This window comes from Ostrea edulis, chromosome 1 (assembly GCF_947568905.1).
Source record: "Ostrea edulis chromosome 1, xbOstEdul1.1, whole genome shotgun sequence".
Lineage (NCBI taxonomy): Eukaryota > Metazoa > Mollusca > Bivalvia > Ostreida > Ostreidae > Ostrea > Ostrea edulis.
Window position 1 is genome coordinate 37,146,780 of NC_079164.1, and position 144,179 is coordinate 37,290,958.

Here is a 144,179-nt window from a genome sequence, read left to right on the forward strand (position 1 = left end):
GTTTACATCAACTGTGTTATGTTTTCCATGACAAATGAATAGGCGGATTTAATGTCTAAAGTCATGTTGCAAAATGTTAAGGGTCTTCGATCGCCTCAACGGTCACATCGTATAACATATTATATGTACAGAACTGTACCTATTAACGATTTTGAGATCTCATCTTTAAAAAGAATTAATACCAAACAAAGGCCCATCCCTGAAGCAAGGCTCTAAAGGTAACACGTATGTAAAAGGAAAAATGAGAAAATCGGCAAATGAATAGAGATAATCTCTACAAACGTTCAATGAAACTTTGTGATCCATATGGGCACCGCTAATTTGTTTTGTACATTAGTTGCTTCTACAGTCATTCATGTTTTAAATTTGAATGCCAAAAATACAAGACTGATGTGCAATTTGTAATTAAAACACTCAGTTTGTTAAAAATGAATGGTATAATTATTATTGTTACAGGTTTTTAGCCAATCACCATATAGAAAAACAGTAATACGACTAAATAGATGAACAAGTTCATATCTCAGTTTTTTAAAATAAAATCATAAAATATATTTACACTGACTTTTTTACCACTTTGAATTTGGTGGTTAATTTTGTTAAGTTTTAACTGCCTTTTAAATTACAAACGGAATGCATTGTTGTTAATGACTGTTTTATTTGAAAGAGAAAAATAAGTTGAGGCTAAATGTGTTGGCATAATGCAGTTTATGTCAGCTGGCATCATATTCCCTGTGTTAAACGAATAGGTGGCCCTGCAGTTTTTCTCATATATTTCTCCTTTATTAAATATTTAGATGTTACAGGGCGTTTAGCGCAAGGGGAATTTCATAAAAATTATAGAAGGCAAAGCCCTCTCACGGCCTGAAGGGCCGTGAGAGCGGAGCTCTCCCTATAGGTAACACGTATATACATGTTTAAAAGGAAAATATTGGGAAATAATGAAAAATTAAACCATACCTATGAAACTTGAAAATTTTGGTACTAATGGCGTCGATTCGAATATTAGCGCGTGGACATGTATTTCTCCATTTTGAATCTCGTCTACCCTAGTTCATGTCGGTCTGAGATGTTACATAAAATTCGTAAAAGCATGTAAATCTTATTTTCTTAATCAAATAATATGATTACGGTGTGACCGTTGGGGCAAGCGCAGCATATCTGAATACATTTTCAAAAAAATTATATTGAAAACAAGGAAAACTGATCTGGTTCACTGTCAATACATAGGATTACTGTCTTGCTCTTCTCGCCAATGTAGGAACCAGTTTAGCGGGAAATGCAACGAGCGTGTTGTGACGTAGCCTGGTAGTTGTGACGTGACTGTTTACACTTCTTTGGACAATATTTTAAAAAGAAAAAGAAAGGGGGAAGAATATGATTGTCATCCTTTCCTTTCAAATAAGAAAGGTTTGTAATACTTCAAAGATTTTTTTTATTATTATTTTACGAATTGAACCATCCGCCATTTTGTACGAGGGACTTCTGGGATTGGCGTCAAAAAAAAAATCTTGTTAGAGGTTGAGATTTAGCTCAGATTATTTCCCGCGCTCTAGTCATTAGAGCTCGCAGTACGAGCCAGCGCTCTGCGCTGGCTCGCTATAATCAATCCACGATTAACGCCATGTTTGTTGTTGTGGTTCAAACGCTATGTTTGTAAATTTGCTAAATAAAGACGCTAAATATGACATCACAATGTACTGTTTACATCAATTGCGTTATATTTCTCGCGTTCAATATATAGGCGGATCAAATATCCAAAATTAGGATGCTTTGATACAGCTCCGTCCTCATGCTAACTTCGGGTTGTTTTTGTTCTGTTATGGATATAGATACTAATGCCAAAATTTGTTTGCTTCGCCCTCAAACACGGTCACGTCGTAAAACATATTATATCTTTAAATGAATTATAATTTACCGTACTTAACGGAATTATGATTATCACTTGGGACACGCCAATGACCATCTCATGCATCGCTCAGTCCAACGGTCCGAGCGGTTATTAAATTATGTTTATTTATCAAAATAAATTTTTGAGTTATTCTACTGGTGATTTTTAGGTTAAGTAAAAAAGTGTGTGAAATAAGAGGGGAATTTCGGTACGATGAATCACAGCAAACACATTTTAATTCTTGTTGAGTATGATCTTGTCATGTTCAGACTTGGCCTACCATCGGGGCTGACATCCTGCATTGATGTATTGCTTGGACATTCCACACATTTCATCAGCGAGGTATCGAAATACTGTTTGAATGGTTGTCCTGATGCAGTTACTGTTGTGCAATCACTTTCCGTTGTGAACGGAATGAATTCATTTTGAGATAAAACAATTGGTAAAACGAGGAGAAACCACCATTCCAATTGCACCGCCATTATTGTTGATGGTCGTTTACAAGCGTCAAGTGCGTTTTACAAAGCGTCCTTGGAGTCAACTTTCAAAGCGCTTGAATTACCTTGATTTGAAATATTATGATAATATTTATAACTATTCATTAGGCCTAATTGATATTTTCTCATGCGGTAATAATATAGTAAACAAAATTAAATCACAAAGAAAATTAAACTTAAAATAAAAATGATGATGTAAAATGGCATTAAAAATATTTTTCGGATAAAATTGGTTTTTTGTTTCGAAAACTGGACAACATCGTTTTCACATACATTCTTATATGATTCTTATATAATTATTATATTCTTTTTTATTCACCAATCAAGGGCCCTCAGGGGGCATATACAAATTAACAATTAAACATTATAACTACAATTTACACATGTGTACCATATACACGTTAAGGTATATGATTTTTGAATAATACTACATGATAGATCTATATAATGAGCTCTCGATCCTAACCTGAGGATATTTGCCAATCCTCTTTAGAACGCAAGCTTAGTTGTATTGCAGTCTTTTTGCATATCTGAAATATGACTATCAATTTATCGCAATTTCCAGAAATTTGACTTGTCTTCAATTTCACATTTTATTGTATCATTTTGCGAATCGAAACAAATTTCCATTTTATGTGCTTTGGGTCCAAAAGCTATGGTTTGGATTTTTCTGAACTTCTATTCGTTCCACGGGCACAGGCACTTCGCGGGAGAATTGGAGTGCCCCTCTCTTTCTTTTTCTCGAGGGGAGGGGGATAATTTGGTACAGACAGAGCGAAATATCCTGGTGTAACACCCTACATGTTAGCCCTGACTACTGTGTTAACCCGCTCGATCGGTAAAGCACTGGGCTGTTGTGTCACAATCACTTTCTTCTTCGTTCATATCATTTGTCATTTGATACTTAAATGATATTGTCAGAATGGATGAAAACAATCTAATTAAAATTAGATGTTAGATCCGCTCACAAACTCGCTAGTGTAGCGAGTATGTGAGCGGATCTAACATCTAATTTTAATTAGATTGGGATGAAAAGTATTTAAGAGGAATATTAAAATTTCGTATTTGACAAATTAAAACAAAAGTATGTACCATCTATCCTTCTGTGTTTAATAAAACACAAGTGATCAAATAATTAGAGAGGTTACATGAGGAACATGTTTTGCATCCAACTGACAAAGCTTGTAACAACATTGTCTTTGTAATGCTCATTATTACAATTGTATTTTAAACGAACTTGGTATTCATTCCACATAAATTTGCTAATCGTACTTATACTTCAACTGCCCTTTCAAAAGATAATATCCCAGTCAATGGGATGGATGGGTGTATGTTGTGCTGGATTCCTGGGTTTCACAGGGAGCCCTGGATACAATGCTGGGTCGAGTAAATGTTCTGCCAGACCCCTATATATATTGGTTCCTCACTGAGATGTTGGCAGCTGTGGGGGAAGGGACTTCAAGCGCGATGTGCCACAGCATATGGCGGAGGTAGTGTTGGTCGAGTGTTGATTCTGGGGGATTCTGAAGAACGTTGGGTAAATTTGAAATCGCATGACCTTTGTCAAATCAACAACATCAAAACTTGTGACTTTCCAACACTGCGCGACCATTCCTCACGATAAATTAAAGACTGGCGTTTTGGCGTCGTGGACAGTTGCCTCTTCAGCCAAAACGGAGGAGGGGGGTGTTTTTGTCTGGTGATCACTCATAAAAAAATAATTTGTCAAACACCACACTTTGATTCCATGCACAGGTATTCTGAAGTTGAGGTAGAAAATGTGATGGAGTTCCTCGTTGACAATATCTTCGTGGTCTTTGATGATCAGGTCTTCCGGCAGTCTGTTGGAATTCCCATGGACTCGAATTGTGCTCCTTTGTTAGCTGACCTGTTTCTATAGTTGGCCACAGTAAGAGATTTTTTTTCTTCTCATGTACATGAAAGGTGAAGATAACGAACAGTGATCAATCTCATTACTCCGATAAGCAATACAAAATAGATAGTTGGGCAAACACGGACCCTTGGACACACCCAGATGTGGGATCAGGTGCATAGGAGGAGTAAGCATCCCCTGTCGACCGGTCACACCCGCCGTCAGACAGCATTTGACCCAATGCTAGGTTGTATTGACGAACTAGATCGTTATAACGACCATATATATTGCGAAATGCTGACTTTAATCGAGACTGTTGAAGCCTCTGTACCATCAACTTGTTTGTCAGTAGCTTGCCTCGATCTAGAAACTGATCATACGCAGAACAAGCTCTTGCGTGTCGAATCAGTACATGTATAAGAAGCTTTTGAATAAACTCTGCTTCATAAGAATATAAAAACAGGTCAGCTAATAAAGGAGAACAAATCGTGCCCATGGGAATTCCAAAAATTCGATATCATAAACGTCTCCATATGAGAGAAAAATTCTCGAGAGGGATGTTAAACAAGATGCAATCAATCAACCTATAAAGAATACAAAATTAAGAGTAGGGCTGACATGGACCCTTCTACGCTAAGTGTCTATAGGAGGAGTAAGCATTTATTGTTGACCCGTTACACCCACCGTTAATCCACTATCTTGATCAGGTGAACGGAGTAATAAAGAATGATCTAACAATATGTCATCCGAATAACAAACAAAAGAAGAATTATACCCTGCCATGATAAGATACACATACTACAAGAAACAGACAGCGAAATACCCTGCCATGGTGTAACAGTTGACAGCAAGCTATCATGGGGTCCACATATTGATAGTATGACTAAAAAGGCAAATAACACCACAACTTTCCTTATCAGGATTGGAACATTGAGAGCTGCCCAAGGGAAATAAAGGAGCTGAACTATAAATGCCTTGTTCGACCCCCCAGTGCAATTATGCTGTCACAGTGTGGGACAACTCCAACAAAACCCACCAAGCGGCTGCAGTAGAAGAGAGTCCAAAGAAGAGCAGCTCGGTTCATCATACCACCCATCCCTCTACAGCCTACAGGAACATCAACAAGAGGTCATACAAAAGTATTCCTACAACTTTTCTGCCACATCAAAAGTTACCAGTATTCATTTTTCCCAGCCACTAGCTCCCCCTGGAACTCATTGCCACAATGCATCGTGATGCCGATTCACTCTAGACCTTCAAAGTCCGAATCGGCGAACAAATGACACCATAGATGGAAAGATAGTTTTTATCACAAGATCCCTTCACTGCAGGATTTTAATCTTTTATCCATGTACGACTATGCTCCGGATGAAGACATATCCATTATTCGAAGTCGAAGAAGAAGAAGAAGAATTAAGGAGGAGGAGGAGGAGGAGGAGGAGGAGGTATGAACCACGTTAACTAGACAGTAAGTTCGACCTAACTTGATGACAACTTCATTCCGATGTCAAACATGTATCGCGCAATGACCAAAGGTGATCGCGGGCATGCATGTGTATTTTCCAATATTCAGTCAATAACCCATGATTATTCACGAGTTCCAGATTGAACTTTACTGACGGTTTTGAGTCTGCCAAACTATCCGAGCTGGGGTTTTATCTATTCAAAGACAGTTAAGTTTTTATCTCACTATTACGACTTTTTATCTCGTTATTACAACATTGTATTTTTTTCTCACACTCCTGATTTGATCTCGGGGACCGGTCAATATTTATTGGGGTTGGGGGGTTGGGACCGGTGCATTCCATATTTCCATTTTTAAAAAACCTATGTCCTATCTTCTAAAAATACAAAAAATTTGCTGTCCTATATCAGATGTGTAATTAAAAAGTGCGTGTCCTATCTAATAAACAAATAAATATATATGTATGATTATATTAAACAACATTTTACTTCATTTTAAAAATCTCTAGAGTTCTTCAAAAGTATCACTTAAAATTTGTCTCTCCAGTTATATCAGCTGAAGGATTCAATTCAATCCCCTGAGAAACTTATGTATACTTTAAAGTGCTACATTTTGCATACTTTTTAATTACTGTTTTACTGAATTGTTGTCTCATGTACTTACAAGTATTTTTCACATCTCAGTATTCTCTATCAAAGGTGAAGATAACGAACAGTGATCAATATCATAACTCCTATAAGCAACACAAAATAGAGAGTTGGGCAGACAGGGACTCCTGGATATACCAGAGGTGGGATCAGGTGCCAAAGAGGAGTAAGCATCCCCTGTCGACCGGTCACACCCTCCGTGAGCCCTATATCTTGATCAGGTAAACCGAGTTATCCAGTCAAAATCAGTGTGCCAAGAACGACCTAATACTCGGTATGAAACAATTCAGACAGCATTTGACCCAATGGTAGGTTGTAATGGCAAACTATCAAAATATGTGTTTAGACTTTAGTTTTAATTTTGTTGTTTTGCATGCACACAATTCCGTATTATTGTTTAAAAGATAGTTGAATTAAAAGTTTGAAATACTTTATGATATTTTTTGTTCATTGATACATTTGTAAAATAAAAAATAAAAAAAAAAATAGATAAATAAAAATACAGCTGTTCTATCAGTGTTGAAAATTAAACAAAAAGTGGAGTCCCATCAGTGTGTAAGTCAAAATAAATGTGTGTCCTGTTGCAGTTTGCACCCCCCCCCCCCCCAATAAATATCGTCTCTGTCCGTTTATATCCGGATAACTTTCTAATTTTTTTGGACCGAGTTAATGATATCAGTGCGCCATATTGGCACAAAATTTAGCAAAGGAAAAAAAGTCAACTTTCTCAGATATTATAGAGATGGTATATGATAAGTGAAAGACCACATTCTATTCCTTAGAAGATTACAGTACAGGTACGGATTTTAAGAAATTTATTGCCTTGTTTGCAACTGTCGAAGACCTGAAGTTCAGGATGAGGGTGGGAAACGCGTACACGGCGTGCATATGCATATTGTAAATATTGTTGGCTGTTCCATTTTTTAAATTTGCAATCGTGTCTCCGTGACATGGAAATATGAAATGTAGGGAGTATATTCCTTGATACACAGTATACTTTGCAAATTTCAAAGGAATTTTTTATTTGTTGGCTACCGAAACTATGCGCTAAAAGCCATTGGACAACAAACCGCGTACGTCACGTGCTTTGCCTACGACTCTGTTAATGTAAGTTGTAAAAAAAAAAAGAAAAAAAAAAAAAGCTCAGATTTTAAAAGATGAAATATACAATATAGGAATAACACAAGTGAAAACAGATAAGGAAGGAAGGTAAAGAATATGTACGATAACATTTTGAAATTGAAAACTTAAAAAAATTTTGCTTAAATTTAAAAGGGACTGGTTCACGAATTTGAATTTTTTTTTGTGTTTGATGTTAAACATTAAAAATGTAACTGAATTAATGTTGACAACCAAAACTTTTACCTTCTGAACGCAAGAATAAAAGCAATATTTTAGCCTTAAATCTGTGTTATGTAAACAAAGACTCGAGTCTTTTCATTTATACAAACAAACCAGTGAAGTGTTAATTTTGCAATATAAAGCATCTTAATTTTGTATAGTCACAAATTTTAACTTTTCGATAACACATTTTACCCAAAGAATACTTGAAATGTGAAAGATATAATAAACTTAGATCGATATCCATTGCTTTTGAAAATTTCATAAACAATAACATACCGCAATCTTTGTTTACAAAATGAATAATAAACTTTCTAAAATGAGCTTCTGTGATAATGTATAACCTTAATTTTTATGTGAAATCTTTTAAACACATTAGACAATAGATTTTGATCCTTAAAAGTGAAAAACAAAATTTTGGGGAAAATTGTGAATCAGTCTCTTTAAGGTAGTGGTAAAATGCAATTTTAGTTGTATATCACTAAAGAGAGGGAAAAATAAAAAAAATTGAAGACCCATACTAGAATTGAATTCGTCATCTACATTTCCACATTTGACACAGCAAGACACTGATCTATTGGGCAAGGTAATGATACTTGAAAGGACAAGAAATCTATGGGTGTGCTTGATTTGTTGACACCGACCACAAAGTGTACACCTTTCCGTAATTAAGTGCAAAGATGTGCACTTTTTGGTGTACACCTTTCACACCCTGTACAGGGCATGTTTTGGTAAATGCATTGAAAAATTCAATACGGTTGACAAATGGTGAGATGAAAAATTTGCAGATGTTTTTCTCCGTAGTTTGTAAGTTGTAAATATATAATATAATTCCAGTGTATTGTATATAGTCATTTACAAAAGTTTAAATTATATTTTAATAAACGAAAACGATTTATATTTTGTGAAATCATCAAAAAACAAGTTTTGCGCAAAAAAATAAATAAAAAAGATATGGAGTATGACCTGGTATTTTTCAGATGTTATCAGGTATTTATAAATGCTCATCAAAATACATTTTTAAAAAAATTTAAAAATTCTTGAATTCAATTTCTAGTAATTATTTATTTTGTAAATTATTTGCATTAAAATTGTTAATTCTCCAATAAAGATCTCAGCTGCTGAACATCCATTTTGAATATATACTACACTACACCAAACTATAAGGTGTAAAGCGACTACACCGGGTGTACAACGGTGTAGACAAATCAAGTGTGCCGTATATTGCTGGGTGAGAAGTGTTGTTCCTCTTGTTTCATGGTTAGAAAATTCAACTGTCGCCCTCCTCTCGACACAGAATGCATCCCACATGTATATTCATGTACAAGTAGCAAGGAGAAATGGATCTACGTAACATAAATATCAGTACTTTTTTTTTTTTATCAACAACATGTAAAATACAGTTATTAATAAAAGAAGCTAACCTTTTTAAATTTATTTTTGTCAAGTTTTCAACCTTCAGAACTAAATAAATCCTCACGTAAACAACATAAAACATGGCCACTTTCTTCATGATTTATATTATATGCCATTTTGATGCAAGTGACCTTTGAACTTAATAGTTGATATTTTGAATGTTATTGTAGACATCACAAAGATTCAAACTTGCAGCATACATTTTTATTTTTCAAACAAATACATGGAAAATCATTTGAAATTGGGTCAAAGTAGCACATATTGAAATAAGTATTTATGAAATATTGCAATATATATTTCAGCTTTTTCAAAATTAATTTTGCTACATTGTAAACAGGTATGAATCATATCGTTAAACCCTGACCAGTGTACCTACCTTCTACAAAACAATCTGATTTACTGCAGATTTTATGCATTTGATTCTGCTAATGCTATGAGGATGGAAAATATTTAGTTATAAAATTGTAAAGGTATCTGAATCTAGTAGAGTGAAACAAAATAAATTTTTAAGTCCAAATTATAAGATTGAAAAGGAATTAAAACTTGCATGTTTCAAGTTCAATGGATTTTCATTAACTTGTGTATAAGAAAGTAAATTTTGACGTAAGGAATTATGTCCCATGCATTTCACTAGGCTCATCACAATATTGTACAATCAGAGTATACTAATTTGTCCATCTTGGTGTCCATAACGTTAACTAACATTCCGACTGGCCTTTTTTTCAAATGTAAATTCCTGGATCAGCTTAGATTGACTTTATGTTCTGGTTATAAATATCGTTTTATGTGATTATTCTTGAGTGGAATGTCGTAGCATTCAAATATCAGTTGGCTAATGTTATGGAATTTTTGTTCTGTCCATTAGGCCAAAATAAAAAAAAAAAGGTGTGTTTTCCGTTATCCGACTGACCCTAAATTTTTATCCCAACCCTAATGTTCTGGATAAATTTCAGTCCTTAATTTATGTACACTTCGTTTCAGAAATTAAAAAAAAATCTAATAAGTTCAGGCACGATAGTGAAATTATAGGAAATTTTCAAAATGGCGTCTTACATGCTTTTTGCAAATAGATCAATACAGATATACATGCAATCTTGTATTAAATTGGGTAAAATCAGTTGTCGAAATGTCATTTTGGTTTATTGTAGTGTTCATGAAACCATTTAAACCTTGCTGGCCAGTAGGACCAGTGAACTGTCTGAATTTACTGGCCCACAGTAAAATTTACTGGCCCCTCAAATTTTCAAAGTACATGTTTATCACATACATTATGGAATGTATTGTATAATTGCACAATTAATTTACTGAACCTTTATCAAATATGATAATTACTCATATTCATGCCCCCTAAGACATCCTTTCTGTCAATACCGGAGAAACAACACTGTACACAGTAATTTTCTCTCTCTTCTCTTCACCCGCAAACAAGACTGCAAATTCACATATTTTTCACAAACATGAAAACAGTCCAAGTGTACCATAGCAGGAAGTAGTCTTATCTACCAACATCAAATGTAAATGATGGATTATTTCTATAAACTATAGAAATTGCATAAAATCAGAGATAACTGAAATTGACGAAGGTAATTTTAATTGGACACTGCAGTAATGCAGCAATTACCAGTGTGCAGTGTGATACACAACGCGACCATTTTTGTTGTTTCAACAAGTTGTTCATCGAATATTCACAATGATTAACGTACAAGTTATCTTGACAATTACAAGTATAGTTATCGTTGTTTACTATAAAAAAAAATAAACAAACCATGATGTCCAAACACTGCACATGTGCTATTTATGGATTTATTTTTATTTTGATGATAAATTTATGCAAATTATAAGACGTTTAGAATATCGAAATCCAACATTATATTGAATGTGACTTTTAAAAAGTCTACAAGCCCATCAGACTTCTTGATTTTTTATTTTCACTGATCCGACTGTAAAATTGACTGGCCTCGGTCTTCAGAAGACTGTTACCGAATCTTAAACATTTGATGCTACATGTCAGTACTCACAAATGTATGTATCGTGTAAAAGTTTCTTCCCCTGTGATACAAGGCAAATATTGACTGAATAAAAAAATGAAATAAAAAGTTTTGCCTACCCCGAACACCCCCCCCCTTTTTTTTTTCAAGATGTAATAGGAAACATATCTAAATTTTTTTTTGGCCTTATGAGATAGAAAATTACCATGCCTCTCCCGTAGTACAAGACTTTTATGAAGATCAGGGTATTTCCACTACAAATACGGAGGAATTGTCCACTGGCGATGAGAATGCTGATCAACAACACCTGTGGAACATGTGTGAACACAAATTTAATTTTCTTCTGTTCTAAGAAATAACATTAGATACAAGAGTTACATTAGCAAATTCTAATGTTATTTTCCCAATTGATAAAAGGCCACATTTTGCTACAAAAATACAATTCTTATTATCACTTGATTGATAGATTGATAGTTTTAGTCCACAGCAGACTAATCAAATGATTTTTAAACTATCTAGCTTTACTAGGCCAAAAGTAATTTTACCAGACCAAATATAAAAATAAAATAAAACAAATAAATGAAAAATATTTTTTCTTTGCCACAGTCCTTGCATTGGGCTGCATTTTTATACACCCTGATTTCATCAGGTTTCATTAATGATCGTACATAAAACTGAATTTTCCATCCTAGTAACATTAGCATAAATGTGAAATCTGTCTAATACAGTAAAGAGTGTAGGTTGTTGTTTTAAAAAAGTAAGAGAACTCTGTAAAATACATGTACTCAGGAAAGATAGCTTTCATTTACATCTTGACATGCTGTATATTACTGATGAGACAGGTATAACAATTATACCACTTTAGTCTCTTTTATTATGTGAAGACTATCATTTTAGCAGAGAGAGAGATATTGAGAGAGAGAAGAGAGTTCATTGGGAAAAACACAACATCAACTTATTCAGGGTTTGACACTAAACTTTTTTCCAGTGGTGGCCTAAAGGACCATCACCTATCAACTTTAGGTGGTCCTTCCAGATCTCTGGTGGTCTTTGAAATATATTTGTTCAGAAGAAACAAAGAGACTACATTTTCTCCATCTTATTTACAAAATATCAGATAACATTCTATATGATTTATTTTGTAGTTCTTGTTTTGAATTCCATCTCTGTTCCCCTTGCTTTATCTAACAAAGAGGCATAAAGACCTGACTTCGCTATGCATAAAGTTCTAAAGATAATGATTAATTTATTCAAGGCGACCTTGTCCATCATTATCAAGGCTTTCAGGAAAGGGTTCTTTTAAGGCCTTGTCTTTGGAAAGAACCGAGACATGCAAGTTTGAGTTTTTTATAAGACTCTAATTTTTAAAATTAGTACTGGGCACTGACTGTGACGATATTCCCCTGTGCACAGTGATTTTTACACACACAATATTTTAGCCACTTAGAGGAAGACTGTCTTCGTAATTTTTTAAGTTTTCCAGGTTCAGCAATTTTTCTTTCCTTAGCGGGTTGTTTGTTTTATATCCCATTGAGATTGAAATATCACCAGCTCTAGGTGAAGTCCCACAAATGTAGACCTATTCTTAGCACTCGGGACTCTAGTAGTGAGTTTTTTTTAGCATATTAACACATGTCACAACATGAGACCTCCCATTTTTAAGGTCATAACTGAAAGACCCATGATTCTCACTTCTAAATGCAGAGTTTTTGTCGAAGGAGCAATTACTACAGGTCTATATTTTCACCATAGGTTTGACACGGAGATGGCACAAGCAGGCCAGAGCTTGAACTCGCTGCCTCCCGATTACGAAGCGAATTAATGCTCTACCACTGAGCTACCATGATCAGTATTTTCTTACTGAGTAGAGAACCTTTAACAAATTTGATCGGGCATGCGGTAATGTTGTTAGAGTGACCTTCGCCCGCACATCCTGATCCCGAGCTCTAAAGTAATCATATCACACCCAATTTTTTCAAACGGACCAATGTTTTCTAGCAAGTTATCTGTGCAGACAATTTTGCACTAGCCTTGCCAACAGGGCCGACAATTTCAGATTAACTCTGATCAGACTTTTGTCCCCCTACCCCCCCCCCCCTTTTTTTTTAAATGTGGAGAGGGTTTAGGGATATGCCAACTAAGATTGTAACTTCATTGATCAGGTGTGATCAGTTTTCAATAGATTTTACTTAGTATTCAACATATTCTTTCATAGTTGTATTCAATATAACAATTTCAATCACTTGTGGCAGAGCCGAGACCATTCATTTAGGTAGAGGATCACTTTTACATATACTATCATATGATAACCAAACTCCAATGATAAACAATTAGAATTTTCCTGCCTTGACCTGCTTTCAGTAGTAACTGGTTACCTACCCTTGATTCTAGACTTGAAGCTCAATGAGAAAAGTCAGAACTACAGGTTTTTGCTGAAGTCCTTCTCATTAAAATTTTGTATGTCTTGTGAGTATCGCAGTTTTCAAACATTTAACATGGTAAGTGATGTTGTGTTGTGCCCTGGTAAGTATTGCTACAAGCTGCTACACTGTAAACCATATTGTAAAGTATTATCTTGAAATATGAAAAATATTGTTTAAAAAGATAAGAAGAAAAAAAGACCTTGCACATTTCTAAGTTACTATACTGAGTGTTTGGTAGAAGATGGCAGGGGCTGACAAACTGATATGTTTAATGAACACTTACTCTTGGGGATGCTGCTGCCTGAAAATTAACTTGCCTGACTACAAAAACTTCTGAGTCTGGTTAATTTAACTGCAAGATATTTTCTGTATAATATTTGCTAAAGTCAGATAGTCTGAATTAAAATTGTAGCATTGCATCCCACAATAATCTACCCATTGCTGACATTGCTAATCTGTACACACATACAAGAAATATTGTAGAGTGTAAACTTTTACAAGAAAATGAAGTGTCATTTACTGTCTACCACTTACTGGATAAATATCGAATTTATCACTCATAATGTTCACAGACATGTATAAAACCATACTCCTTAGTCATACATACTCCTTAGTCGAAATTTATGTTAGTCATGTTCGGAATTCTTTGACTATTCATTACCTTCAATGGTTTATAGTTGGTACATGTACATCTACTGTAACCCTTTGTGATATGGCTGACGGTCAGCGTATGTAGAGACAGACTAACATCAACTTTTGATTTCACACAATGTTTAAGACATTTCATTCACTGCAACCATTATGTTTTAAAAATGGATGTGCCCATGGGCCAAGTTGTAACTTGCCCTCTCAGAAGAAAGGACTAGTCTTAGTGCTAGGCAGTTGGATTTCTCAGCCCTTAGAGAATATGGAAAGCATTTATAAAGCAAAATATTATTAGTTTGAAATAGATATGAAGAAATAGTGCATGAATTTCCTTAGATTTCTTTCAAAGAAACTTGCAAACATCAAGTGCTATTTGTACATTGTTAAAATTTATTATTTGAAATTCCTCATTTATGTAATGTCAATAATCATAAAATTCTTTTTTTTCCCTCCTAATATGTATAATGAAAGTGATCCTGAAGGTAATTAATTTTATGAATAATACTGTTGAAAATATGAAAGTAATGCATGTATGTGGTCCATTTGAATGAAGTACACTGTACTGATATTGCAGAGTTGTTTAAAATCGGATTCTTGCATGATGAACAATGGTCTGAACAATGAAATGTACTGTCACTTTCCAACAGTCCAAATAAATTTTCATTCAAACTTTTAAACACTCTAATTGCTTTTAAAACACAATAGCTGTCATTATTGTTTCAAATGTTTTGAGAGATAATTTAAATGCATGCTCCAGAGTCTGCTCACTTACATTTCACAGAACCCCCCCCACCCCCCCCCACCCCCCCACCCCCAATGAATTTGTGATGCTAATATACATGTGTATCTGTCTACCTGGTTCCAAGAAGAATGGGCTTCAGTTTTGAAAATCTCTCGACAGTTAATCTATTGCAAGCTGTTGGGACTTTTTCTGATGCAGTCAATCTACTCATAAAGTTCCAAAATTTTATATACAGTAACAAATGTGCTTCCAATTTCAACAAAGATGCAACCATATTGATAAATAGCATTTGAGATCTGTGAACAATGATTTAAAATGGACAAGTGGTGGGGAAACTTTTCTATGTTATGTATTACAGTTCAACTGTATGCAAATAATCAAATGTTAGGTTTGTGTGATGGTTAGCAATTCACAATTTGATAAAGAAAATAATTGTAATATGCTAAAGATGCAGACTTTTATTTGATATTTTGATGAAAGTGGAAAGGTGTTCAGTTTATAATGAAAGTACCGAGTGCAACTTTCATTATCAGTGCCACAATATCATCCACAGGTACATGTGTATGATGATGTGTTAGAAGAATGCCAGAGTACCCATTTTTTATATGGTTGTAGAGCTATAACATCACGGTGTCACTAACATCATCTTTCAAATTATAGCAGAGCACATGTAGACATGCACTTACCTTTAGAGTGACCTGCCCCTGAATTATTGAAATTCAAATTGTTTAATGTTGACAAAACATCTTAATTTGTAATTGTATGCTTCTTAAGTATATTTGTAAATAGGCAAAGGGTTTTTACATCTGGACAAGCAATTGCATAGTATGACTCCTGAAGTCTTTCTATTGAGACAAAGCCTCTTCAAATTAAAGATGAGTCATTTCAGCATCAGTGGCGTAGCTACCATGTATGCTTATATGCCAAAGCATCCACACCCCACCCCACCCCCATAGATAAATAAAATGAGTTTAGAAACTGAGAGAGAAAGAGAGATATCTGGATTGTTTTTAAATCTTATCAGTATGAGCACATTTAGTATAATCTCAAGTACTTCAGTAAATTCCCTTTCGGAGACTCCATTTTACACGCTTAAATTGTCAATATTCGCTATTCGTGGAGGTTTGGCCCCCACCAGGCCTAGGGCGCTAGCCTGGACCCGCCGGGGGGGGGGGGGGGGGGGGGGGGGGGGGGGGGGGGGGGGCTGGGCTCAAAGCAGCCTCCAGACTACCTGCTTTCAGAAAAGCATTCATATAATTTTTGCCTTGCTACGCCACTGAGTATTGAGTATGACAATAGCATAAAAGATGAATTCAGATATTTCAGTATTTCATTTTAAAAAATGTTGATACTCCAGAAGATCCATAAATAACATACTTATTTTTAGGTACACCCGTAGACAATATCAAAAGGGCAATACACAAACATTCTGTAGGACTCTTAAGAACTCGATTTCGCAATTTTACTCACACAGTTATTGCCATTTATCATCTGACAAGATCATTGGAGAGCTGATTCTGGGAGTGTACAGTGACACGGCCTGGATCTCCAGTCTCTCAGCACAATAGACAGACAACTGGTGCACTGCCTTGGTAGGAGTCGCTTGACCAATAGTCGCTCAACTGCGGTGGCATAAACATTAAAGAATGATGGGAAATATTCCATCTTAAACCAAACTTATTTTTATGACCTTTGAAGTTGCAGTAGAATTCAAAACACGCACACCCACCTCGGAATTGTTCAATATCTAAACATCTTACACATAATTTTTTTAATATTTATATTTCAATTCTTTTAACATTTCTTCACATCTTTTCTTTTCACACTTTTTTTGACCTTTGTTTGCAGCTCCAGTTCAAGCATTAATTAAGTATAATGACGAAAAAGAATATACACGAATTTACGATTTTTAGTTCATATCTCGAGTGATTTTATTTTGCGAAAAATCTGGTTTGTTTTCTGACTAACACGAATTGGGAGTTCCCAAGCGGCATAATGCCAGGTATGGTAAATACTATGTACACCCGTATTGGAATTTCCATTGGTGATATTGCGATGATACGAATCTAAACCTCGCGTTAAAGTATTCATAGAATTTGTCGTCATATGTTTCTGTTTGAAAGTATCCACGTTAACCATTGAAAAGTTCTGAATATCGATGCACTATTGAAATTGCAACGTCTTTATCTTAAAAATGTTTACATTAATCCTTCAAAATACTCAACATTGACTTGAATACACTTTCTGAGTCGTTTTATCCATGTGAAAAATACTGATCTGTATGCCTCTTTCAGTATACCCTTCATACACTGGGAAACGGCACTTCTGACAGCACTATGACTTTCAAATCGCCGATCGCTTAGGGATTCTTTGATTTAATATATATATATATATATATATATATATATATATATATATATATATATATATATATAAAAGCACAAAAACTAAAGAAATTTATAAATTTTTCAGTGCTTATATATATATATATATATATATATATATATATATATATGGACTATCTAAATCAGGACTGTAGTGTGAATGTGGCGAAACACCAATTCTATTTGCTTTCAAGTAGTCTGTTACGACGGACGATTTGTGCGCCGGTGCATTGTCATGGGGAATCTTGATCCTTCTAGTACTGGTGGTTGGACGGACAGTTTTGTATTTTTCACAAACTTAGATAGGACATTTTCAGTATAGAACTGACCAGTAACACTCGTATGTTCTAGAACCGGAACTTAGGCTACCGAACCTGTATAGTGTTGTAAAATAACGCATGCATCACTTTGCAAACAAACCTACCATTGCGCGGAATCTGGAGCTTTGGTCAGTATCTCCGATCCAAATCTTGTTATTGCGTTTAGTGTCTAGTTAAAAAAAATATTCAAGTTTCATCACAAGTAACGATCCCATTTTCTAGCTGTTGATAGTCTTCGTTTGCTAAGTTTCTTTGTGGCCATTTTTACATGGACGTATTTTGCTCCTCCGTAAGGAAACCCAGCGCAAACTTCTCGAAGCTTAGAATGCTGAGAACAGCTGAGGAATTAATGTTCGTAATATTTGCAGTGTTACTTGCATCTTCAGCAGTTGCAGTTTTCACAGAAACGATGTCTTTCCGCGTATACACTGACAACGGTTAACCAGGACGAAGATCTTCAAGAGACCTGCTCGGTTTAGAACGACGTACTGATGCACATGAGAGGGTTTGGTCTCCGTCAACTTTCCAAACAGCCTTAATGTCCGTTGGCGTAAACACTTTGCTCAGTTTAAAAGTTGTTCTCTTTTTCACTATGTTTTAAGTCAGTCTGTGAGTTTACCATGATATCCTGAATATGACGTACATATGTTACGTCATATTTGTCAGAAAATATACTTTTGAGATTTCTTAAAGGTAAAGCATTTCCTGATCTTTAATATACATGTACCCAAAACGTTATATTTTGATTCAACATTTTACTTTTTAATAAGAAATATTCAGAACTTTTCAAAATCGGTAAACAGTAAAATTAAGTTTCAAACTTTAGGTTTGGAACGTTATGCCGGAACAGGATAACATTTAATTAACCTACACCGTATTGCAAAGCTCCTAAACTGCATGAAACGAATTTGTGTACACACTCCGATTTGGAAACTCGCAAACTTTACACATCTTTAATGTATGTATACATGTATATATAGTTGTGTGTGAGTGTGTGTTAAACTAGGATTTGCATCCAAATGTAAGCGAAAAGTTATCAATTAAGCTGTCGGTCCATGTTGAATTAGTGGTGTATGGATATGTAATACACCTAGTCCCCTAAATATGTTGATATTTTCTGTGTGTTGTCGGTGAGTGTCATTCTACAATTATTTTCAGTTGTGAGAATGTGTTCTTTGATTTTTTTTTAAAAGTAAGAATATTTTTCTTTGATGGTTGTTGCATTTATTCCAACTGCCGTACTCCAATGCCCCATCATTTTGTTTGAACGGTATATACGTTCCAATTTTAATACTAAATTCTAGTAAAGATTATTTTGTGAATAATATGAAACAAAAAACTCTTATTAAATCTGCATACCAATATATATATATATATATATATATAGCCTATATATGTGAAAATAATTTTGAAATACAGTCTTGTCTTTTTACTAAAATAATTTTTAAACGTGCAGAGTACTGATCCCATGATTGTCCTATTAGCATACCACGTGTTATTTTTCCAGCAATTCTTGGATCTGCGCATATTTAACTATCCTTTAGTGTTTTACACGTAATCAAGGATAACGAATATTGTCTGATAGGTCTTGATTAACACATGGCATATCTACAGTCCGTGAACTCGATTTCAAAACTTGCTGACACCGTTTTCTTTCCGACTACGTGTAATGAAGACGCACGCAATGCATATATACATTTTGCTAATACCGCGGATGATGGGAGATAATTGACGAGAAGCACCCGTGGGCACCCAACAATGAAGATGTCTGAGAGTTAAGAACTTAAAATTTCGACATATTCCGTTCATTTAGGATGAAATCTGATTGTTTACTTTGCATAAGTTATTAGTTCGCCGGCACGATTGTCCGGAGAGCTATTGTCATGACCCTAGTCTTTATAAAGGTTAAAACTTGAACCTTGGCTAGATGGTATAGGGCTTTGATATTTCACATATATATGCCTCATGAAGAGACCTTTCTTTTGGTACCAAAACTTGACCTAATAACACTGACCTTTGGCTTACTTTTTAAAAACTTTAACCTGGGCTATATCTTTTGAACCAAGAGGGGGGGGGGGGGGGGTATTGCTTTGATATTTCACATATACCTTTATTTTGATACCAAGACTTTTGACCTAGTGATCTTTACTATGGAATTAGACATACTTTTTTGAAAAGTATAACATGGACTGTATCTTTTAAACAAAGGCTGATATAGATACCTCATTACAAGACTTCGTTTGTTACTAGAACTACAGTACTGACCTTGTACTTTGACCTACTTTTCAAAAACTTTATGGGTTATATTTTTTTAACAGGGGGGGGGGGGGGGGGGCAGGGATTTGATCTTTAATATGTAGATGCCTCAATGTCATGACCAGGCCTTTCACATCATATGATATCAAAACTTTTACCTACTTTTCCAAAACTTGAACCTTTTGAACTAAAGGGATAGGTGAAGTAGAGTACTGCCTCTGGGCGATCTATGGTGTCTTCTGACAACTCTTGTTATCTATCGCCATTATAGAAACATTACAGAAATCTCGATGATTAGTACACTTGTATCTTTAATGTTAAGCAGACTAAATAGAGCAGCCCTGAAAGTGAAAAATCGAATGGGGGGTACTTTTGGGTACATACTCCCATCCTACACCATTCCGTATAGATAGAATAACATAGTCAAAATACCTCACACATATTTTGAGAAAGGACTTTTTCCGATTTAACTTTAATTCAACAATTGGGTAACATCGAAGCAGTTTGTCCAAGAGACCTCAGCAATAACGAATGAGCATTGTCATAATCATTGTCAGTTGACTTTTCCTCCAGCAAAGGAATCACAAATTTCAGGTCGAAGGTTCTTCATTAGCATTGCTCTTCTTTTTCCATCACCTTGATTTAAATGTCTATCACGAGCAATAGATTTCAAAATATTGTAAAGTCCGACGTTGATTGGAGGACCTGTCTTTTCGGTTGTAAATTTGTTTGAAAGTTTAGACAACATTGAAAAAAATTGAACCTGTCTTTGGCTCTTCTAAAACCTTGGGACACGTATAGGTTTTTTCTTCTTCCATGAAATTAAGTCTATCCGATTCATAATTTAAAGATTTTTTTTTAAATATCTGTCATCGGCTCATCAATAATGTAATCGATTATACCATAAGTTGATTGGGGTTCCCCAAGTACTGATGAATAGAAATATTGTAACTTTAGTTGCGATTCCAAATTCCAATAAGTCCAGGGAAAGATTGCTGTTGCTCAATAGGGTATTTGTACTAGGTTGCTCGGGGATTTTACACTTCAAATGATTTGTACGTTTCTTTTTCTCCCATGACAAACTCATGAGCAAGTCTTTGTGACAGAGCTAGTCATAATTCACAGTTTATACTGCGTATTAAGAATCATTGTAATAGAAAACAAAACGTGCGCTCTCACTGGGAATAGTAGCAAAAGTGGCTCGTGACAGAATATCAACGGAGAATAACAATTTACATTGGAAAACAAGTGCAATATTCATCTTCAGTTTAAGTAGAAACATCTATGCCATTCGTGATTACAGGTAGCGGCAATGGTGACGTCTCAATATAAGTGAAATATTCTCTAGAGGGACGTTAAACAATATATAATCAATCTGGTGTAGCTTTAACTTCCGTTCTTCGAAGAAAAAGGGAAAAGGACTACCATTATAAGAAGCAAATCTTCATGGACAAACTTTAAATATTTGAATTCAACAATATGCTATTTCCGTCATATTGGTGGAGCAAATGTGAGATTTTAGCTTATTTTAGTCATCACGCCAATCTATTTTGTCAACAGTTCATGTCTGCTACGAAGCTAAGCTCAAAGATTATTCTGAATTATTTGCTGGAATGAAAGAATAATGTGTAGTTAAAATTTTTAAAATGTGGTAAATAAAAAAAAATTACATATCTTTTGCTAACTCACCTTGACAAACATGCAATTCACTGTAAAAAAGAAACTATATTTTCTTCAATATGAAAACTATGAAAGGCGAAGATAACGAACAGTGAGTGATCAATCTAAAAACTCTAAGCATTACAAAATAGGGAGTTGGGTGAACACGGGCCCCTGGATATACCAGAGGTGAGATCAGATGCCTAGGAGGAGTAAGCATCTGTCGACCGGTCACACCCGCCGCGAGCCCTACATCTTGATCAGGTAAACATAATTATCGGTAGTAAAAATCAGTGCGCCAAGAACGGCCTAACAATCGGTATGAAACGCGTCAGACAACATTTGGCCCAATGATGGGTTGTATTGGCAAACTAGATCGTTATAGCGACCATAGAATTTGCGAAATGCTGTATTCAACCCCTGCACCCCAACTTGTTTGTCATCAGCCTGCCGCAATTAAAAAACTGACCATACCAGAACAAGCTCTTGCGAAGCAGTTGATATACACACCATATGCAGGTGATGGTGGAATATTGCTACCTAATTATGGGAAGAAGCTGAAATCATCCCGTTTGTCGCATAGTTGAGTTAGTAGTTTACCGTTAATATTTTATTTTCAATAAAATGTCAAAGTATGAAGCAGAAGTGGACGACTCTGTGTTGTCTTTTATTTCGAGTTCACTGAAGTGTATCAAATCGACATCTGAATGAAAATTATTATTGTTAATAAATAATACGTCGTCGATATATCTAAATGTTGAATTGAAGGCGTTCTAAGCGTCGTTAAAGGAAACTTTCGATGCGATTGGTATATAAACGGATGCAGTCGGGAATGATGTTTCCCACCGTTACGTATCCAATCGTATCTATGCAGTAAGGAATGGCTGACTATTAACTAATAATAGTAAATACAAGTCTTGACATTATTCAGAGTTAGTTGGTCCCTTGACTAAAGACTTTCTTGTGATATGTCGTGTAGTGCTGAAACTGGAGCATTCACTTGACGGAAACATTTCATTTCGAGTTTAATGTGAGAAATCTGATTTACAGGCACTTTATTGAACCCAATACTTGCTATATCCCTGAACTGCGAAGTGATGATACATGTGTATCCTGCATATATCAAATGCGGAATTGTGAACGAAATACAGAAAAATGCTACGGACGACAATAACCGCCGCGTCGTTGGATACCAAATAGTTCATGATTCCCTCGCAATTCACTGCGAGGAGGTTAACGTTGAGCTTGTAGACATTCTAGTAGCTGCATTTCTTGCTTGCTTGATTTAATTCTTCACATAAGAGAGGAAGAACCGTACATATTCTGAGTCGTAAGGTCACTAGGGGGCCTAATAGAAGAAAAAAAATCTTGTGTTACAAGGGGATGATCCGACTTGCTTATTTCTTGTTCTGTCTGCTTCTCATCACTCTTGCACAAACTCGATGAGATACCGTCATGTCGTAAATATTACTTGCATGTACAGATCATAGTCAAATACCAATGGGATATGGACTATTAAAGTTTGCTTAACGAAACCTTGTGTGCCGATCCGAACCCTAATGTCGCGTCTTTTATGGTCTTTTAAAATACATTTTACATATTTACTGGGTATGTATGACAAAATGAGAGGCGTTGTTTTTGTAAATTGATTAAGTTCCAATTGATTGGTTGATTTTATATTGTTGACGTCCTGCTCGAGGATTTTTCACTGATATGGAGACGTCACCATTGCCGAGGAAGGTTGTAAAATTTAGGCCTATGCTCGGCGCTTAACAGCCTTTGAACAGGGAGAGAACTTTATCGTGCCACACCTGCTGTAACACGTAGCCTCGGTTTCTGCAATCTCATCCAAAATACCCTTTCAACTCTCTGATTATTTCTAATCAACAGATTTATATATATATAACGAGTTTACTCACGAATACAGAGCGACGAAAATCAGCTGTGGGGTTTCAACGATACAACAACCGCGGTTTATTGAATTACTTCCTGGATTTAACGATTGTTAGATGCATGCGTTTGCTCTATTTCCAGAAACAAGAGATGCACGGGTGCTCCTATACATTTTGGAGGAGAATCACTATTGTGTTTACAACTTTCATATCTTAATTTGCAAAGACTAGTAATCTGCAATGTAGGCTACAAGAATCCGAAATTGTTCTACAATAGAACAGAGCAGTGGTATTGGGATAGTCAAGTCATAAGTGTGTTTTAGTTTAACTCAGGAATTTTCAGTGACTACCCGTCGTCACTACTTTTTCTCGATTATACAGGTATCACTATGTGGTTCGTATAAACCTACACCCCGCCCCTTGTCTGTAAGAAAGTAAACCATTAGGGTTTCTTGTAGAAGACGGAACAGATTACGTCAGTCAAAGAACTGCTAAAGTTTACACAAGACATCCATCTATTTGTATAACTATGTTTGCATCTTATTAGGGATTTAGTAGGATAAACATCTCAAACCGAAATCTTCGCATGGCAGATTGCTCCAGTTGCTGGAGGTTTTGTTGCATATTATACATGTGAAGTACTTTGATTTTTTCTGGATTAAGTTATTACATGTATGCATCATCTAGTAACTACACTGTTATCTTTAATAATTACTTTTTGTTTGAATTAATATTTATGTCGCAGAAAGGTAATTTACAGTTACAAATACAACTCCTTTGTAAGCAAGATGTCACTATGATTTTTGATAAAAAGAAACTAGAATAATTAGTACGCTCTCCGTGACATCGATATCTCGGAGTAAGGCACCACACAATCAAACTTTACATGGTTTTATATGTTTCCAAGAAATTTCAATAGTCATAATGTACACGTTCATGATGGAGGAACATGCAAGCTATCATACCACAATACTAGCGCTCTGGATTGCAAAACAAAAACCGTTGAAAATGAAGAACTCGTTCTTCATACAACACTGAACAGAGGAGCTCTGCAAACGGACTAGTTATGATGATCCAAATAATACAAACACATTTACTCCTGGTCTTGAAATCCAGAAACTACTCATTTACAGAATGATATTTCTCGTGGATGCTTGTGCTTATGAGCATGATGCTAGTAACTGGCATCTACAAGAATAGGTACATTTAGTAGGTCACTGTTGTCTGTCTATCTGTGATTGATTCGTGAAAATGTCAAAATTCGTTTAGAGAAATAGCAGTTCACCCAGACTATAAACAGAAACGTAAAGTGAGACCTTGATAAATATTGTATGATATACAATACTTTTAAAATGATGTTTAAGATTTGAATAATGACCACCATTGTACTTTCATTTTGTTTACTTCCGGTATGTCAGTTCACCTCTATGGTTTGAACAGGTAGGATCAATTTCCGGTGTAGTATATATGAAAATATTGAACAATACAGTTTCAAGGTTTACATAAATGATTAAATTTAAAAAAAAAACTTCGGGTTTTTCATTGCAAGTTTTGCGATTCGTTTCTTTTCCTCATGTAATGAGTAAAGGTAGTTTTTCATAGAATTTCGATAAAGCTTCTCCCATGTAGAAAATTAGACCAACAACCTCACGAAGGATGTCAGTAATTTAAAATTAATTGAAGTGTGTAGAAGTCGAGTGGATACATGATGGACATGTATCGTGATATACGGTTGTACTTAGGAGATCTAGCACTTGTCACGATAATCGACAGTAGGGCATTCTTCTGGCGATAAACGTGTCAAAGTATTCGAAATAAAAAAGAAAAAGCAGGCTCGTAGAATCCAGGGGAGCTGTCCCCATCCTTTGACTACGTTCATATCCCGTTACTTTAATGAGCAAACCTTTTTTCACTTGTAAAGTAAGAAGTACTTTCTATGTGGTGGTATTGACTTGGGGTGATGAGAATGTAAGCTTTGAATCCATATTGTGATATATAATTGCATAGTTTGAAGTTTCGGCAAATAAACAAGGGATTTCATTAGTATGCTTGTCAAGAATTTTAGACTATATGGAATTTTTGTGAACTTAATCCCCCCCCCCCCCTTTTAAGACTTTCCACATCTTTGAAGAACAAGGCACCACCTGCTCAGAATTAATCTGAATAGAAATTATTTGAATACATTTGGGGGGGGGGGATAAATAATTCGTATGGTTGTACAGTGTGCGTTGTGTTTCACAAGCTATTTTTCAGGCACTGAATTGTCCATCGTCTCAAGGGTGTGCTTTAGTGCTTAAAATGGACGGTTCAAAGAAGAAAAATAAAAAAGTCATGTAAATGATTTTAAAATGATAAGTAATAATGAATATGTAGTTGAATTTCTTATTGCCATCACGGTATACACGTATTCTGTGCCTATGACTGAGGACAATAGCCAGTAACCGGTAGCGCCACTGAGGGAAAAAGTTACTGTCGAGGAGTATCGTTAACTTGTTAAATAAGATAGGGCTTAATCATGTCAAACATAAACAATTATTTTCATCGTTGGAAAGTAAAACTGGAAGTAATGAGGATTTCAACAGACGTCACATCTTATAACACGTAAAAAGCGCGTTCGGAATCACTTACCGGTAAATAGTTTAAGACTCTTTCATGAAACAGTCATGAAACTATTTACCGGTGGTTTAATCGCTCTTTTTATCATTTCGAATCTTCTGAATGAGAGGAGATGTCTATATTTCCTGTGTGTTTGCCGGAAGTGAAATGTTCCAGTCATGAAGTCATATCGTTCTTTTGGGGAGAGATCGATCACAGACTGTTCGTTATCTTCACTTTTCATCGTACAATTTGAAAATGATGCAATGTTGAGGTTCAAATTTACATAGTTTGATATAACAACCAATCACATACTAGACCAGAATTGTGCACCATTGTAATATCTGTTGGCATACAGAGCAGATTTTACTCTCCTTAAAAGTGTCAGGAGTTGAAGATGATTTTGGGTTACATTACTTAGCCCCTTTCATTTGGTACCGGGACTTTTAACCTAGTGTCTCTGGACTTTGACCTACTTTTCTAAACCTTACATCTTATGATATCTTTTGAACTAAGGGGGTAGGAAAAGTAGAGCCACGCTTCCTGGCATGCTATGTTGTCTTTTGACAATCCCACAAAAACCTTAGGTCGACCCCTTTGAAAGTTTTCTTGATTCGTCCATGTATTACATTTTTCCCAAATGTCCTGACCATTTCCATGATGAGGGATCAGTTTCTACAAAGAAAACATTACTTCTCTTCAACTAATGGCACGGCACTGTAGTAACATACTAGTAATAGATTTACACAGATATGACCACAGATGATCTTACCTCTGCAGTCTGAACTGGACATGTGACTCACTTGATTTCGGAATATGTATTAGAAATGGACAAGAGACAGTTGTTTGTAATAACCGATTTTAGATCCAAGCCTATTTAAAACAGGTGAAATACTGTATGACATGTCGTTCAGGCTCATAATACCTACATGCGATGGTTTACTGGTGTTTTAACAAGGTGGGCAAAATTCGGATAATGAAAAGATGAAGATAACGAACAGTGGTCAATCTCTTAACTCCCAAAAGGAATACAAAACAGAGTTGGGCAAACACGGACCCCTGGGTTCATCAGAGACGGAATCATGTGCCTAGGAGGAGTAAGCATCCCCTGTCGACCGGTCACACCCGCAGTGAGGCCTGTCTTCATCAAATAAACGGAGTAATCCGTAGTCAGAATCATTGTGCCAAGAACGACTTAACCATTAGTATGATCCGCTCCAGACAGCATTTGACAGGTTTATTAGGAAACTAGATTGTTATAACAACCATAGAATTTGTGAAATTCAGACTTTAAACGAGACAGTAGAAACCCCTGTATATTAACTTGTTTGGCAGTAGCCTGTCTCAATTTAAAAACTGATCATACGCAGAATAATCTCTTGCGTATCGAATCAGTTGAGAAATATAAACGCAGGTAATAACTTTAAAATATTTTAGGTTCGCACATTAGTTTTGGAGTAATTAAAAATTTTTGGAGAAATGTATTTCTTTTTTTAAATTTCAACATTGAAGATCAATTAGGAATATTAAATTGGAAAAGCAGGCCATGGTGTTTGTTAGTTTTAAACAATATACTCGAGGTTTATTGGGTTAAACTTTATTTGTCTGTTGATGTCAACACAGCATAAACAACACAAATTAATCATTACATGAAATGGATACATGCTCATGTCTTCTAACGCTACATATATAAGTAGATTGGAAATAAATAATTACCTCATTGCACTTGATATAAGGAAACAATTATGATATAGACTTTGTGAGTTTAAGGAGGTACTCTACATCGTCATAATGGCTGACTTCCTTTTAAAAACATGGAGGAAAAATCGATATCAGCAATATTTGGCTTTTCCTTCTCAGTTTGAATACCAAGCCGAGTAGCTCAGTAGGTTTTGGTGAACTGTAGGTCGCAGGTTCGAGTACAGCAGGGGTTTTAAAAAAATTTCAGACTATCTTCTACTTAAACTATTTTTTGACAAAAAGTAAATTTGAAAATTTTCAACTTCAAAATATTGTTGTACTCATCCTCCACTTTTCATCTACATTAAATTTCTCTGATGTAGCATACATCCTTAAAAGAACATAGGAGTAATGTCAATTTCTAAAATTGCACATCAATTAAAAGGTTAAAATTCAAGATGGAACTTTAAATAGTGGAGGTTATAGATATTATTTTTGAATTATTGGCCAAAATATTGAATTTTTGAAGTTTGGGTAAATTACTTTGCACCTTTTTAAGAATCTCTGTTGTTTGGGGAGAAAATATGTTAACCAAAATTGATGAATTACAACATTTGAATTACTTACAAGTCCCAACTACTTGTATCTTGAATTAGAAATCTGAAATACAAGTACAAATATTTAATTGATATATTGGATAAAAACAGAAACTGTAAAATCATGCAGATTTAGAACATTTTGATTAAAGAATCCTTCCACCATTAAATATATTCCCTGCCAAATGCTTTCAAAATTTGAATTGACACAAATGTTTTCAACTGGATAGGGTCAGTAATAGATGTTTAATGTGTTTGGACCAATGGGATCAGAACCAGTATATACATTTGTACAAAGTTATATCATCCTGCGCAGTTGTGCTCAAAACTGAGGAACTATCGTATCGAAGTTGATGTTAACGAGTGAATGAGAATAAAAGAGCTTAGTAGCACGGGATTTTCCAAGTATGCTCTCTAGGGGTAAAGGCTAAATACCGGTATATTCTAACGTCTTCATGAGTGAAAAAGTCTTGAGAGGGACATTAAACAATATAGAATACAATTATTTCTATTCCGTTATCTTCACCTTTCATTATTCTCATGTTGCTTAGTTTTCTTATATTCTCGTACACTCGTTGACTGTCATTGAATAAGGACGATAATAAACATTTGACATCAACTTTGATATGAGTCATATTTAAGCATAAACAAAGTGAAGATACCTCTTAATTTTATTTTAGGACGAGTCTTTACATGTCTTGTAGAAACCCTCAGATATACCTTAAGTTAGTATTCAAAGGCCTCAGTTAGTACTAAGAAAGACGGGACAGCATGTCTGTTGAACAGTCTGCACCGCGTAATGGATGGATAAAGACACTGCTAGAAAAAATACTCAGCCAATAAAACGACAAAAATCACACAATATCACATAAACACACATTTATTGAATATAATGTAAAACCACCATTAGGAGACATGAAAATACATGTCGCACCAGAAAATGCTAACCATTGAAAAAAATTGAATTGTAAACTTCGGAACGTCTGCACCCCCGGGAATTTAGGGACGGGGCAAAAGCTAGCTGCCAGAATTGATCAATTTTCAGAAATCTTTAATACAACCGCACCTCAGTAAGATTGACTGATTATATATTGTTTAATGGCTCTCTCAAGAATATTTCACTCATATGGAGACTTCACCATTGCCGGTGAAGGGCTGCAAAATTTAGGCCTATATATACTCGGCGCTTACGGCCTTTGAGCAGGGAGGGATCTTTATCGTGCCACACCTACTGTGACACGGAGGCTCGGTTTTTACGGTCTCATCCGTAGGACTGACCCATTTAGTCGCCTCTTGCTACAAGCAAGGGGAATTGAGGACCTATTCTAAGAAAAATTAAAATGCGTACAGTAGTCCTGTAGAACAGGAAGGCCTCTGCCAAAATTGTAAATTTCATGATCCCCTGGTTGAAACTCTCACTCCATATAGTACTAAGCTTTTTGGCATGTAGTGTTTATGTGCAAAACATTGGAATAACATATTCGTTGATGCTATCGATACTAAATTGAAACTAAATAGATATTAGAAGGAGCAGGTAGCCCTTTACCAAAATAGTAGATTTCATGATCCCAGGGGTATGGGCTTTGGTTCCAGGATGGGGCCAAAATTATTACATTAATTATTGTCTTATCATTTGAAAGACATCTTTGATTTTTCTGATACTGTTTAAAAACAGCATGTTAGGAAGAGCAGAAAGGGATGTGCGGAAATTGTGAACTTCGTAACCCCAGGACTCTAACTCTTGGGCGGGTCCAATATCATATATAGTCAGGGCCGTAAATTACATGGAGGCGGAGGAGGCAGCTGCCTCCTCCAACTTTTGAGCCAAAAAAAAATTAAAATTTAAAGTTCATTAGAATTTATGTTGTTTCCAATAACTAAGAACATGATACCTCCCTTAAAAAGCATTCCAAATCTTTCTTTTAGAATGAGTTAGTCAAGTAACATCTTAGAAGGCCCTAGAATCAAGGATTTTGCACGAAACGTGTTCAGTGTGCACAAAATGTGCTCAGCGTCTGGGGGCCTGGGCGGCCCCCAGACTCCCGCCTAATTTCCTGCCTCCTCCAAATTGAAGGTTAATTTACGGCCCTGATAGTGGACACTTTCGGTTTTAAGAAAACTTCTTGTTTTATACTGCTGCAGAATGTTAGAATTTAGCTTGGATATGCAGAACAGGAAAAATACTATAAATTCCATAGCGCTTGTGGCTAGTAATACTTTAATTAATACTCAAGTGATAGATCAGGCCTTTTAGAGGTTGTATCCAAAAGATCCGAGTCTTTGGCTTCAGATGCTGGGCATTGGACAAAAACAGTCATTACGTATGTTGAACGGTTGGTGATGCAGCGCCGGGATGGAGAAGCGAACCTCGGTCCCAACACACCACTGGCACCGTTTTCTTGTAGAGGAAGTTCGTTTACATCATGGCCCCTGAAGCCATGTTGGGTCACAAGAAGTGTTTAAAGTTTTCATACAGAATAAATATTTATTTTTAATCGAAGGTGTCCTCATGTTGTATAGAGTCAAGATTCTTCATTATGTGAACCTAGAAGAACAGGTCTATAACAGGGATTTAAATATTTACATTCTGAGTATCCCAAAAATAAATCCTAGATCACTGCATGGTCAAGATTACTCGGACGAACATTGTAGTCCATGGGTTTCTTAAATTTTAATCGTGTGACCGGTGAACAGGGGATGCATACTCCTCTTAGACACCTGATCCCACCTCTGGTGTGTCCAGAGGTCCGTGTTCCCCTAATCCTAATTTTGTACTCTTTATAGGAATTTGCATATTGATCTTTGTTCGTAAATGTTTGTCTGGTTTATCTAGCTTCCTTCCATTGTGTTTATATTTTATTGAAACAGTTTATTGCTGTTAAATGAATATAACGACATACCGCTATGACAAAGCTTATTGGTGAAAAGTGGTACTTTGTAATTATAGATGTGGATTATTTTGATGGTTCAAATGAAAATTGAGCATTTTGAATGAAAAGTGAGAAATAATTTAAAACTAATTATGAAATTTTATATAGAGCTTAAAAATGATCTTGTATATTATTTTAACCAGTCCCCCTTCTCCCTACACTCGTCTGACGAGTGGTGTCAATCAGACCGTATTTTAACTATATCCTTGAAAAACTTATGGAAACAAAAATGATGTATTCTGAAAGTTTTCATTTTAATATTTCCACAGTAAATAGTTCTGAATCACATCATATTCTTTTAGTATAGTTTGGATTGAAATAATGAACATCTAATGAGTTGTGAAACGCTCGCTATTTCCTTCGACAGTGGCAATATCCAGTTGTGGTAAATTTTCAGTTCACCATGAGTAAAGTATCTCGACAGACTCCCGAATGAAGCAACAATCTATATCGCCGAAGTAAAGGCTATTCAACTTGCTTTTTAGTGAATTAGAATTTTTAATGACAAACATCTTATACTTATGAATACTTCTCATTACCAGCACATTAGAGTTATCGCGCTTTGATGACTCTTGTGCGTCATTGGTAAGAAAATGCACAAGTCTCGCGAGCAAGTGCGAGATTACTGGGACATAAACGAAACGTTCATAGCAACCCCCCCCCCCCCCTTTTTTTAAGTTAAAGTACATGGTGAACTTTTAAATAAAATAGCCATTGGTCAAACTGTATTTTAAAAATATACTAACACTAGTTTATCAAGGATGTTACATGTTTTTTTTAAACTCCACTACACCTATTATAAAAATTCCAAACAACGATGTTCTCTGTCCTAAGTCAATCAATATTTTGTAATTTTCAAAATAGCTTAGATGCAGTTTAGAAACGCATTTGTTGTGTTAATTAGTGTTATAAACGTCTTTAAAAATGCAGTTTGGCAAGTATATAACTTATACTAAAATATTTGAAAATGAGAGAGAGAGAGAGGGGGGGGGGGGGGGCATTAACGATTACAAAGTTCATGCCATATGAACCTGTCCAAATTGTATAAAATAGAATGTCTTCATAATCTGACAGAATAATCTTAATAACATATGAATCCCATTAATTACAAGAAAAGTTATTGTGTCGGATGTGTATGAATTGGTTTTTCCTTTCACAGTTCTTCTTGCAACTGATGCTTTATATCGGTCAAATTTGGCAGATTTAGTACCTGCACTCCTTCACATAGTTTAATAAGTTCGTCTGTTTTCTTGTAAGAATAATCAATTCCTTTTGCCTTTAGAATTTTAATCAGTGTCGTGGTTTGCAGTCGGTTATAATATGTATTCGATACCATAATTTATATTACGTATGCCTAAGTAATGTTTACGTATGTTGTCCCGGTAGCACAACTTTACGCGCCTTTAATTTGAAGAGTTCCACTAATGGAAATGATAAGTATTAACAGATTTTGTCAGTAAACTCCGAAACGCTTGCTCCAGAGTTACTGATTGCACCTTTAATATTGCTTCATATGTGAGGTGAAGTCTGTAAACTATAATACAATCTTACTTGATTAGTAAATATTGTAAAATTAATTAAAAACCTACTTTCGTTTTCGATAAACTACCTTGAAATAGCAAAAAATGAGAGCGACGAGGCGGATATGCTTAAGCCAGTTTTCTTTTTAAATCCGTTGTTTATCGATGCTTGATTTTGATCTGAAAGAAGAAATAAGTTTTGATGATTATTGAATAAATAAAATATGCCTGCTCGTTTCTTTAATCCGTGATTTTAGTATTGAATCATCCTTATGGAAATTGCGAGGCATAGGTCTACAACCAATCACAGTCTCGGGCCTTTCCGGCAAGCCGAGAAGTTGCGATTGGTTTACAACATGATCAACATTAAATGGTGTCGGTGTTCAGTGTTACGTGTAGTTATACATGTACTTTTATCATTTTATGAAGATTTATAATTATTTACTGACATGCATCTCATCAACGAAGGACAAGCCCCCTCCCGAGACCAACGATCTGACATGTCGATAAATTAAATACACTGTCTGTACGATATTCATTTGATATTTATGATTTTCTTTTAAAAAATTCCGTGATTATAGAATTAACTGTTACGACTAGTTTTTTGTAATAATTTATTAACAGTTACTGATATGTATATGGATAAACACAAAATAGTTTTTATTTTGGTTGAACATGTTTTTTGATGACACATCTTGAAAGTAAGAAAACTGTCCAATATGTCAGATATCGAATTCTCCGGGACTGTTTGCGCCTTATAGCTTAAAACATTTTACTGAAATTAGATTGTACACTATCTGACAATGTCCAAGAAATCAGGCCACTGTTTATAATAGAGCGGTTTTTCTGTTTGTCATTCCAGTGGCGGATCCAGAGGGGGGTTCCGGTGGTCGGAAATCCCCCCTCCCTTTTGTCAGAAAATATTGCTAAAAGGGGTAAAAATCCTGCATTTTGAGGGTGAACCCCCCCCCTTCAAAAACCAAAATTAATGGTAGAACCAACCAACCCATCCACCCCTCCCCTTGCTAAAAAATCTCTGGACCCGCCCCTGCATTCATAGCCTATAGTGCATTGTGTTTTCGATTATTGCGTTTGACGAGAAGAAACGACGGGTATTCATAATTTTGCCCTTAAATTGTATCACTGGACAAAAACTACCATTATAAACACATTTGCAATACTGAGTTTAAATTTTGAAATTATGAACGACCGTTCATTTTCATTTTGTATTTGGTCAACTATCGGCATGGCGGATTACAATATTGCATTCGTAAAATCATTATCTAATTTTTCAATACGGAGAGAGATCATTTATAATACACATTTAATTTGGAATTCCAAGTGACTTCCTAATAATCAAGTTTTATTGACATTCAATTCATGTACGCAACAATTCAAACACGCATTAAAAAGGCCTTCTTCTACAGGTGTATCTAGTTTTACTATATTACCAGACTTGCAGTCAACAATCTTCGAAATAAACAATATAGAATAGTTGAGCTGCTGGATTCCAAGTCCTATTGGTATCCACCCACGACAACACCAAAGCAGACTAAGCGGCGACAAATGCACTTCTGCTTAAAAAATTCCTTACACCTATTTAAAATATTTCAGTAAACTAATGTAAATTCTTTTTGGCCATTCTATTGGGATTTCTGTAACACAAGTAAATTTGTGAACAAACTGTGCAAATGTAAGAGGCGACTAAATGGGGCGGTCCTTCGGATGAAACCGCAAAAATCGAGGTCCAGTGTCACAGCAGGTGTGCCTCGATAAAGATCCCTGATCAAAGGCTGTACAGCGCCGAGTATAGGCCTAAATTTTGCAGCCTTTCACCGGCAATGGTGACGTCTCCATATGTAAAAAAAATTCTCGAATGGGACGTTAAACAACATACAACCAACTACAACCATCAGCGAATGCCGTTGAATAAACAGTCCTCTTGACCGCTGCATTGATTTTGTACAGTTGCGAACACCCTTTTCATGTATATCCCACTAGCAACGACTAGAACCAAATTATTTATGATTATCTTTTGTGGGCTGTAACATTCTCTAATGGACTGGGTTTTAACTAAGTTGTTCCACCTATAATGGACATCAATTTGACATCATATACAGCTGCTTTTTCAATTAAACTAGAACACGAAAATATCTTGTAATGTCATCCCAAAAATTACTTTGTGAGACAGTACTCTGATTTTACGCACAAATACTTTGAAGTTGATGCTGAATTTCCTTTTTGGCAATATCTACGTAGTCTTTGGTGAAAGCACCAAAATCCAACAACAATCTACATCCAGTGTTGGAGCTGAATATACATACAATGTCAAATACATAAGGATATATAAAGTACCAAAATAACAAACGGACCAACGATACACGAACAGAATGGCATTGTTAAATTTTCGGGAGGACCCGTCCCCTCAGGATGCTGAAGTTCCTTATTGACAATATCTACAGTGTTGGAATTCCCATGAATACTAATTGTGCCCCTATATTAGATGACTTGGTTTTTATATTCAAGATAATGAGGCAAAATTTATTCGAAAGCGTGTACATGAGAAGAAGGAAAATCTTTCACTAATATGTTGATTCGATATATCCCAGTGACCTTGAAAAAAGAAACCCTTCGAGTCTTGCACATCTGCTTCATACCTTGAAATTTTTATTGAATACAGATGTTAACTGAAAATGTCGCGGTTGCTCAGTGGTAGAACGTTTGTTTCGTAACCGGGAGGTCGTGAGTTCAAGTTCCGCTCGTGTCATGGCCGCATCAAACGTAAGACGTAGCGATTGTATCTTCGTCAAACGCTCGGCATTTAAAGTGATAATCACGGGTCTTTCGGATATGGCCTCTAAAACTGGGGTCCCGTGTCGCAGCAGGCGTTGGCACGTTATAACCGTCAACGTAAACGCTAAGCATGGATCTAAATTTGTGATACTTCGCCTACAACCGGTGACCTCTCAATATGAGTCAAAAATTCTTAACGGGACGTAAAACAACCAACCAACAACTCAACGTCATGACAAACGGGATGACCAGCTTCTCATATTTATGTAGGCTAGCAGTATACCATTATTACATGTACCTGCATATGGTGTTTATGTTTCTCAACTTTTACGCACGAGCATGTTCTGTGTATGGTCAGTTTTTAAATCGAGGTAGGCTTCTGACAGATAAGTTGATGTTACAGGGTTTTCAACAGTCTCGTTTAAATAAGAATTTTGCTTATTCTATGGTCATTATAACGGTCTTATTTACTAATACAACCCGTCATTAGGTCGAATGCTGTCTGACGTGTTACATACCAATTGTTAGGCCGTTCCTTATACATTGATTTTGACTACGGATTACCCCGTTTACCTTATCAAGATATAGGGCTCACGACAGGTGTGCCCGGTCAACAAAGGATGTTTTCTTTTTACTTCTCTTAATATTGTATTTTTATATGATTTATGAGAATTATCCCTTTTTGTTATTTTCGCTTTTTCATCTAGGCGATATATGACTTGCAAGACACTATGTTAATTACAGAATACAATTATTAAACCTGTTTTATGAGGCGTGTTGACATTAGAATTAGAAGTCAACATAATTCTCTTACAAGTGGATGTGAAATATGCCATGAAAATAGCATAGCCTACTCTGCAATTTAATATCTTACACAATCCATTTACAACTATTTAAATCAAAGATTTAAAAAGTTATATCGTTTGTTTGGTGGTGTGTTTTTGGGGTATGTTTTTTTCCTCGTCCCATTCGACTATTTTCACTCATGTAAAGACATCATCATCTTTAGATGAAGTTCTGCAAATTTTGACCTACGAATGTCACTTGTGGCAGTAGTAGTGATAGTTCTTTATCGTGCCAACGCCTATTGTGACATGGGACATTTTTAAAGGTCATATCCAAAAGATCTGTGACTTTCACTTGTTGTGCCGATAGCTTGGGGAAGGAACTGACACTACCTACGTGTAATGTCTTTAGTTTGACGTGACACTGGGATCGTCCGGTCCCAAGTCCGAGAGATACTTGCAAGGAATATTGATTTAGGGGTACATATCAAGGACGTCCGTTATAATTGTGCTGTTTACGTTTTATCGACATGAACATATATCTGATATCATGTAATGCTTTGATAATCTATAATTTTGCAACATTTGCATGTAAGATAATATGAATATCTTTATTTTAGATACTCAAGATGTCTGTCATCATTCGGCTTCAAGGACTTCCTTGGTCTTCAAGTGCTGCCAGCATACGCCAGTTCTTCAAAGGTCTCAATATACCCCCAGGAGGAGTTCACATTATCGGCGGTGAGAAAGGAGACGCGTTCATTGCATTCAGCACAGATGAAGATGCTAGACAAGCTATGATGTTGAACTTAGGCTCGATCGATGGAAGTCAAGTAATGTTGTATCTTAGTAGTAAAACTCAAATGCAGCAAGTTATAGCGGAAGCTAGAGGACAGGGTCCAAACGACACACCCTACCAATCCCAATATCCACCTGCCTCTTCACAACAGTCTTATCCTCCACAACAAAGCCAAGTTTCCCAGAATTCAACGAGTTCATCACAGAAGTATCAATACCCGCCAACACAGATGGAACATAATCAAGATTATGCTTATCCCAGACAGGAATCTTCTGAAAAGCAGACTCCTGCCAATTCTGATCGTGATCGATTTGGATATGGACAAGCAGGAAGTCGCACAGAAGTAGATGGTTTGGTTCAGAGTTCGTTCCAATCCAGCGAGAGCTACCCCAGACCAATGACTGAGTTTGAAAAACGTCACCCAACGCAGAGAAATGCATCAAATGATAAGAATACACGAAGTGAAGGAATTAATGATTCAAATCTGCAATTTGATCCCCAAAAATTAATATCTGATCTTTCTAAATCAGGATTGCTGAATCCAGGTTTACTAAGTAAACCACCCGGCGTTGATGAACAGAAACCATCACATCTCGCAAGCTCCTCTCTGACCTCAAAAGAAGCAGCATTCCTCGATGACAGGTACTCAAATAATTTTCCTCCCGAATCGTTTAACAGAGAATCCTATTCCAGGGGACAGTATGATCAGTTCAGAAACAGTTATGACAAGCAACCACACAGGGGGAACGTCCCACCAGATGATTCACCTAGTTTCAACAGAGATCCTTATGGTGGAAGACCGGATGAAAGTAATTCGCATACCTTTCAAGAACCTAGAAATGATAAAGGTTCTTACTATCCTGCTCCAACGGATAATAGAAACTTTGAGCCAAAAGATGATGACCAAAGATTGTTTCATCCTGAAGGAAGATCCCAGTATGATAGAAACAATGACCCAAATCTCCCGTTTAATCGAAATGATAACCGTTCTTTTCCACACAATAGACAACCCCCTCTCCTTGATCGACCTCCTTTGGATGGATCTCGTAGTGAGCAAAGTAATTTTGATTGGAATTCTGAAAATGGAGAGCGACTTGACAAGCCTGGACCAGATCAACTACCATTACATAGGTCTCGATTTGATCCACCACCAAACAATCACTCGGACGAAAACTATCGAAATGATCGAAGACGTTATGATAGACCTCCGGCTGAAAGTAATACGCCATATGATGGATCCCAACCAGCAGACCAACGTCCATTTGAGAGATCCCCAGACTCTAGGCCTCCTCCATTTGATCGACATTTAGATCCGAGGCCTCTACTTGATAGGCCACCAAATTCGATGCCACCATTTGATAGACCTTTAGATGCTCGACCACATTTCGATAGATCATCAAATGCTAGACCTCCATTTGATGGTCCTGATTCAAGATCCTCTCTTGACAGGATGCAAGAACCTAGGCATCCATATGAGGAAAATCGAGAAAGTTTTCCTGATCGTGGATCTTCTTTTGAAAGAATGCCTCCAAACCACAGACCACCGTTTAATAGGAATCCGCAATTCCCAGAGAGAGATCATACTCGAAGAGAATCAAGGTTTGATGACACTGGGCCTCCTTTACGACCAGATGATGATGTATATAGACCACCACCACAAAGAAGACCTCCATTTGATAAAGATATGGATCGTTCTGATAATGATTCCAGAGATGGACTTTTAGGACCAGGACCTCCTGGGAAAAGACTTCATGGTATGCCTGAAAGTTATCAACCTTTCACTGGATCAGGGGGAGCTAGAATGCCACCTCCGTTTAGACCAGGAATGAGGCCTCCTTTTGAAGGTGATGATGGATTTGCTGATAGAAGAAGCCCATACATGCCAAGATTCAGCACACGAGGCATGGATCATCGAGGCCCAAGGCCACAACTACGCTCAGGAGTACCTGATCACGGTCCAAGACCACTTTTAGATCATTTTGATCGCCCTCCTGAGGACCAGGACCGCCGACATTTACCTATCATGCATGTAAATCCAAATGATCGTGTACAGTCAGATAATATTCCTTCACTAATGGATCATGATAGCCGTTTTCCAATGAAACCACAGGAAGGAAACTTTGTGAAATCATCTGTAAACCTTGAAGATCCCAGCGATGCTGACATGAGAGATCCAAAAGATCGATTACGTGACAATAAAGAAAGCAAACGATTTGATACAGATTCGAGGTCAAAGTCAACTGATGATCGTCGGGATGCAAGCCGCAGTAACAGGGATAGTCGTGAAAAAGATTCTCGTGAAAACAGAGACTCAAGGGATTCACGTGATAGATACAACCGAGATAGAGACAAGGAGAGAGATAGGGGCCGCGACAGGGACCGTGATAGAGATAGAGAACGATCACGTGATCGTGACAGATATGAAAGAGACCGAGATAGGCGTAGGGACGATGATCGTGACCGGAGAGATCGACGAGACGAGAGGAGTGATCGCGACAGAGATCGAGATCGTAAAGAGAGAGTGAAAGATGAAAGGCGTGAAATCAAAGGCCGCGACCAGTTCGGAAGGGATGTACCTCGCTCGAAAGAGGATCGCGACAAAAAGGACTCAGACAGTCAACGAAGTTCATCAAACAGCAGCCAGAAAACTGTGAGCAACCAGAAAACGGTAACAACGACAACTGATAAGATTAAACAAACAAATGCAACTTCTGATGAATTAACACGAGGAAAAACAACTGAGGACACAGATTCTCGAGGACAGAAACGACCTTTGGTTTCCCTCAATCCTCCTACAACTGATATTTCTGTCAAAGTTCAAGGTTTGCCTATGCATATAAATTACAGAGAAATAAGGCAATTTTTTACTGGGTGCGAAATCCCTTGGGATGGCATGAAAAGTGCAAAAGATGAAAAGGGCCAAGCAACTGGAATCATCTACATCAAATTTCAAAACCAGCGAAGCTTTTGGGAAGGACTTAATAAAACTGGAAAACGCTTCACAGATGGAAGTCGAATCGAAGTTACAAAATGTGATCTAAAAGAATTTGAGAATTGCGATCCAATTACTAAACCAAATCAGGAGATTGAACTGGAAGAATCGAAACGTCTGAAGATGGACCAGCCTCTAAGAACGTCTCAGTATATTATACACATGAAAGGGCTTGGAATCAATGGGAAGAAACTTGATGTAGTTGAATTTTTTAAAGGATGTGAAATTGCAAAGAACGGAGAAGGTATTCATATTGAATATGACATTAAGAATCGATGCACTGGTACAGCATTTGTGGAAATGTTAACTTTGTCTGACTTTCAAAGCGCTTTGATGTTCGATGGGAAAATGTTTAACTCTCGTGTTATTCGGGTATCAGCGGGTAGCCTTCATGATGTAGAGAAGCTTCATGAACGCATGAAGGATTTGATGACACGGAAACAAAATGAGGAACCTGAGAAGAAACCCCTTCTACCAAATCCTGTCACTGTGGAACCAATAAGAATTTTAGCCCCGGATGGAGAGTACAGAAATCGCATTACTACAAATCTTCACTGTGTTCACCTTCAAGGACTACCACCTCATGTTGTAGCCAAAGATATCGCTAAACTCTTTGATGGAATTGATATCTCACAACGAGGAATTCAAATAGTTCATGATTCAAATGGAAGGCCACTGGGTGAAGCATTTGTTGAGTTCATAAACAATTCAGAGTGCGAAAAAGCGCTAAATATGTCCGAGAGAAATATAGGTGAACATGAAGTCAGTCTGAAACCTATTCCAAAGTCAGAAATGGTGGATATACTGAAACAAATCCGACCGCCTTCACGAGGGGGGAATTTTCCTTCAATGCATGGTCCTCCATCTCACGGCATGGGTCCTCCTCATGGTGGCCCTCCAGGACCTCGGGGACCACAATCACATGGTGGACCTCACCCTCCCCACACAGGAACACATTCATCCCATAGTGCACCACCGTCATCCCATAGTGGACCTCCCCAACATGGCCACCCACCCATGCGTCCTCCACATGGACCGCCACACTCTCCTCATGGGCCGCCAACTGGTCCGTATCTCGGAAGACGATTTCCAGTCTTGATTAAGGGTCTACCTTTCACAATTTCTGTACGCGAGGTGACTAATATGGTACAAGGTTACAGTCCTATCGTGGAATCTGTAAGAGTAATGGTTGGGAACGATGCAGGTGGGACGTCCGCAATAGTTTCATTCCGATGCATGGAGGATGCGGAACAAGTTATTCGAGATCTGAACAACACGTTTTATAGAAATAAACAGATTCATTTATCCCCAGCACCGATGTAAGAATCAAGGTACGTCTATCTCTTCTTTTCATTTGTCTCAACAATTTGACTTCATTAAGAATATTTCATTTTAATACCGTTTAAAATTTTAATCTTTATCTTTCCAGTTCTACCCAGTAATGACAGCTTTGGGGTGGTGATTGTACATACATGCAGAGAGCCATTTTTCACAGTGATTAGTGGGCTTGTATTCGCGTATCATGCAGAAACTTATTTTTGAGACTTTTTTATGTTTTAGTAGTACTCTGAATTTGTGTTTTCTAGCTTTCATGCATATGGTAATGTTGATTTTTTAATCATTGTTCCATTTACCTTGTTCATAATTAAAGTGAACAGTCAAAATTTTCCTAATCAAGTCGTTATCTATAGTTTGTTTACCAAATATAGGAATTTGCATTACACGTGTTTGTATCGCTGCACCTTGCATCACTTTTGGATAGTTTCCCCAACTGTTTCTACATAATACCTGTCACAGAAAATACCCTGTAATCACAGGTACTTGGCTTTACAAAAAAAGGTCATATGTTATTAATGATATTGAAAATCACGTACGTATACTAGACATTTAAAGGAAACATGTGATTTTTGATATGTGTGGATTTTCTGTATCGACACGCGCCTGTAGATACATTATCCAGTTCTTGACCTTGAGTCCACATCCTGGCAAAGATGCTTGAGTACAGCTTGACATAAAAAATAAAAATAAACCAGGTACTCATACTACATTAATGAACAGTATACTGAATATAAAAATATATGATTAAGATTTTCGACATGCTGGACCAACAGCTTAAAACACTTTTGGCGTCTTCAGACTATATTTTAGGTCATATGAGTCATAGGCTCTCTTTTCTGATTTGACTTTAAAGGACACATCTCATGTTTTCAAAGTATACAATATTACATGCATTTTGTCTTCTTTATGCTTATAGTAATTAATTCTAATAGTTCGTTCGCCGAAATTTTGCGATATTTAACCACAATACAGACTTAAATCTAAGCCCCGATTTCAAAAAAGTCAAGTTAATTAGGTAGGTAGTCACGTGGTACAGTGACGTCACATGCGCCCTTCGGATTGTGAAAGTACTGCGAGATATTATTAAAAACTCAACTTTTAGGGCCCTAATTAATTTACCATGGGCAACATTTAAATCGATGTTGACAAATTGTCCGAGTTTTATATGTGTTCGCCACCAGTGCACACATATAACGATGTAAATACCCAAATATAGCGAGTAAAGCGTGTATGAAATCGGCAAAATTGTGAGTAAATAATGTTTATATGGGCCGCTGTCTACAAACTGTTTGGGGATGTTATTCCTTTATACATCTGTAATTGGCGCTGTTTTTCTAAAATAAACAGTGCAATCATTATTTATTTTTGGATTAGACAAATTATGACACGTTAAATTGTTGACAACTAGGCCCAATGCCAAGCTATTGTCACGCGTGCATTTCGGAAAGAAAGAAAAAGACAACACACACAAATCAATAAAAATATTCAAATTTAAAGTGGTAATCACATTATTTTATTTTGATAAATCAATCTTATTACTATTTTTGAATTGTGATCTGCACGTCTTTAAGAAGTACGAAGTGGGAGCACGGCGTTATAGCCTACTGACGCACTCAAGATGCTACGAGTTCAATAAAGAAATAATTTTATAATTCAATTTAAAGTTAGGAAATACAATATTCTATTTGTATAATTAAAAGTTCAATTATTTTGTATCTTTATTTTTTGTTGTTGTAAATCTACCAGTTGGTAGAAGTTACATTGTATCGTCGATATATGTTGTTACAAGGTGAAGGTCAGTTGATCCGAGTGTGTATTGAATTTGAAGAGCAAAACAGAATGTATGCTATAGGCCTACCAGTGCTTATAGCTTCGATATATCCATTTTCTCGCAGTTTATCAGGGTCTCTGTCCAAACGATGTTTGAAAAGGTGACTGGGTGTGTTTTTTAAGGTAAAGTTCTTGCTCCAACAAAAAAATTATCCACGTCTTTTTTCTCGTACCTTCCTTCGAAAAATTGAAAAATACTCAGTCTAAATTCTTTCTACCGACAACTAGTACAACCGAGCACAGCACAAAACATCTTAATGCATTATTATTTACAAGCCGTTAACGTGACAATTGGTTTTTTGTCGATTAAATCTAATCTGTTTCTGAAATGGCTAATAGATGTTTTCAAACCCGAGGGCGCATATGACGTCACACAAAATGGCGCGTAAACTAGCGAAAGAAAATATGCATATCGCAAGATTTGAATTTCATCGCTTTCAAACTCGAAAACTACGCAAAATATTTCATTTAAAACACATTTAAAGTAGTTTTAGGCATAAAAAGAATTAATTTTGCTGAAAAAATGAAAAAGTTTAGAAACATGCGTTGTGTCCTTTAAGAAAGCAAATAATAATAATAGTAACGAGCTATAACTGTGTTGGGATGCCAACACAAATGTCTCCGAACACCTCCCCATGTCAGAAATGGTTTTTGATGACAGATATGGACTCAGAATCCTCAATAAACCCTAGAAAGTAAATTAAGTTGAAATCTGATGGACTTGATTTGTGGCCGCCATTTTCTTCAAGGCGGCCATTTTGAAACATTTGAAAATAGATGGGAAGGAAAAACTGATGCTAGAAAAGAACTGTGGACCCTCAATTGATCCAAGAACCCAAATGTTATAGAGATTTTAACACTTTGAAATATTTTGGTATATGGCGGTCATTTTGAAAATGGCGGCTCAAAAAAAAAAATTTGATGGTGGTCATCAGTTTACCCTAGAAATAGAATTTGGTTGAAATCCAACAACCTTGATTTTTTGGCGGCCATTTTGAAAAGTTGATTGCACCCCTCCTCATGACCCCCTATCAGCTCACAAAGTTTGAAGTGGATCAGTCGAAGTATGTTCATAAAATCGCGCGGACTTTCTCACTAAAGAAAAGGGAAAATAAGAAGAAAATAATACTAAGAATAATAAGAAACGGAGCAAAAACAATATGTCTCCGACACTATGTGTTCGGAGACAATAAAACAAACTAAACAAGAGGCCCAAGGGCCACATCGCTCACCTGAGTCACCTTGACTCATATTTAAAGATTTCCCCTATATATTTGTATGCAAAACTTTGATCCCCCTCCTTGTGACCCAATCCTATCCCTGGGGCCATGATTTTAACAAACTAAAATATGTCAGAAAGCTTTCGTGTAAATATCAGCTTTTCTGACTCAGTGGTTCTTGACAAGAAGATTTTCAAAGATTTTCCTTATATATTTGGATGTAAAACTTTGATCCCCTATTGTGGCCCTATCCAACCCCCTGGGCCATGATTTGAACAAACTTGAATCTGCATTATGTCGGGAAGCTTTCATGTAAATCTCAGATTTTCTGGCCCAGTGGTTCTTGAGAAGAAGATTTTTAAATGACTCCACCCTATTTTTGTGATTATCTCCCCTTTGAAAGGGACATGGCCCTTCATTTGAACAAACTTAAAAGCCCTTCACCCAAGGGTGCTTTGTGGCAAGTTTGGTTGAAATAGGCCCAGCGGTTCTTGAGAAGAAGTCGAAAATGTGAAAAGTTTACGACGACGACGCCGACGACAGACAAGGGACAAATTTTGACCAGAAAAGCTCACTTGAGCCTTTGGCTCAGGTGAGTTAAAAATCCATGGATGCAAGTTCGTACAAATGAAGGGACGTGCTCCTTTTCAAAAGAAGATGATCTGGAAATAAGAAGTTTAATTCATACGCCCCTTTGAAAAAAGAGGGGGGGGGGGGGTATTGTTTTGCACCGGTCGGTTAGACTGCAGACCGACTCTGCTCAATGTCTTTAAAAAATCCTTTGCTTGACAGTTACAAAACTTGGCACAGTAGTTGCTTTAGAAAGTAGAAACCAGTCGCGGTGGCTCAGTGGTTAAGTGCTCGCTTCGTAACCGGAGAGGCATGAGTGAGCCCCGTTCGTGCCATGGACGCGTCAAACCCAAGACGTAAACATAGGTAGTGATAGTTCCTTTACCAAACGCTCGGCACTTAGAAGTGAGAATCACGGGTCTTTTGGATGTGATCTTTAAACTGGGGTCACGTGTCATGGCAAGCGTTGGTACTTTAACAAACCCTTACTGCTGCGGCCGTAAGCGCTAAGCATGGGTCTGAATTTGTGGTACTTCACCTACAACTGGTGACGTCTCAATATGAGTGGAAAAAAAAATGACGGGATGTAAAACAGACAAACGACCTAGAGAGTTGATGATTTTCAGGTCACAGGGTCAAGAGTCAGTCTGTCGGGTCTGCAGAATAAGTGTTGTCTACTCAATATCTAAAGAACCCTTCGCTTGACAGTCACCAAACTTGTTATAGAGTAGTTGCTCTTAGAGAGTAGATGGCCCCTTGTGATTTTTAGGTCACAATTTCAAGGGTTAAACTGGACATAGTAAGATACTGTTCGCTCATTATCTTGAAAATGCATTGCTTTACAGACATTAAACTTGGTACACACCAGTTCTACCTAAAGAGTAGAGGATCCATATTGATTTTGAGATCACAAAGTCAAGGGTCAAGCTGGACATAATATTGTCCGCTCAATGTGTGGAGAACCATGACATAAAACTTGGTACAGACTTTGACCCTCAATTTATTTTGAGGTCACAGGGTTAAGCTTTACATAGTAATATAATTAGTGAGAATGTGTTGATTGACAGATATGCTGGTTCTACTTAAGGAGTACCGGTAGGTGACCCGTACTGATTTTGAGATCACAAGGTCAAAGGTCAAACTGGACATAAGATATTGTCCACTCAATATCTTGAGAACCGTTTCCCTGACAGACATCAAACTTGGTACACTGATGACCCCTAGAGTATATGGTCCCCATCGGTTTTTAGATCACAAGGTCATAACTCGAATGACTGGTTATTTGGAAATGTCTGCACATTATCTTGAGAGATCAAACTTATTATGGTTGTCCCCGACTAGTACATAACCCACATTTTCCATTATCACTACATTCTCAATGAAAAGTTTATTCTTTTCAATATTGCCACACTGGGGCATAATTTTTCTAAAACTTTTTTTCAAGAACCACTGAACAATGAAGTTAAACATTGCATGAAAGTATCGATGCAAGTTCGTTAAAAAAAAATGGTCCAATATGAGCCAGGATAGGGCTGTAATAGGAGTTTTGCATACGAATATATAGGGCGAAAATTGGAAATCTTATCAAGGACAAGATTACAATTCGATAATTTGAAGCGATATATGCAGTGTACAAACTATCAGTTCATTTGGTCCTGGACATGTTAATACTTACATTATGAGTATTGAAGATTTAAAAAGACAGAAACTCATATCGATACATTCATAAACTTGAATGACTGGCGCTAATCCAAGACAGTTTATACATCAGCCTAACATTGTAACTTGGCTTCCTTGCAAGTGATTTCAAACTTGTGTACCTCAACACTAAATAGAAGTACAAGTACTGGTATCGACTCATATAACAGTTGGTCCAATTCCTTCCTAATCAGCACCAATGGATTCCATAGCAATTGTCAGTCGAGTTACATCAATGAGAGAATTGAGAGTTGCAGTACGGAGCTGCTCCCATGTTACTCATTTCTTATATTTACTCAAAGCATTCAAATTTTGGTGCAACTTTATCTGAGCACAATTCTATGTAATATATTAGTCGGTTTGTCTCATGTACCCCTAAAGGACTACATTCCCGCAGCTAGTTATATAAATGGCCTTAATCATGCCCATTCCTAGTTTTAAAACAAAACTTTAAGATAGTAAAGGAAGTAAAGGAACAAGTATTAGGTCATAACACTTTTTATTTCCAGCAAGTTATATGCACAACATATCATAAACTGTCCTATCTCAGCTAGTTTTAAACATTAACTGACAACATTACATGTCACAAACTACTAGCAATATCATACAGTACCACTCTGATCTTTAAACGAAGATTCATTAGAACTTACCAAACTGATTATAAAAATATACAAAAGGTGCTCTGCTTATTAAACCTTGTATTGCTGCTGCTGGGCTGGAGATGTAGTGAAAAGATATTGCTTCAAATATACAGAGTAAAATTTGGGTAGAAAAGAAATGCATACAGAGCCCAGAGAAAACAAGACATAAAGGCAAGTTTGGATCTCAGTCTTAGTTTCATTTTCTAATTTCAATTTGAAAGACTTTATATAATACAAAGTAAAAAACATTATAGGTAATAATGTAGATTGATGCAGTGCATATAACCCTTATAGGTAAAGCTGTTTGTGTTGAATACACATGACATTAAAACATTTAACAATAGCAGCACACTGTAATATTAATATTAGAAAAGACTTCCACTACATGAAAATTGCACTATGTATTATTCAACAATGACAAAAGTGAACCATGACATGTATTACTTGATGAAATGATTGCCCTGTCAAACTTAAGACACACTCAGAGTTTACAATAAACATTCACACTTGTTAAATTCACTGCTGTTACACATGAGCACATGACTGTTACGAGTTCCCCCCATACAGAACTCCAACAGATGACGCAAAAATAAATGGAAGATCAATGAGTATATCTGCAACCGTTGGCACACAAGAAATTTTCAAGACCTGTGCATCTCCAATGAAGAAGTACATTTCTAAATTCCTATCCAATATCTTAACATTATCTTAAAAAAATGCTTTCCTCATTTTAAAATTGAGAAGTACTGTCCAGGGTTATGTGAAGTGATTTGACAAACAAAAAGGAGATCAAATCCCGTGGAAATGAAGAGGATTAGTCGAAAATGAAACATATGCCCTTATAACTCAATATCAAACTTGTATTATGCAAAACAAATATGTTGAAAAATCTTTTACTGAGAACTGAAGTGGTTGCACCATGTATTGAAATAAAATGTTATAACATGCACGTGAATGTAAATGGGAATGAAGAACATGCATAATTGCCGCTTATCACAATGACTTTCTTAGTCAGAAACTACTTTTAAATGAAAATAAATTAAAAACAAATACTAATAATAGTTTTAAAAAAATTTCATATACATTTACATGGCAACTGTACATACAGCAGTCAAAAACGCATAAAATAAATCGGTATCTGTGTAGAAACTATATGAAAGTATGCTGTTTCAATCATGAATGTACAAGAAATACTATATCAGTTTTTTCTAACAGCAAATATCATTATACTGAAGTCTGCCTGTTTTGAAGTTGTGGGACATACTCCATCACTACTTTGGTCTCCTGCTAGCACTCTGATCCATTCTCACTATTTGACAATTGACGTAGTCCTTTCAGTTCCGACACAAGCGAAGCCCTCAGACTGCCTGGGTTTACTCCTGAGTGGACAGGCTTGGGGTTCACAGGAGGGTGTCGCTGTACTGCAGGCGTACTGTACACTTTCTCCATCTCCTCCAGCTCCGCAGCGGATGGAGGTGGAGGCAGATCAGGATCTAGCTGGACTAGTTCTGGTGGGGGTGGAGGAAGACTATCATCCTCCTGGTGATAGGCAGCATTCAGTGCTGAGAACTGAGCATTAAGCTTTTGCATCAGTTCCGCCTGATTAGCTTTTGGGGGCTGGTAATGTCCACTAGGTGGCATGCATCTTTCTCCATATTGAGATGGAGTGGGAGGGGCTGAATAAGCTATGTGTTGAGTGTCCACGGATGCATAGGGGCTGGGTTCTGACTGGTATTGTAATTGTTGTCTAGCATGAATACTCATTTGAATTGTCTGCAATTCAGCATACGCTGGTTCTCCTCCTGAACTGTTACTGCGACGGTGAAGTGAGGTACGATCTGACTCGGAGTGCTGGTCACGGGAAGACTGCTGGAGTTGCCTAGGTGGCGTGTTTCTGAGTTTCTGTAGAGTCTGAGGATTGGCTGTCGTAATAGAGGAGGACCGTCGGACCGGGGGTGGTGGTTTTGGGGTGTTCATAGAACTTCTCCTAGCAATTGGGGCACCTGTTTGTCTGGATACTGGGATACCTACAAGCAGTTATGTACCTATGTCACGATAAAGTATATGGGCTACATGAAAACATGCTACTGAGTCTGAATATTGTTTGCATAAATAGGTTTCATTGCATACAGAGTATTAGCATTCACATATAAATTGTCATATTAGTATATAGATCAAAGTTCTGCCAATATTCAAAGTAAACATGCATAATTTATTTTATCATCAGAAATAAAGATTTGATTAAAAAAATAACAGGTAAATTGATCTGTTCTATCTTCATCAGGACTGGGTGAAGAACACTCACTCCTAACACATACACACACCTGCAGTGGAGGCGGGCCTTTTAGCCTGCATTTCAGCTCTGAACATATTCCCTATTTCTGAATTACGAGGGATGGTGAAATATTTTTCATTGGCAGATATGCATTCTGTAGTATTATGATCAAAATCTGCAAACACATTCAATAGGCAAACTGAATAAAAGTGAGAACACAAAAAGACACACACTTCTGAAGGGTGCCTGTGTTAACATCACAGACACTCTACAGAAGTCTCAAAGTGTTAAAAAAGACAGTACAAACTTCAAAACAAACCATGCGTCATGAAAACAAAAACAAAGGTGAAGATTACATAAAAATAAAATATTTACAGGACTTTTTTGAAGCAGGCGACATGCTGATAGTCTGTATATTACGGCGTTTTAGACTTCCTGAGAATACATGATACATACAATAAAATTCAATTATTCTGATTAACAAAAGAAATAACAGACATTAAAGATGATAGCTCCTGCTACTTGCACTTAAACTTCCTCATGTAATAAAACTTCCTGAATCAGAATTTCATTTTTACATCGTGGATAAATTTGGTACCAATTACAGTATCATTTTCAAATGAAATTAACTTGAAAATATATTGCACTATATACAATTCTTTGATGGGACTATATTTTGTGGCAGATGATTTACTTTAGGACCAAAAATAATTTACTTTTTCATAGTGCTGTCGATTTTACTTTACACCATAGAAAATATTTACATTCCTAAAATGGATACCAGACATTCTAAAGATCTTGTATTAGTAAGAAATCTAAATTGTAAAAATCACAATTTAAGCACAAAAAGATCACATAAATGATAGAAATAAGATACATTATGATTTGTTAAATCACCAGTAACTTTACTTCATTTTCAGTGTATTTATTGTTTAGATTCAATTGTGCTTTCATACCCAGGAGCAAACATCCCTAAGCAACTTTTCATCTCTCTTTTTTTTTTTTTTTAAATCACATCACATACTTGTAAATCATGATTGATTTAAACATCAAAATGCATTACAACAAGATCTGAATTCTGATTTAAGATCAAGACATGAAATCATAAGTGCACAAGAGTCACAGAAATTAAACACAGAAGTTCATGAGCCTTAGAATATATGCATAAAATACAGATATTCAACAGAGAAGAACACATTGGACCCTACCTCCCATGGCTATCGTGTCCTGCGAGTTAGCTGGTGTGCTGTTCATCGTGCCGTAACCACTGGAGCACTGTAGCGAGTGCTGGCTGGTGTTGCTGTCACCGTCGTACGTTGACTGAAGGGCAGCCGTACTAGCTTCCAGTTCCTGTATTGCTTTGGCCAGCTCGATAGTGTTCCTCTTCATCTGTACAGAAAAATTCATCATTTCATACAGCTTATTGAGTATATGAAATGTAAATAAAATCTTTAGAATATGAAGATAATCCATGCTCAGATCCAGAGAGAAAGAGAAGAGGGCCAAAGATCCAACCTCATGATTGACATAAATACTATTATGACTATTTTGGTGTAAATCAAGGCATAAAAACAACAACAAATAGGATTCTTTGAATAGGTAAGGTTGGAACCCCCCCCCCCCCCCCCCAAAAAAAACCCAACCAAATTCTGGATCTGCACATGCAATTATCTAGAGATCTGAAAGAAAAATCATTTGGAGAAACAATCACCCAAACCATAAAACTTGTTTATATAAAGAATTAAAAATGTGGGGTGTCTAGCAGAAATGAAATGGTCACAAGCTTTTAGTACAATTGCTCTTGTAGAGCAGTGTTTAATTTCATGGTGCATGATGTTTATGATAAAATGTATTTGGTTTATAGATAAGATTAAAGTCTAAGGAATATATGTCTTGTCATCCGAATATATACAGAAGAAAATTATCCATATCTGTTCAAGCATGTAGTAAAATCTATGGAAAAGAGAAATTTGGTGTCAGAAGAGTGATCCAATCAATAACAACCCGTGTTTCTCTCAGTGTTGAGTAAATGATCTTACTTTACTAGGCTTTTCCTCACTATATACCTAATGTGCAAATTGAAAAAAATAATAAAACTAACATGAGGATCTAGAATACAAGTACACACACATTTATTGTTCAGATACATCTGTATTCCTATCTACTCACAAGTGATTTTCAATCAAATTCACAGTAATCATTAAATCTAGAAAACCATGCAAAACATGCAAGCACAAACAAAATTCAAATCTTCCTAAAAGTGCACTGCCAGTCTTTCATCTTTGTCATAAACTTGGATGCAAAATGTCAATATAAGAAAGAATACCGATTTTACATGAAAATGAAGATAGAATAATAGATTAACATGTGGATTCCCATCTCACAACATGGACACATTACAATACAGAAGTGCACAGAAAATTCAGATAGCCATCACCCTTCTACAGATAATATAGAATCCTTGCCTTGGCTTTGTGTTTTTCTTCCTCTTGTTCGTAATCGCTGTTTAATGCAGCGGTAGCGTTATCTAACTGGTTGATTGCTTCCACCAGGTCCATAGGGAGCTAATAGTTTACACAGAAAAGAGTGAAAGTTCAAAAGTCCACAGGAAAAAAAAAAACCTTCGTAGTGAAGCAAGTTCCATTTTAAGCTACAGAAAGACTCCGAGAAGTCTGTTATGTTACATTGTTGTTATCAGAAAAGTTTTCTCCATCACCGGTTAAGAATTATATTGTCCATGAATGCATCAAGCAGTATGTTTCCACACTTCATAATTAGTTTTTTTAAAAATCATTTTTGTCCGTAGCTTAAAACTTTAGTGCGAGTTTCCAGTTTTGTCCTAACATTTTTTTTTATCTCCAGCAGATTCTCTGGTATTCTTGAAGACAAAGTTGGAAACTTGTAAAACACATGTACAATAATTAACAATATCAGAAATGAATACAAAATAAACTTGTAAATGGGGTAAAATAAAAGGAACACACTGGAACATATATTTTTGACTGCTACATGCTATGTGCTGAACTTAAAGAACTTATAATATCAAGCGTATGTTGTGGTAATATTTAGTATTGCATTAACTGTTTAGCATATGCCAGTTATATAGGCTTTAAAGCTAAGATGTGCCTCATCATTCAATTATAAAAGTCATGCAAAAATCTCAAACTTATAAAGAATCATTAAATCAATTTCCAGATATCTCAGCATTAATTGCCATGGCCTCCATGAAATATATTGCCTTTCAGTAAGCCACATAGACAACAAAATTCTGTAAGTGCTGACATGACATTGAAATTAGAGGTACCTCACTCGTCCCCGGCTTGGCGGTCCCATCGGACTCCGATTCTCTCCTCTTACTGGCAGCCATGTTTGCAAGATCACTCATGTTTACATAAGCTGGGGCTTCACCTGGGTTATAAATTATACAAAACATCACTTGAAGTATTGTACAAAAACTATCTCATTGTTTCTAACCACTCATGAGAGAGTTTTCTTTTCATAATGAAATATTTCTTGAAAACAAATATCATGAATAAGATCAAAATGTAAAAGTTTGTGTTCATAATTTTTTACAGAAACAAACACATTTCTTCAAACAATTATACAATAAATCATAAGAACACTCTTTCAGACAAAAATCATCATTAATACGTACATATTTTTCATCATAAGTAATACCTATCTATTCCCTGTTATACTAGACAACAGAACAGCCCACTTGAGCTTACAGTTCAGGTGAGCTAAATACCATTAAGTGAGTAAGCAACTCCTCCCCATTGTTATTATCAGTAATGATTCTCCATTGTTATTATCAGTAACATCTTTCTATTCATTATCCTCTGTAACATCTTACCTATGGTTGGGACTTTGGGAGGTGGGACTGCCTTTGACTTTGGTTTCGGGGCCAGGGGGGGCAGAACCGGCTGCATCTTGTTGATGGTTGCTGACTGTGGCCTCGAGTAATGACCCGACCCAGCACTGGACGAGGAATTCGACCTCTCTTTTTTCTTGTTCCTGATTTGAACATCTTCTTCCTCTGCCATTTCTGAGGGTGGTTCAAACAGACTGGCTGAAAGGGCCGGTCTGTTGTGTGTTTTTTCATAAGCAGATGATATTGTATGTGGTCGATTGTCATCTGATTTAGAGTTGGAGCTTGGTGGGTTTGGCCAGTTGGTCCACGTAGAACTAGCTGAGGGTGTGTTGTCTGACGGGGTAGAGGACTGTGAGTCGGCATCGGCATTGTCTGTACTGATCTGATCAGCGTCCTGTGTCAAACAACCAAACATCAACCTCCAATCTCATTTTCTGCCTTTCTAATGATGTTAAATCTCAGTATGTTGAGGATAACAAGGGCTTACAAGTTTGGGAGAGAATAGCCTTTGAAGCAATTTTGACAAAAGCAAATGACAAAAAAAAAAGAAAAGGAAAAAAAAAAGTACATAAAAAGTCAAGATTTTTAAAATAAATATTTTGATGCAAAAATTATATGTTAGATAGTAAAAATTTTACAAAAGCATTTCTGTCAAGGCAACAATGAGAGAGAACTCCTATAGCTATCAATGCTGAACTTTAGAAACGGATGGAAGAATCATGCCATATAAAGAATAGCATCCAATAATCTAGTACCAATTTTTGTTTCTCATCTCATAATGACTTAGCAATGTCTCAGTATATGTAAAGTATCACATGCTTGCAAGGAATCTATCTATGAAATATAAAGTCTGTATTTAAGAGAGGCAAGTAGTACTACATAATCAAACTAGCACTACTACATCTCTATTGACTGCTCATCCTATTTGTTCAAGTTTAACTTCAAAGACAATTTCCAATTTTTCATTGATTATAAGGATGTTTTAGATCATTTTAATAATAATCCTGCAGGGGAAAAAAATCCTATCATCCATTCAGAGACAAAAGTATTTAAGAGCATTTGTAATGTGATGATTTTCAGGGCCAACTAGCAGCATGCAATGATTTGGAGAAGGAGACTGTGAAGCTTTACACAGGAAGTAATGGACTGTACCTTTCGGCGAATGTTTAATGATGTGGGAGTAGCAGGTCGCAGAAACAGGGTATCTTGTGACGTAAATCCGGAGTCCTGGGAAGAAACGCTCGTTAATCGTGCTGTACCCATTGGTATTGTCTGATTATAAAAATAAAGCATGCAGCTGACAAAACTACAAACTCCAAAGCCCAAAAAGATACGATGTTGATTAAACCGACTGCAAATGAAATGGAACAAAGATTGCTTTTCAATTTATCACTGAAACTGGAAAAATATAATGAACAGAAGAAATAGAGAACTACACTCTGCTTGATTTACAAATTTGCCAAGATTTTGTTCCCCAAAAAATATAAAAATCTTTAATTGTTCACTGCACTTAACAATCATGCACACTCCAACAATAGAAGGTTATTAAAGAATTGACTTGGAGGAGGTGACACTGGGTTTAGAAATAACTGTTAGTGAGGTGCAGGGATTACAATACAACTTACTAATCGAAATCTGGGGAGCAGCTGAGAGAACAGAAAGTATATTGGTAATTCACTCTGCTCTGCAAGTCCACACAATTCTTAAGGAAATATCTACCTATGCAGCATTAAGTGCCTACCAAAGGGACTTCATGGGAATGCATGCATATGGGACACTATCAAGCAAACTAAATCTACTGGCAAAATGAAAGATATGGCATATATATAAGGAGTAAAACTGGAATTTCATGCACACCAAAGGAGTTATCTCCCTGTACCTGACATATCTTATTCACCACCACCAAATTATGAACTATATGACAAGGCTCAGATCATGGAATTTTCAATATTATATTAAAGATTTTACTTCTGCAGGTAGAAAATTTTTGAGCTTGAGAGCCCAACATGCCTCATCAAACCTTTCTTGTAATTTAGTTGTTATTTCTCTGTTAGCATTTGCAATGACAGAAAATCACATTTTATTTTTTGAGATGTCCACTAATTGCACCATAATGCATTCTGACCCTTGTCACCACTACTGCAGTACAGAAGAGGTAAACGAATCCACTCCAGCACTAACCTGAGCCGAGTTTCGGAGATGATTGAGGTGACTGGGGGAGTGTGATTTTAAGGAACCGCTGGAGGAAGAGGTAATACTATTGATGCTGCACATGCTGGATTTACGTGATCCTATAGAACTCGGAGAACTTGGGGGTGAATGCTGAAAGCAAAAAATAGTGGTCCACATCTCAGTCCTGTCTTTACAAAATATTGTTTAGATGACCACTGGTTTGTTTAAATTTAAAAAGATAAAAGTACAACATTGTCCCTGAAAATGAAATATTCTTGAATATATAAGATGAAGAAATAAGCATGAAATGAAATGCAGGGGCAGGAGTGATAATTGATATTATTTGAACTTTGGCTCTGTATACACATCTCTGAATCCAGTAACATACTTGTGAGAAGTTCCACACGCTACTGCTATCGAATCCTTTCAGATCCATGATGACTTGCTCACTAGCTGGGGGAAGGGTGTGGGGGTCATTACACTGCATACACAGGTGGTCCATGATCTCCTGAAGATGTGTTATTTCTGTCAACAGACTCACCTCATGATCCTACAAAACCATCACAATGCATCACTGACCTTACTCAACAATACATCATCATACATCACATACATGACAATGACCTCACTGGATATAGCCTTCATATATCAACATTCAACACATAGTGTGAAAATATTTGAACCAAGTAGGGAGGGGGTGGGGGAGGGGCTTGTCAAAACACACAAGTCCATAAAAACTGAGATATAACAGGGGTCAAAATTAACTTTTTCTACCACAGGCTAATTTTAGCCTGTGAGTAAAAAATCCACAGGCTAAAATGAAAACCTACAAGCTAAAATAAAAATAATGAAGCAGTGCTCTTTTTTCATATGCTTTTTTTTTTCAATCAATAATTTTCCCCATCATTATTCATTACTGAACCTAGTGGGTCAACAGTCATCGTTTGGACAAGACACTATGTTACGTAAGTCATATGGTGCAATGTTTAGGTGTCTTGATTATCGCACCTCTAATCCACAACCTGTTTACCGCAGGTCTAGATCCAGTCTTCCAATTTCATGCCACATCAGGGTTGTTACTAGTGATTTTTCAAAGCGAATGCGGGACTCATGGTTTTATAAGCAGCACGATCACAAGCCCCATGAACTTTTTTGATAATCATCTACGCGATGAGCAGTGAACTCGTGTCATCACTACCACCCGACCTCAATATGACAATAAATTAATTTAGATAGGACATTCTCATGATTCTGATAAAAATAACTACCGAAAGACTTGGTGAAACATACACTCCTATTTTTTTTTTTAGATGAATGAATTACAAAAACTTCATACTTGGAATTCAATTTAATCACCCCTATAGGTGAACAGGACTCGTGGCACATGTCTATATTTTTCATCATAATGCGATGTCCGACCTCTAAAGCATTTGTTTGACTCAGTGTTTCTTAAAAGATCGGAAAAGAAAAATTCGGATAGAAACGGTTGTTGAAATCGGTCGTTCATGTAAGCGTTTGTATGATTCAGAGAGCATGTTTAAGAAAAGCGAATAGCGCATCACCGTATAAAACGGATACTATACGATCATAGTCTGTAAATCACCACTCGCTAAGATTTTCGAGTGTCCACTATTTTTAATCGCTATTTTTTAAATGTATTCGCATTTTGCGAGTATTTCTTGCTAATTTCGAGCCCTGTATAACACATTATGAATTCACAGTAGTATACATTTCCTAAATAGAGACACTTTACCGATAAATAACAAGCAAAGCGCTTAACATTTGCTTGTACTAAAACAGTCCATTCTTACAACAAAAGGCCTTAGGTAGCTGATGAAGAAGCAGAAACGGCTGCGCTCCTCAATCAGCGCCGTCCGAACCGAGTTCTTCTCTGCCATCTCCAGAGCCTGGTATCTGCTGTTGACATCATCCATAGCATTGTCCAGCTTCAGCTGCATATCGTTCTTTCCTGAAATCAAAACAATTTGTTCATCAACTCCACACATAATTATGTAACACATTATAGTATAAATTTTTCTAGTCAAACATTAATTTTCCCCAGTCATTTCAATTCTACCATTTCATCAAGGATGAATAACACATCTAAATAATTGCTGACTTCCTTTTGAACCAGAAAAATGTAGTGTTTTAGCCAGTTAGCACAGTACGTGCGTTCATGTGTAAATGCCGATCTACGGATTGCAAGTTCAAATTTCGCAGACAATTTAACCCCCCCCCCCCCTTTCCCCTGACTAATATCTACTGAAATCTCCATTTTTTCACTACATACAGTAAAATCTAAAAACTTTTAATTTATTTACTGCTCATGTCCTCTACTTTTCATCTTTAACAGTTTCCTTTGGAGTGATACATATCATATTGACAACTTCTATAATAAATACGATTCTTGCGCACACTTTTAACAAAACAGTAGTTATCGGCAGACTTTAGACAGAATCGTTGACAAAGACCACTTTAATTATAATGATATAATGTCAGGTAACTGTGAAGATAAAATTGCAGTGTAGAAGGGTCTTAAATCTTTGCCTTTATGAATGAACAAGTAAACATTATTTTCATCTCCTCAAATTGTTACAACAGGAATGGGACTTTTTCTGTGTTGCTGATAAGCCTTCTATTTCAGTTCCATAATAACACAGTTTACTGATATGTTGATGTATAGGTGTGTAATGTAATCAATCAAGCCTGACTTTATTTATCAATATATTGCATTAGTCAGATAACATACCTCCTGAAGGTGACAGGTTATCGTTTTTTCGAAGTTAAAATACAGGTGTAGACACTGTTTGCTTGTTTCAATTCACACCTATGTTTTGCATCAAAGAATATCTCAAAGTTTAGTACAATTTTTTTCTCATTACTCCATCATTTGTGCACATATCTAAATTAAAATCCTGACTGGACTATTGTAAAATATCAAATCTGAAGTTATAGGGGACAATACAAAAGGATAGATTAAATGTTTAAATGTAAATCCTATTTATTTCTTTAATGCTGTTATTGCATATACACTAAAGTGTATCAATGGTAATTCTTAAAAAGTTAACATAGAGGTGGGCTGTGTTCTGAACAAAGTAGGTCACTGCTTGCTGGATAAAATCATGGAGGGATTTGAATTACCCTTCCATCAATACACAATTGTTAAGCAGTGTGACAGGAGAGTTGTCACACCATACTGCCGAGACAAATTCATAGTTAAAGTAGACAGCTGACTATCATATTCTCTTCATGTGATTATACAATATCTCTCCATCACAAAAGGACCATCTCAACAGGTTCCCCTCTGCTAACTGAAATACAGAGGAATGATTGAGATGCATATTCCTGTACGTCATTTCCTGTAACTGCACCTCCCAGACACTGCTGCACCTTGGGGCATTCTTGTCAACTTCTTATTCTGCTACTTTACATTTTCAAACACAGCAGCCACGCCTACCCCAGCCAGCTGTTCAGTTGTGATATTATCATTCTACTTTATCATGCTTATGTACAGGTTAATTTATTTTTATCTTTTTTCATTTCATTTTAATTTTTTTTAATACCATGTTTATAACTTGTAGGAATACAGCCAATCCTTGGATTTAAATATACAAGTTTAATAGTTGAGAGATTTTTAAATACCCCTAAAAAGATGTTCAAAAGATTTTTCAACCCTGTAAACATGGTACAGAAAGGTGATAATTGCTATGCAGACTTTCTATACTTTTAAAATTGCTAAATTGCAAAATTACACCAAATGATATAAGTGTTTTGCTAAGCAAACTCCGCTTGTGATTCTCTTGAAATCTTTCACTGCGACCTCGATAATGACAATGTTACAAAACAAAAACACAATGGATCTAAAGAAAATAGGATTCAATTTACAAATTCTCTCAAGTTTAATTTACACTAAATGGATTAAACCTATCCACAACACTCTTCCTCTTTGTTTTCCTCTGAACCAGAAAACATTCTCAAATGTACATTTTACACCTGAGGTATTTCTGAAAAGGTAAATTAACTCATTACACCTATCACTGACAAGGACATCCATCTACACTCCACATAATTGACATTGATATAAAAACCTGTAAACTCTCTACTTCTACAGGACAAATACTCTCTCTCAAATAATTTGGTTGCAATTAGAGATTTAATTTTTGTAAATGAGTTTCCCTGGAAACATAATCTTCAGTTCAGTGACCCTCATCATTTCCACACTCAAATAAATGCATGTAATTTTTGTTGATTTTTCTAACATGTTTCTCCAATAACCATGACAACTACACAATTCTCTTTAATAGTCAATGCAACACAATTCAACTTAAGATTTTTACACGAGCATTATCAACCCGAGTTTTGAATGTTTCGTGCTAAATTCCTAATTCATGTATGTCACCTATTAGGCCAGAACCTTCTTGTGGTCCCCTGCCGGATACACCACAGTTACAGGATGTTAAGAAACCTTCAAGATGTTTAAATAGTTCAGGTTTACAGGAAGTTCAACTGTTCCTGAACCATTGTAAGACATGTCAGCTGTTTCAAAATTTCTCTACCTCCTGTAGAAGTAGCTTTATTGATTGGATGTTTACAGGAGAGTTGTAGCTCTCATCTTCATCACTTACGAATTGTGTTTTTACATCAAATACTTAAATAATCCACTCATATATACATAAAATTGTGAAACTATCAAATCCTTCACTTCTCCAATCTACAGTATGATTTTCTAAAACCACACTCTCAATGATAAAAGTTTCTCCAAGTCATACCAGCATTTTATACTCTTAATGTGTTCATTATCACTTTTTCGAAGATAATTCATTTGCTAGCATTTTAACGTATCATTTCATAAGCCTCCTCAAGATAAGCACAGCAAGATTTCTATATATCAAAAGGTCATTTTACAAGTTCCTACCATCAGAGATACAATATTGGCTGCCAGAGTATTTTTAGATTTATACCTTGTCTTTAGTTATGATCTCAGCCCCTATTTATTTGATACTATGTCAATCAAATAAACTCTTGATTTATCTGAATGGATGTAACAACCAGGAGTGGTTTTCTGCATCTTTAATCTTTGGGGAAAATAATTTTTCTTCCCTTTCTTACAAGACATTATCTGCCAATATATCTTTTAACAGTAATATTGATTCTGATCATTGCTACTGCTTTTGTATCACCAGTCCAAATGATGACAAAATCCCAGAGAATCCACCAATCAACAAACATATGCCACATCCTCCCTACATTTTTGACAATGTTAACACACCAGACACTTGTTTCATGTTCTATTATCAAACTACATTTGATGGATCATGCACAAATTATCTTATCTGTTTTGAACCAGCAGGTGCTTTCAGCAGATATGTATACTGACATCTACAACAACTACTTGCTAAATAGTCAAATGATCTGTTCCCCCCTGTGAACCTCACTGACCTTTCTTGACCTTCTTCTGTAGCCTCATCGTATCGGAAGCAGCTTTCTTGATCTCCTGACGAGCTTTTTTATATTCTGAAGAATTAAAGAAATATTTAATTTGATGAGGTTGCATTTAACATAAATGTGTTTGGAGAAAATCTAAACAGTCTGGATTTCTAATATCTAAAATTTAAAGCGTATGCAATACACAAGTTCACAGTTCTGTGTACATAAATTAGCTGGATTCATATTTTAGCACATTTGGTCTTGAAGGAAGAGTGCTATTATACGGTTGCGTTAACATGTGATATTCTCTATCCATTATTATACGTGAGAACACTAAAATATAAGCGTCAGCTCCAATTAAACTCAATCATAAAAATAAGTAAATCTACAGTATGAAGTACACCCTAATAAATATATTGAAATCTTTCTACAAAAATTCATGTTGGTGTCGGTAAGCATGGCATAGAAGATTATTGATTGTCCTGAAGGGGACCCAACCTTTGGCATGTTCCTTGTCCAGCTGAGCCACAGATTTTTTCCATTCTTCACTGTGTTCCTGAACTGGAGTGACTAGATTATCAATGATGGACCTGTAAAACAAATAACTGCCACTGATCGTAATCTTATTAAAAGTGATAGATATACTGACAAATCTTAAAATGTAAAAATTAATACAACAAATCATCATAAGAAAGAGAGAAGACAGGGATCAGTGTAAATGATAGACTACTCCTTCACTCATTACACGCAATCAAGCACCAACAAAATCTAACATCTAATTCTAATTAGCCTAGACTATAACCTAAACTTCATAACGACTAATTCTAATTAGCCTAGACTATAACCTAAACTTCATAACTTCAGAATGACTAATTAATTCTAATTAGCCTAGACTATAACCTAAAACTGCATATTCATAACTTCAGAATCACTTTTCAATCAAGGTTTTATACATTATAAGCTGATTTTTTTCCCCAACCACAACAAAGTATTGCAGTCTCAAAAAAATAACCCGGTAGCCCGACACCCTAGGAGCAGGCATGTAAAAATTGCATAAGCAGAAGCCCACCTAGCATGTCTAATTTTGTACAAGAAAATCACTTCCCTCTCAATCATCAGACATGCTTTTCATAAAGTCAATTCATACAGCCTTAGTTTCATTCTCGATAAGAATGTTACATGGGCATCTCCTGCATGAAGAATACTTTCTAGTTCAACCTAACATCTAATGCATAAATCTGATAGTAGTGCAGACGTTTTTGGTAAAGCGTCCACACAAAGTATTAGTACTGAGTAAATGTGCTGAATTCACACTGATGCAGAAAGAATATTTGCTCAAAATGATACCTGTCCTAAAATAATAATTTTTGTTCGGGCAGGTGCAATTGATAGGAATACCTGCCCAATGGGCATGTATTCAATAAAAGTTTACTTAAAGGACACATCTCATGTTTTCAAAGTATACAACATTACATGCATTTCGTCTTCTTTATGCTGATAGTAATTAATTCTAATAGTTCGTTCGCCGAAATTTTGCAATAATTAACCACAATACAGACTTATATCTAAGCCCCGATTTAAAAAAGTCTAGTTAATTAGGTAGGTAGTCACGTGGTACAGTGACGTCACATGCGCCCTTCGGATTGTGAAAGTACTGCGAGATATTATTAAAAACTCAACTTTTAGGGGCCTAATTTATTTAACATGGGCATCCATGTTGACAAATTGTCTGAGTTTTATATGTGTTCGCCACCAGTGCACACATATAATGATGTAAATACCCAAATATAGCGTGTATGAAATCGGCAATATTGTGAGTAAATAATGTTTATATGGGTCGCTGTCTACAAACTGTTTGGTGATGTTATTCCTTTATACATCTGTAATTGGTGCTGTTTTTCTAAAATAAATAGTGCAATCATTATTTAGTTTTGAATTCGACAAATTATGATACGTTAAATTGTTGAGAACTAGGCCCTATGCCAAGCTATTGTCATGAGTGCATTTCGGAAAGAAAGAAAAAGACAGCACACACACAAATCAATTAAAAATATTTAAATTTAAAGTGGTAATCACATTATTTTATTTTGATAAAGCAATCTTATTACTATTTTTGAATTGTGATCTGCACATCTTTAGGAAGTAGGAAGTGGGAGCACAGCATTATAGCCTACTGACGCACTCAGGATGCTACGAGTTCAATAAGGAAATAATTTTATAATTCAATTTAAAGTTAGGAAATACAATATTCTATTATTTGTGTAATGAAAAGTTCAATCATTTTGTATCTTTAATCTTTATTTTGTAAATCTACCAGTTGGTAGAAGTTACATTGTATCGTCGATATATGTTGTTACAAGGTGAAGGTCAGTTGATCCGAGTGTGTATTGAATTTGAAGAGCAAAACAGAATGTATGCTATAGGCCTACCAGTGCTTATAGCTTTGATATATCCATTTTCTCGCAGTTTAGCAGGGTCTCTGTCCAAGCAGTTTTTGAAAAGGTCACTGGGTGTGTTTTTTAAGGTAAAGTTCTTGCTCCAACAAAAAAATTATCCACATCTTTTTTCTCGTACCTTCCTTCGAAAAATGAAAAATACTCAGTCTAAATCCTTGCTAACGACAACTAGTACACCCGAGCACGGCACAAAACATCTTAATGCATTATTATTTACAAGCCGTAAACATGATAATTGGTTTTTTGTCGATTAAATCTAATTTGTTTATGAAATGGCCAATAGATGTTTTCAAACCAGAGGGCGCATATGACGTCACACATAATGGCGCGTAAACTAGCGAAAGAAAATATGCATATCGCAAGATTTGAATTTCATCGCTTTCAAACTCGAAAACTACGCAAAATATTTCATTTAAAACACATTTAAAGTAGTTTTAGGCACAAAAAGAGTTAATTTTGCTGAAAAAATGAAAAAGTTTATAAACATGCGTTGTGTCCTTAAAAGACTGTCCCTCGCTGAACAGAAAACAATAAAATGATTCCTTGTTTTTCAGCAAGAACCAGGCAGTATATTTCATGTAAATTAGGAAAACAGAACACTGTGGTAATCATGTTTCAAGCTATCAAAAAGAAAGTGTTGATATATATGTACAATGGCAGGCATCTGTTGCTCAATGGTACTGTACAAGGTGAGAGTAGGAGATTGACTGTAAACCGTTTCAGCACTGTGACAGGACCTAAATTCAATCTGTCAATACACACGACATATATTTGAATGGAGACAGTAGAGAGAACTGACTGATTATCAGTACTTCAGTAATACCAGTGCTTGGAGGATGTAGACCTCTTGTGATAAGGAACTAATTAGAGTGCTATTAATTAGCTACAGGAACTTCCTGCAGGATATCACTGATTGAGATATTTGAGAGAAACTGTACAATAGCATGACAAGTTTACTGTATGACCTCTGAACAATGTCAGATTTTGATCACTTAACCCAGCACAATAGGATTCCCTTCTATAAACAGGCCATAATGTTCCTATAAAACCAGAATCAAGCAGATTAGGGGTCTAGTTTACAGGCCCGCATTACAAGGCTTATTGGACCATTGAGTGAAGAAGTGTGAAGTGTTTAGGGGAAGTATGGAACCCACAGCCTGTCATAATAAACTGGCAACACATAGAAGGAATACATCACACAGGTGTGAAATTTAGTCACACACGGTTATCAAATAACACAAAAAACAGACAATCTTAATAAACACTCCAGTACTACACTAGGCTGACTGTCTGATCTTCTTCTAAAAACATGCAGTAATGACACTGCATTTTTCTTCTTATGAAATCAATGCATGCAAGGTTAAAACTGTCCCGAGACTATATCAGGTACATGTACAAATGTATTTACTTTTACAAGTCAAAGAGAATAATTTAGTACCGACAGTGATTTCTCCTTTCCTTAAGCCTGGAGAAAATCTGCCCAAAAATGAAGATGAAATGGGATTTCTCTGACAAAGAAATCATGCATAATTAAATAATAGGGTTGTTTCAAATAAAATCAGAGAGGATAGAAATAACTAGCGCACCATTTACATCCACCGCAGTGCATTGATTTGACAAGAAAAATGACCCAAAACACAAAAGACGTAACAGTAAATAATCTGTGCACAACATGAAAACTTTAATAAATATTATGGAGACTTGCTTGCAGGATTAAAGTAAAAAATCAAACATTCACAGATTGATAAAGCTTGAATGTGCACCAGTCTGGTAGCCACGACCTACACATAAGCATGTCTTTACTTCAATTTTGATGGATTGCAGACTGTTAAATAAGAGCCCTATACATATAGAATAACTTTAAATTTGAAGAATATGAGATAGGGTGTAAACAAGATGATTATATGCGGAAATAAGAAACTGCCTGAGAAATTGAAAAAGTGACGACTACATTACAAAGCAGACCTTCATCTCTACAGGACAAACTGTGGGAAAGGTGACTTTGTGACCAAAAAAAATCAGTCTGTATGAATTTTTTTTTGTATGAGGTATATATCATACTTTAAAACATTAACCTTTAAATTTCATTTGTTGATTTCTTGATTTACCCAAGACAGTCTGAATTTGAAGGATATCAGTATTTAGACAATCTAATGTTACGATTAATATCAGACCGCTCACTTAATATCGGACAGCTAAAGGTAAATTCTTAAGACTGACCGAACAAAGGAATGACATCACAGCAATGTTTTAACTGCTGATAGAACGACCGGGGTATACAATCCTTACATAAGGTCTAAATTCGACTAACAGTACATAATTTTATGTCTTACCCTGTTAATGCTTTTAATTTGGCTTCTATACTTTTGTGCCTCATACACAGCCTTGTGAGAGCTGAACCAATTTCTTTTGTAGCACCTGAAAATATTCAATAAAAAATACCATCAATGCACTGCATGTTATGGCAGCTGTCTTTTATTACTTGTATCGATAGTAATATATATATATTTTTATTTTCTAATCTGAAAATAATGCATAAAACTACATGAATTATGCAAGCATTTGTTTCTTTGAAATTGTACTTAAGTACAAAGATCATAAGGTAAAGTATGATAAATGTTTAATGTAGTCTGACATTCCCCAAGAGTGTGTACCACATATGCAAGTATTAAACAATTAGCACCCGGAATCAGACAGGCAGCAAACCAGGAACTCTGCCTCAACAGGGAGATGCCACCTTAAACTGCTCTTGCTGACCACACAACAGAATGTACATTGTGTATTGTTATACATCTATGCTTCATCACCTGACTTATCTGTACACAAAAGATGAACACTTAAAAGAAAAGGGTTAGAGGGCCAGCTGGTAACAGATGTGGTTTCATACAAAACCAGTTGAGCAGTTGCTTCCTGTCTGGAATGATTTCCACACTTCACAAGCTGAGAGGACAATTGTCCAACTACAGAGTAAGAATATAGAGAGAACACAAAACTCTATCATCTAACTGGAGAGGAATAAGTACCACTCATTAAGCTTGTACATTATCATTGTCAACTAAGGCTGGTGAAATCTCAAGTACCTCCCAGATATTCCCGAAATTCTGTTTAATTCATTTGTGTATTTCTAGCGCTGTTTTTAGTCTGCTAGAAAAGCCAAATGAAGACAGAACACTACTAGAAACTTTCCTTAAAACATTTCATGTATCAGGATTTTGTTTAATCTCAAATTTAATCTCTTAACTAGCCCTCTTCAATTCAAAATAAAATGAGGTCATTTCTTGGCAGAGACTTCAATGCATAGGCAGGCGAAATTCACCACAATTTACAGACTGCAACGTGCTGTTGAATAAACTTTACAATTCTATATCTCCTGAATGCACACAGCATTTAAATGATCAGCTTTGACCCTTTGGTAAATAGTGCAACAGATATTCGCTATGTATCCTGTGAAAACCCATTTGTATTCATTACATCCCAAGCCAGAAGGAAAAACAGAGTCAATCTTCATCAAAACCTTTCCCTGCAATATCTGCTTCAGGACAGAAGGACATTTCCCTAGATAAATGTTTTGTGTTTGTTGCACAATAAAAGCAGACATATCTGCTGTTATTGTCAGCCACAAAGAGTAATTGATGGCATTTACTACCAGAAATTCACTGCACCGAGTAATGCATCTCATCTACAACCAATAAACCTCAAAGCATATTCTGTAGATCTTAGTATTTATTCCACTACATGTATTTAAAATATCATTAAATCTATTAAATCAAATAATAATTCCTGAAATAGACTGTGTCAACTTTCTGCATACATCAGCTGTAATATATAAATATGTAAATCAGCTGTCAGGACCCAGCTTCTATTTTGTTTAACCTTTACATCTGTGTCCTGACCTTGTCACTGTCAGAGGTGTACACTACCAAACCCTGGTCCTGGCAATACAATTTTCCACTTTCATTTTCCCCCACCAAGGCATTACAATCACTTAACACTCACTGGTTACCCATTCATGAGCTCCAGGCTGCTCTGATGGTCATGGTTATTTCAGAAGTGAAACCACATGGCCAGGAATTGCTGAAAGCCTTAGTTTAGTGATTTATTAATGTGTTCAAGACCAATGCTCTCTCTCTCTCTCTCTCTCTCTCTCTCTCTCTCTCTCTCTCTCCCTCATTTTTCAAGCATATTTTGGTGCAGTGCCTCCACAGACTGTATCTATTGACTTCATAAATCAGCATTCCAAAGAAATGAGAGCTGACTACAACATACACAGAATCCGCTGTACAGCTGGGAGTATATAGATTACAATTCACTATGTATCATACACACATCTGTATCATTTTGTATCCCAAACAGCAGTTTTGAACTTCTTTCTCTGCCAAAACTCCCGAGATCACTCCGTTCTTCTGCTCCATGGAGCAATCAGTCATCCTCCTGGTATCTTATCAATGGTTTTCACATTCATCTACACAACCATACATAATCTTCCTGACTGGTCATGCACTGCAGAACTCAAGTTGTGTTCACACCCTACAGTTCATAAGGTCACAGACCCCTGTAACATCAAAGGCTTCACAAAAACTATAAAACATTTCCCTGGAACTCCTGCATGTTTTAGCATGACTACACCCCACCAACACCTAAGGGCCATCATGTTATTTATGAAACCTTCTTCAATGACCCTGATAATACTTCAATCAACATATAGTCCCCCTAATTGCTATACTAGGATGAATCCTGTGTTTCTTGTGGTTTTTAGTGGGCTCTGTGATGAATGTCCTAATTACTTTATCAATATCTGCACTACAAACACATTGTTCCATGTCCCAGTCACAATTAGAGGAGAGCCTATAGGTATTCCTTAGCTCCCTACATATTCTGTGCAATCTCCAGAACATTAATGTTGTCCTTGCTGGCCTTTATGAGTGTCTAATACCACATAGTGACATTAGACTGCTCACCAAATCATAAACACCAGTCTATGACCAGGTGTCCCTCCAATCATAATGCATGTACTCTAACCAACTTTATGATAACATGATCTGAGGATTAAATACATATTAATAGATACCAGTGTCTTCAAGTTTTTGTCAATGGCATGTCAAACACAATATACATTTACAGTGATAAATGTAAATACTATACTCTTTGTAATCCAATACATAAAATCCATACATTCACATGGGATTCAAACATAACAAAAGGTGCTGGTCGAAGTACACACCTCTAATACAGAGAGCCTAAAGCGAAAGCAGTTAGTGAATAAAGTACCCACCTTACACTAAAACACAGGACAATTCTACTCTGAAGCAATCATGTGTCTGTACTGTTTATTCATAGAATGTGAGAAAGTGTTGGTTGAACATAGTGCTGTCATAACAAGAGAAACCTCAGTAATAAAAATAAAGAGAGAAAAACCATTTTCACCAAAGTAGACTTAAAATGATGTGGGACTTTCCCAGAGTATAATGAGAGTATCTACAGAGTCCACTAATTAACACTACATAGAATATTTAGGTCAGTCTGTCATGGAGTCCTTATTGATTGTCTTTCTGTGCTGATGATACAAATAGACATCCACCCACAAATCAATGGCTGCCAGAGAACAACTGCTAAAGCTCACTAATGACATTAATTGGACTCAGATCACAAGCAGATTGACACTGTCTACGGATCACATTTCTCAGAATGTACAAAGCCAAGCTACATTACTGCAGAGAAAGCGAGACTTTTCTTGTCATACCCATGCACTTTGAGATAACAAACTCCACAAATAGTCAGAATGTGTTGCAAGAAAAGATGGTCTATCCTTGAACCTGAGAATAAGAGACCAAAATAGTGAGCTGAGCATCATCAGGTTCTCCATCTCAGTGTAAAAAGATGTAATCAATACTGCTCTGACCATCCTGTTTTATCCCATATATAGAGAATAGGAGGGCCATCTTCACTGTTGCAAATCATAGGAATGTTGTATTGATGCTAAAGCACTTGATTTAATTAGACCTAATTAAATTTGTGTTTGGCTAACCCTACAGAGAAATGAATGATACTATAGCCAGAGGCCAACAACAAAAATCCACATGTTCAATGTTGAAATCTTTGTTCTAATGTGTTCATCTGTTGTACATGAATAATTTAACAAACTGACTATGTAAGAAATTTTGATTGTCTCTGGGATTGAGACATGAGTTGACCTGGAAACTACTCTGCACCAGAGACCCCCCACTTTCCAGGACACCACTATCTGACAGCAGACACCCCCTCCTAACTGAGTCATTTTAAAATAAAGCCCACATTAATCCTATTAGGCTATTACCTCAGTTTATTGGTTTGGGAATATTGGACACCAGACTTATTATCCTAGAAGTAACCAGTGGACCAAAGTGACTCTACATAATACCATGGGCAAAGTCGGTCTGTACTATCTAACACAAACATGGAATCTGATGGTTTACTTTTAGCCTATTCATTCATTCATCCTTTTCTTAAATTCTCTTACGACATGCTTGCACTTTGCAAACATAAATGTTTAAATTGATTTCATGGAACAAAGTACAGTGTATGAACAGGGTTTAAATTGAACAGCCATCTTGCCTCACCATGCAATATTCTTCCACATGGCTGAACAGAACAGTGTGAAAATCAATTGACAATTCTATAAAAACATGCATTTACCAGGGGACCATAATGGGATTTAAGCACTGATCGAGGTCATTCTATGGGTAATTAAAGCCTATTTCCTGTGTGTTCTTATCTTTTCATTGGGGGGTACCACTTGACTCTGAACATACTTACAGAACTCTTGATTACTAAATCATCTTTCTGCTGGAGTTACAAACCATGAATCAAAACATTTTGTTTAAACATGGAACAATCAATTATTGACTTTATTCACAGAATCAAACCTAGCATAAATTTGGCTCATTATTCAATTTCTCTATTGAGTAGGGGACTGTGATGGCCGACTCCGTTTATGGGTAGTTCAGTGCACAGCTCAATTTCAGCTAATTTTACCCCAGGGTGTATGACTCCTAGTGGCTGCACTCTTGTGTAACCAAACAACAGATTTTGACACAGATTATAGTGTAGACATGAATAATAATTGGCACCTGTCAATAACCCACAAAGAATCTGAAATTAAGCCCTCATCTTTAAATGGCAGAAACATGACCATAAAGAAGTCATCAATGATCCTATCATGTCTCCCTCATAAAACCAGGGTCTATCTGGATTTATACTTATACAGCTGTAACCAACATGTAAAATGAACAATCCAAATTAAGCTCTGTATATACAGTTTACATAATCAGTCATTATCCCACAGCTGAAACTAGAATACATGTAAACTGAATATAGACACATTGTCTTACAACTGAAAACAACTGAAACTAGAATACATGTCAACTGAACAGAAACACCATTATCCGAAACTGAAACTAGAATAATGTAAATTGAACAATACCAGTACAAAGCCATGCTAAGGTTTTATAATTACTAAGCACAATTTTTACCTCTTCATGCCTATTGTGAATGAACGTACATTATCTTTAGATATGACAAGGTTAGAATATCAAACTAGAAATTCAGATAAAAGTCTTCCTTAATTTTTTTTCTTCAATTTAACACACACACACACCCCCCAGGGCCCCCAAAAAGGTTGCTAATGTTTAAGCTGTCACATGCAGCATGTTTTAATAACATAATGGTGTGCAATTTCAAACCACACAAACAGTTCAGCACATTCTGAAAGAGCTCAGTGAATCGTGGAAAGACAAAGTCTTGGTAAATGACAACTACATTACAACAGTGATTTATAATTATGATTTATGTATGCACAGAGTCAATGAACATAAGAGAGGGTGTGCATGTGGTGTTATTGTCTAGACCAATCCAGTCAGGCAGTCAGAGGTAAGTGTGGTGTAAATAAACAAAACCTGGCAGCTTCTTGTTGAGTAACACCAGCATATACAGTGTAATGCAAAAAGATGACAAAATACACATTTGCTCAAGGTCAACAAGGTCGAAGTGCTGATCATTCTCTCTTTCTCTTCATATCACACTAAAAACCAACAACACTCAACACCCAAAGTGTCAGATGTCCTGAAGATGGGACAGGGTTTTCCAAAATATTTACAATTTCATATTGTTAGTGTCGCTGATCATTTTTTGTGCTTTAAATACATACACTGCATATATTTAAATACATAAACATGTATACTGATACTGACAGGAAACTTTCATACGACATACATTATCATTATTATAAAAACATCAGAAACTGGATGTAATGTTTGGTCTCAACAATAATATATAAATTTATATACACAATATAAAACAGTACATATATTATATGCTATATACAACACTCAGTTCATAAATCAAAATAGCAAATCTGTATAAAATATAAGGGCTATATTGAAAACTCCATTTCTTAACAGACGAATTACATAACATGCACCTCTAAGGGTGGTTATCTTTATCAAGAAATGATAAAATGTCATGTGGAACAGATTTATAAAAGCACTCCCAATTTTCCTGTTTTGAAAAAAAAACCTTTTTAACACCCCACCCAAACGGCATAAATTTTTTATCACATTCAGTTACAAAGTAAACAAGAAATAATTCACGGATACTATAAAGATCATTAAAAGTAAAATAAAAGAGAAATACAATCATTTTGATTTTATGACAAATGTAGATATATATACACAGAGTTATCAATTCATCCATCAGTAGTGATAAAAAATATTCACTAAATGGCCTCATACTTGCACTTCCTAGATATTTCACATCTCAGTAGAGAGAGCTAATACACATATCAGCAATCTTTGAAATGCGTCAACCCTGTCCTTGAAAGCCCTTTCAGAGCGTCTGTTCAATTATCTTCACTAGATATTTTATTTTTCAAAACCTTGTAAAACAAAACCCCATAAAAGCTGGATATCATTATCTTCAAATCTATTGGTCATGATAGCCAAGCAACTAGCTAGGGGCAAACAATTTCAGGAACAAATTCAGAACAATCAGTTTACAAAAAAACAGAAAGCAATTTTCACAGAAACAGAAACATGTGCCACACACTACCTCCCTTCTTATGCCAGAGCTCATTTAACTGCCCAATTAATGGTAACAATGCCCTCTTTGTTAACGTCATGTAAACAAGGAATTGATACTTATTTAAGCTTTCCCATTTTTCTTCTTTTTTTTTATTATGAAAATGCAAACAGATTCCTTGGTCAAAAGAATCACACCACGGCTGTATCAAAGCTCTTATTACATTCTATGGCAGATTGTGATCCATGTCTCTGTGGATAAAGTTGAAGAACACCGTATAAAGTTTGTACTTTTCCCTTTTCATGACCTGTTTTATATATCATGCAATATCGTCCTTTAATTCTATTCTGCTGATGACAATCACACAGAGAGTTCTTCCTATAAAGTACAGGTGGCATTTGAACATTGCATGATCAAAACCCATTATTTCAGATGAAAACATCCTGTCTCATTTATTCTGGTTTCCTGACCTATTCATAATATTTCAAATGGCTGCATTTCATAAATCATTTAACACTGAGTAGTTTTCCTGTTACCCTTAGTAGTGTGTAAGTGAGAGGTTGTAATACATGACTAAGTCATTGGGTGGCACATTACAGCTTCCTTTTGTCCAAACACAACTTCAGATTATGAGAGAGCCCCACATTAGAAACAAAACAACTGAACCTCTCGCTGCCAAAAGTACGCTGACTCATTATTAAGAAGAGCCCCTCTACACAGGAAAGCAATGAAAAGCCATATTCCGTTAAATTTCCTTCATGCTTTAAGTATCTGTGCTTTAATGGCATACTTTTTTATGTATTGCTTTGTTTATAACTTTCATAAGCACCTCAAGGTCTTAAAACCTGTCAAATAAGATTTTTTTGCCATCCTTCATCTGACAGTATTGAGATTCTACCATACTTCACCATCAGTATTGAGATTCTACCGTACTTCATCATCAGTACTGAGATTCTACCTTACTTCATCATCAGTATTGAGATTCTACCGTACTTTATCATCAGTACTGAGATTCTACCGTACTTCATCATCAGTACTGAGATTCTACCGTACTTCATCATCAGTACTGAGATTCTACCATACTTCATCATCAGTACTGAGATTTTACCGTACTTCATCGGTACTGAGATTCTACCGTACTACATCATCAGTACTGAGATTCTACCGTACTTCATTATCAGTACTGAGATTCTACCGTACTTCATCATCAGTACTGAGATTCTACCGTACTTCATCATCGGTACTGAGATTCTACCGTACTTCATCGGTACTGAGATTCTACCGTACTTCATCATCGGTACTGAGATTCTACCGTACTTCATCGGTACTGAGATTCTACCTTACTTCATCAGTATTGAGATTCTAACTTACCTCTTGACCCTGTTGCCATGTCAGCAACTTTCTGAAAAGCTTCCAAGAAGCCCCCAATGGCAGACAGTGTAGCTCTGAAATGAAGAGTCCATAGATGTTTACTCAATACTGAGGGAGCATTATACAATTTATTTACAATCTGACAGCTGTAGTTTTTGATTGGATCTGTTTACGTTTTTATCAATAAAGAAGTTCTATTCTTACTTGAGAGATGTGTGAAGTTTGGCTGCTTTACTGGTAAAATCTTCCCAAACCGCAGAACTTGCCTGAAAGTAGAACATTCAGTGGGAACTTAGGCTCTTTCAAACTCATTTCCCCCCTATTACAGTGTATGATCTTTACAAATAGTTGTCAAATGACTCTGGAACTTTGTGTAAATCAAAGTTTGTTACAACATACATTGAAGTTTTGTGGAAGAATCATTTGACCTAAAACCTACTACTTGTAACTATTAGCATCTTGAATTCACAAGGAAAACAAACATTTAAAAAAAATTCACAAATTGAATAATAATACATAATCTGTAGTGCACAGCACTGTGAAATGTGGGCCCATTACTTGTCATTTGTCAACACAGATAAGGTCCACAAGTTTGTGTACAAACACTCTCTGCCTATCAGGGACTTACTCCTTAGTGTTTATTGCAGGATTTTCTAGGACAATGGTCAGCTAGATAACACTGGTCACTCCCATGTGATAACATCCTCAGACCAATGACCACCCTTCCCCCCTCCATCTTGCTGGGGGAATCCATGTCAGAAGAATATGAAAGATTGTGGATGCTTTTGCTTGAATTATTCAATAGAACCAAAAATTCATAATCCTCTGTGCAATCAGTATCACTTTGATGTACAGAACTATTTACCATCATAAAAAAGGGGAAAAATCAATGACTGTGCTTCAGTATAAACATAGATATAGAACGATGTAAATTTACTGCTTACTAAAGGGGTGGTGGTATTTTTTCTTATGCCAAATTCCCCATCCCTTTGCAACTTGAACCTTGAAGCTCATAGACATAACGTTGAACTATACAAGGCAGAAACTTCATATTCTGTGAGCTTCAAAAAACTGAAAGCATTAACCAAGACTATAAGGTCCCATGAGTTTTGTGTACAAACACTCTGCCTATGATATCAGGGCTGTTTTAATGTTTAATTAGTGCCTTGCATCCTCACTGGTATCTTTTGCAATGTAGGGATTATTATCATTTTTTCCCCATCAAACAGTATCACCAAATTTTCCTGCCGTGTAGACAGTACTACTTCAGCATTTTTTCCAGTTATTATTATTCCATACTGTACATGAAGTACTTATCCAGTACTCCATATCGTTAAATCAAACCAAACCAGTGTCATGATGAAATGCTATACTGTAAATTTGCATGTGTCCTAATCATGTATGGTATTTGTAATGCCTGAAAGGGCCCTAATTTAATTCAGAAAGAATCTACCTATCCAAGACCATATACTTCACCAAAACTGAGGGTTTTTTTTAAAGCAGTCAGAAAGTTTCTGTAACATTGAATTAATAAAACCAGTTGAATAATGAAGCTTTCCCTTTTTACATGTATACATGTGCCATTGAGTCTACACTAAATCAATCAAAGGAACAATGGCACAATATATACGACATTGCAGGTGCACTTCAAATCTTAGAATGCACCCGACACAAAGTCTACATATTAAGTATGTCTGGCATTATATAGGGCAATATACCACCCTGTCATCTTTCTGTAGGCCATGAATTTCATGTTGACAGAGATAAAATTTATACTCATTAGTGATAGTCCAATATACTGTACATTCTACAAATGTCTGTGTTGGTCTATTTATGTTTGACCTATCTGATGTTATCTGACTCCTAGTGATTGCTCAGGTAACTTTTTAAAGGTGCCCTTTCTATTTTAAAAAGTCAGGTCAGTCATTTGCTTTGCTGACAACCACCATTTACATCCTGATATTCAGCCGTGTACCACGAAACCTCGTATGTGTATGGAGGAAAGTGCATGGACTGAAACTATGAAATTCAATGCACATCATAAATTGATAAGAAACACGAAACTTGTTTACGCTCATGTAATTTTGTTTTTAATTTTGCCCATGCATCCCCCCCCCCCCCCCCCCCCCCATATTTTACAAGTGTCCTTCCCAACAGCTGTGCACAAGTGCATTGTAGAAACTCCTACACTAACACAATACTTGTCAGTCCTCTACTATACGAACCCATAGATAAAGATATATTGTATCAATGTGTTATGTATGTCTTAAGTCATGGACAGACAATTTTTCTTTTTGTAGGATTGTCCATTTGTGACACCTCTATGCTACGTCACGGGGAAAGGATACAGAATTAACACAAATACTTTCATCATACATATATTTAAAAACTGCTAAATGCGGTATGACAGCATACCATTTAATAGTAGGATTGGTCAACACTAATAAGCTATAGCATACTTTTATGGATTAAGGAATAATACGTGTCTCATTTGTTTTAGCAATTCACAAACCTTTACTTTCCAGGTACATACAAACTAATCTGGGTGATTAATCAATCATTGATCTTGTTAATCTAATCTAACCTACTTAGAAATCCTATGCCTGACTCATGGTTTTTCTTTCTCTTTGTGGGGTTTTAAGCACAAGATACCAACTAATCTGTCTATACACATGGTTAAAGGATTAGTGGCCTGCTGAGGTACCTAACAACTGTCTGCTCAGCATAGTTGAAACCAGATGAGATTCTTAGGCTTAAACGAATATATAGTAGGAATATATATTGCTTACAAGGTCCCCTCAGAACCTTGTTTATGGAAGGGTAAAACGCTAGCCACTTGCAACACAACTGAAAAATCTTAATAAAGCCAGATTAAAACACTTAGGATCTTTTGATCCAATCAAAAAAATAAATAAAAATCAAGGTGCAATGTTCACATCTACACAAAGTCTACATAAAAGTTATTTTCATTATTACTATTATGTCATATCAAACTGATGCAAAGCATCTTGATTTGCATTATGACACTAGTCTAAAATTTGTTTTATGGCATGTTTACCTTATCGGATACTTTTCAACGTAATTAAACAAACTTGACGTTGATAGTGATGATTAAGTATTTTTATGGTTTTAACATGATGATGGAGTAACGATGAAATTTAAAAATAATAATTAGAAATAATTTAAAACTACAAGTTAATGAATACCTTGTTCCGATAATATCATGACTTACCCTCATATCAGTTATGATGGTCTGAAAAAGCCCACCAAGAGCTGTGCAATCTTTTTCAATTCCACCTTCCATTTTATCTTCAATAACTACAGAAAATCAATTCTTCTGCAGGCGACAAATGAAATTAAACAGACCTTTTCTGCAACCGTTAAAAAACAATGATCAATTCCAAACCCAGATACATTGGTCGTTTACACATATAGGCCTACAGTGTTTCTTTGTCTACAGTTTTAAAACAAAATCCTCAATTTTTGTCTCCAGAGTGTTTTCTTCACTAAATAACTCCATACTTTGTGAATATTAAATAACCACTTATCCTCGCGTGTTTCTGCAGTTCAACCATTGCAATGAAATGCATATTGAGAACGAAACAATCCCACGTGGTTTACGTCATGAATTTGATTGGACAAACCATATGGAGGCTCTTAGGGGAATTTCAAGCTGACAGAGTTGTCGTTCTGTTTATGTTGACGAATTTTACCAATCTCTACCCAGAGTTATCGTTCCCGTTATGCTCTATTATGTTCTACTAATACCTCTGTCAACGTCTAAAAATCATATCAAAACGTACTAAAACTAACTTAGCATATCAAACTGTAATGGTAATATCTAAGCAAATCAAACACTTGTCTGAATTTTATAAACACAGAAGCTGGTAAATATGAGACACCTGAGCGAATTAAAAGGTTTTATATAAATATTCATTCATTCATTCATCCAATAATACTAGACAAATCATGGAATTCGTTGTTTTTGTGAACTTACTGTAAGATTTTAAGCTTAACACTAAAACTTGTAAAATCATACTTTATAATGCAATAGGTAGAAATAAGTTTTGCCAAGAATCTTGACATTCAGACGTTGACAGAGATGTTGTCGCGTAGCGTAATACGCCCTCTGGTGAGAGATTGGAATTTTACCAGATATATAGATATATATGTAAATGTAAATATTGAGTGATTCTATAGAATGTGATTTTATTGCATGGCAGCTGTGTTTAAAGTTTGACAAGTTTGTTATAAAAAATATTTTAATATTTCGATTTTGTTTAGAAATAAGTCATTATTATTTGTTTTATTAATTTAAGGCCGATAGGCATACAAGAGAGTTTTGTAGAGACATCTAAATTTAAAAAAAAAAAAAAAAATAGGTAAGAAAAAAAAATCTAAAGATGACATTTTCAGATTGACTAAAATATCACGTCAAGAAGTATAATATTGCATGCTAGATAATATAGTCCCCACCCCCCGCCTGCCAACATGACCGGTAGAGTTATTTCCCTTGCTTGCACTGTAATCTTGAGAGAGGGCGGTAAATACGTTTGTAGATTTAGGGCAGTTAGCGCTAGGTGTATCTATATGTGGTTTTTAGCTCACTTGAGCTTTGTTTAAAGTCCCTCTCGAGAACTTTTCACTCATATGGAGATGTCACCATTGCCGGTGAAGGGCTACAAAATTTAGGCCCATGCTCGGCGCTTACGGCCTTTGAGCAGGGAGGGGTCTTTATCGTACCACACCTGCTGTGACACGGGGCTCTGAGGATGCTAATTATGATGATGAAGACTGGGAGTCTCAAGATCATGACCATGACTAAACGATATGTTATGCAATATCTGTGTGTATCTGTAATATACAATATCTATGTCTTTTAACATTAATTATATAAATGCCAAATAATCTTAATATTTTATCATGGAATGTCAGAGGCATTATGTCATCATCAATTTGTCTTTCCGATATGCTTAGTCATGTTAAGTGTGATATAGCAATTGTATCCGAGCACAAACTCAAACCAAATAATATTTCCTTTATGGATTCAATCCACCCTAACTATCTCAGTTTTGTACGCACAGAACATACATGTAGTTCTGAAAAGAACAGATTTTGCACACAATTCTCTCGCTACTTAGGTAAGGGTGGTGTTGGCATTCTGTATAAAAAGGAACTCAAACTGTCTATATGTGAATTAACAGACATTGATTCATCACGTATTATTGGCCTAAAAATCAAACGGTCCAGTGACCGCCCTTTGTACATTTTTGGTGCATACCTTCCTGCAGATAATGTAATCCAGTCATATGCAGCTGAAATGGGTTTACTTGAAGATCTTGTAGCACATTTTTCTTCCATAGGGGATGTTATTGTAGGAGGTGACTTTAACGCTAGTTGTTACAATATAGACTCTGGTCGAGTTAATATGTACAAGTCGAGTTTGCTTAAAGACTTTATCATGCGTAATTACATAGGAAGTCCCCGAGTCGATTTTGAATCAACTGGTTCATAGTATACTTTTATCCAAACAAAGTCAACACTTGATTTTATTTTTTGTAGCAATTCTCTTTGTAAATATGTTGAACTGTATCATGTTTTTGAGGAAGGTTCACATAGTTGTACATCAGATCACCTTCCTGTTTTCATGGTTCTAGACTTCGATGTTAAAAACCGAATTGCAGATAATCATTTTCAATATTTACCGGCTTGGCATAAGGCTGATTCGTGTAAAATCAGAGAGTATGAAAGTTTTGTTTCTAAAGATTCTGTTGCATTATTAGAAAGAAATCTTGAGTGTGTAAATGATACTGATGATTTTTGTTCAGATCTTAACTGTCTGTTGCATGATGCTGCATCCCAATACATCCCTGTATCGAAGTACAAGCCATATTTAAAACCGGAATGGACGCCAAAAGTGAAACAACTACATAATGCAGAACGACAAAAAGGCAACATTTGGTTAAGTGAGGGTCGACCTCGCGGCATGTGTCATGAATCTTACAGAAATTATAAACGCGCAAAACGTAATTTTCGTAATGAATTGCAATCAGCACATGATGACTTCATGACTAAAGTATTCAAGGACATCGACGAGGCTTCAGAGTGTGATGTTCGACTCTTTTGGAGGCTGATTAAACGCCAGCGACCTCTTAGTTCTCGAATCTATTCAGAAATAGAAACCGAAAACGTTTCCTACTCAAACCCTGTAGATATTGCTAACTGTTTCGCGAAACACTTCGAAAATATTTACAATCCACAAGACATTGGAACCTTCAACGACGATTTCTTCCGTTCTATTGAAAATTCTTATAGTGAATTAAAAACAGTGACCAAACTTCTGAACGAAAAATCTCTTCCGGGTGGAGACATCACTATTGATGAAATTTCTAATATTATTAGTGATTTAAAACGCAGAAAAGCTCCTGGTATAGATCGAATACAGAGTGAACATATCATTTATGGCGGTACAGGACTCAAACTGTGCATACAACACCTATTTAATTCAATTATAAAAATTGGCGAAATCCCAACTTCTTGGAAAAAAGACATTATCGTCCCCATACACAAAGGACACAATAAACCAAAGAAATCACCCAACAGTTATCGACCAATAGCCCTGCTTCCCTGCATGTTGAAGATTTTTGAGAAATTGCTACTATACAGAATTAAGTCGCACATTCTTTCAACTGTAGAATTTCCCAATATTCAGCAGCAAGGATTTCAACAGAAACTCGGTTGTCTTACAGCATCTTTCAACCTACAAGAAACTATACATCATAATATTGAACAGGGTAGTCCCGTATATGTCGCCTTTCTAGATACACAAAAGGCTTTTGACACTGTGTGGAGACACGGTCTCATGTGTAAACTTAGCCGTCTGGGAATTTCCGGTCGTCTGTGGACTCTGATTGATGATTGTCATATAAATACCTCCTGTTCTGTTGTAGTGAATCACACAAATTCCAGCTGGTTTCCTGTCTCTCAAGGAGTACGCCAAGGAGGGATACTTTCTACTTTCCTCTATCTGGTGTTCATCAACGACCTGCTTCATGAAATTCAAAATCAATGTCCGAACATGGGTATTTACAACATTGCTAGTTCTACTCCTGCTCTCGCAGATGACATCTCCTGCATTGCGTTATCGCCTTCTGCCATCCAGAAGATTCTCAATACAGCGTTCGTCTACTCCAAAAACTGGAGATTCCAATTTAATGCCGACAAATCTAGTGTTGTTCGATTCTCCCCCTCAACAGCAAAAAACAATGCTTCCCCCATATGGTATCTCGGCACTGAACCTGTCTACCTATCCAAAACCTATAACCATCTTGGAATTCTTCTTCAATCCAAGCTTGTTCATACTGAGAAAATTGCCAACGCGTGTAGGAAAGGTCGACAAGCCTACTATGCACTCAAAATACAAGAACACCTTAACCCTGATACCGTATCGCGTTTGTACAACAGAATTGTTCTCCCTTCCACCCTATACGGATGTGAACTCTGGAGCGATTTATGCCAACGAGATCTGCAGGCCCTTAATACCTTACAGCACTTCATTTGCAAGCATGCAATGGGTTTACCAAAAGTTACTCGATCTGACATTTGTGAATCCTTACTTGGACTTCTTCCGATTTCTTCTGAAATAGACAAAAGAAAACTATTATTTCTTGGTCGGTTATGTGAATTAGATACTAAAACCCTTACCAAGAAGATATTTCTTCAACGACTTTTTACTTACCTACAGTCTCCGGAACTCAAACATTTTGGTTTTATCCATGATGTTTTTAATCTACTCTATAAGTATAACCTCCACCGGCATTTTCTACTCTATCTGCAAGATGGTTACTTTCCTCCAAAGAGTTTGTGGAAAACAAGCGTCAAAACAGCAATAATTGATTTCCATCTAGATTCAAGGCACAAACGGATGCTCTCGGATCCTTCTTTTCAACAATTCAACAAAATAACGGCAGGGCGACCTCCACAGTCTATCTGGAAAATTCCATCTGACATTCATGAAATAGAGATTTGCAAATTTATCACTAAGCTATGGTCCTTTCCACACTCTCCTCCGACATCTTGTCTCATCTGTGGCAAATATTTTACAAACGTTTTTGAACACGTTTCGACCACTTGCGTAGGAACAGTCGCTATCCAAGATGCTTGGTGGAATACAGTAATTGACCTTGATATTGTGCTCAGTGCTGAACTTTGCGGTCTCTGTCATCAAGATCTATATCTTTTTCTATTAGGTGCCAGAATGTTCACAGTTAATCTTTCCCATTATGACGAACCCGGCTTGCATCTTCTGAACTTCCGCTTCCTGAGGGATGCAGCAGCATGTTACAACAGACAGTTACGTCTTACATAACTGCAGGTTTTTCACCATTTCCGGTGTTCAATTCTAATTAGCTATATATCGCCTGTACTTATTTTGTACTCAACTTTCTTTTTATGTACAAATCTCATATCCTTTTCCTTTGTATATATGAATATGTGTAATACTCTAATGATGTAATTTCTGTAATTGTTCATGCAATCTCCCATGGGAGGAAATAAAGAAAGAATGAATGAATGACAGAGATGTTGTCGCGTAGCGTAATACGCCCTCTGGTGAGAGATTGGAATTTTACCAGATATATAGATATATATGTAAATGTAAATATTGAGTGATTCTATAGAATGTGATTTTATTGCATGGCAGCTGTGTTTAAAGTTTGACAAGTTTGTTATAAAAAATATTTTAATATTTCGATTTTGTTTAGAAATAAGTCATTATTATTTGTTTTATTAATTTAAGGCCGATAGGCATACAAGAGAGTTTTGTAGAGACATCTAAATTTAAAAAAAAAAAAAAAAATAGGTAAGAAAAAAAAATCTAAAGATGACATTTTCAGATTGACTAAAATATCACGTCAAGAAGTATAATATTGCATGCTAGATAATATAGTCCCCACCCCCCGCCTGCCAACATGACCGGTAGAGTTATTTCCCTTGCTTGCACTGTAATCTTGAGAGAGGGCGGTAAATACGTTTGTAGATTTAGGGCAGTTAGCGCTAGGTGTATCTATATGTGGTTTTTAGCTCACTTGAGCCGAAGGCACAAGTGAGCTTTTCTGATCAAAATTTGTCCGTTGTCTGTCATCGTCGTAAACTTTTCACATTTTCATATTCTTCTCCAGAACCATTGGGCCAACTTCAACCAAACTTGGCATAAAACATCCTTGGGTAAAGGGTATTCAACTTTGTTCAAATGAAGGGCCATGCCCCCTTCAAAGGGGAGATAATCCCAAAATGCAAAAATGGGGTGGGGTCATTTTTAAATGTTCTTCTCAAGATCCACTGGGTCAGAAAAGCTGAAATTTACATGAAAGCTTTAACCTGACATAGTGGAGATTCAGGTTTGTTTTTTTTAAAGCAGGGCCCCTGGGGGATTGTTGGGGCCACGATCTAGTAGATCAAAGTTATACATGCGAATATATAAAGAAAATCTTTAAAAAGCCCTCTTCACAAGAACCACTGGGCTAGAAGAGTGGAGATTTACCTGAAAGCTTCCGATTCAAATTTGTTCAGATTATGTTCAGGGGTAGGGTGGGGCCACAATAGGAGATCATATGTAGTTTTACATGCTCCCTTCAAAGGGGAGATAATCACAAAAATGCAAAATTAGGGTGGGACCATTTAAAAATCTTCTCGAGAACCACTGGGCCGAAAAGGCTGAAAATACATGAAAGCTTCCTGACATAGTTGATATTCAAGTTTGTTAAAATCATGACCCCCTAGGGGTATGTTGGGGCCACAGTAGGGCAGGCAAATATATAGGGAAAATCTTTTAAAATCTTCTTCTTAAGAACCACCAGGCCATATAAGTAAGATTTAAGTGAAAGCTCGATCCTAATTTAGGGTAGATTCTTGTTCATATCATGACCCCCGAGAGTAGGGTAGGGTCACATAAGGGGTTCAAAGTTTTACATGCTGATATATAGGAAAATCTTCTCCAGAACCACTGGTCCAATTTCAATCAAACTTGGAACAAATCATCCTTAGGTGAAGGGGATTCAAGTTTGTTCAAATGAAGGGCCACACCCCCTTCAAAGGGGAGATAATCACAAAAATGCAAAAATAGGGTGGGGTGATTTAAAAATCTTCTCAAGAACCACTGGGCCAGAAGAGATGAAATTTACATGAAAGCAAACTGGAGCTTCAAGTTTGTAAAAATCATGACCCCTGGGGTTAGGAAGGGGCCACAATAGGGGATCAAAGTTTTATATGCGAATGTATCGGGAACCAAACTTGGTACAAAGCATCCTTAGATGAAAATTGTTAATACGAAAGGTCATATCCATCTACAAGGGCATATAATAATTGTATAATGCTAGTTTTGCCTGAAACTTGAGTACAATATTGGTCAGGTGAGCGATGTGGCTCATGGGCCTCTTGTTGTTGTTTTGTTATTACTCTCTGTTAATATTGATCACATTATATAATTTTTTTTCGTTTGTCCCAAAGAAAGCACAGCTAGGTCATCCAAAAAAAAAAAAATGACAAACTGGTTAATTGTTCAGTCATTTGAGTGCTTTGTATATATACATGTACATGTATATATAGCTCTGGAATTTGGATTACAGATTTTAATGTTAATTTACTCTCCTCAGATCATTATATACCCATTCGAGAAAAAAAAACAAAAACCAAAAAAAACCCCACAACTCCAGATATTTAAGGATATAATATACTAGGTGTTCATAAAAAATCATCGAATATTGCTGTCCTCTATGAGCTGGGTCAATTCTCTATATTTTACTCGTGCTATGAAAATATGTTAAACTTTTATTCTAGACTGACCAAATCCGAGTCTATGAATAATCATTTTAAAAAATCAACAATATGTACGAGACTTCATGCGTTCGACAGCGTAGACTGAGAGACACTGTGAAAGGACTACAGAGTACCCGAAAAGCTCGTTTCCCTGATCTGCGGCACCTACACCATGGCATGACATGCAGGGTTGCCCACGCTGACTAGATGTCTGAGAGTTTCGAAGTTAAGACAGGAGTTAGACAAGGATGTTTGCTGTCAACATTCCTCTTCTTCCTGGCCATGGACTGGATTATGAGGACGAACACAACAGTCAGGAACAACGGTATACAGTGGACACTCCAGACGCAGCTTGACGATCTCCACTTCGACAATGCCCTGGCTCTCCACTCACACAACCACAGTCAGATGCTGGACAAGACAAATCGCCTTGCAACAACATTAACAATCAGCAGGAACGGGTCTCAAGATAAACCTGAAGAAAGCGGAATTGATGAAGATCAACATCACTGCCCAATCACAAATCACAGTTGTGGAGGGCCCATCAGAGAAGTCGAGTCCGTTTACCTGGAGAGCGTCGTGGACAGAAAGGATGACGCAGACCGGGACGTCAAGTCAAGAATCGGCAAGGAAGCGTTCGCCATGGTCAAAAGAAGATCTAGGCATCAAAGGACACCCGCACGACCACCAAACTGTGGATCCTCAACTCCAATGTTAAGTCCAGTTTACTATACGGAGCGGAGACACGGAGAATGATTAAAACAATCCTGCATATTAAGATCCATCTTTGTAAGTCAAGGGTTATTGATTCGTTACTTCGCACTAACCCTTGGTATCAGTCACTATTCAACACATGGGCCCAAGACGGAACATATGATTGGTGTTGCAGCCTGTAGCGTGGAGCCAATCAGACAATGGCTTTTATAATCGGTCGAAAACTAAACTGAACACACATGGCGCGGTATCAGCAAAGATACATCTCAAGACAGAAATAATGGAGAGTTGTTTTCAAGGACCGATGCTCCTCCAGGGGCGGAGAGGATTAAATAAGTAAATATTTCATTAAGATTCTGATAAGATACTTTGAAGGTTTCATTGCCCATGTGTTGCAATATCCCATTTCCCAGCACTCTTCGTGTTTGTCATTAAAGTTGTAACAGCCATCTTCATCACACACACCCCGCCCCTCTCTATCAGAGCAGGTACTTATCAGATATATGTATTGTACAATATTATAGAAGTTTATACAGTAGATCCCGTGATTTGCTGAAGTCGTGAGTTGGATTGCTACAAGTAAGTATATGTAAATATCAAGTACTTAACCAATCTTATACAGTTATTGTAAAGTACTTGTAAGAGTACTTATACAGTGAAATTGTCCACCGACACGCGTAAGTGCGTTCGTTTGTGCAGGAGAGATGTCATCGGATTCAGCATAAGGCATAGTTATAGAAACATTATTAACAGGGACATCGCACAGAAATGTGTGCTAGTTGTACTTGGTTAAATTTTTATATTTTCATTCGCATTTGCTTTCTAACGTTATAGGCATTTTGTGTTGAATCTATTCAGTTCCAAGTAAAAAAAAATATAGCTTGGATTGGTTAAGGATTACCGGTTTATTGTTTCTGTCATTTGATTGGATATAAAGCGTTGTGTTCTAACCAATGAGAAATCATAATGGGACTTCTTTTGATCTATTCGTAGAGAATCGAAGGATTGATTGATTGTATATTGTTTAAAGTCCCTCTCGAGAACTTTTCACTCATATGGAGATGTCACCATTGCCGGTGAAGGGCTACAAAATTTAGGCCCATGCTCGGCGCTTACGGCCTTTGAGCAGGGAGGGGTCTTTATCGTACCACACCTGCTGTGACACGGGGCCAAGGTTTTCGCTGTCTCATCCGAAGGACCGCCCCATTTAGTAGCCTCTTAAGACAAGCAAGGGGTACTGAGGATCTATTCTAACGCGGGTCCCCACGGGATAAAGGGATCTTTATTGTGCCACACCTGCTGTGACATGGGACCTCGGATTTTGCGGTCTCATCCGAAGGACCGCCCCATTTAGTCGCTTTTTGAGACAAACAAGGGGTACTGAGAACCTATTCTAACCCGGATCCAAACGGGATTGAATCTATTTAGATTTAAAAGGGTGATGCCACTGAACGAAATAATAAGTGTAAAGTTTTACAAGTGTGTTTGTAATTTTATATTTACATTTCCAATGTTATTGCCTTTGATATATCTACAAACTGTAATGATAGCCATTTTCTCATCAATGCATTGCAGTTGTAAACAATGCGCTCACGAATATACAGATTAATATACTTGTAGTACAGTACTTCCATTTTAACAGCTGGGAATTCCATAGATTGTTTGTTTTACGTCCCGACGAGATTAAGTTTTCACTCATATTGAGACGTCACCAGCTGTAGGTGAAGTACCACAAATTTAGACCTATGCTTAGCGCTCAGGGCCTTGGCCAGCAGTGAGGGTTCTTTAACATGCCAATGCCTGTTGCGATACGGGATCTCTGTTTTAAAGGCCATATCCGAAAGACCGGTGATTCTCACTTCTCTATGCCGAGTGTTTGACGAAGGAGCAATCACTACCTATGTTATCGTCTTCAGTTTGACGAGGTCATGGCATGAGAGGGACTCGAACTGACGATCGACCTCCAGTTACGAAGCGAGCGCTTTCATTCGATGAAATGAAAGTAGAATGTAAATACATGTATAAGAATTAAACTTTGTTTTTGAAAATGCATGAAAGGATGAATTGCATTGCTTCATGCCGGTATATTTTTGCCGAGGTCTCATGAAGACATAGCGACTGAATCATAAAACAAGAGACTATATATAACAAACAGTGATCGATTTCATAAATCCTATAAAGAATACAAAATTGAAAGTAGGGCAAACACAGAGCCCTAGAAACAACAGAGATGGGATAAGGTGCCAAGGAGCAGTAAGTATATCCCCTGTTGACCGGTCACACCCGTCGTGAGCCTTCTATCTTGATCAGGTAAATGGAGTAATCCGTAGTCAAAATCAGTACGTAAAGAACGGCCGAACAATTGGTATGAAACACATGAAACAGCATTCAACATGTTGGCAGGTTGTATTTTCAAATAGTTATATTGACCATAGAACTTGAGAAATGCTGACTCAAAACAAGACTGTTGAAACCACTTTAGCATCAACTCATTTATCAGTAGTATGCACAAAAATACATTTCTGCAAGGCACTAGTTCTGATAAAGACTACGATAATTATTGAAAAGGTGAGCTGTAAAGAATTATTTTATGATTCGTTTTCAATTCGAAACATTAAGCGCTTAAGGTCTGCACCTATGGTCATGACAACTCCTTTACGTCACCGGTTATCATAGAGACAACGAACATACGACCAAAGACAGCATCATACACCGTGGGGATCCGGGTTAGAATAGGTTCTCAGTGCCCCTTGCTTGTCGTAAGAGGCGACTAAATGGGGCGGTCCTTCGGATGAGACCACAAAAACCGAGGCTCCGTGTCACAGCAGGTGTGGCACGATAAAGATCTCTTCCTGCTCAAAGACTGTAAGCGCCGATTTTGCGCAGCTCTTCACCTTCAATTGTGACGTCTCCATATCAGTGAAAAATTCTTGAGCGATCAGACGTTTAACCATATATGTACAACCAACCAACCAGCATCATACACTATAGATGATTTGGTATGCTAGTTCATCTGAGGCTTCGACCGCTTTACTGAAACAAAATCGCTTTGTTCTAAATTCCAAAAGTACATGTAGACTACAGCATGTCATCAAAAATGCACAAATTAATGATACGAGAAATTAGAAGAATTTTGAAATATACATGTATTTGTATATCACCAATTGTGGTTGAAGTTTTGATTTGTTGACAGGGAATAACTGGTTTGAATAGAAACTGGACATACACTGTAGATCTGGTAATGGAAAACAAGGTTAGACCAACAAGAGAGAGAGAGAGAGAGAGAGAGAGAGAGAGAGGAGAGAGAGAGAGATTGAGATTAGTCACGGTCATTGGAGAAAGCGTATTTAACATACTAACATTTCTATTTGGACGCAGAGATATTTTATGTATGTTAATTGTATGTAAAAATAAATATGCATCACATTAAGAGCTCTTTTTTTAAAGTAGCGGATGTGTATGCTCAGACAGCCTCTTAGAAGTAGTGCCCCTCCCGAGACACATAGCTAAAATGTTTAGACTATAAATATTTTATTCAATCTATAAGCCTACATGTGTCCCCTCGATGAATATTATATCATTCAGCACGTGTTTTATTGTGGAAGATACATATTTACAAAAAAATGAAGAAATGGATCAAATAAAATAACCCCAGGAAAACAAAAAAGCCAAAAGTAGAGAAAAGGGTACAAATACAAAGAACGGAAAAAGTCAAGGTTTATAAACTATACAGACAAGAAAAGAGACGAATCATAGATATTCTCTGCGGTATGATGAAGAGATTTGAACAGTAGTAAAGAAACCTTTCATAAGTTTGTAGCAGTTGGGGATAATAAGATCGTTAAATCAGAGTGCTTATTTTGGTATAGATAGATATGTACAACATCAAAAGTTTTCTTATCAACATATATAGACAAATCATCTAATCCACTCAGAAGAATTTAAACAACCACTATTACATCAATGAGTGTGTACAAAGAAATCAACATCTCATTTGTTTCACGAGTAGAGGCAGAGTACTGTAAAAAGTAATATACACTGTCCACATTAACAATCACCACACATATTACACGGTGAGTTATCAGCAAGAAAGTGATTAAAAGGATCAGTACTAAGTATTTAAGTTACTAGTTTGGCGCTTCCCATAAGTAAAACGTTTTTTAACTATCATATTTAATTGTTCGAATATTGTCTTGCGCGTTTCATACCATAATGTCTATAAAGAATGCAGAAGTAAGAGTACGTTAAACACGAACCCCTGGAAACACCAGAGGTGACGTGTTATTAAGTGCTTAGGAGGAGTAAGAATCCCCTGTTGACCGGTCACAACCGTCATGAACCCCTTGTCTTCATCAAGTAAACTGAGAAGTTGTCTGTAGTCAAAACCAGTATGTAAAAAACGGCCTAACCATTGGCACGGACTATCAATTAGATGCTACATTGTATCATGTATGAAGTGGAGTAGAGTTTCTTAGATTGTTATTGTGATTTGACCTTATGCGAGTCTTGACAATGGTATTCAAATTATCAGGAGTGTAACCATTAAATGCTTTATAAAACATTGTCTCTTTGTAATTTTTCCTTTTGGTATCCTATGGTGCCCATCCCAGTTCACTATCAAGTTCATTCCTGGATGAGTTAAGCCTCATTCCTGTTATTATATCCTTGCAGGTTTTATTTGAATGTCTTCTAAAAGTTTCACAACCTTTTCATTACAATGACTAGTGTGGAAGAGACTTGTGTCTGTAACTCTTTATTTCTCAATCAGTGGAGATGCACTGTCGTCAGCGTCCCGTTCTCCACTCACACAAATTGATGGTAACTGACAGAGACGATTCAATTGTCCGCAGTAATTTGATTTATCGATTTTAGTTTGAATAAAGAATATGAATATAATCATGGATACTGAAGATGTAAAACCTGTACAAAGGAATTGTGACGAAGGAAGATCGTGTACGTATAATACCCACTGAAGGATAAGAATGATGACCAAGTATAATTGGTCAATTATTCCATCTCATTTCGAAAAGCAGTCCAATATCAATCTCCATTTAGTTGGAAAGATCATTTTTCTTGTTTATGGAACTGCGGAAGTAGTTTGAGTCAGTGCTGTCGACATGTTTACGCTTCTAACAGGAAAAGTAATTTCTAAACTTGCATGCTTATATAGGCATGGGACTGGAATGACCACACTTCAGGTGACGTTCAGTGGGTAATCATTCAATAAAGAGCATATGAATGGGTTATTAATATACCTCTTTCCGAGGTTATGAGAAGCTGACAAAAAGAGTGTATTTGATTAAGGTAAGTTTTACTTGAATAATTGAAATAGTCAAAAATGTCAAAAACACAAGGTGTAAATCAAACGCTCTGATAGAGACATCAAATTTTGTACTCCAAGCTTGTACTGAGTTCTACTTTCTCTATGACCACACCACTTTTATGAGGTTTCTGACAGAGTTTCATCAATTTGGAATGCGCTTCCATAATATGCGATGAAACAAGAGACCTTAAAAAGTTTTCAGTGAACTCTGCACCAAGCTGATTAAGGTAAGAACAGGTGTAGTCAAAGAGCGAGATCACATATCCTTGAAAATCATCAAAAACTAAATTTTCAAATAGACGGCACAGAGACAAATACCGTTTCAGTAATACCATTCGGTAATTTATCACTCGTGTAGAGACATCACTAGCTGTAAGTGAAGTGCCGTGTGTTTGGTAAAACAGCTTTGTGTCTGGAAGTAAAACAGCTTTGTGTCTGGTAGTAAAACAGCTTTGTGTCTGGTAGTAAAACATCCCCAAATAGCAAAATCTGAGACACAACATGCAGGAATTCATTGTAAACAATACCAAAAGGTGAAAAAAGAATACCACAAAAACCATTTCAGGAGCTTCTAATTTCGAAACTGCAAAAATAATTGAGAACGAAGGTAGTGCATCACATTTTTGAAAGTTTGATTGAAACAGGTGAACAACGAGTCAAGAACACTTCGTCCTGACACCAGGGCTGTGAATGGCTTTGTTGTTTGGTTTACATGCCCTCAAGTATGATTCATTCATCAAATTTCGTGGGAGCACAATTTTCGTGAGACACCCCTCCCCCGTCCTAAGAATTTCAAATCATAATGAAATTCAAAATATATACATGTGCATGTTTTCATAAACAGAAAACATATTGCGAAATTGCATCCGAACAAAACTGTTAAACATATGGAATTCATGTAAATTGGCCCCAGGAAATTAAATGATTCCACAGTTAAGAAAATGATTAGAATTTGAGGCAAACCCGAGTACTCCTATTACGGTAAGCTAAACAGTTGAAATAGATGATGGACATTGACTTCTGCAGTTTCTGAGTACTCTCCAATTTGAAGTATAATTATTCATTACATAACCAACATAAATCATGTGTTGTACTGCAACAAGAAAGAGCGATAACTCCATAATCCAGACTAAATCCTGTCAACCAGAAGTGATAAAAGAATTAGGTTACATGAGGAATATGTTTTGGTTCCAGCAGACCAAGCTTGCAACAAAATTGTGTTTGTTTGTAAGACTCATTGTTTCAACTGTATTGTAAATGAATTTAGCATTAATTCCACTTTTGGTAATTCTACATATACTCCAACTTCCCTATCAAAAGATGAAAATCTTCAAAATCATGCTTCAGTTTAAACACATTTAATATCCCAGTCAGCGGGACGAATAAGTATGAGTTACCGTACTTATACTGGATTCCTAAATTTCATAAAAATCTGTACAAACATAGATACATTGCTGGGTTCTGTAAATGTTCTACCAAGACCCTATCTTTACTCCTCACGGAAACATTAATAGTTATGAAGGAGAAACTTCAAATGTATAATTCCATGACATATACCAGAAGTGGTGTTAATCAAATGTTGATTTTTTTTTTATTCTAAAGAACTTTTAGTAAATTTGAAATCGCAAATTTTTTTCTCAAATCAACACCAAACGTATGACTTTTCGACAACTCACACGACCATTCCTCACGATAAATTAAAGCCTTGACTTCTTGACATCATAGACAGCTGCTTCTTCAACACAAAAAATGGAAAAAGAAAATATTGATATATAGTGATCAGCCATTCAAAAAATTACTTTGGTAAACACCACTTTGATTGCACGCACAAGTACTCTGAAGTTGAAATAAAAAATATGCTAGAGTTCCTCACTGACAATATCTTCGTAGTTTACGGTGGTCAGGTCTTCCAACAGTCTGTTGGAATCCCTATGGTCACGAATTGTGCTCCTTTTATTAGCTGACCTGTTTTTATATTCTTGAGGCGGAATTTATTCAAAAGCTTCTACAAGAAATACAAAACATAGAGCTGGACAAACACGGATCCCTCGACACACCAGAGGTGGTACCAGGTGACCAGGAGGAGCAAGCATCCCCTGTTGAGCGGTCACACTCACCGTGAACCCTATATCTTGACCAGGTAAACGGAATAATAATTAAAAAAAATTAAAAGTAACCCATAGTCAAATTAGTGTGCCAAGAACTGCCTAACGATCCGTATGAAACACGTCAGACAGCATTTGATCATAGGTTGTATTGGCAAACTAGATCATTATAACGACCATAGAAATTGCGAAATGCTGACTTTAAACGAGAACCCTGTAACATTAGCTTGTTTGTCTGTAGCCTACTTCGATTTAAATATGATAAATCTTATAAAAATAAATAAATAATCTAAATCTCATAAAAATTCTAATAAGAAATAATAATTAAAAAGTCTCTTGTTGTGGCCATCCACTCGACATTTGAATGAAAGGTGAAGATAACGAACAGTGATCACTCTCATAACTCCTATAAGCAATAAAAAAAGATAGTTGGGCAAACACGGACCCCTGGACACACCAGAGGTGGGATCAGGTGTCTCGGAGGAGTAAGCATCCCCTCTCGACCGGTCACACCTGCTGTGAGCCCTATATCCTGACCAGGTAAGCGGAGTTATCCGTAGTCAAAATCAGTGTGCCAAGATATATTGACGACGTTTTATCTATTAACAATAATAATTTTCATTCATATGTCGATTTAATGTATCCCAGTGAACTCGAAATAAAAGACATCAGATAGTCGTCCACGTCTGTTTCATATCTACGTATATATGTATTTTATATATGTATTTTATTGAACATAGATGTTAACGGCAGACTAACAACTCAAATTTATGACAAACAGGATGACTTCAGATTCTCCATCGTCAACTTATGTAGCAATATCCCATTATCACCTACATATAGTGCTTATATCTCTCAACTGATTCGATACGCAACAGCCTGTTCTGCGTATGATCAGTTTCTAAATCGAGGCAGGCTACTGGCAATTAAGGTTAAGACACAGGGATTTCAACAGTCTCTTTTAAAGTCAGCATTTCGCAAATTGTATGGTCTTTATAACGATTTAATTTACCAATAGAATCTGTCATTGAATCAAAAACTGTTCGACATGTTTCATACCTATTGTTAGACCGTTCTTTACACACTACAGATTGCTCCGTTTAACTGATCAAGATTTATGGCTCACGGTGGGTTTGAGCAGTCGACAGGGGATGCTTACTCCTCCTAGGCACCTGATTCTACCCCAGGTCCTTGTTTGCCTTGTTCTTAATTTTGTATTCTTTTTATGACTTATGAGATTGATCACTGTTCTTCTCTTCGCCTTGAAAGATGAAAATAACGAACAGTGATCAATCTCATAATTCCTATAATCAATACAAAATAGAGAGTTGGGCAAACACAGACTCCTGGATATACCAGAGGTGGGATCAGGTGCCTAGAAGGAGTAAGCATTCCCTGTAGAACGGTCACACCCGCCGTGAGCCGTATAACTGTCATGTATGGATTTTAAGCGTCTCAAATATTTTCATACTAGACGGAGAGATTGATGTGCGTTTCTTCTTTTATCCCCATTTTGACAATAAGGAGATAAGGGATTGATCGCCATTATTTGCGTATGAGAATGACGTTTTAAAGAACTTTCATTTTCTTCCATTATTTCTCTGTTACATCATTTTGCTACAGTGCGTTATCTTTTTTTTTTTTACTCCTGCTGGCACTCTAAATACATACTGTTTTGTGAGTGGAGCAGTGTTAGTATATACATATAGGCGATTCTATTGAAAGCATCAATTCCATACATGATCTTCAGCAGAGACAGACCAGACAGAACATTATCACTGAAATGTTAGAAAGCACTTTTAACTATTGTTCTGATGATTTTTTCCACCTATTTACCACAAAATAGTGAACACCCTACATACAAATTCAATGTAATCTCTGGATATCCCACAACTGAAGAATAAAAAGTTTGGTCAATGATCTCTGATCATCAAGGTTCGATAACCCGCATTGCTTGTGTAACTTGTTTCGGATACCTGTAGCTTGCACATCAGAGAATAGGTTCTTATGGTACCTATGACCTATTTATAGACACGTTTTAGGGACAGCCAAGTGTTACGAGGGGAACATAATTAATAATTGTTGTATCCAACTTCTTGTAAGAAAGATAACGCAATATTCAAGTTTAGATAATGTTTTTCAAACATAAGGTTTATTATATTACTGGATGCAATGTAATTTCTTCTTTTAAAAATACAACCAGTTCAACCATTGAAATTTTATGTCGTGAAGCAAACAAGTCAACATATACTGTATGGGATATAACCTGACGAAACTTGATTTGTAATTGTCCTTTATTCACTGTATAGGTAATGATTAATTATCTCATAAATTCACCTGGATACAATGGTATATAATGTTTCATTCTCTAAAACACTGAATTATGGAGGGTGAACATATGTTTATACTTCTGCCTAATCCCATCCAGTATTGAATAAAAATATTGTTTACGTCATAATAATGAAATATACTACACAAAAACTACACAATAAAAGGAAAAGTACATTTTCATTTGTTGTCACCCGAGGGACGGAGTCAGCAGTATGCTATTCATCAAAACCATCAGCTCTTTAATAAGTGGACATACAATCTTATAATTGGCATAGATAAACATTTTAGCTAAACCAGCAGATCAACAATACAAAATAGAAAAATACACAACTCTCTTTTTAAAAATAAATAAAAATAAAGTATATAGCTATGTACACCAAATTGTCAGGCATGTATAAAATATAAAAAGTATTAATGATTCATATCTACAATCCAAAAATGACAGAACGCATACATCTGTAGAAAGTAATGTAAACTCTACAACCAGAGGAACTATGATCACTCATCAACACACAATGTTTGATGCTGCTTTCGGAATGATATCAAAATTCACCACTACAAACAGTTTCTGTTAAATCTCATAAGATGATACACGTTTAAGCAATGTGAACACTCTATGAACTTGGACCACGGCGTGGATTTTCCTGACATCCCACATCATATGGAATGCGTTTCAATTGCCATTTGCACCTGATAAGGCTTTCAGAAAGGCCTCAGCGAGAGCCTGGATCATCTAGAAAGTGAAGAATGATGATGAAAAGCAATACAATAGATAGATAAATACATGTAGGTGGATGATAGATAGATAGATAGCGAGAGAGATACTTACCAAGTAACGCTCTTTCATCAATTTTTGGATCAGAGGGATCATCGATCGTGATGGCGTTTTGGTTAACTGTAACACAGATACATTCACATGGTCATTGATGCGTTAATCAGATAAAAGATCATACATGTACCTGTAGGATTTGAAAAATTTCCCGAGACAAATAGAACATTATATGTTAAACAGTTCAGGAAACTCAGTATAGAGTCAATTCTCCGAGAATATTAATTTCCCCTACGAATAATAATATTGAAGGTGTTGCGTAACGGAATACACTGAGCTGACCGGAGTTTGACAGATGAGACCAAGTTCCGGTTCACTCATCGGTTGTAAGAACCTGTTATTTAATACAAAAATTATAATAGTAGCTTCCAGAAATATTTTGGATACTTTGAAACGAAAATGCAGAAGTTCTAACTCAAATAGGATTTGTCTTACATTATAACTTTGATAAATATCTAAAAGCATATTATAAACATGTCTCATAAGGTCAAATATAAAGGTCATCATTCTCATCATGCTGTTTAATTAAAATGGTGGAATTCTTTCTCTCTCCTAAATCAATGTAATTTCTAGTCTGCTCTTGTGTCCTTTTGTGCTCCTACGTGCGCCATATCATTACACGGAAGGAAAATAATCTCGGAGAAATTGGCACTGTAAGGTGGATAATGTTGACGTACTGATATAAACCAAATTGGCCTTGCATGTATGGTGATTTGTGCCGTTCTTTTTCTGCCTCCACGATCCAATTTTATTCCTAAAAATGCAGTAGCAGATACAACAAATCCACAACGGTACCACGATCCCTGTCAAGACGAAGAATACCGTGTGGTCCTCTGAAATATAAAAACACATTCGTCATTATCAAGAATCCGCCCACACTTAATAATAAATCACAGGAGTTTTGTACTGCTCTGCTTTCAGTTTTACAGTACCTTTGTATTCTGAATGCAATCACCACTTTGATCTTTATTGAACTGAATACATTATCCATGATAGGACTTTACGCTTTATAAAAAAAAACTTTCTTATCGAAGAATAGACATTAAATGTATACCTTCTTTAAGTTCACGTCTGACGTCACTTCCGTGGTGGGCCGCTGAATAACAGACTGTGTTTTTGCTCATTATGTATCTAAAATGAATCCATTGCATCAAATATCAAAATTAATATATGCATATCAAAACACCACCTAATTATTTAATTACACTTTTGATACTTGTTTGTGAAATACGCCTCGTAATGATTTATTCATAAGGTCCTCAACAAACATTATTCATCAATGTATGATAATTTTTCATAATAAAAATGTCACGACGTATTTCAAGTCTATATATCATTCACAAGGTAGTATACATTTTCGGATTTTTTCATACATTTGTACAATTCTCAGGAAGCATGTTGTTTTCCGTACAGTCTATTTTTCTTAATAAAGTTTCTGTATATCTTTTCATTTACAGCCTCCTAATACCTCAACATACCCATTGATAAAATTTCCACGTCACTTCGTGTTCTAATCTACTCATTCACCACTTCCAAATACCTCAACATACCCATTGAAGCAATCTCCACTTCAATTCTTGTACTGTATACCTACCTATTCACACCCTCCACATAAAACAACATACCTATTGATAACATTTCCACGCCACTTCGTGCTCCGTATGCCTACAAATTCACAATATCCACACAACACACCATAACCATTCCCAACATCAATGCTTACCCTTTCATACAGTCTCCACAGGACACATCGTTTTCTCCATCACAGTGTTGGAGGGTAACCCTCTTTCGGATATCGCAAGGTGTGGAACATTTCTTACAGAGATAATTTGTCTGGGGACCAGAAAACATGTCGTCTGGACAGGGAGAGCACGGTGAACACATCCCATTCTCCACTACACTGTTACTCGATGAATTCTGTGAATTAAATACATCATCAAGAGGGAATTTTATCAGCATATAGCAATCGCCTAAAGACAGAATGCAAAGGAAGGAACAATTTATTTCTAAAACATGCTCCTAAAACATTTTAAATAATCTAAAATAATAAAATATTTGTATTTCTTATATAGGATTTATGAGATTGATCACTGTTCGTTATTTTCACTTTTTCATAATTATATACATCTCAATGATTTTTGTATAATTGTTTATATGACGTCACTGAGAATGAACCATTTACTATGATCCTCTAAAATGCAACTTAAAGTTCACTACATTATTTATATAATAAAGCAAAGCGTGGCCAAAAATCGACTTGAACTTTCATTGATAGTATAATTTTACATATCAATCACTAAGCAATGTCTACGCAGACCTGTGATCTATGTTTCCAAATAAAAAACCAACATAGTATACCATATTTTTGCTGAAATTTGTAACAAGTATAAATTTGCATAATTTTAATGACATGATAACTATATGACGTCATCAATTTCTTTTTCTATTTTGAAAAAAGCTTGGATTCCGTAGTTTTATGACAATTTTACAATTCTATCTGAAAACGTGATTTAAAAGAATAGTCAAAATCGCAGATAGTTCTTTTATCTAAAGCTGGTGACGTATCTACTATTAGGAGAGAACAATTCTTAAATGGGACGTAAAACGACATACCTTAGAAATATTTAGACCCTCCCCTTTGGGACAAAGACAAGGTTCACAGACTCCATTGTGGAAATGCTCCATCCCTGTCTTACATTTTATATTTGCACTTTCAATAAAAATAGTGCAATGTATGATCGTAAGCAACACAAAAACCATTTTGATGCCTTCCATTGTCCGAGTTCTGAAAACAATCAAGCGTTAAGAACAATGAATCCAACGGATTTCTGCAAGTAAAAAGATGAAATTGATTGTTGATTAAAAGAGGAAGTGAGGGAAACTTAGACACAATTTTAAAACTTACCTCAGTGAATGTAGTACGTCAGCTTGTGTATTTTGAAGTCAATTGACGAATACTGCTGTTCACGCATCTTTGTTTACAAACAATCGCTGCGTAAAGCGATTTCAGTGGAGGAAATACACCTTTCATTTGCATAAAGTTATTTTTGTCCAATGAAACATTGATCACGTTCCGATCACGACGAAAACATATGGAAATTTAAAACGAAAGTACGGTTTAAAATAGAAACATATAATTTAAATCCAAACAACTTTGAAAAATAAGAGTTATATTTATCACATTAACAAAGACATGGACTTGTTTATCTTTGGTTTGATAAAAATATTACTACAAGTATATAAGCGCGCATGTTTAATCAATATACAAGACTTTAATTTTAAATGATAAGCAAATTTAACGGCAAAACAACTTAAGAAACGGATAAAAACACGAGTTTGGAAACAGCGAGTCTGCACTACTAGAAACAGAGAATGGTAGCTGCATGGAAATGTAAGGTTTTTCAATTAAGTTTTGTTGGGGCGAGATGAAATAGTTCCCGGAAGATCTCAGATTCTAGTCAACATCAGGGGCTATGCTATTTTTAAATACCGAAACTTCTGACAACATTATGCTTTAAAGGTAGTTTCAATGCCATTCTTTGAATATGTGTATAAATAGGCAATCATTTCTGTATCACGCATTGGACTTTACTCTCTATGTAAATGCTCGCTATTACGCTGTTTATTTGGACAGCTTCCTTTATTAATTCTGTATAACTGTACGATAAGCCGGGAAGAAAGGAATAAGATAACATTTTAAGTTTATACATTTATTGAAGAATCATAAAAACGTACAAAGCACACTAATCCACAAACTCATATAAACATATTCTGTAAAACATGTTTGAGTAGTGAACATGATGTCACAAAGCACAATAATTCACAAACTCATATAAACGTATTCTGTAAAACATGTTTGAGCAGTATACATGATGTCACAAAGCACAATAATTCACAAACTCATATAAACGTATTCTGTAAAACATGTTTGAGCAGTATACATGATGTCACAAAGCACAATAATTCACAAACTCATATAAACGTATTCCAGGAAGTGTGTTTGGACAGTATACGTGATGTCAGAATTCGAATTAATCCACAATCTATAGATTATATTGACACCGCATCCTATATCAGTCAGAGGTTACTTTATATGTATGAATTTATAATTCGTATGCTTCTGTAAAATATGACACAAAATGTATTTTAGAAATCTGTATTCTGTTTGAAATAATAAAATAATTACATAGAAATTAATTGGGGCAACTAAGGAACATTAATTAGTTATCTTCGACTTCATGGGAACGAAATCAAGGTAACGTCTCATGTACAAGAGTAATTCATTGTAGCCCCTTGGAACATAGAGAAACTGGCCCGTCCTTCTGGGTTGGTGACAAAATTCAGGAATACAACAATTGTGACATGACTTTATTGCATGAACAGAAATTAAAGTCAGTCGTCATAAGCGTTGTGAAATTTGAAAGGGGAGGGGGATTGTCGGTAAGGAGTGTATAACATTTTTCATCATAACCGGGTGGTGTACTTCCGGTATGTTTGCCTTATAACGAATAGGACACAAAAGAGTACACATTCTATGATTACGGATACAACAAAAGAGTACAAAAACAATACTTCAGGCGTATGTTTAAAACAAGAAATGATATGTAATCTGTCTTCACGGGTGTAATGATTTTATCACTTTAAGATTTCGGTTTCAGCCGTTATAACGTTGCAGACAGATACCATACCGAACTTTTCAAAAGCTCTATACAACACCCGTTTTGTTGCTGCTCTGCCACTTCTTTCCACCCACTTTTGTAACAAACTGTGATATACGTCAGCAATCTGATATCCGACATGGTTCTGGATATTCTTCTCCGTCTGGAAATACACATTTCTAGGAACCTCCAGATGCAGGAAGATGTCCTTTGGTTCGTCATCAATTTGCTTAGCAACTCGCTGAAGGAGGGGATCTTCTCGGTTGATGACTACATCATAGGCTGTGCTCAATTCCACGATGCCGTTTTCGTCGTGCTTTTCTATTTCTCCTAAACAAGAAAGTACCACATCATGAGAAATCGTGTACGGGTATTATCTAAAACAGAATATGATGATGATGATCAATTAACTTGATTCCTTTTGAGGGAAAGAAACATGTTACCCTTACTATGCAGAAGTCCACAATCAGCTTCAATGTTGATTTCCTCTGCAACACAGAATCAGAAATATAGAAAACATTGCCAAATCAGAATAATAAATCAAATTGCTTTACTTACTCTTATGTAAAAATGTTTTGTAGACGACAAAAGAGTCACATGATATGAACATTTACCAAGTTTTGTCGAGGTATTGCCCCAAACATTAGCTTGACCCTTATCCGTAACAGGGGAACCATGATGCCTCTTGTTTCGCACAAAAACCAATACGATCACACAAATAATCGCACCAGCCATTAGAATTAGCACTACAATAGTTAGGATATCGGATTTTCCTAAAATGACAAAAATATCAAAATACGTTATTTGTCAGACTGCCATTGCTTTGGAATATAGTTCACAAGAATACAAACCTTCGGTATGTGTTGCTGCAACAACAGATTTCCTATTTCCGGCAAGTCTGTCATCTCTGTCGAGGGAAAGCTCAGTTGTGGGATTTGTGCGCTCTGTCAAGGGTCGTTTTCGATATTCTTTACATTCTGATCTGTTGAGACGATCATTTTCACAACTTACACACTCTTCGTCATGGCGAAAAGCCATGTAGAATCTGAAGACATATGATATGTAATGCATTTAAATTGATTAGTATTAGAATTTCGACAGTGTACTGTTGCATCTACAATACTCACCTATTTTAGCAATAAATGACAACGTTCAGTGCATGTTTAATTGAAAATAACAAAGAAACTACATAAAACTGTTAGATGTTCATTACCCATTCAGACATTGTCCACAGCGTCTGTTGGATCTGCCATCGCAGGCTTGCAATGTGATCCGGTTCATTTGGAAACATGGTGTAGAACAACTGACACACGTGTTCTCCGTCCAAGGCTCGCTGAACGTTCCCTCCCGACAACGGACACATGGCGGACATTTTAGAGGGACCAGAAACTCGTCTCTGAAGTTAGTCTGAAAGAGTTAAAAATATAATGAGTGGGACATCGACAATGAATAATCAAAATTAGAATAATTATTAGATAAATGCAAATAGTAATCGAATTAAGATTAGCAACGCTTATTTCAAGAAAAAATATCATGAAACTTGCAAAAGAGTAGATCACATAGTGAGCATAACTGACAGTATAAATAATATCATATTGATTACGTTCTACAATGAAATGGAATTACTTATAACAATAGGGCATTTCTCGTGAGCAAATCACCGTTTGTGGAAGGATAAAACTTCTGAAATGTAAGAGGCTTGTTAGGATTGCAAGTCATTGCTAAAATATGATACAACATTCTAGTGTGACATAAAAATTCTTATACAAATGATGAGAGCATTCACCTTATCATAGATTGGCTAACTATACTTGACTGATAAAATTGTAAAATTAACAAGCATTATACACTGTATAAAATTATACACATGAGAAATGATACATCACTTGATTGCTTTCATTAAAATGAGTACGAGGCAGTTAATTTAGCAGGATACCAACCTTTTTATTTTGTCTGACAAAGCCGTTTGGACAAGTACAGGGTACACAGCTTCCATTAATAGAAACCTCTATTTCTGGTACACATGGCCTAGGTTTGGCCGATATTGACGTAACGTGATACCCGCTGACCAATAGGAACAGGATTTTCGTTATACTCGCCAGATTGGGCTTTCAGCTTCAAATACGAGAAAATGTTTACAATGCAATATCCTTTCTCTAAGGAAATATTCGTTTTCATGCAGATCTACTTTGATTTTACTCACCAGAACTACTTCTAAGCCTGTGTCCTGGTGTACCAGCAGTCGAAAACTCTGGTCACGGAATGTTCAAGATTGTCTGTCATTTGAAAAACATTTTGTTAAGATACGTTAGCTGCAATAAAATGGCTTTTAACAACTTTCATAACATTTTGACATACCTTGATCTGAAGCAATGTGCACACTTTCAGCACATTGGCCGACTGAACACCTATTCACTGTATGTGTTGTGCCACTGTTATGGTATGAATTGATTTTCCTTGTCGCTTTCTGTACAGGCTTCGATCACGCCGCCAGTTCGTGGTTGGGAAATCCATGTTTACTAACATTTATTGTATTTTTAGAAACATGACACATTACACGAATGATTATTCTTCTTTTCACGCTGAATGGTTGCCAATACTAGGTAGCAGGGGACAGTTTCGCACTATAGGCCCCGGTCAAGTTTTTAAAAAAAAATGGAAATACCCCATATTTGAAGTGATATTACATGTGTAAAAATGTATAAAATAATTTTAGGATGCATGTCAACTGTAGCTGAGTGCTTAATAAAAATGTTGATATATACAAACATGTTTAGTTGGTGTCACCATGATTCCTAGCATATAGATGGGTGCAAATACGAAACTATGACACGTGGTCAGTTGCTGAAGAAATTCCGGTGAAAACATGCATGGTCCAGCAAAAGGTCTTTAGCTGAGAGGGAAGGTGGATGGCCCCATATGAAAGGTAGATTTTTAAGAAGGGTAGATAGGGTTCTTGATTGTGCACTTACTTACTTAATCCTCTTCGTGCTAGGAAGCACATAAGGCATTCACTGAGGATCGCCATCTCTGTCTGTCTGCTGCCATGTTCTGAATCCGGCCCCAAGTCCATCCACACTCCTTCATCTCTTTCTCTACTGATCGCCGCCATGTTTCCTTTGGTCTCCCTCTATTTCTCTTTCCTGCTGGTGTCCATCTCATGGCGATCTTTGGGATTGATGTTACACCCATCCTGTGGACATGTCCGATCCATTTCCATCGTCTCATCTTGATCATCTCAGATATTGGTGATGTTGACGTTCTCTGATATAGATCTTTGTTGCTGATGGTGTTGGGCCAGAAGACCTTCAGAATCCGTCGTAGGCATTTGGTCTGGAAGACATCCAGTCTGTGGACAATACCTTTGGTCACCTTCCACGACTCGGCACCATATAGGAGGACTCCAATGATGAATATCCTGATCTTGGTCTTGATTGTACACAGTGTCTAAATCCCCATGCTTGGTACTGTGATGGTGTGTGTGTGTGTGTGGGGGGGGGGGGGGGTGCGGTTAGCCGAAATGAGAGAAAATCAAAGCAAAAAGGGGGCACCTGCTCAGAGCATGTTTTGTGCACCAGCACCAGTAACTTAGGGTAATAATTTATTAACTACACCAATATGAAATACAAGTATTGACATAAAAGGGAAATATGATTTTTCATTTGTCTGTCATAATCTGACTTTGATGTATACCCCCTACCCACATGTTTCAGAACCAAAGAAACTGTCCCCTGCCACCTTAAGAATTAAAGTGTTCATTTAAGAAAATAGACCTCTTGAACATAATTATCCATATTGTCATTGTACATGTAATAAATATCCTTAACGTCGATCGCAGATTCGGGGAAATAGATATATACATGTATTCATGGTTGTCCGTTGTACAAGTCTGTGGACTGTGGCTCTAGTGTGGTTCAATCCCGTGGGGTAAGAAAGTTGATGAAATCCTATACATGAAGCAGTCGAATTCCAACTACCATCATTCTCAGTCTACAGTTGAGCGACATCCAGTTTGTCGTCAGCATGAGTGCAAGTGTTGTTTCTCGCAAGAATTACAGCATTGCTCTTATCGCTGGAGTACAGAACTTTGACATTCTTGATCTCAATTTACTCTCCAAATTAAATTGTGTCAGAAGTAAGTCAACTAAGCAGTCGATTTCGAACAAATACCCAGAGAACGGAATTTTTCTGTCACTACTTGTTTCAGCTTTAACATGCTAGTGATTTTTTAAAATTATTTTCTTCCCATAATTTCGTATCGATCTCCCCCAAGTGTAGGATGACGCTTAAGAAAAATTGGTGCCGACTTCGTCCATCCTTGAACGATTTCTGGACTGAATCGTGTCTTGATATCAGTATGCCAAATACATATGTACCCCTGAACTTGATCTTTCGATTCCTGATATGCGGTTTCACATGATGATAAGTGAAATGGTTTGGTACCAAACAAGGTCGATTTAGTTGTTCCTTCTTTTCGAACTTTTGTAAAAGTACAGTCACGGATCCTTAAAATCGGATGTCCCATGGCACGGTGATGGCACGATAAATAACCCTCATTCCTAGGCGATATGCACAAATCAAAATTTGTAGCACTTCACTTACATCTAGATGAATAGGAAAATTCAACAATGGAACGTAAAACAGTAGACTTGCTCTCTATGGAGATATTATTTCATTGCATGCATATCTGCTCTCTCTCTCTCTCTCTCTCTCTCTCTCTCTCTCTCTCTCTCTCTCTCTCTCTCTCATTCCTTTTTATAATGTCCAAACAAAGAACAATGCAAAACCTTTCTAAAACACTAAAGACTTGAGATATACTAAAACAACAAATAAAACAAACAGATTTATAATAGAAATATAATTGATATGCAGTTTTAGACTGAATGTTAGAATGAAAATTAATTCAAAGGAAAATTCTGCAAAAATATATACGTTTTAGCAATACGACATGAAAAGTATAGTAACCACGAACATCCACTGTCCTTCAGCATGGAATTGACCTTGAATCTGCGTCCAGGGTGTGGTTATTGTGTATCGAGTTCTCTTTTTATGCCATTTTCAAAAAGACATAAGAATGAATTAGATAGTTCCATTATATAACTCTGAATAGTTCGTTATTGATTCGATAATAAGGTTAGAAAATGCGAATCTATTGAAATCTGCTTTTGTTATGGCACGCACTAGAATTCAATAAATACATATTATTTATACACGGGGAATTCCAGAAATCACCAGACCGAATAACCTACTAACCTACACAGAACTGGTATAGGTTATGTTTACAAACATAAAAAGCGGGGCGATCGGTGTAACTTTCATATGATTATGAAGGTACTTCTTGTACCATACAACTAAAAGTTCGGCGTTTTGAACTATTGATCGGAACATATCAGATCAATACCCGGACAACCCTGTTAGATGACACTCCACATTACACGCGGGTCTTGAAAATTGGCCTTTGACAAGGTTAATGAATATTTGGTTTTATAAATTTTTAAAAAATGTTTTTGCATCGATTCAAAACATATTTTCGTTTTTAATCAGCTAAAGAGGACTCATCGTCGGTTACCCACGGGTGCTTCTATTCGATTATCTCCATCGTGAGTGGACTCAAAACCGTGGTTTGCGACGATGAAGAGGACTGTGCTGAACAACACTATGAAGCAAAGCCGTTGATGATAAACGCTACAAAATAACCGCTTAAGCGAGGGAGGAGGTAAAGTCAGGGAGGGGTAAAAAAAAAAAGGGAGAGGGGGATATATACCCCTGACCACTGCAAAGTTTTATAATGATAAGTCAACCTGAATTATACATAAAACACGAAGAGAATATGTAAATAATAAAACATGACAAAATCTACACATTTCTGTTGAGAATATCCAATTATTGTTTTCCACATGTAACTTTAATTATACACTGTGACACATCAGAAACTTATATTTTCTATGTACAAATTCAAACAAATTTTAGTTGCCATATTAACTGAAACAAACATTACAAAACCGAAAACAGCTAGGGTCTTATGGTTGCATTTTGTTTTAACGCAACTTTGACCAGAAAAACTGTATACATACATGTACTTGAAAAATATATTTCGTTTTTAAACATACGAACTCAGATTATATGACGATTTCAGCGTGTGCCTACGTTGCATTTGCTGTGGAGCTATCTTTCGTCAAATCACATAGAAGAACATTTCATCAACTTTGACCTAACTTGAATACCCACTTCAATCGTTTGGCGTTACAGTCTCGTACACGTAAACAGTTTGCCTCAAGAACATAACCATTAGAGTAATATAGTATTACACAATATAGAGGAGATAGAATAGTATCAACATACACCAGAGATCAGTTTGTGTTTTGTAAAATTTAAAAAAAAGTCTATCATTGGTAAATCGGTCCCCTAAGTCATCTCGAGAACAAATACAACACAAGATGAAACTTTTATACGTAAAGCACTAGATATCACTATAAAAACATCACATGTAACACACACACGTGTGAGTGTGTGTCACATGAACGCACATCACATAAACAAATATCACATTACAAATTGCAAGCACTATACATTAAGCTCCGTGTTTTCATACTGGATAACAAAACGTTAAACCGTGGATGCGATTTACTTTTGAAAATACATGAGGGCATGAACTGCGACTCTTCACGCCTGCATGTTGACAACAAAAGATATTGGGATATGGCCTCAATATGTTTTGTTGTCAACATTCTGGCGTGAAACATTGCTGCTCATACCCGCATGTATTTTCAAAAATAAAATTTATTTTTTATATTTACAGTTTACTTTCACCTCTGTCGGAATATTCCAAGCCGTTAAAATAGTCGTACTATCCTTATCAAGATTCATACGCACACTGTTGAAATAGCCATACATTTTTAAATTGGTAAAGATATCGATGGTAAAAACAATGGAAATGCAAATATAATTTGACTTCAGGACTGAATTTTAAGTCACTAAAAATTGTACTCAAAATTCAAATGTATTGATATTTGAGATATCTGTGTACTCTTTTAAAATGTTTAACTTTATTTTATTTTTTTTTATATTTGACAATAACCATGAATATACAAACACATTTCCGTTTCTATTCATATTGCATTAACGAAAAATATCAACTTCTACACATTGAACAAAAACTACATGCATAAAAATAGACAACAACTAACAAGTGGGCATGAATGAAGACAACTCATGGATCACAGCAGGACTCTACATAAACAGTGATCATATAGAGCATAACGTCAGCGAATTTAACAGACAACGAACACAAACAGTGATCATATAGAACATAACGTCAGCGAATTTAACAGACAACGAACATAAACAGTGATCATATAGAACATAACGTCAGCGAATTTAACAGACAGCGAACATAAACAGTGATCATATAGAACATAACATCAGCGAATTTAACAGACAGCGAACACAAACAGTGATCATATAGAACATAACGTCAGCGAATTTAACAGACAACGAACACTGCACCAATTGTGAACTTGCATTGATATTGCATCATTATAATTTAATACCCCTTGAACATATCATGGACGAAAAATATTGAATAGGAAGAAAATGGAAGACCTACAACTCAACTTATATTCTATTTTTCTATATACAGTGAGACAATGATGTATTGTGCTATGTTTTAATTCGTGAATCAAAACTGCTTTTGTAGGTCAATATCACAGAAAGCGAGATATGGCAGTATAGGGAGAAATGGGGGTGGGTGGGGGTGGTTACATTATCTTGTTATTCAGAGATACAGAGAAACATTCCTTTTACCATTTTATCAAATGGCAGATTTTTGCATTAACTAGGATTGCTTAAGCAAACCCATTCCCACAGTTCCTGCAAATCTTAAACAGAGATCACAAAAGATAGTTAAAAGGCAGTTAGTAACATATAGCAATGCTAAATCAGAGATTTATCTATCAATATAATGACTGTAAATCATTTGTACAAAACACTCATAATGATGCATTTATCAGAACGAGACCATGTGCTCATGCAATGACATTTCAAAAATAAAGTATCTCATATAATATCAGATAATAAACTTAGCAATAACAATGATAATGTGATCAAGTGAAAAACACAGAGAAATGACTTCTTTGATCAATACATACAACTTAGAAACTCACAATACAATTTCAAAAAACACATACACTCTCACATAAAATCATTGTCGACTATTACTACTGCATTAGGATTCATCTTCACGAGAGATAAATTCACAGACTGAGTACATTTTAGCGTTCCAAAACGCAGCGTACAGTACCGACTTTCTGGCTTCCTTACCGTTTTTCTCCACCCACTTTTTGAGGACTGAGAGATAGTACTCCGCCACGGTCAGTTTGTGGATCTCTTGGTTCTTCCGCTCTTGAAATATCACATTATTTCCGATTTCTAGATTTATGAATGCAGAGGTTGGATCTCTGTCAATCTTAGTAGCAATTGTTCGAAGTAACCTGCCGTCTCTCTTCACTACTGTGAATTTCATTTTGTCTATTTCATCTTCACTCAAACCACCCAATGGCATTATCTCCGTATGATCCATATCTTTAAAAAGAAATGCGAAATCTACATTACAAATCGTAAAATGTACAATTTATGTAAAGTTTCGTTATATTTTTGGGGCCATTTTCAAGATAACATGGACTATTGAATATTCTTTTACTCGTATATTTTCCCACCTCTTGGGGGAATTTGCACTACAAACAATAAATATTTGTCCTTTCATACAAATACCACTCTGAATGTTGTACATCGCATACCAACACTAAAAATGATAACGTAATATGACATACCTTCACATAACTCTGCGTCCATTTCAAGATCTGAAAAATATATTCGTTCGTTGAATGTCAAGTGTAAAGGAAATCAACCATAAACTTCATTCTAGGTAATCACAATTCAGGGTCATACTTAAATGTGTCTGCAGACTCTTACCATTAGCCACCCCTTCTTTTAACAGGGACCCGGATGATCCTGTAGTACAAGTTGACCTTGACCCAAAATGTTGGTTATTTCCACCCGATGAATTACAGCATTTGTTGACGACCTTGTACACAGCGAATAACACCAGGATAGAAAGGACCACTACGACCACACATAAAATAACCAAAGTCATATCACTACGACTTCCTGAAACAGAAACGAGATCTAGATGCAATATACCTACTCGCACACGATTAGGGTTATGTCCCTTGGATATAGGGTGCTTAATTGATTTATACTAGACCTAAATGTTGATACACACCATGCGGCGGAGACCAGCCAGGCGTTGAGGTCTGGATTTTATCGATACCCTTTGAATGACCAGAACCAGATTCTGTAACAGAGGAGGCTGGCGAGGCTGTTGAATATGCTGTTTGGTTGACACATTCAGTCCTATCCGAATTATCTGTACACGGCGCACAGGAAACGGCCCCTTTCAACCATTCGAAGTACCTAAAGGCCCAAAACAGCATCAAATTTGTGTTTGCCAAAATCTCAAAACTAAATGTAAACCTAACAATACGATATTTCATAGTAAATAGTTAACAAGTACCCGTCCTTGCATTTCCCACATCGTGAATTTTGTCGGCCGTCACATGGTACGTCCGTATGACGGTTCAAATCATCACAGGGTGTTGAACACTCAACGCACACTAAACCTGTCTGTCGGTTACTATAGTAACCGGGATCACAACGGGTGCAGTTTGGACACTGTAAGGCCCCGAGTTTCTCATCATAAGGAATACTAGTATCCTACAAAGATATAACGACTTTTTATTTCTTTAAAGAGGTTCGCACCTGAGATTTGGAGTTCTATCAGGGTTTTTTGGGAAGTGTATCTTTGATTTCTACATTAAAAGAGAATTAGGAAATTAAAAAGAAAAACTGGGGTCACAATGCTTGCATGTTATTGGGCTACATTGTTCTAAACATGAAAATACCACAATTTAAGTTCGAGGACTCTTTTCAAGCGTTGGATTGTGTAATTTGTAACCATTCTCCTTGAATGGTTTCCGTCCCCACATCTTGAAAATGACAATACACGGCAAAGACTCAATTTTTCCATCAGATTTAACAGCTATGTCGTTATTGACCAAAGTAGAATAGTTGTGGGAACTCCTAAGTCTTTTGCCTGCTCTCTCGGCAAGACGGTGCCATCTTGGGTGAAAACGGAAGAGCCGCCATCATGGCATCAGGAGCTCTGGTGCCGGGTAAGGGGCTAGGTTTGTCCACACTATACTTCTGACTAAACCAATCGCATTGGTTCAGTGATTGGAGTGTTTGTGTCATAACCGGAAGGTCATGAGCTCGAGCCCCGCTCGTGCCTTGGCCACGTCTGACCTAAGACGTAGAATAGTTATTGACTACCTCTTAGCCAAACGAAATGAGAGTCGGGTTCTTCAGGATGAGACTTTAAAAGCCGAAATCCTGTAATCGCGGCTTATGTTGTTTCGATAACGAACCCTCGCACATTCGCCCCAAGCTCCATGCTTAGGTCTAAAAGGCGGGCGGGGGGGGGGGGGGGCAATAAACAAACAAAACAAATACGACAAGGAATGGCCTAGATTCCGAATTGTGACATTAAAAAGATGACGTTTTCGCTCCACTTTCCGTTAAAAATGAAAAGACCATTATTGTTCACCAGTATTTCATATACAATTCAGTTTCATCTTACCATGTTGACCGTTTGCTGGTACCCACGTGGACACTTGCAGCGCTCGCATCTTCCCTTGATTTCTGAGTACCTCTTCTTGCCTGTCTCACAAAGCGCCCTTTTTGCTAAAACTGGACCCAGAACCAAGCAGAGTAAACACAGCGCTGTTACTGTAGAATTCATTGTCATAAAATCCTGAAAGATACAAGAAGCTTTATTAAAAAACGAAATGCAGACTCCGTTTTATTAAGTAAGCAGCTTCGCATATGAATCAGTATTTGCTACTCTCCCTATTTTCAACTTTTTCTCCACCGCAATCGGACCAACTGTCATTCCAAACTCTTAAAAACCAAAAACGATTAACTGATATTGATCTGTTCAAAGCATTGCCACCCTTGGGATCTAACGTCTTAGATGACAATACCTCAGTCAGGGACAACTTCTGAAAAACAAGACTACAATTTGACAAAATGATATGTGGTGATCCTTATATCGTGTACATTGAAGTCTCAAAAACAACGTACCCAATTTAAAGGGACTGAGTCACGATTTTCCTCCAAATTTTGTTTTTCACTTTAAATGATCAAAATCTACAGTCTACTATGTTTAGAAGGTTTCACAAAAAAATTAAGGTTATTCATCATAACCGAAGCTCATTATAGAGAGTTTATTATTTGATTTGAAAACAACGATTGAGGTGTGTTATTGTTTACGAAGTTTTCAAAATGAATAAATATTGATCCAAGTTTATTATATAAATCACATCTCAAGTATACTTTAGGTAAAATGTGTCATTTAAAAGTTAAACATTTGTCCCTATAAGAGTAAAACAAAATAAAACACGTAGTAAAACAACCACAATAAAACACTCCCTCCCTCAAGCACCCCCCCCCCCCCCCCCCCCCCCCCGTTGTTAAGATAAGGTAATTTCATTTAATAATCGATATTCACTATCTAATGCACATGATAATGCAAACAACGCATACATCTATACTTTATTAACATAAATAATCAATGAATGATTACACTGGCTTTCGCGCACACTTAGCAGATAAACATACATACTTGGCTAACCGCCAGAATGTCACGCGTGACATTTCTTTGTCACACAGAAAACGTAACATCTTACTTCAATGGCCATAGATTAAAACCGAGAAAAATAGAATAGTTACTTACGTATCTGAAATATCCTGTACATCGTTCATTTTAACGCTACACATCGTGATTACTTTAATATTTCACGAAACATGAAAACTCCCTTCCGTACAACTTTGTTTACGTTGAACAGTACTGTAAATCACATGGTCATATTGAACTTTGTTTTTGAAAGACGATTGGTTAACCTGGTTCTTTCAGTGGGTGAATTCCCATGCCATATTACTAAACTTTATTGATGAATATATAAACCAAATATCTAGTAACATGATTTTCTTAATCTCAAATATGTTAGGATAGATATCTGAAATCTCCCGTACATCGTTCATTTTAACTCTACACATCGTGATTACTTTAATATTTAACGAAACATGAAAACTCCCTTTCGTACAACTTTGTTTACGTTTGAGTACTGGAGATCACATGCTGAGATTGAACTTTGTTTTTGAAAGACGATTGGTTAACCCGATTCTTTCAATGGGTGAATTTCCATGGCATATTACTAAACTTTATTGATGAATATAAATACAAATATCTTGTAAAATAATATTCTTAACCTCAAACATGTTAGGATCTGTAAATTTTTCTTAAAAAAAAGAAAGAAAAATTGCCATAAAGCATTGTCATTATAATCCATGAATTTACACACCAGTGGTGATCACCGGGATAAACGCGACATTGGTGGGTTCGGTATTGTTGGAAAGCGGTTTCGATTCTTTTTTTCGGGTGGGTATTTTATCAACTTTCCCTTGATTTAACAACTATCCGTTAAACAATGTGTGCACGGGTTGTCGGGTAGTGGAGTTTTCTTAGTGATAAAGAAAGCCCGCGGAAATTGGAGATCATACGTTAACATAATCCCCGCCAATCGTATATTTGTTTTATTCTGTCATTAAAAATCATGCTGCGGTCGTCATTGATGATTTTGCAATTTTCGAAATGATATCGAGCCACTTGAAACTGCATACACGTACTTAATATTAATACATTGAAATTGGCTAGATATTTCAGAACCTGCCAAATCGTCAATCAATGGGAAGATTGCTTTAAAAATTTCACAAACATTGTATGCAATTGATTGTAATTTCAGAGTAAGTACAGGCATGTGTGTGTGTAACGCTAAACTTGTTATCACTCTATGTACAGGCTTATGGTTATGCCTGGTTGATATGAAACTTCACGTGTGGCTTTGTTATCAAGAGAAGAACCCTCTTGATTTAAGGAATGAATTAAATTTTTGGGGCGTATTAGACTATATAACCTGGTTTGGGTCAGTTTACGCTTTACAATTGCATAACTTCCTTATAATTTAATGCAAAAAGTCAAAAGTGTTAGTTAGCATCAAACTGTACATAAATACTGAAAAATTCAAATCACTTGCGCCGCGCAATGATTCAATTAGCAAGCGTCAAACTGTGAAGACAGCCATCTTAGATCTACGCGGCCTATCTAACGTAGTCTCCATAATATATTATTGTCGTCTGCAATATGTAGATTGTTTATAGATTTTGAAGATGGCCGAGAAAAGGAAAGAATTGTCACCTGCTGTTAAAACTATCATTGTGAGGGGTATACGTCACAGCATATGGTTGATACACAAACCATCCGTTATGGAATAGTTCTAAGATTTAAGAAGAGAGAAAGCACAGAAAACAAATCTCGAGGCAGGCAACCACGAATTCTGGATCCCAGAGGTGAACGATCTCTAGTGAGGATGATTTCAACGAATGGTAAAACCCCTCTCGGTTATTTCACCAACACCGACCTACACATCTTAACGGCTAACACAGAGATGTTTATATCGGCAAGGGTACAGCAGACGTGTTGTGAAGAGAAAAGCGAAAGCAAGTGAAGCGAACCGTAAAAATAGACTGAACTGGTGCAGGGGTAAAGTGAGGTGGAACGTAAATAGTCAGTGGGACAAACCGATCTTTTCTTCCAAAAGTCAAGTTGGTTTGGGTGCAAATCAAATGATTTTTATATGGCACCGCAAGGACGAAGCGGAACATCCCGACTGCGTGTGGACCCCGGCTCAGCGAAAGGTTAGTATAATGATTTGGAGTTTATTAACCTGGTAGGGTGTGGGAACCATAAAAACTGTGGATGGTATTATAAACAGGCAGAAGTACATGTACATTGAAATCATGGAAAATAATTTGTTGCCTATAATCGCACGGCATTTCCCCGACCAAATCTTCTTGTTTCAAGATGACAATGCCCTATACAGAGAGCCAGAAACGTTGAGAATTACAAGGCTAGAAATACCATCAGCTGGTCAGCACAGTCGATTGATTTGAACATCATAGAAAATGTGTGGTTAAAACGTAAGAGATGATTGTAATATTGTCTTGAATACATTTGGACTGCTGCTGAATTTTCATATGCGATCACCCAGGAGTGGCAAACTTTGATTGTTGGTTATATACAGGTGCTCTACGGATCGCTGCTAAGGTGTTTGAGAAAAGTGATAAGGGTGAAATGACAAAATATACTGAACACAGGTATGTCTTTTCATTACATTTTTTTCAATCCCCTAACGCAACGTAAACAAACATCATGATGTTACGTTTGCTGCCGACTTATGACACACGTCTGAAGATATTGAGAAAATATGGGAAATTTTTTAGTAGTTGATACCACACAAAACAAGTTTTGGAAATATATTAGAAAATTCAATATTCTGCGGCTTTTGATCTTATGGATTTCGTTTACTACATTAAAACTTACCCTTTCATGCAACATTGTCGTCAATATTAAATCTGACACAGGAAAATATATGAGCAAGTAACTAATCGCGATCCACATCAGTGCGAGGTGACGTCATATGAGAAAATGTGACGTCATCTGATAACATGTGACGCAACGTAACTACATCAAAGCTTACCTAAAATCATAGTGCAGTAGATCTACATGAATGTACCTTAATGCACTTCAACCTATATGAAGTCACAATGAAAAAATTTCGACACAACATACATGTCTATAGTCGTAAGGAAAATGTCCAAACTCCCATTCGAGGCCTCATTACGTCATCTACGTATAGACCTCTCCTATTTGACGCAGTACAATATACAGATTTGTATATTAGATATGAGTCCGCGATTATCACATGGGCAAATAACACTAAAGAAGTAGTTCGTAGTTAAAGCTTGAAAATATTGACCTTGAGAGCATTAATATAAAAATATGGATTTTATTTTAAACATAAAATGAGCAAAAATCATTAATAAAATGTTGGGAGACTGTTCATATTAGAGTGTAAAGTTATGAATTTGATGTTTACGCTTTTGTTTTGAACTGTTTACGTTTGACGGTATGTTTTTTCGTCATTGTACAGTGACGTCACACAGTATACGCAGTCTAAGAAATCGATATCCCATAATGCCTAACTGGAAGAGTTTGGTTTGTAAGCAAACGAACTCTGGCGGAAATTTGGGAAAATGTCATGATAGAGGGCGCAGAACTACGAGCTCTAATGACTAAAGCGCAAAAAGTAAATGATATAGCTGTACCTTTGTCAAGAAAATATTTTTCTTACCAATCCCAGATGCCCCAATCAAAATGGTGGAGATCTCACAAATAACACCTTGGTCTAAGATTGTAAACTTATGTGGATTATCATCCTAACCTTGTGTTCCCTTAGCTCCAAAATACAGTTCCCGTGGGGATTCGGATTAGAAAAGATTGAAAATACGGATGTATATTTAATTGCTGTTATAAAATTTAGAAATTCATTTCAAAATTAAGGATTATCTCCCTCACGCATAGCTCTTATCCTTCGACGAATTTGACTCCACTTTTTTGGCACACTGTTTTCCCCTATAATAGCTCTAAAACTTCATTGTTATTTCGGATTCCAAACATTTCGGTTGAGCATCACTGAAGAGACATTATTTGTCGAAATGCGCATCTGGTGCATCAAAATTGGCACCGTACAAGTTTTACATTATGACCCCTGGGTCGAGGCCTCTGCTGGTGGACTGTTAGTCCCCGAGGGTCTCTACATCCCAGTAGCTAAGTACTTCGTTACTAGCTTGAAAATACGGATGCATATTTAATTGCTGTTATAAAATTTAGAAATTCACTTCAAAATTAAGGATTATCTCCCTCACGCATAGCTCTTATCCTTCGACGAATTTGACTCCACTTTTTTGGCACACTGTTTTTCCCTATAATAGCTCTAAAACTTCATTGTTATTTCGGATTTCAAACATTTCGGTTGAGCATCACTGAAGAGACATTATTTGTCGAAATGCGCATCTGGTGCATCAAAATTGGTACCGTACAAGTTTTACATTCAAATATACGGAGAATTTTACAACAGTGATTTGCGTACAAGTAGTATCTATATACGCGTCGTACTTGACATCGACAAAACAATCTGTGTATTTAAAAATAGTATCTTATTGATAATCTATTTCATAGATGGCCTACAACAGTGCTGCAATTTACATTAAAAAGAAAGAAAAATGGTTTTGGATGGTGGCTGTTAGAGGTGTGTCCCCATACCAATGCATATTATACAAAATAATTTGCATATATTAGCTTGTATATGACCAATCAGAGACTAGAATGCCATAAGAATTAAATCATTTTCGGATCAAAAGTCACGGTCACTACAAGACACTTCATAGAAAAAGCTTGTAGACACTCATTGCGAGGGGATATCCCAGGCTTGCGGAACTCTTGTTTTGGTTTGTTAAACCATAATTCAATATCATCAAGCGATAGGCTGCACACTGTATCTTTTTCATAACCTACATGACCTGTTTACTTTACATGTGTACGGTTTACCTACATGTAAAGTCTTCTGAACTTTCTCTCGTGTATCAACCTCGTGTTTAACTAATCCTGCACGGAAATAGGGGACCAATTTTTCAAGGCCCTGCTCTTCTTGAGAAGAAATTTAAAGGAAATATATTTATATATACCCATTGAAAAGTTTGACCCTAGTATTGTGGCCTTACCCTTACCCCCAAGGGCCAAAATTTGAACAAGTCATTAAGGATTCGTCACATAGCTTTTGGTTTTTCTGGTCCAGTGGTTGTCCAGAAAAATATTTATAAGATACCATCTTATTTTCACTATTTCTTAATCATCACCCCTCTGAAAAGCATGTCAACAATTTTGAATCCCCTTTACCCAATGACACCTTATGACAGATTTGGTTGAAGGTATGTAAAGTTTACAAACAGACGGACGGACATGTATAGCTTATAGCTCGGGTAAACAAAAAATTCCCACAAAACCAAACTTGTCAATGTTTCATTAAACCCGGTGTTAATTGTTGTTATTTTTGGTGTTTTTCAGGGGTTGATATGATATATTTTAGGGTGTTGGTATTGGTGGTTTTTGTTTGATGATTTCTTCGGGTTCAATAGAAAATATATCTCTATTCATATCGAAAAATTTTCCGTAATCATTGCCATAAAGAGCACTGTCAATGTAATCCGATATTTCACAAATAATCGCTCCAGTCGGTTTTTCCTCTCTCTTTATCTCCCGAAATCTGAGTGTCACAAACTTGAAAGCAAGGGCAAGTATACCAGAATATATACATGTATATATTCAAAGTTTTCCATTACTCAAACCAACACAAGATAGTAGCAGTTCAAATTGGCTTCCATTTACACATCCTGGTGCCAGTCCAGAATAGGGCGAACTAAATTCAAACAACTCAAAAGTACCTTAAGCTGTATGTGCAGACTCCGAGTGCAGTCTAAAACAATAGGTGCTCAAGCCTTATCGATCACCCGATTATTTGTTTAAGATATCAATAGCCCCAAGGGCTACGAAATCTATAATGTTTTTTCTGTTCTGCATATCTAAGCTAAATTTTGATACTCAGCAGCTGTATCAAACAAGATGTGTTCGTAAAACACAAATGCCCCTGCAAAAGCCAATACTAATGAAAGATTTTACATAATGTGTATGCAATATCAACAATTTATGACTAATTGGACCCACCTTAGAGTCAGCACCCTTACCCCCAGGAATCCTGAAATTTACAAATTTGGTATATGCCTTCACGATCTTCTTAGATATGCATTCAGTTCTTATTCAACAGAGGAAGTAAAGAAGAAAACATTGTGGGCTTGTCGCAGGGTAATAAATTTTGGTAGAGGCCTTCCTGACTCATTAGATTGAGAGTAAAAGAACACGACCTTATATATCTCTTAACAGCATCGGACTTCCATCGACCCATTCGCTGTATCGCATTTTCAGAAAAACCTAACCTAGCTGCATATGTTGCTGCTCCGATTCGAAAACTGTGACCTTTGTACAATTTTGGATTCAAACCCATGAATGAAATAACTGCCTCTAATTGTTATGAAACAAATGAATGTGAAACTGGGGCCTCGTTAATAAACTGAAAAAGGGGACCACTTGAATGTTTGAATTTACGCAAATAGTGAAAGAGAGCAAAAACTGGACAGAATTCCATGTCAGGCTGGTCCTCTAAGCAAATAGTAATTGATTGGTCAGCTTGCATAGTTTTTGCATGACGTAAAATTAAGCTTACACTGCTTAACTTACCTTCTTTAAAAATGCATTCAGTAGTATGTAATATCAGTACAGGTATCGTTTAAGAATTGTACATGCATAGATCATTTTACCATTTTGGCCCCACCCTAGAATTAGAACCCGGGGATCACGAAATCCAAACACACTGTGGACAGAGCCCAGTTATAACAGTTTTATAAAATATGTAAAGCTAAATTAACTTAATCTGTATATTCTGGTTAAGATTTATTTTCTCAAATGAAAGCATAATAGATGCCATGTAAGCGCTGAAAACATAGTGGGACACCAGGTGTGGGGTAAATGGAATTTACGTGATATTTCCTGGTAAGGGACCACAGCCACAGTAAAAATGTGTGCACTGACCGAATGAAGATGAAAATTGTATGCTGACATTGACTAAAAGTTTTTTTTTTTTTAAATTTTGAGAATGGTTTCTATAATGAAAAACCAGTAAATACTTACATAAACACATGCCGATATCCTTAAACTATCTGTCTAAAATACTGTGCAATTCAGAATCCCATTGCGGTATATACATGACCTTGCTATTTTGAGTTCACAGATTACAATGTTCGACAGATTTTGAAAAAATTAATATCAGGAAAATGAAATTAAAGTTTTCCTTATGATGATTAAGATACGTTTAATCACTATAATCATTTTGGTACCAAAATCTCTACCCCTAGGATTATCAAATTTATAAATTTGGCAAAGGGCTATCCGCTCATTTTAAATATCCATTACTTTCAATTTAGTATGTTGGAAATCACATGAGCTCCAATTGTGCTTTATTGTTAGCTAACCTGTTTTTGTATTCTTATTAGACATAACTTATTCATTAGCTTCTACATGAGAAGGAAAAAATCTTGCTGTTGCCTCCAACTTGAAATTTAGATATATCGAAGATGTTTTATCTATTAACTATACTTATTCTAATTCATGAAAGGTGAAGATAACGAACAGTGACCAATCTCATAACTCCAATAAGCAATGCAAAATAGATAGTTGGGCAAACACGGACCCCTGGACTTACCAGAGGTGGGATCAGATGCCTAGGGGATGCTTACTCCTCCTAAGCACCTGATCCCACCTCTAGTGTGTCCAGGGGTCTGTGTGTGCCCAACAATCTATTTTGTATTGCTTATAGGAGTTATGAGATTGGTCACTGTTCGTTATCTTCATCTTTCATCCAAACAAATTATTCTTGATATGGTCAGTTTAATGTATACCAACGGCTGATATAAACAAGATTTATGCTTTCAGAACTTTTAAATCCATATTTACATAGTCAGTCTATGCTATATGTATACATATTGTACCCAACAAAGCATTTAACAGAATACTGAACGTACCTCCATCACAAAAGGGCTGATATCTCGGAGGTGTATTGTGAGGTTGTTTTTACAGACTAACTACACATAATATTCCGTTTACGTAATCAATACGGTAGGTTTGGCCGGTCAACAGGAGATGATTATTCTCCCTAGGCACCTTGTCCCATCTCTGGTATGTCCAAGGGTCCGCATTTGCCCTATTCTTAATTCTAAATTCTTTATAAGATTTATGAGATTGATGACCGTTCGTGTTTTTTTTTTATACAAGGACAGAACAATTTTTACTGCATTAGACTCTGGATGCCAGCAATTTTTATGAATGGATGATGAGCCAAATCAGAATTTACCCACGACATTGAATGATTACGCATGGCACACCTCGACAATAGTTATTCCACTTCTCTGTCAGGTGATGATGAAAAAGCGTTCATTTAGATGTATTTATTGGAGTATTCCCAGCATATCCCTGACTATCATAACGACTACCCCTTTGCCCCGAACCTCTAAACATTCAAACAGAAAAGACGTTCCTGTATCAGATTTAATTATTGACCGCATCAGAAAGGATGATAACTGAAGAATTCAAAACGAATAATTTACTTTTACGTGTAACATAAATCATAGATAATACATGACGTATACACCATAATCAATGACGTCATAGCAGTAGAAGACAGAAAAATCTTCACATGACTCTCACAAAGGTAAATTCAGTTAATAATGTTCGAAGAAATAATTCTTACCTTTGACGGGTGGATTAACGCTATGGACTCAAGAAATCTTTCGCGGAATTCAGGTGACCAACACTTTAAAAAATTGTTTTCCAACACCGAGTGATTCCGGATCCCTACTTTTCGAACACTTGGGGCCCGTTTTACAAAACAACTTACGACAAAGTTCCAAGTCTTTAATTGTATTCTCCATCGTCAACTTCCCATATTTATGTAGCAATATTCCATTATCACCTGCATATGGTGTTTATATCTCTTAACTGATTCCATACGCAAGAGTTTGTTCTGCTTATGGTCAGTTTTTAAATCGAAACAGGCTACTGACAAACAAGTTGATGGTATAGGCCAATCCGAAAACATGAGTTATCTTTCCTTGATCCGGAACATAGTGCGCTTGCGTAACAGTAGGTTAAGACTTCCGGGTAGTATATTCGAGAAGCGTCATTATCAACAGTGCAGAAGGCTACGAATATATTGCTGTATAATTTTACAGTAATCACGCCAAGAAATATGTTAACGTTAATAAAAAATCTCAATGCATAGGTTTACTTCATACACGTGAAAATAACCAACTTTGCATGTAAAAATAATAGAAAATTAATGTTGTATAAGTTGAGGAGGACACCCCCCTCCCTGATAGGATGTACTGATGTAATTTCCTACGACAGGCCTGTCCCGAGACCGAGACACAGTTAGATTATTCTAACTACACCCCTCCCCCATTTTCCAGGATTTCACGTGTTTTATAACTGAAATTAGTATATATCATATATTCCTTACATATTCTCAGGATCTATAGCCCGTGTTTTAATACAGTTAGATTTATAATTAAATATCAGAAGTTCAATATCAATGTAGTACATTCAGCGATGAAAGTTCTGCCACGATGTACGTCTAGGTATGTCGGACTGACATCTCTAGATTCTGAAAATGTCCATCTCCTTCGATTGGTGAGTAAAATTTAACCCAGGCTGTACTTGTAAATGAAACAGAGGCCACTGACAGATTTCCAGCTGTCTGCCCACAAATTTTATACAGTTTCAAATACAAGTATAACCGTAAAGAAATTCGTCGTCACAACCCATCTTTAAACTGACATTTACACATGCAATGCTTTGAAAATTAAATAACGTATAATTGAACGCCCTGAATTTATAGTCGGCAAGAGTATGTACCTGTAAATACAGCCATTTTGAGTAAAATATTTGGAGTTTTACTCAAATTATTTTGTAAATTTTTTGCGAAAGGGGGTGTTTAAATCTGTCATTGCAATTTCTGTTATGACACGATATGTGCCTATACATAATCAAGTAGATTTCAAGGGGGCTAAAACGAATAAAAGAGGGAAGATACAGAGACGTCAAAAGCATTCTATTGGGGGGGGGGGGGGTAAATTTACCTACACCCCCCCCCCCCCCGAGAGTACATTTGAGAATACACCCCCCCCCCCCCTCGGGATCACACAGGTCTATGGAAAATAATCCATATCAGTCTAGCAATATTGAACAAAATTAATGAAAAATATTACTTAGTTACCTATTTTACTGCATTTTAAACATATCAGTTGATATTAACAATCCTAGCTTCATGCTGCAGTGTACAAAATGATTTGCACGTCCAGGTACTTTGGAGAAAGTTACCCAATGATTGCAGTCTGGTTTATTTTTGAAAGAGTCGATTGGTGGTGGTGGAATAATTTTAGCCCTGATAAAACAATGAGAGCGTTGATTTCCTAATTTAATTGATTTTTTTTATTTTGAAAAGAGGGGGGGGGGGTGTTATGCAAGATCTTTGCACCACAGGCACTCGACGTTTTAAATATCTATAATAAAAATTAAAATTGCCTACAAAATAATTATGTCAGTCGTTATTGGAGACATATGTAAACAAATGAATGTCTGGGTGATTTCCAATTTAATTTTTAAAATCCCCCCTACCCCCGAAAATCACACCCGACTCGATCAAGAAATTCTTCTTCTTTTTTCCATTAACATTTTCTTACTCTCTCGTACAAATTATTTCAACTGTTCTCGATTTTGAACAGCGCCCATACTTATATAACTATACATATAATATATGCGCAGTCTGACTGTGTTACTACCCGGAAGTTGTCATATTCACACTAAATGTAAGAATACAAAGAGAGATAACTCACGTTTTCGGAAAGGCCTATAGGGGTTCCAACAGTCTCGTTTAAAGTCGGCACTTCGAAATTCTATGGTCGTTATAACGATCTAGGTTGCCAATTCAACCTATCATTGGGTCAGGTGCTGTTTGACGTGTTTCATACCGATTGTTAGACCGTTTTTGGCACATTGATTTTGACTACCCATTACTTGATCAAAATGTGGGGTTCACGGCGGGTGTGAACGGTCGACATGGGATGTTTACTCCACCTAGGCACCTCGTCCTATCTCTGGTATATCCAGGGGTCTGTGTTTGCCCAACTCTCTATTTTGTATTGCTTATAGGAGTTATGAGATTCATCACTGTTCGTTATCTTCACTTTTCATTACAGTTATTACTTTGAATGAATGAAGTACATGTAAAACCTTTCTAAGGCTTAATTTTCAATATTTAAAAAAATAGTTTGCATTTGGAGTGAATGATCTTACAATAAACTGGAAAATTCCAGTATGTAAAGTTGGTCGTAAGGCGTAAATTCTTTTGTAAAACGCGACCTTGAATTCCGGCGACCATAGCGGTATTTTCCGAATGTATCTAACTTTACATTTGACAAATCAAAGGACCTAATATCACCACGTGTTTACCTGTCGGAGTAGCTCAATAGTAGAGCTTTCGCTTCGTACCCGGAATATCGCATCCTGGCGGCCCAAATTTAAGACCGAAACATTGGTATTAATTGCTTCTTCGCTAAATGCTCTGCATTTAGAAGTGAGAATCAGGTCTTTCGGATATGGCATTAAAAACGGAAGTCCAGTGTTGCGGCAGGATTTAGCACATTACAGAACTCTCACTATTGCCTTAGAAGCGCTAAGGAACGGTCTATTTGTGGAATTGTCACCTGCAGTTGACGATAGTACGTAAAACAAACAAAAAAGCATCACTTGGTTTAACATATAAAACTGGAGGTAATATACATCAGGAACTAACTTTCATTGCTATTTTGTCCAGAAAAGATGCATCTATTCGACATGAAAGAAATGTGCACGGATGTAAAGGACGAAAAGAGATTTTGGCAGTGGACCTTCACCACCATTGTCTAAACCACCGCCACAAGAAATATTTGTTTCCAGCATTCAGTTACAGCAAACGTCTCTGGACATACATGTGTTGAGCCCAAACCACTTCTACTATAATTTTGCCGTTAGGCAAGTTTTATTCCTCCACCAAAAAGTGGTCGGGGCATATAGTTTTACCCTTGTCCGTCTTTCCGCAACACCCAGTTTTCCAGACCCTTTTTCTAAATGCCTTGAGATATGGAATTGATTTTTTGTATGCAGGTATATATTGATGAGTTACAGATCGAGTTGGAGTTTTGTTCCGGTCCCTTGGTTTTTGATGGAGTTGTGTCCCTTTAACATAGAAAAATTACTGTTACGACCAGTTTTCCGGACCTATTTCTAATCGCCTTGAGATATTGAACTGATTTTATGTACGGTATGCAGATTCATATTGATGAGTTACAGATCGAGTTTGAGTTTTGTTTCTGTTCGTTGATTTTGATGGAGTTTTACTGCAGGCGGGGGCATTCGTGTCGTGCCGACACATCTAGTATGGAAATACGGCCGAGAGGTTAGAGCGTTCGCCCCGCATGCAGAAGGCCGGGGTTCGAATCCCTCCCGCGACAGACCTAAGTCGAAAAAAAAACCCAGGTAGTGACAGTTCCATCGCCAAACGCTCGGCATCAGGTGTGAATGTCACGGGTCCTCGGAGATGACCTTAAAAACGAATGACCCGTGTCACAGTCGGTGTGGCACGCTAAAGAACCCTCACTGCTCAAAGGCCATAAGCGCCGAGCATAGGCCAAAATTTGAAGCCCTTCACCGGTCTTGGTGACGTCTCCATATGAGTGAAAAATTCTCGAGCGAGACGTTAAACAATATACAATCAATCAATAGCTTTGCCGAAACACTGTCGTCGTTGCCACTAACATAATTACTGGGTACTGACTAAAACCCGGTCTCGGTCCCGGTCTTCGGTCTCGGTCCCGTGACTAAAACCCGGTCTTCGGTCCCGGTCCCAGATTTTTTTATTCGATAAAAACAGAATACATCAGAATATTATAGCCCCAATTTCTCGTTAATTTAGATATAACATATCATGTTTGCATTCTGATAGTTGATTGATAATATTATTGTCGTCTTTCGTAAAATAATATGTGAAAACTCCGGGACCGGTGGGACCGAGAAGTAAAAACAGTGCTAAAAGCCGGTCCCGGTCTCGATTGTTTTTTATTTTTCTTAATAGCCGCTTTAATCTACTTTTTTATGAGAAAAAGATAAGAGTGTTATATTCGATGACATTCCTTTGTATGCACATGTATGTTTCTGATTTATTGTATGTTTGTGTTTTATTCCAATTTTCCTTTTTATGTCAAAATCGAACTGAACTACGTGATTTTTCTCTCCCAAATGAACGCGTTACATTACATTTTCATAAAAAGATAAGGATGTAGAAGAGAAATATTATATATGTACTTATCCAGCTGGTGTATTTGTTTGTAATTTACTGTTGGATGTAGTATTTACAAAATTAAGTCTTCTTTTTTTTTTCATTTAGGTCAAAAACCTGACCACACGATTGATAAAATTTTCATATTCAATGTTGGTGTATTCCGAACCGGGTCTCTGTATATGTACATGTATACGCGGGTTACTGTTCTCTCTCTCTCTCTCTCTCTCTCTCATTTACGAGTGTATCGTGAGAATCGCATTAATTTGTTAAATTATGATGTTATATTAGTTGTTTTAATCAGGGAAGAAAAGCCTCTATGTAAATATTAGAAAAATACGTGCAAAATATGAGTCCAGAATGTACGATGTATGAGGTACTTTAAAAAATTATGTTTATTAGTGAAATGAAAAAAACAAAACAAATATTGTCCTTAAATTTTATTATGATTATTGAAACATGATGAATAATTGTTGTTGATAGCGAAACAAAATTAATGTGCACTCTTGTCAACAACCCCTCCCCCCCCCCCCCCCCGCCCCTTTCCAGAAAGATTCTGAATACAAGAATGATGCTTTTGAAAAGCAAATGTTATACCCCTGTAATCGGATATTCGGGGCGCATTTATATAGCTTTTGGTCCATCCGTCTGTTTGTCAGCAAAAACTTGAACCTTCGGCATAACTTTTGAATGCATGTTGATAGGGTTTTCATATTTCACATGTGTACTCCTCGTGACAAGGCCTTTCTTTACATGCAATTCTTCACCTTTCAAATTTGACCTACTTTTGAAAATCTTTAACCTTAGCCATAACTTTTGAATTGTTAGTAAAAATACACGAGGGTATAAAATGCTTCACGCAGGCATACTTTTCACGAAGCGCTAACAGTAGACCTATTTGTATTTTCAAAACTGAAATTTATTTCTTAAATGAATTTACATGTATGTTTTGCATATTTATAAATGTAGATTTCATTGTTTGTAAATTTGTAAGTTTATGTCAAAATTATACACTTTGAAATATAAGATATTTTGAAAATGGGAAACCGCAAACAGTTTTTGTGCAGCATAATTAATACATATATGTTTATACATATACGTATATAACTATTCACAATAAATATAGTTACCACATAATATTACAGTAAAAACATACCATAGATTATTTGAAGATCATCTAAAGTCAGAGGGTATCTTCTGTATAAATATACAGAATCTGAGAATTTTTGGTGAGCATGTGTATGGAGCGCCAAATTAACATAAACTCAAATAATTGAAGATATCTTCAATTATTTGAAGATATCATCAATTCAATTATTGCTCTCTTTAAATTGAATTAATGCGCGCATTAAAACATTATTGTTCTCATCAAATGAATTTTTAATGCGCACTTCAATTCAATTAATGCTATCATCAATTCAATTAATGCGCGCAATAATTCAGAATTGAAGATATCATTAATTATTTGAAGAGATCTTTAATTGAATTGTTGCTCGCATCAAATGAATTGATGATATCTTTAATTATTTGAGTTTATGTTAATTTGGCGCTCCATACATGTGCTCTATGTATGACACACTTTTATAGATACTATAAATATATTAGGTGGATTTTTTTTAAAGCATTGTATATAAAAGAACCACAACTGAAAAAAGAAAGAAAACTAAGTATCAAATAAGAAAGGAAGAAATATTTTATAGTTATTATTTATTGGTTATATACAACTATACCCATATAAAGAGATCGGGTTCGGAATACAAAACATGAATCTTTGAAAACTGATTTTGACAGAAATAGAAGAAATAAAATAAATGAACAAATAAACTAACTGTAAATTACAAACAAATACACCAGGATAAGTACATGTATATTATTTCCCTTCTACATCATTATCTTCTTTTGAAAAGGTAGTGTAACGCGATCATTTGGGACAAAATGTCACGTACATGTAGTTGAGTTCGATTCTGACATAAGTACATATATAAAGAATATTGGAATAAAAAACCTATACACACAATAAATCAGAAATATATGTATACAAAGGGATGCCATTGAGTATCACGTCCTTATCTTTTTTATGAAAAGGTAGTTAAAACGGCTATTGAGGAAAAATGTCGAGAACGGGACCGGCTTTTAGCATTGTTTTTATTACTCGGTCCCACCAGTCCCGGAGTTTTCACATATTATTTTACGAAAGAAGAAAATAATATGATAAATTTACTATCAGAATGCAGACATGAGATGTCATACCTAAGTTATTGAGAAATGGGGCTCAAATATCCTGATATATTCTGTTTTTATCGAATAAAAGTATCTGGGACCGGGACCGAAGACCGGGTTTTAGTCACGGGACCGAGACCGAAGACCGGGACCGGGACCGGGTTTTAGTCACGGGACCGAGACCGAAGACCGGGACCGAAGACCGGGTTTTAGTCACGGGACCGAGACCGAAGACCGGGACCGAGACCGGGTTTTAGTCAGTACCCAATTACTGCCATCAAGTAAGAATTACATCTTCACAATAAAGATTTTCCATGATATTTTCACGAACAATATTAACAACGAAAAACGCATATCATCTCATTTAATACTATAAATACAAAATGATATCACTTTAAACCACTTTAGGATCTCTTGAACGTTGTCTTTGCTGTGATTCCATTGCATGTTGCCGTCTGAAATAGTGGAACATATATCTTTAGATAATGGTATTCTATAAGTGTATACGCCAAAGGTCAAAGCGGAAATAATGCAATATTTGTAACATGAAACGTGATAACAGAGTGTAGGGCAATACAACAAACGTCAAAGAGGAAATAACGCAGTACAAAATTCTCTGCGACAACACTGTATTCTGTTAGAGTAACATCTATTAATTCAAAGAATAGAATCTGATGCGCTTATTTTATGACGAAAGCGTAGTTTCTGATTTTGGAGTGGCTTAGTCTAATAAATATAAAATCGGGATCGGGTATGCTCAAATTCCCATGTTTGGCCTGGGTTCAAAATGAAAGAAACACAAAGGACTCGGTGCGTTTGGGGCCAAATTCGGCCCCGTGTTCAAATTTAAAGATATCCCTCGCAGTTATATGTTTTTATAAAATGATTATCATATGTCCGTAAGAAGCTTTATTTTTATATAATACATACGTAGATACAGTATTGTTTACGATAACGTTGTGTCATTTTGACGTTATCCTATGCGACGTCATGAACAAGAAGGCTGTGTCTTATAATTGTTATTTTTTTTGGGTAAAAATAAAAGCATATTGATACGGCATGGTATGTAACAACGAGAGGGTATGTTACATACAGTGGCATAAATGACAGGTATATACAGTGTTACAATATTTTTGGTACATAGCGTCGCCATTCGTGCAACCAATTGTAACATACCTTGCGGGGACTGCACCTTTTTAGGCCGATTCCGGGACTGCATCTTTAGGCCGATTCCGGGATCGTCTCGTTGTAGTACAAAGCGTGCCATATCATTACACTGTGATTACTATTTGAAAAGTTTAATTGACTCACTCCGAAAGTTTTCACGAATTGTAAATGATTCAATGTGGCGGATGCTACGATTTGAACGACGATTTGTGCAACTGTATTTAGTAATTGTAGAGTAACCCATATTCAATTTTTACATTCAGCATTTGGTTTGTCTCTACATTTGGATTAAATTGTAGCAGACAATTTTGTTTTTAAATGCATTTTCAATTGATGTTATTTTCCCTAGAAAAAACAGAAATCTTGTCTACCTACATGTATACGATGTTTTTATCAATTTAGATTTTTACTGAGAGTTCAATTGCTCCTTAAACGGATTTTGAAGAATTTCGTCAAGGCATTCCATTGTGTCTCGAAATAAAAGACACCACATATTCGTCCACTTCTGCTTCATACTTAGTTATTTTATTGAAAGTAGATATTAACGGCAAACTAATGATTTCAGCTTCTCCATCGTCAACTTCCCATATTTATGTCGCAATATTCCACTCTCGCCTGCATATGGTGATTATATTTCTCAACTAAATCGATACGCAAGAGCTTGTTCTGGGTATATGGTCAGTTTTTAAATCGAGGCAATCTACTGACAAACAGACAAACAAGTTGATGGATAGGAGTTTGAGCAGTCTGGTTTTAAAGTCAGCATTTCGCAAATTCTATGGTCGTTATAACGTTCTAGTTTGCCAGTACAACCTATCATTACGTCAAATGCTGTCTGAAGTGTTTTATACCGATTGTTAGGCCGTTGTTGGCATACTGATTTTGACTACGGATAACTCCGTTTACTTGATCAACATATAGGGCTCACGGCGGGTGTGACTTGTCGACAGGGGATGCTTACTCTTCCTGGGCACCTAATCCTACCTCTGGTATGTCCAAGGGTCCGTCTTTGCCCAACTCTCTATCTTGTATTGCTTATAGGAGTTTTGAGATTAATCACTGTTCGTTATTTTCACCTTTCATTGTCGTCGCGTTATTTGCTGGGTCAGCCAAGTTATCGGCATACCTGTCCATCCATTCAACTGATGTTTATGTAACACCACTAACCCGTGGATCTTACATGACATATTTTCATGTACATGTATTATTGAGTATGTTATTGTCTAAACCACACAATCTGAAAATAGCATTGAAAAGGAATTCATTCCCAATAGTCTGTGTGAAGTTTAGACAGAAATTGAATTCATCATGGAATGTTGATGATGTAATGTCCATCAGTATTCACTGATCTCCAGGAGAGGTATATCTTCCATGACCATAACGCCCAAGCGAGAAGAAACTGTTTTGTATGGTCCGAATTTCGACAATTTTTTCCACCTTATAAAACAACTGTTAAATCATCACACGTACGAATTTATGAAGCTGTACGACATGTCATGCATTATTTCACCTGTTTGAACCAGAATTACTTGATTTCAAATCGGTGTTTACTAACAACCGTCACTCGGCCATTTCAAGTGACAGTCACATGTGCAGTTCAAACTTTCAGATCATCGGTGGTCTTATCTGTGTAAAACTGTGTATTTTGTTACAACAGTACCGTGCTATAAGTTTAATAGAAATATAAACATCATATACCTCTTAGTAATTCGTTGTTTTACGACCTTTCAGCCTTAAAATTAGACAGTTGCATCTGAGTTAATACATCATGTTGGGATTCCCTTGACGCGGGTAAGGCTATTTATAGACGCCTGACAATGTATACTTTATGCGTCAACCGAAACACCTTGGGTCTTTCACCGAAACACACCGTGTTTTCAGTGAAAGGCTCAAGGTGTTCCGGATGATTTATGCGTACCACACTATATTCAATTTCTAAATAATATCACTGTTTTCTTTTACATGCAAATGTTTTCAAGCATGTAATTAAGGGAAAGTTAATAACTTTAAACACTAATTGATCTGCTTGAAAGTAATTATGTACAAAAATAATACATGAACATCAGATCATACAGCTTTAAAAGACACAATCCACGTAAATTTGATGCTTTAGATCCGCTAAGCGGTAACGGGTCCAAAACATTTAATGATAAATAATAAATTTTGATTCCAATAAAAGAAACGTGAAACAAACTGCAAACTAACCAAACATGAGATTAACGGCACGATGCAGTACAATAACTATTATGGAATCCTAACACTTACTTGAATGAGATTTTCGCCCTCTATTTCCCTCACAATGACACTGTCTTTTGACTTTCCGTCCACAGCTTTTAAATCTACAGTCAATTTTCCGTCAGAATAAGTAAAGTTTGCCTGAAATGTAACAATGTACAAATATAGGTTTGAATAGCATTTCATTTTTAGACGGGGTCACGTGACCCTGTCTATTAGTTTACTGTCAGTCGAGGCCTCAAAACGGAAGCCGTGCCGAGAACATATGAATTGAATCTACGTGAAAGAAAAGAGTACATAAATTGCTCTGATCATTTTGTACACAGATCTGAAAAATATAAGATCAATATTTTGAAGAAAAAAACCCCAATCTTTTAATTTTTCATTGATTTATTAGATGAATTTGAATTATCTTTCATACAGAAACGATTGTTGTTTTCATGAGCAAATATTCTTACTTTGTTTACATCCGGCCTTTTTTACGGAAGAAACCCGAGAATATAAGAATGTATCCGGAGTTTGTCGTGTTATTTATTCTATGCACGCAAAAAAATAGTTTTAATGCAAGCCAACAATATTACCCCCCGACAACTGTACAGGCGAGTTCTTTTGGACGTTTTCCTTATTTATTTTGAGGTCAAATGGTCAAAGTCTCTTTTTCACAATATACTGTAGATTTTCAAGAGCTTGCCTCTAACTTTTATACATGTACTTGCTGGTGCATGTTTATCAGACTTCAAATCCTGATGAAATTCAAGATTCATGTTGCTTTTGAAATCCAAAGGCCAAAGGTCAAGGTCATTATCACACTAAATACCTACTGCGGCCATTCAAAGCTTCATACTTATAAACTATATAAAATACGTGCATGTTTTTACTTCTTGAATGCAAGCTTGCATAATTTTCCAAACTGCAACTCGACCATGCGCATCTTTGATGCATGATATTTTGAAATTATATAATTTACAGCTCTTTATATCATATTATTTTTTTTAAAAAGATGTCTGGCTTGTGGACTTGTATATTTATGATTGACTATCACATGTATATATCTTTCATTGAATAGGAAACTTCTAGTCTTATAAGATATGTGTCAAAAAATTTGAAATTATGTAAATAATTTGTTAAAATGTTTACAATTTACATGTACATATTTACAGTTCTAGTAGTTTAGAAATTATTTTTATGCCCCCGAGATCGAAGATCAGGGGGCATATTGTTTTTGTCCTGTCTGTCATTCTGTAATTTTGTAATTCTGTCTGAAACTTTAACCTTGCAATAACTTTTGAACAGTAAGCTTTGATATTTCACATGAGCATTCCTTATGACAAGACCTTTCCGTGGGTACCACCAATTTTTTTTTACTCTGTGACCTTGACCTTGGAGTTTGACGTACTTTTTGAAAACTTTAACCTTGCTAATAACTTTTGAACAGTAAGGGCTAGAGCTTTGATATTTCACATGAATATTCCTGATGACAAGACTTTTCCATGGGTATCAACATTTTTTACCCTGTGACCTCCACCTTGGAGTTTGACGTACTTTTTAAAAACTTTCACCCTGCTAATAACTTTTGAACAGTAAGTGATAGAGCTTTGATATTTCACACGAGTATTCCTTGTGACAAGACCTTTCCGTTTGTACTAAACCTTTTGACCTTGACATTTGAGCTACTTTTAAAAAGATTGACATTGGTCATAACTTTTAAATAGTAAATATTAGAGCTTTCTTATTGCACTTGAGCATTTCTTGTGACAAGATCTTTCCACTGGTACCAAGATATTTGTCTTTGTGACCTTGGCCATCTTCGGAATTGGCCATTATCGGAGGCATTTTGTGTTTCACAAACACATCTTGTTTTTACAAGTGTGGAGTGTTTACATGTCCATCTCATTATAACCCTTTCTGTGATACTGAAAATAGCGATGAAAACCCAGCATTGCAATTCATTTAACCCTGATCAGGCATCAGTCTGTATTATTAACTCAAAATCTCACATTGCAATAGTATTATATTCTTTACACAATCATAGATCACTGGTCTGTATCGATGTTATTAAATGTACTATTCAACAGTAATGCTTTTACAATTGTTAATTGCCCAGATACTGGTATATGCATAATATTCTAAAATGCCTGAATTTGCAGCACTTAATGTTATATTGTTTCACTTGAGAAGACAGTTGTCTGGCTTGTGGACTTGTTTATTTATGTTGGACTGTAACATGTAAATATTTTTCATTGCATAGGAATCTTCTAGCCCAAATGTGTGTCAAAAAAATTGAAATTACTATGTTACCAATTTTGTTACAATATTTACAATTTACATGTTCTTGTTTACAGTTTTAGTAGTTTAGAATTTTTTTTTTACTAAAGAAAGAATTGGAGTGTTTACATATCCACTTGATTTTAACCTTTCATGTGTTATTGACAGGTTGTATTGTGCAATTCCAAAGTATGCCATTGTCAATTTTATCTTTAACATTTGGTTTCATTATGTTGGTCCATAAAAAAATAAGCTGTTAAACATATACTGTCATATGTCAACCTATCATATGTTATCTTTCTGTTCTGTTGACATATTAAACGTTGTTCCATACCTTTATCTATATTTCTTTTCATTTACTTTATTATAGCATTTATGCTTTTTCACAAGAGTTCAGCACCTGATTTAGCTATGAAGAGATAAGTGCACAAGTTAAAATGGTGACCTTCACTATAAGATACAAACCAAGAATACTGAGGTTTAATAAGGAAAGAACTATCTCGGCGAAATGATAACCAAAAATATCGAGTTCTGGATCATATTGATTATACAAAACTGGCCACAAGACTAGGAGGTCACAATACAAGCATTCATTTAGATATTCGTTTTGTCCTCAAAACCATAAAAAAGGAACAGATTTCAAGAAAATTTCGATTTTGAACACTTCTTTTCTTATATCAAAAACACGAATAGGAAGTTGTACGTAAATCTGCAATTCAAGACCTATGTCTGATTAAAGTATTTGTCTGGAGAGTTTTCATATGAATTGTCATCTTAGCATAACTGCATCATTTCTGAAAGTCTCTATAACCTTCATCTCTATAACCTGTATCTCTATAACCTGCATCTCCAAAACTTGTACCTCTATAACCCGCGTCTCTATAACCTGTATCTCTATAACCTGTATCTCTATAACCTGTATCTCTATAATCTGTATCTCTATAATCTGCATCTCTATACCCTGCATTTCTAAACTGTACTTCTATAACCTGTACCTCTATAACCTGTACCTCTATAACCTGCATCTCTATAATATGTACCTCTATAACCTGCATCTCTATAACCTGTATCTCTATAACCTGTATCTCTATAACCTGTATCTCTATAATCTGCATCTCTATACCCTGCATTTCTAAACTGTACTTCTATAACCTGTACCTCTATAACCTGTACCTCTATAACCTGCATCTCTATAACCTGTACCTCTATAACCTGTATCTCTATAACCTGCATCTCTATAATATGTACCTCTATAACCTGCATCTCTATAACATGTACCTCTATAACCTGCATCTCTATAACCTGCATCTCTATAACCTGTATCTCTATAATCTGCATCTCTATAGCCTGCATCTCTAAACTGTACTTCTATAACCTGTATCTCTATATCCTGTATCTCTATAGCCTGCATCTCTATAATCTGTACCTCTATAACCTGCATCTCTATAATATGTACCTCTATAACCTGCATCTCTATAACATGTACCTCTATAACCTGCATCTCTATAACCTGCATCTCTATAACCTGTATCTCTATAATCTGCATCTCTATAGCCTGCATCTCTAAACTGTACTTCTATAACCTGTATCTCTATATCCTGCATCTCTATAACCTGCATCTCTAGACTGTACTTCTATAACTTGTATCTCTATAACGTTCATATCTATAACCTGCATCTCTATAACCTGCATCTCTATAACCTGTATCTCTATAACCTGCATCTCTATAACCTTCATCTCTATAACCTGTACCTCTATAACCTGTATCTCTATAACTTGCATCTCTATAACCTTCATCTCTATAACCTGTACCTCTATAACCTGTACCTCTATAACCTGCGTCTCTATAACCTGCATCTCTACATCTCTAAAACCTGCATCTCTATAATCTGTATCTCTATAACCTCCATCTCTAAACTGTACTTCTATAACTTGCATCTCTATAACCTTCATCTCTATAACCTGTACCTCTATAACCTGTACCTCTATAACCTGCGTCTCTATAACCTGTATCTCTATAATATGTATCTCTATAACCTGTACCTCTATAACCTGCATCTCTATAACTTGTATCTCTATAACCTGTACCTCTATAACCTGCATCTCTATAACCTGTATCTCTATAACCTGCATCTCTAAACTGTACTTCTATAACCTACATCTCTATAACCTGTACCTCTATAACCTACATCTCTATAATCTGCATCTCTATAACCTGTACCTCTATAACCTGTATCTCTATAACCTGTATCTCTATAACCTGTACCTCTATAACCTGCATCTCTATAACCTGTATCTTTATAACCTGTACCTCTATAACCTGTATCTTTATAACCTGCATCTCTATAACCTGCATCTCTATAACCTGCATCTCTACATCTCTAAAACCTGCATCTCTATAACCTGTATCTCTATAACCTCCATCTCTAAACTGTACTTTTATAACTTGCACCTCTATAACCTTCATCTCTATAACCTGTACCTCTATAACCTGTATCTCTATAACCTGTATCTCTATAACCTGTACCTCTATAACCTGCATCTTTATAACCTACATCTCTATAACCTACATCTCTATAACCTGTATCTCTATAATCTTCATCTCTATAACATGTACCTCTATAACCTGCATCTCTATAACATGTATCTCTATAACCTATATCTCTATAACCTGCATCTCTATAATCTCTATAATTATATTTATTAAACATTACTAGGAGCCCTAGATATGTACTTCAACCTACCACTAACCCTATCTAATATCACATTTAATACTTGCCCTATCATTATACCAATATCTACACTATCCTAAACACATTCTTAAACCTAGGATTTAACCCAATCCGTAGAGAGTCAGTTGGATTTAATTCAATCCGTAGAGAGTCAGTTGGATTTAACCCAATCCGTAGAGAGTCAGTTGGATTTAACCTTAACCCTAGGACATAACACTAACTTTAACCTTTACCCTCGGAATTCACTCGATCTATAGATCTAATATCAACCATAGGATTTTATCATTTGTTTATGATGATAGTATTAAGCAATCAATACGATAATTATAAATATGTTCTAACATCAACCCTATGACTCATTTTAACTGTTACCATAGCTGTAGATTGACTCAATAATTGTATAAGTTTATAACCCAAACTACAGACCCAAACCTAGGCTTAACATTCAGCGCTATTTAAAGTGTACCGTAAATTTAATCTCCACTGTAGCCTTAATTAAATCAACATTTTAGCCATAACCCTAATGCTAGGAATAAACCATAATAATATAGTCCTAATATTTCGTGTGATTCATTTTTGTTTTGCGTCCCACTCGAGAATATTTCACTCATGTAGAATGTCATCATCTGTAGTGCCATCCGTGGGGATCCGGATTAAGATAAGTCATCAGTACCCGAACGTAAGAGGCGACTAAATGTGGCGGCCCTTCGGATGATACCGCAAAAACTGAGGCCCCGTGTCACAGTAGGTGTGGCACGATAAAGATTCCCCTGTTCAAAGGCCACAAGCACTGAGCGCAGGCCTAAATTTTGCAGCCCTTCACCAGCAATGGTGACGTCTCCATATGAGTGAAAAATTGTCGAGAGGGACATTAAACAATGTACATTCAATCAATCTGTAGTACCTCACATTTAGGTCCATGTAAGACCCGTAACATCGAGGTATCGTTAGCGCGCCAGTGCCAGTCGCGAAACAGGACCTTGGTTATCATTGCACTAACCCTAAAACTAATCAACTGTATCTGAAGGCGTAAACCTTGGACTAGCCGTTGCCCTAATTCTAGCACTGGTCTTAACCCTTCCCCAGGGCTGATTCCATTGCGTTGCTTTATCCCTAATATTTATTCTTTACCAACACCCCAGCCTTAATAACCCTAGAACGTCACCTAACTATATCCTAAACCCAAAATACCCCCATCCAACAACTTTAATTCGATCACTAAGATCACGGGTAACCTTGAATTTGCGGTCGTCTTCGTTCACGTCATTCTCCTGATCCAATGTTAGCTGATTTCTGACTTCTTTCATTGGCAGTTTCCTGACGAACTCCACCTTGCCGTCCTTTACTGCGATGATCAGGATTGGCTTCAGTTGGGCTACCGCCTTCCGTTTGATTAAGTTCATGCCTGTATACAAAAGTGAAATGAGCAATGAATGATGCAAGCAGCTGACGCGGTTTCGTGTAAGCAGTATGTGGCCAACAAGAGTGAATCTTACTATTTTGGGGTATGTTAAAAGAGATTAAAAAGGCCATAAAGTATTGGTTTTTAAGGTTTGAGTTCAAGGGTGAGAAATCTTTTCGTTTATTAAAGGTTTAACTTTTCTTTGGATCTACCAAGAGAATTGACTGGCATACTGCAGATAAAGAAATTAATACAACAGTTTTAATTTCAATATGTTCACTATGATGTATGATTATGCAATCTGACCTCCTACAACACGTAATAAAATATCGAAATAGAGCTGCCTGCAATCAAATAAGGTGGGCTTTACAAATAAATCAAGTATATATACATGCAGTAAATAACATACAGAAAATATTTCAATGCTTTCGTAATCGAAATTTTAGAAGCAGGTTTTCCTATAACGTGAAATGAAATCCATCGCGATTGTAACAAATCGTGAAATTATTTGTTTTGCTTGCTTGAACATTATTTTACGTCTTACTACATAATTTTTCTCTTATTTTGTTTCATATTGTCTTTTTCATTCTTTTCATTTGATCACCACCATCACCTTTCAGCAAGACAACGCAAGCTATACCACGTGCTGTTGGTGACTCGAAACAACTAATGTGATATTCTTGTGACAGAAATGGTCAACTTGGCTTATATTCATTTAAAAGACATGCGATGTATGACGGTGCAGATCCATGGAAGAAACAATGTGTATACATGTAGGTCAAAATTTTGTATTTGGGTCGGTAATGGATAGGAAGCCAATGGAGTTCCGCCAGAATCGGAAATATGTGTTCCCGTTTCGGCGACCTCGTAACTAGACGAGCAGCAGTATTCTGCACCCGTTTCAGCCTGTCCAATGTTTTCCCCAATTCCAAAATGTAGACAGTTTCCATAATCAAGTTTATATGTTACAAAGGCGTTTATCAGGGCTTTGCAAGATTCATTTGTTAAGTAACGTTTTATCCGCCCGATGTTAATGATCTGATGGTGACATGATTTGACGACTGGTGACACTTGTTTTTCTATTGTAAGATGTTTATCGAAAAATACGCTTAAATTTTTAACGCATGTTGTACTCTTGGTAGTATGGTCCCCCCTTGAGATGTATCGGTCTAAGTTTTGTTTCGATCAAAATAAAATTACTTCAGTGTTGTCTGATTTAATTTAAGAAGTTCGATCTCATCCAAGATCCTATGTCTGCGATGCAGGATTTCATGCGAGATACGTAGTTTGCCAAATTTTCTTCTGGTCTGATTACCATGTAAACATGTGTGTATCGTCCTCGTAGCAATGATACTTCATACCATGGCGATGACATATTGTTCCAATGGGTCTTGCGAAAAGACAGTATAATTTGGGTACTAAAACAGATCCATGGGGAACACCAAAAGGTACCTGGTGGGTATCTGACATAATAGGTCCAATGGTAACACAATGGTGCCTATCTTGTAAATAGGATCTGATCCATTCTAAGCCATCACCATTAACTCCACGTGATACAGAAGGTGTTGAAGTAGTATATATTGGTTGATGACATCGAAGGATGCTGACAAGTCAAGAAGGACAAGGACTGCCGTTGATTGTTGATCGAGCGCCGACGTGATATCGCAATGTACTTTAACGAGGACCGTTTCCGTAGAAAGTTTAGCACTGTATGTTGATTGGAGTGGCTTCCATAAAGAATATGAGTCAAGGTGACTGTCAAACCTACTAGCCACAGCTTTCTCCAGAATCTGGAAATAAAAGATAGACTGAAGACTGGATGATAGCTTTTAAAAACCTCTTTGTCAAGTTCAGGTTTCTTTAGAAGAGGTCGAACAAGCGCCTCCTTAAATAAAGAAGGAAAAACTTTCTGGTCATAGAGGAGTTTGATATCCTGGTGATCAAGGGAAGGAATGGTTCGATAAACTTTTGAGACGTGGGAATAGGGTCGAGCACACACGATTTACTGGGAGCTTTCATAATGATAGATTTGAGTTCTTGTTCAGTAGCATGCTGAAACAAAGCTAGAGATTGGCCATTATATGGTAAATCTGCACCCAAGTAGTTTTGATTAGCATCCGGTTTTTTGCTGCAAGGTTTCTCTGATCAATGTCAATTTGCCGATGAAAAAGGTAGAAAACCGGTTCGAGAAGACTGTATCTGATATAGATGTTGGTAAAAGATTTTGTTGTTTTTTACTCTTAAAAGGTTTGTGATTTTGAAAAAAGCTTTTAGATTTGCCCACATTCCTCGAGTTTTAAGAATAGAAATCCTTTTAGCCTTGCTGAGCAAGTAGCCTAGGTTTTTACATGCTGCTTTAAATAACTGATGATGAATTTCAAGTTGTGTGTTTCGCCAGCATCTTTCCGCTTTCCTTTTTTTGTTGTTGGTTGTTTTGCAGTCCTCAGATCGTCCGAATACCATTTTTTATTTGGTCTGATGATGATGGTTTTTGGAACAAGTGGAAGATGTATGTTCAAAATTTCAGCGAGACCTTTGTTGTAGGATTTAACAAGTTCATTCATCGGCACTGAGGCATCTGGCGTGGTGTTAACAGATGCACATAGCTCGTGAATAGAAAGCGTTCTAACCTGTTGGCTGCTGCGACCACTAACCGTGGTAAAATTCCTGGTTCCTATTTGAATAACAGTCTACGATCTTGGCATAAAATTGCGTTTTGAGGTACACGCAGAACTGATGGATAGTGATATTTGTCTTCCTTTGTTTCTTTGTTTTATTTCTTGTTTGCTTCCTGCCTTGTTGATCACGGATACGGGTATATATTTTTTTTATCCCATGGTGTCGCAAAACCGAACAAATTATTCTCAGCTAAAATAGACACTTTTTCGAATCATATTTGGAAGAACATAACACAGACTCGTGGGAATTGATGTTGATTTCTTCATTTTTATTGTGTTTAATAAAATCGTTTCTGAAGATGAAGCCACTATACCATTGCAATCTTTTTCTGTCAATTCATTTTTCTAATGCCTCTACATATATATTATGACGGCTTTCCTTTTTACAAAAAAATCCCATTTTGTTAAATGAAAGTATTTCACAATTGTTAGGAATGAAGACATTCTATACCTGGTCCTTTCAGATGATCAATATACTTTTGAATTTTTCCCAGCACTTTACACGTTTGAGAAATCAATAAATTGATGTGAAGAATAATACGTCATGGAAACCAGCAGCACTCGGTGCCCTTAAGTATCGGATCAATATCAATAATCAGGGCTAGTCAAAAATGAAAGATGAATCGTTCTACAATTGACAGAAATAGCTAGAAATTGTCCATATGATATTTACATGAAAAAGGAAAGATTATATTCTATATTTCAATAATGCATTGTAATAAAAGCGAGAGTCACAATGTTTTGAACGAGACCTTGACAAAGAAGGTCCCGTTTAACGATAGTAGTTGGTTGGTTGTATATTGTTTAACGTCCCACTATAGAATTTTTCACTCATATGGAGACGTCACCATTGCCGGTGAAGGGCTGCAAAATTCAGGCCTATGCTCGGCGCTTACGGCCTTTGAGCAGGGAGAGTTCTTGATCGTGTCACACCTGCTGTGACACAGGGCCTCGGTTTTTGCAGTCTCATCTGAATCATTTAATAGTCGCCTCTTACGACAAGCAAGGGGTACTGTAGAGCTATTCTAACCCGGATCCCCACGGGATGGTACCTCAGATGATGACATTCTACATGAATGCATTATATACAGTGTATTAGGATATAATGCAACTCCTAATTCATCACGTTACACTGACAAATATCAATGTTCATTTCTAAACTTTAACATGAAAAAAATTGACTTGATTTTCGCGTTGTTTAGATACGAACTTACCCATAGCCTCCAGATATTCATCGCCATTTTCTGCCTTTATAAATTGCCAATTCCCCTCAAATTTGCTCTTGATTTCCTCCAAGGCCATGTCTGTGTGTCCGTTGGTGATGCTTTGGGAAGCTCGTTTGTTCTTATCCCGGCAGAGGAGCCTGTCAGCTTAATTTATATAAAGTCCTTCGTCCCTCCTTTTGAACTCTGACTATCCTGACTGAATAGGAATACGAAAATTCAATAATGAGAAGAATTTAAAATCCACGTTCGATTTCATTCCCTCTCGGGGGGGATTTCACAATGTTCATAACAGCGTGGAGAACTACCCGTAATCTGGTCACGATCCAATATACTTTATTTGCATGTATGTAGATTAGAGATTTTAATTGATTTGAAGATGCAATAGTAAGATTGATTTCTAAGCATCTTAGTAAAGTCACAGTTTATCAATTCACGATAAACTATTCTATAACATTTGACTTACGAGAAGTACACCCTACAGCCCCAAACTGAAGGTGGAAAACGATAGTTCTAGGGGTCCCCATTCTTACTTAATCTTTTATGGACTCTTCAAAGATTAAGTTGTTATTAGCCTCCATTATGACCCTTCATGATGTAAAATCATGTAATTATAATGTCATAATAAAGTTACATTTTATCAATTCACAATAAATTATTGTATAACATTTGACTTATGAGAAGTAGCTATATTATCATAATAAAATTACATTCTATCAATTTACGATAAACAACATGTATCGTATAGCATTTGACTTATGAGAAGTAATTATAATGAGTTGTATACGTGTTGAAGCGTAATACAAATCTATTCCCTATACGGCTATTATTGCCACTAATTGGTTGATTTTTATACGTCCGACGTCAGACACGGTGACGTATTATGGTATGGCGCTATCTGTGCGTCCGCCTGTGTGTCCGTCCGAGGTCATGTTTTCCGGACTTTTTTCCGTAACGGATGCATGTACAATGTTGAAATTTTGTCACAATTTCTCCCTCGAGAAGCGCAAGAGTGACTTTGCATTTCAGCTGGATTGGTGCGCCGTGACCTACTTTTAGGGCAAAAAGTAATTTGACAATTTAAATTTAAGTAATTTAAACAGATATTGCCCTGAAATGTAGTCAAAGCCTTCTCAGAAAATACAGAATCAGTGTGCATTTCAACTTAATTGGTGCATCGTGACCTACGTTAGAGCTAAAAGCAGGTCAAATAGTTTCCAAGACTTTTTTCTCATAACGAATACAGATATTGCACTGAAATGTTGTCATCACTGACCGACGGGCGTATGATGCAACGTTTGTAATACTCGTGATATTTTTAAAAAAAATGCATTTTCGTCATCTTGTTAGTTATATGTATATGTTGTCAAGACAAAGACGTTAGCGGTTTGCAAATGCTACGTCACTTAGATTGGTTCCTGGAAACTGTTTGCTTTGAGAGTCTTCAAAGATCGGCAGTTAATCAACATACAAAATGTTCTGATATGATCCCATAGAATAAAGATCATAAGTCAATGTATCTTTGTAAAAGTCTGCAAACTTTTTCCAAATTAATCTGTTTCTTTGAACGATTCAAATGCGGACTAAAAGAAGGATACTACAACGTTTAATACAATGAATCAGCAACATTGAAATATTGAGGAACGTACCATATTAGCTATATATAATCACTTTCGTCGAAATGGAGATCTAGGAAAACCATAAGAGAAATCCCTGCATCGAATTCATGTTGAGAGCAAAGGCTTGATGAGATCCCACATTAGAACATAAGAAACTTTGAAGGATCTCTAATCTCTGGATCTTCAATCTACATCTATGTCCCGAATATGCATGTATAATTAAAGCATGGACTATGAATTTCATCATGTTACTATGAATTTCATCATGTTAACTTCTTGATTATATAAAACATTTTGAAATTGAGAAGCATTTTGAAAAATCTGAAGTTATGTATAACCCAGATGATGCAAAAGAAATTTTTATTTAATTAAGAAGTTTGTACTCAAAGATTCACATTAACGAAGAGTAGAAATTCGTCAGTAATTTTTAAAATTACCCATTATTTCCAGAATCCCTAAAATTTCATTTGGTCTTCATTCGCTCCAATCTTCTGGCAGTTTTGTTCTCAATGGCATCAATGACAACGGCTGTATATATACAAAACAGCCAAATGCGTCGTGTGTTCTTCCCGAACACCTTAATTGCCTTCAGTAAGTTCAGCAACATCTAGTACAATGAATCTCTTTTGGTAATGTTGACAGACACTGCTGATGTTACTTCAATATTGGGAGATTTGATATGTATTGAACTGTTGGGAAATTCCTGTTCTTATGTCACATCTGAGCTTGCCAATAAGAATTCTGCAGTCCCAGATCAGATAAAAC

General features: G+C 36.3%; 6 protein-coding genes across 44 annotated transcripts in view; 1 reads left to right on the top strand and 5 right to left on the bottom strand.

The window, feature by feature from the left end:
• The window catches only part of LOC125657225 (meckelin-like), a 35,380-nt gene extending 32,988 nt beyond the window's left edge, over positions 1-2,392 (bottom strand). Inside the window, exon 1 of the mRNA XM_048887908.2 lies at positions 2,169-2,392. Coding sequence (XP_048743865.2) covers positions 2,169-2,370 — 202 coding nt within the window. The 5' untranslated portion in view covers positions 2,371-2,392. The remainder of the gene's footprint in view (positions 1-2,168) is intronic.
• Positions 2,393-7,011: 4,619 nt separating this feature from the next.
• Positions 7,012-41,799, top strand: LOC125657208 (zinc finger CCCH domain-containing protein 13-like). Its single transcript, XM_048887885.2, has 3 exons — positions 7,012-7,167; positions 36,956-41,457; positions 41,556-41,799. The coding sequence occupies exon 2, from the start codon at positions 36,965-36,967 to the stop codon at positions 41,447-41,449; it is 4,485 nt and encodes a 1,494-aa protein (XP_048743842.2). The 5' UTR covers positions 7,012-7,167; positions 36,956-36,964; the 3' UTR covers positions 41,450-41,457; positions 41,556-41,799.
• Positions 41,800-47,264: 5,465 nt separating this feature from the next.
• Positions 47,265-78,415, bottom strand: LOC125657234 (protein MTSS 2-like). Of its 32 annotated transcripts, none has more exons than XM_056147544.1 (18): positions 77,279-78,415; positions 74,251-74,312; positions 74,047-74,120; positions 65,958-66,042; positions 61,667-61,758; positions 61,181-61,255; positions 57,553-57,710; positions 56,130-56,291; positions 55,751-55,891; positions 54,722-54,796; positions 53,552-53,963; positions 53,003-53,106; positions 52,164-52,262; positions 51,738-51,764; positions 50,907-51,087; positions 50,074-50,133; positions 49,748-49,873; positions 47,265-49,450 (listed from the first exon to the last, which is right to left on the bottom strand). In XM_056147544.1, exons 1-18 carry the CDS (start codon positions 77,348-77,350, stop codon positions 48,711-48,713), a joined length of 2,745 nt encoding a protein of 914 aa, XP_056003519.1. In that variant the 5' UTR covers positions 77,351-78,415; the 3' UTR covers positions 47,265-48,710. The 32 variants fall into 32 exon arrangements, with proteins under 32 accessions (XP_056003519.1, XP_056003513.1, XP_056003536.1 ...); XM_056147538.1 differs by having other exon boundaries at positions 54,722-54,841; XM_056147561.1 differs by lacking the exon at positions 55,751-55,891 and having other exon boundaries at positions 54,722-54,841.
• Positions 78,416-95,121: 16,706 nt separating this feature from the next.
• LOC125657588 (uncharacterized) lies at positions 95,122-103,383 on the bottom strand. Of its 6 annotated transcripts, none has more exons than XM_056147671.1 (10): positions 103,180-103,354; positions 103,025-103,097; positions 102,762-102,936; positions 102,448-102,504; positions 102,035-102,228; positions 101,673-101,866; positions 101,436-101,594; positions 101,265-101,309; positions 99,069-101,151; positions 95,122-98,948 (listed from the first exon to the last, which is right to left on the bottom strand). In XM_056147671.1, the coding sequence occupies exons 5-9, from the start codon at positions 102,100-102,102 to the stop codon at positions 100,799-100,801; spliced, it is 819 nt and encodes a 272-aa protein (XP_056003646.1). In that variant the 5' UTR covers positions 102,103-102,228; positions 102,448-102,504; positions 102,762-102,936; positions 103,025-103,097; positions 103,180-103,354; the 3' UTR covers positions 95,122-98,948; positions 99,069-100,798. The 6 variants fall into 6 exon arrangements, with proteins under 6 accessions (XP_056003646.1, XP_056003660.1, XP_048744261.2 ...); XM_056147685.1 differs by having other exon boundaries at positions 101,271-101,309; positions 103,180-103,338; XM_048888304.2 differs by lacking the exon at positions 102,448-102,504 and having other exon boundaries at positions 103,180-103,355.
• Positions 103,384-106,707: 3,324 nt separating this feature from the next.
• On the bottom strand, positions 106,708-112,992 carry LOC125657499 (uncharacterized). 3 transcript variants are annotated; one of them, XM_048888105.2, is made up of 8 exons: positions 112,670-112,991; positions 111,858-111,935; positions 111,515-111,688; positions 110,393-110,592; positions 110,102-110,292; positions 109,792-109,986; positions 109,650-109,679; positions 106,708-109,401 (listed from the first exon to the last, which is right to left on the bottom strand). In XM_048888105.2, exons 3-8 carry the CDS (start codon positions 111,680-111,682, stop codon positions 109,046-109,048), a joined length of 1,140 nt encoding a protein of 379 aa, XP_048744062.2. In that variant the 5' UTR covers positions 111,683-111,688; positions 111,858-111,935; positions 112,670-112,991; the 3' UTR covers positions 106,708-109,045. The 3 variants fall into 3 exon arrangements, with proteins under 3 accessions (XP_048744062.2, XP_048744054.2, XP_056003679.1); XM_048888097.2 differs by lacking the exon at positions 111,858-111,935 and having other exon boundaries at positions 112,670-112,992; XM_056147704.1 differs by having other exon boundaries at positions 111,515-111,935.
• Positions 112,993-127,562: 14,570 nt separating this feature from the next.
• LOC125657638 (fatty acid-binding protein homolog 5-like) lies at positions 127,563-142,016 on the bottom strand. The gene is made up of 4 exons (XM_048888334.2): positions 141,787-142,016; positions 137,728-137,897; positions 131,526-131,636; positions 127,563-128,548 (listed from the first exon to the last, which is right to left on the bottom strand). Exons 1-4 carry the CDS (start codon positions 141,872-141,874, stop codon positions 128,498-128,500), a joined length of 420 nt encoding a protein of 139 aa, XP_048744291.2. The 5' UTR covers positions 141,875-142,016; the 3' UTR covers positions 127,563-128,497.
• Between the last annotated feature and the right edge of the window lie 2,163 nt (positions 142,017-144,179).

Excerpts from the sequence above, each read along its gene's own strand:
- LOC125657208 (XM_048887885.2), top strand. The coding sequence starts at position 36,965 with ATGTCTGTCATCATTCGGCTTCAAGGACTTCCTTGGTCTTCAAGTGCT.
- LOC125657638 (XM_048888334.2), bottom strand. The coding sequence starts at position 141,874 with ATGGCCTTGGAGGAAATCAAGAGCAAATTTGAGGGGAATTGGCAATTT. Across the intron at positions 131,637-137,727 it reads AAGACGACCGCAAATTCAAG|GCAAACTTTACTTATTCTGA; the intron begins GTTACCCGTGAT and ends GTTACATTTCAG. Across the intron at positions 128,549-131,525 it reads AGGGCGAAAATCTCATTCAA|ACGGCAACATGCAATGGAAT; the intron begins GTAAGTGTTAGG and ends CCACTATTTCAG.
- LOC125657588 (XM_048888304.2), bottom strand. The coding sequence starts at position 102,102 with ATGAACCGGATCACATTGCAAGCCTGCGATGGCAGATCCAACAGACGC. Across the intron at positions 101,867-102,034 it reads TGTGGACAATGTCTGAATGG|ATTCTACATGGCTTTTCGCC; the intron begins GTAATGAACATC and ends ATATGTCTTCAG. Across the intron at positions 101,152-101,264 it reads TGGACTTCTGCATAGTAAGG|GAGAAATAGAAAAGCACGAC; the intron begins GTAACATGTTTC and ends TTTCTTGTTTAG.
- LOC125657499 (XM_048888097.2), bottom strand. The coding sequence starts at position 111,682 with ATGACAATGAATTCTACAGTAACAGCGCTGTGTTTACTCTGCTTGGTT. Across the intron at positions 110,293-110,392 it reads TGTGGGAAATGCAAGGACGG|GTACTTCGAATGGTTGAAAG; the intron begins GTACTTGTTAAC and ends TTGGGCCTTTAG. Across the intron at positions 109,402-109,649 it reads GGACGCAGAGTTATGTGAAG|ATATGGATCATACGGAGATA; the intron begins GTATGTCATATT and ends TTCTTTTTAAAG.
- LOC125657234 (XM_056147538.1), bottom strand. The coding sequence starts at position 77,350 with ATGGAAGGTGGAATTGAAAAAGATTGCACAGCTCTTGGTGGGCTTTTT. Across the intron at positions 66,043-74,046 it reads CATGGCAACAGGGTCAAGAG|GTGCTACAAAAGAAATTGGT; the intron begins GTAAGTTAGAAT and ends GAATATTTTCAG. Across the intron at positions 61,256-61,666 it reads GGACAAGGAACATGCCAAAG|AATATAAAAAAGCTCGTCAG; the intron begins GTTGGGTCCCCT and ends TTAATTCTTCAG.